This window comes from Anopheles coustani, chromosome 3, assembly GCF_943734705.1.
Source record: "Anopheles coustani chromosome 3, idAnoCousDA_361_x.2, whole genome shotgun sequence".
NCBI lineage: Eukaryota > Metazoa > Arthropoda > Insecta > Diptera > Culicidae > Anopheles > Anopheles coustani.
The window spans coordinates 18,963,791-19,107,441 of NC_071288.1; the positions used below are offsets into that span (position 1 = coordinate 18,963,791).

The 143,651-nt window shown below is 44.6% G+C and overlaps 7 protein-coding genes and 1 non-coding gene across 8 annotated transcripts; 5 read left to right on the forward strand and 3 right to left on the reverse strand.

Moving 5' to 3' along the window:
• Positions 1-1,220: 1,220 nt before the first annotated feature.
• Positions 1,221-54,422, forward strand: LOC131261211 (protein fem-1 homolog CG6966). The gene is made up of 8 exons (XM_058263181.1): positions 1,221-1,275; positions 1,572-2,740; positions 50,597-50,957; positions 51,040-51,258; positions 51,328-51,514; positions 51,608-52,244; positions 52,318-52,557; positions 52,644-54,422. Exons 2-8 carry the CDS (start codon positions 2,606-2,608, stop codon positions 52,827-52,829), a joined length of 1,965 nt encoding a protein of 654 aa, XP_058119164.1. The 5' UTR covers positions 1,221-1,275; positions 1,572-2,605; the 3' UTR covers positions 52,830-54,422.
• On the reverse strand, positions 31,062-31,854 carry LOC131261213 (uncharacterized). Its single transcript, XM_058263183.1, has 2 exons — positions 31,807-31,854; positions 31,062-31,730 (listed from the first exon to the last, which is right to left on the reverse strand). Exons 1-2 carry the CDS (start codon positions 31,852-31,854, stop codon positions 31,185-31,187), a joined length of 594 nt encoding a protein of 197 aa, XP_058119166.1. The 3' UTR covers positions 31,062-31,184.
• Positions 54,423-55,527: 1,105 nt separating the features above from the next.
• LOC131261212 (uncharacterized) lies at positions 55,528-56,534 on the forward strand. Its single transcript, XM_058263182.1, has 2 exons — positions 55,528-56,004; positions 56,078-56,534. The coding sequence occupies exons 1-2, from the start codon at positions 55,573-55,575 to the stop codon at positions 56,435-56,437; spliced, it is 792 nt and encodes a 263-aa protein (XP_058119165.1). The 5' UTR covers positions 55,528-55,572; the 3' UTR covers positions 56,438-56,534.
• A 334-nt stretch (positions 56,535-56,868) lies between these two features.
• On the forward strand, positions 56,869-58,179 carry LOC131258531 (mitochondrial potassium channel-like). Its single transcript, XM_058259865.1, has 2 exons — positions 56,869-57,459; positions 57,529-58,179. The coding sequence occupies exons 1-2, from the start codon at positions 56,977-56,979 to the stop codon at positions 57,982-57,984; spliced, it is 939 nt and encodes a 312-aa protein (XP_058115848.1). The 5' UTR covers positions 56,869-56,976; the 3' UTR covers positions 57,985-58,179.
• Positions 58,180-60,909: 2,730 nt separating this feature from the next.
• On the reverse strand, positions 60,910-60,991 carry Trnas-gcu (transfer RNA serine (anticodon GCU)). The gene has a single exon. It is a non-coding gene; the product is annotated as a tRNA-Ser (tRNA).
• Positions 60,992-63,456: 2,465 nt separating this feature from the next.
• On the forward strand, positions 63,457-67,179 carry LOC131272355 (uncharacterized). The gene is made up of 4 exons (XM_058274070.1): positions 63,457-63,639; positions 65,922-66,032; positions 66,109-66,603; positions 66,669-67,179. The coding sequence occupies exons 1-4, from the start codon at positions 63,457-63,459 to the stop codon at positions 66,822-66,824; spliced, it is 945 nt and encodes a 314-aa protein (XP_058130053.1). The 3' UTR covers positions 66,825-67,179.
• A 1,295-nt stretch (positions 67,180-68,474) lies between these two features.
• LOC131272366 (uncharacterized) lies at positions 68,475-70,209 on the reverse strand. The gene has a single exon (XM_058274081.1). The coding sequence runs from the start codon at positions 70,207-70,209 to the stop codon at positions 68,494-68,496; it is 1,716 nt and encodes a 571-aa protein (XP_058130064.1). The 3' UTR covers positions 68,475-68,493.
• Positions 70,210-84,244: 14,035 nt separating this feature from the next.
• LOC131258590 (uncharacterized) lies at positions 84,245-89,264 on the forward strand. Its single transcript, XM_058259940.1, has 7 exons — positions 84,245-84,375; positions 84,447-84,785; positions 84,901-86,394; positions 86,467-86,770; positions 87,415-87,696; positions 88,073-88,261; positions 88,332-89,264. The coding sequence occupies exons 1-7, from the start codon at positions 84,245-84,247 to the stop codon at positions 88,500-88,502; spliced, it is 2,910 nt and encodes a 969-aa protein (XP_058115923.1). The 3' UTR covers positions 88,503-89,264.
• The last annotated feature ends 54,387 nt before the right edge of the window (positions 89,265-143,651 follow it).

Sequence of the window (143,651 nt, forward strand, 5' to 3'; positions counted from 1 at the left end):
TGAATGACAGTGAGTGTACGTGTTTAGAGTGTGCACTTCGATGCTTACATACAGAAATTACAGATAACAATTTCTTTAGAAATGATAATTGATTAGAGCTTGTCGAACTTTTTGGTAAAATCGTCTGAAATGGAAGAAATCTTGTTTTGCATTTTCTAGAGTTTTGCCATACCATTCGTTTGATCTTTTGCGTTGTGCAACGTGTTTGCGTGAGTAACTAGTTACAATCCAAAGTTGCGTTACATCCTCCACAGCTTCATGGCTTCTAATTATTTTCTCCTGAACATTGTTTCCAAAGAATTCCAATAGTATTAAATAGCCTGGCAGTCAAATTTACATATTAAAATCCAAGGAAAGTTAAAAATGGAAACGATGTTGGCTGAGCTCTGGCACGTATTGGCCACCTCTAACGAATGGTAACATGCAGCGCCCTCTGTGTGATTTTTTGAAATTCTGTTGTAGTCAAATGTTGTTGCATCGAATCCGTTTATCCGCCAAGTTATGCTGTTTTAGATTTTTCGGTAAACTGTTGATGAAATTGACCCAGGCACCGAAGAGTTATTAACAAATTAGCTAAATAAGTCAGTATTTAAGTTGTTACCGTAGACAAGTAGGTTTTTGAAGATTGTTGATGCCAGCTTGACGCCCTGCAGCTTCGATCTAGTGGTGGGTAAATCAAATCCTCAAATCCGCATCCGAATACATCAAACAGTCGCGAAAAGTTTTTATTTTAAATATTGTCTAAAGAAATCCTCAATAAAGAGTGATATTTTCATTCAAAATACGGTAAAGATACGGACGCACTGGCCGCGCCCCGTCTATTGTCTGCTTAATATGTTCAATCGAATGTATTCAGCACTCGATTTGAGTTATCTGAAATCAAGCACATTGTCTCTAGATCGATTCGTTACGTGACTAATTTGATTTACTTCGTGTCTGTCAATTAAAAACTGAATCAAATCGAGTCTCAAAAGAATCAAATCTGATTCGAATCCCCAAACAAATCAAATCTGATTCGAATCTCAATTGAATCGAATCCTTAGAATCCGTGTATGAATCGAATCTTCGAATCTTCGTCATTATAATTCTGCCAACACTACCCGCATCATTTCGGTCCTTCGTCAGTTGCTCGCTCGCATTCGTTGTGCTCGGTGTGAAAACGGTCGGCGTAAGGGAACTGCTATCGCACGCGTTCACCGAATCAAACAAAAGAAATAAACAGAAAAAGTCATAAGGTGCGGGCAGTTAGCCTTTCACAGTTGAAGCATACTTTTCGTACGTATAACAGACCACCGCGAAAGCGACGAGGCGTTGTGAGGAAAACAACACATTTGTACTGAGAAATCATTATCAGCAACCGTTCTCATTCGGTGGTGGTGCGTATGTATGTGAGTGTTGAACGTCTAGAAAAGATAAAAGCGAACGTCGACGTCTCGAAGCTGGCGGCTGGTAAAAGTAGCGTTTTCTAGTGCATTCTATCGAAACGGCTACGCACAAGAAAGATCTTAGGCACAAGGAAAGGTTCACGTACCTGCTTTGCATGTTTAACGATTCTCCGTTCCTTCTTCAAGCAACACGCCGAGATCGATAGAAGAAACAACCCAAAAGCGGGGTCGAGAACGCACGAAACAACGCAGCAATCGTCGAGGTAGAAGCGATTAGGAACCTTTTCTGGTGACTTCTTCCAGAGCAGAGACCATCAGGTGCTGCTATTTGTTACTCGAAACTGCCAAGCCTCCGATAAGCGAACGCTCGAGTGAAAAGTGTAATGTCATTTTGTTTCCGTACTCCGCAACCCGGAGCATTTGATGCGAAGAGAAAAGTCAACGTAAAAGAATAAAAAACACGATTTTGTTGTCTTTCGAGCGGAAGTTTCCCTCTGCTCCTTGAGTTTCCTTTGTTCCCTTCCACTGATTCCAACCGATCAGTGAGGAAATAGAGTTGAAGGCGAGCAGCGAAAACCAAGCCAGATAAACAGAGCGGAGGAAATCCCAGCGGGAAGAAGAACACCGACGGCCGAGTAAGAAGACGAAGCAGAGCGAGAGAGCGCCACAGCATCCTTTTTGCAGCCGTGGAAAACCCACAACGGGAAAAGCAGGTACTGCCAGCGACAAATTACGTCGTCGCCTCCTTTTTGCGCCGTGCAAGGATAAACAAGCGGATTAGAAATCAATCCAAGCAGTCGAAACGAAGTGTCATCGGGATAAACAACCGTCCCGAAGTTGAAGAAACCACGCGAAGGTTTACCGTAGGATCTGGTGCTCCGTGTAGTGGAGGGTTGTATGTGTGCTTGCGCGTCCGTGTGACGTAGTGGAAAAGTGCATGTTTGTGCCCCCGGGGGCCTGTGGTGTAGCTCCTGTGTTTGTGCGTGTGTTTTGTGTGTGTGGTTGCCTATGAAGTGAAAGCAAAAGGAGCCGTGAGCTGGAAGTAGAAGATAGAAGGAATCCCAGCGAAGAAAGAAGGAGCTCATAAAAGGGCCTAAGAAAGGTCGCCCGTCTACGTTAGGCGTTTCCCAGAACCGACCCGGGATCGTGGGATTTCTCCTTGAGCTTGGGCCACGCGGGGTACAAGTGCAGCACAATCCTGCGTGGAACGTCGGGCCCCGATGACTTCGTCCCAACCGTCATCCGACGCAGCAGCCGTCGGCCAACAAACGATGGCCGAAAACGGAACGATGCTGCCCTCGGTGGTGGAGAGCGTGTTCAACGCGGCTCGCAGTGGCAACTTGCTTGCGCTGAAGGTAGGTAAACGTGTCCTATCGGATGTTCCTTGTTTTTTTTTTGTTGGCCCTTCGAACGCCGCACCAATACAGGGGCCCAACGGCTAGGGCCGATAAGCGGAGAGATAAGCGAAGTCCTATGGTGTGTTGGTATGCCATGCCATGCACGAACACTTCACACCTCGCGTTGAACGTAAATGGCGTTCCGTTTTTGGTTCAGCAGTTTTTTTTTTATTACCAGCACCACCAACGAGTCGCTAAAAAGGTTTATATAAATAGTAGATGAGCAGCAGTTGCCTGGCAACGACTGCGTCAGGACAATGCACATGTGCTCGGGAGTGTCCTGTGCGGGTGATGGTCAGAGCAAACGATAGCAATCAACACTCTCGAAAGTGCTCGAAAACGAAAACTAGGTTATGTAATTCCAACCCCCTGTTCTGCTGTGGGCGTTTTCCCCCCGGGGGGATGCTGATAGAGTGAAAGGTGTGAACCCGTTATGTACGTCGGTTCTTTTCCTTGGCAAAAAAACAAAAGCGAAATCGAAATCGAGTATCTTGTCGATTTCTTCGCGGGAAAATGGAACTGCGTCGCGCATCCATTCGTTGCAAGCAGCATCCTGCACCATCGGAGGTAAACTCGATTTGTTTACTTTTGAGCACGAGCTCAGTACTCCCACTCTGCCGCGCAGAATCTGCGTTCCAGGGAAGCTGGTGGGCTGCTTGTTGTGTTTTTACGTTGCTACAGATCAGGGCATGGTGCGTTATCACGTTAGAGTGAATAATAGAATCTATTTTGAAGAAAACAAATTGATTTCATAGACTTTTTGGTACAAGACTTGTGATAAAATGGAGCAAACAACTGGAAAATTTGACACCACGTACATTTAGTCATTCAGATTTTTGGATGTAAAATACAAAAAAAAAATAACTATAAAAAATAAACTAACGTTCTCTGAAAGAAGCGTGCAAGAAATAAATACTCATGGTTGGAACGGGTTGAATAATTGGAATTTTTTTTCTAAATCTATGTATTTTGTACAGCTGATTAAACATTTAAAGAAACCCTGTTTTACAATAATCAACTGTGCTGTTACTGAACCGTATGAGAATTGTCAACTGATAACCGATGATGCCATCGTTCGATTTGCCCGTACACAATGTTTTGATAAAAAATCCTACTTCGCAAATCTTCTATTTTGTAATTTGTGTCATTTCTTAGTTTTCGATGGCGCCAAAGTTTGCTCCTAATCACGTGCTATGCCACTAGCAGGTGCACGTTTCGAAGCGTACCGCCGTCAACCGTTAACCTCAACCTCCGAAATTAAACAACAACCAAACGGATGTCACGAGCGGGAGGCTACCCGGCATTCCACGGTTTTTTTTTTTGTCGCCGCTAATCTTATTAGGACAAACCGTGAAGATGTGGAGTTCTGCATGTGCGCGTGCATGTGGTTGTTTCGGTCAGGGTCAATTTTTTGCTTCACATCGCGTTCCTTAATCAGCTCCAATTTTTGGCGCTTGGCAACTTAGTGTTCGAAATGCTATTAACGTGATTAATAACGGAGCAAACAAATTGTCCCCGAGCTGATGAATGTTCTCGTTGCCCCCGGACTAAACCCCACCCGAAAGGTCGATAAAGATTGGGGTAATGTTTGTTTTAGTTCTTTTTTTTTTCTTTGATTTATGATTACAGTTAGGGAATTACGGCTCGGTCGGTCCTCCCCCATCTCACCCCGGGGGGTGCACTGTAATAAAATTTGCCTGTGGACAAGTGTCGCGCCGATATTTGATCGATACACGCTCCGGAATGGAATGGTACACCAGCGCTGCACCCGAACGAATGTGAAGTGGATGGCATGTCCCTGGCACAAGAATTTATTGCACGCGGTCTTCATGGGCACCGAATCCTTTTACATTTGTAGCAAGCTTTTTACCATTACCATACCCCACGTACGGCCTAGAATCCCGCTCGAAGCGAACTGGATGGGAAAGTGGTCGGGAACAAAACGTGTCCCTGTCACGTGTGCTTTCACTTGCACGTTCGGCACCAAGAGTGTGCTAGGACAGCGACACACTCCAGCCGATTGACCGGCTCTCTGTGCACCTGCACCAAACGATGGGACATGTGTTCGGAAGGAGGCACCACGGAATCGGCGCAAAACACGCGACCACGTGGTCGTGGACACCAAATATCTACGCCGTCGTGCTCCTCCTCCGTCTGGCGCAATTTCTAATCCTATTTCAGTGGCCACCAGGAGGAGCCCTTGGTATCTGCGTTCACGTGGCCGGCGGTTTAGGCACGTATGAAAATCACTTCGCTTTTGCTGGTCCGTGATTTATGCTATTTTCCGGGTTGGTGACAGCAAACCTTTATGATTAGATTCATGTGTCTGTCTTTTAAAATGGCATTCCATATTTGTGTTTGGAATGTATCCGTGTGAGAATAAAACCATTTCGAAGTCTTCCGTTTTGTGTGTTTTATTGCTGGAACACGTTTTTTTAAATTGAAAAACTCATCATGCTTTTATTTCCAAAACAGCGTTTGAACCAAAATTCCTCGTCATGCAAAATCGATTAGTGTCGAAACAACATCCCTAACAGGTTGAAGCAACAAACCGAATAAAAAACCAACACACGCCCTACACTACATCCATCCAACGTGCTCAATTTCCGTTGGCCACGGCGGCGCGCTTTTTCTTATCGTTTTTCGGTTTTCCTGCAGTTTTCGAGGGTGATGCGTTTCAAGGTCGCACCCCGATGGGGCGCACAAAATATCGATGCAACAATATCGCGGATCGCTTCCAACCAACCGCCCTCTTCTTTCGTCGGTCGGGCTGGTCTGGTGAGGCCTGTCGCTGTCACTTTTCTGCCCTAGTTCGCCGTTCGGCAATAAACTATGGTGAACCGAACGGGATGGGTGGAAGGGGTGTAGAAAAAAGTGAGAGCCACCTAACTTTTCGCAACCGAAACCACCGTCAGAAAACACAAGCACGGTCAGAAAACACAAGCGAAAAAACGAGCGTTAAAAAATTGCAAACCGACCCCTCGTTGGGGGTGAGTTTTCACCGTCAAAAAGAGCCATATTTTATTGCAGTTTGTTATGCTTTTATTATCGGCCACTCTATCTAATGCCGCGGAGCCCGCAAATCTGCCAAAACGCAAGTGGGTGGTACTTCTTTTGCAAGTTTGTTTGAGTTTGGGCCCCTCCATTTGGGGCTTTTGCAATTGATAGCTTTTCCGTTGGGATCTTTTCAGCAACCGCCCCATCGCTTTCCGCTACCATTTTACCTTTTGGATTGGGTTGCGAGGAAAGGTTAGTGTTTACTGCTCGAAATCGAGGAGTAGGAGGTTTATTATCGGAAAGACGGAAGGTAATGGTGGTGCCATTTCGCAAAGACATATTGATTTTTATCATCCACGATATGAGTTCAATTCAGTTTCGTCCCGATCGAATGCACCCTCCCCGCTTCTCTCTTCCCGCTTTAATCTTCAATGGAAAAAAGTATTGCATCATGTCAGACGTTTCCTTTCCTTCACAAAACGGCCCATTTTCCCTAATGGCCCGGCGGTTGTGCCGTGTCTAATGAGGATCTCTTCCAACGGCGATAATGCTACACTTTTCCGATCGGCGTTAAATCGCACGATCGATCGGGGAAATTTGGGGGAAAATAAAGCTCCCCCCATATGTGTCTCGTGCTTCTCATGTATTACATCAAAAAGGCAACGCCAAAAGTGCCGCCGCACCATGGCCAAATGATGATGGCTTATCTTTCGTTTCACAAAGATTTCCCTCCCCGCAAATCGGCGATCCATTTTTCAGCACTTTGGTGCTGCCATAATAAAAACTCCACCCTGTCGATCGTCTTCGTCGCGGGTGCGTAATCGATCGGTGGTCCGGTTTGGTTATTAGATTGCTAGCCCAGTCGACCATTAGTTTTCTTTTTGATTTCCACCACACTTTCCCACCGCCGCCTACCCTTTGGAGTGGTTCGATTTTATTTTTTCTTTTTTTCGGAAACCTTCTGTTTCACACCCTCCGATTGTTCACTTTCGCTTTCATATTTTCTGCTCGAGTTTTTCCATTTCGCCCTCGCGTCTGGAGTTTTGGTTGCACCGGCGGGGCCCAGATGTAATATTTCCCTCCCTCCCCCTACCGTCTCACTGTGCGATGCTTGCGTGCTTTTGCTTCGTGTTTGAGCGCGGATTTCACCCCGTCGAGCTCGGTCGGCGGTTGCGATTATCGAATGTAGGCCACCGGTTACGAACAAAAATTGTCCGTAAACGTTGGCCAGGGTGCGATGAGTGATGCCAAATGGAGGGGGGGATGATGGCCTGTGCCACGGGGAAAATCTTCAGTGAAAGGGCACCAATCAACCGCAAATGGATGGTTACGGTCCTGAATTCCCTAGTCGTGAACTTCTTTGCTTGCAAAGAAAGAATTACATAATGCATCAAATTATCGTCTATTAGGACAGGGACATTTGTCATTTTTTTATAGAAGATTTTTTAATTTTGTTTATCAATCTGAAGAATTATTCACAATCCAAGTTATGTTTTTTTGTTCTTAATGGAATCATCATCGCTATTTATTTGGTGGGGGATTTTCATCTTTTTTATTTTACAAGTTTGGTTTTCTTGTTGTTTTCTGAGAGTGTAAACTGTTTTTGGGCTGTTTAAACATATAATTTCAATCATTTATTTGTTGAGTAAAAAATGGTAAATTTCAATTCATTGCACAAGGTTTATGTACCCTTATTTAAACAGTTTTCTTGCTTTGATGCACTAAGGTATGTTCATATTAAAAATGATAATGTTTACACTATTGCGATGTTCTTACAACCATTCAATGGTTTGTATCTTGCCCTTAAATTTACAAAATCAAATTTCTTAATCTACCATCTTAATTTGTAATGCGCACGATGAATCCCGTTTGCTATGAATTCTACGTTTGATCCGTCATAGACGTTCCGAAGAGTTCTCTTTCAGCACCGATCCGGTCCGTTCGCTTGACCGCTTGAACAAAGTTGCTTCGTTTAGCACCGTTCAGCGTGGACGCCGTTGTCGTCGTCGTCTTCGGCTTGTAGCGCGCGCACGCGGATCGAAAACCGGTTGACCTTCATGCTGCAGTTAAAAATAACATTCTCAATCACGCTTTCCGAGCCGCCATGAATTTATCCCCCTCACCACCACCACCACCACCACCCCCCTTTCCTTCAACAACTTCAAAAGTCGCCCTGTCCAGTCGTAACGGTCGGTTGTTGCTCCAACGTCGTCCGCTTCCGGATATCGATCAGGGGTTTTTTTTTCTCTCTATTCGTTGTTTTCCTTTTGCCATCGGTTGCTCTCCGCTCCGACGTCTGGTCGCCAGCAACGACAGAGTTCTTTGTGTCCGAGTTTCCGTTCTTAAGAAGTTCTTCCCGAGGGCCATCTTTTCCCCCCACTGCTTCGCACACAAAGAGCGACAATTACGATCGTTGACCTGTTCGTGGACGATTGGTAACGGGCGGGAATGAGCATCTGCCTCAGTCGGTCTGAAGAGGGCAGTAATCGTTAAACATCTTGGGATCGGTCGTTCCCACAGCCGAAGAAATGCTGGAAATGCTCCGATCCGATCCACTGCCCATTATTAATTAATTATGTTATGGGTACGATCCATGTTTGGACTGGTGTCATCAATCAGTCGGAATAGTATCGTCTATAAACTCTTGCAGCAAATTCTACACCAACTACCTGTTTGACCAGTTTTTGTGAAAGGTTAATTTTGATGTTACTATTATAAGGAACATACAAAAAACGTAATAAGATCTCATAGTAAGATCACAAGTCTGAAAGCCACGAAATCAATACACATGTCTACTGTCTGTTTGGTTGTCTACTACCTTGAGTCCTCAGAAGAATTTGCGTTTAATAAAATTGATGACTCAAGCCCAGCTTGTTTACAATCCTTAGTTGTATTGTACATTGTAAAGTTATTCTTATAAGGAACTTATAAGAAACGTAATAAGATCTCACAGTAAAATCACATGTCTGAAAGCCACGAAATCAATATGCATGTCTTTTCTTATCTTCCTTGTCTATTTGGTTGTCTAGTACCTTCAGTCCTCAGAAGAATTGGCGTTTAATAAAACTGATGACTCAAGCCCAGCTTGTTCACAATCCTTTCTTGCCAGCCGGACCTACCCTCCCAATGGCGGAAGACTGAACAGATTATCCTTGAGCCATGCGTCTATTGTGGTCGTTCATTACCGTTGTGCGAGTCGTCACTAAGGAAGTCCATATTTGGATTCAAGCCGATCCTCCTCACCATTATCTGTGGTCGTCTTCCGGGACGTACGCAGCAGGGTTTTACCACTCTTTCAAGAAAATTGTAGTAGCGAAATCTTACCTATTCCTTTTGTTGCGAACGTACTATTATAAGTTTATCTAGAGACGTGATTTGTACCCCGGTTGGGGAGCTTTTTCTGTTCTGCTCCACAGCGGTGTTCACTGTAAACCGGTTTTGTGAAAGATTGTGACTTCTCAACGTTTCAGCACGATTCGCGTAAACGGTGTAAACAGGTTCTAGTTTCATCATATGCTGAAATTTGGGCTGTACGAGGGCTCGTTAACACTGTTGGTGGGTAATTTTTTACTGCCCAAAATGGGAATGCCAGAATTGTGGTGGCTTACTTTGGTCGTGAATGCGGAAGCTTCATGTTAACTCACGAAAAAAGCTTCTCCTTTTAAGGGAGGCATTTAAGTTTGTTTTGGGTGATTTGCAGCAAAACAGTTTTGTTATTCGAAGTATCATTCTTAATGTTCCGGGAGGGTTCTTTTCAATTGCTTTCTGAGTTTTTTATGGTTTACATTTATCTATTTTATTTTTCAGTTTCATGTAAGCCTAAAGCTTTGCTAACCTAATCGAGCAGCGAAGCACTTTTTCATAACTTATCAAAAACATTGCGTTGGAAGCTCTGAAGAGCCCGATCGTACCGAGACATTTTTCCACATTGTAAAACAAACCAACTTGTTGCTGCTGCAGCATCATCCGTAGGCTTATCGGCCGACGTAACTCGATGCGTCTTGTGCACTAGCTTTCTTCGCGTGTCGCTTGAGTTATTGCATCTTAGCATTGGGGCAAGGAGAAGAAGATCGAAAGCGAAAGCACGCACCCGGCTTATGGGTTTCATGCGTGTCGATCGATAGTCTGCACGCCAACGCACGTGTTGCTTCCGGTTTGCAGCGAGGTGGGGGGGATAACTCAATCGAAAGACGACGGTTGTTATTGCTTCCGCCCGGCTGAGCATTGATGTAAGTTATCTCCATGGGAATTTCTATGGTTACGAAGGTAGTCTGGAGGAAGATGTACAAGTTGTCTTTGCGATTCCTCAAATTCCTTCGGGTTGATAAATTTAAAATAAGTGTTTTTTGTGCTTCGGTAGTACACTTGCTCCTTTCGTTCGTACATTCTTCTTTAATGCATACCAACTCCCTCGATTTGTTTCACCCTCCCAGTGTTCTCTTGTTTGATAATCTATTGTTGACTTTCCTATCCATACCTTTGAATATAATTTTAGTATCAGGCTATCATTAGTATCGATTGGTCTGCCCTGGGTATGGGCTACGCATGTTTTTGGAACATACAGAATGTCCACCCTCTCGGGTAAAAGGGAAAGGTTCGGGTTCTATAAATAAAACAGAACGTGACAAACAAAAGCTCGGTCAACCTTTTTCTTTTGGTGGTTCTGGCGCACGCAACAACGCGACACTCCTGCCGACTTCTCAACCTCCAAAATATTTGGCCCGACCCGGCCCAGCAGCAACAACGCCGCGCACGTCAAAGGAAAGGTTGACGCAGTTGCGCTCCGATTTGGATGGCGTCGCTCGAGCGCCATTTTTCTTTCCTTTTCTCGGCCCGATCTCGGAGTGTGTTTTCTTGCACGTCATCGGAAGCTAATTCGGCGACATAATGGTCCATTTACGCACACGCATTCAGTTCCATCTGGGGTGGGCCATATGTGCCAAACCACGGGAGAGGATCCTCGCGAAGGGGGTAAAGTGGCCAGAGGTGCTTTGGGTGGAGGAATCCGCCACGGAAACACCTGTTATCAGACACCCAGATGATACGCTGGTGAGAGTGCCGTCCACCATTACGGTGGCCGGTGGTCGAACCGGGTGCGAGCCATCAATTATTCACCTCCCGCCCCCTGCCACACCTGCTTATCGACGGTGCTCGGTGCTTCCGGTGCGCGGTTTGAAGTATGGTTAGACAACGGCGCCTGTGTTGGTGATGGAGTGGGCATTGGCGGCCACAATCGTGGGGTCACTCGAGGCGCAACGGCTGCTGCTCACGTAATGTCATTTTGAAACGAAATCATGTACCGACCGTCACCACAAATTGGAGGACGAAGGGCGGCAGTCGGGGAGGGGTGGGTGTCCGTGATGTTGGTGGTGCTGTCACGTCCAACAGCTCTCTGTTCCTCTCTCACTTTATCTAACCACACTCGTGTGCACCGGAACCAAATCCCAAACAACCAAACAAACGCGCGTTTGTTGCAAACGACGCGGTTCAAGTAAGAGCCAAGCCTTGTGTGTGTTCAGCTTGCCTTGACCTTTGACCGGCCAGTTCAACCCCCGAGCTCGTGTCGTGCTTGTCGGTTGGTCCGCCATTGGCACTGCCCAGTTTCCTTTGTTGTTTTCTGTTCGTTCTTTCAATGCTCGTATCGATTGGTTCCTATTTCCGGGGCATCAAAGTATAAAGTCCCCTGGTTATCGTTACAGTCCACATGTTAGGACAAGAAGGTACACTTTTTAGATCTCCTAAATCGAGAGCGAATCACAAAAACCCATCGGTAAAAATGTACGACTGAAAGCTACGAACACATTTTTGTAGGGAGCTAAATTAACTGATATATTAACCCTTTCACGACCACGGGAAATATTGTTCCCATCTACAAAACTCGTTACTGTTTGTTCAAGTATTATTAAAATTAAAGATACTTTTGAAATGAAACATCAAAGAAAACATTATGTCAAAGGCGGCATATGTATTTTTGAGCGAATAAACAAAAAAGAACTATCAAAAGTAATTGCTCCATTGCACCATTCGTGCGTTTCAATCAACAAGGTTTGGAAAGTTTATTGGACTTGATGAATTTATTATTTTTTTACAGAAATGGCTAAGATCTTTTTTTTTAATTTTGATTTGTAATTTGTAGTGGATAGCAAATAAAATAAATTCCGATATCATAATCGTAAAATTCCGTCGTTTATTTACTTTTATGGTCCATAGGGAAAAATATTTCCCATCAAATTATTAAAAAAAACCTACACAGACTGTAAGGTTTCTCTGGTGATATTCTATTATTTGACACCTCAAATAGCCAAAATATTTTGTTTTATTGTCAATTTTAGTCTTTAATAGCTTATGCTCCTGAAAGGGTTAACTAATTTTGTTCCTTTCCTGTTGGATGCTTTCAGAATAAGGCAATCAGTTTCTCTCCAATCGGCGTTAAATATTCACTTGGCCTTTTCATTTTACAGCAATTATGTTTAATGTTAATACCACAGATGAAACTGATCCAAACTTAATTGCTCGTGCTATCTCGAATGCTTAAATCCTACTAAACTTCAACAAATGTGTGTGAGCCTATACAATTTTTACAAAAATTGCAAGACAAAGTCACGTAACCGTTGAACAGTTAAGAAGGTTCTGGACTAAGGTTTTAAGAAACAAGTTATTCCTAATTTCAAGCATTTTTTTCTGGCTGTACGACAGCGTTCGGATTTAATTTTTGCCTAGCTATCAACCCAGTGAATTTGTTGTGAAGTCGTATCGTATATTATACTAACGTCTAAATGTCTTAACGATTTAGTCTATGCCCGAAAGCGCCACAAAAACAAACGTTTGTGCGATAAGCATATTCGAAATGAAACCAACAAACTTGCATTTAATTGTCGGGGTAAATCCCTTTTAACCATCTAAAAGCTGCCGTAGGTGAAAAAAAAATGTAGTTTACTATTTAAGCACAGCTGTCGGTTGAACATTTGCTTGATAATTTGTGGTCACCGTTTGGTCGAAAATGAGATAACATCAGTGTCGAAGCCAGAGTGTGTACACCCACTCGAATTGTCAACACCGTCTCCCCCGTTGTGTGGTACTGTTGATCGTCACACGTCCATGGGGGGACATATGCTAAACAACATAGCTTTGGGGCGTGGGTTGGGTCAAACTAAGCCGAGGTTATTAGCATAATTTCCGTGTTGGTTTTTGGGAGAGATATAGAAAAGTATTACTGGTGAACCGTTTTTTGGAGTTAACGAGTGAATGAAAACGTTGATGATGGTGGTAATATCATACCATCCATGTTGGTATCACTGAAGACATTGATTTTAAAGTGGTATTTTAATTGGATCGGTGACAGTTTGCTTCAATTAGTTTGGAATGGTAATGTTACTTTATTTAGTGCTCAGATTGTGTGCTTTAATTTCTTCCCGTTTGTTGAATCGTAATTGCGTAAGCGTTTAAAAATATGATTCTTATGTTGAACCACAGTCCGAAGCAACAACATTTTTCACTTCTAGCAAAGTGGTTATTTACTGGCCCGCGTTTTTCCTTTTGTTCTATGGTGGACCTTATTTTATTGCCCCCGCAGTTCCTTCACTTTCCAACTCTCCAATTCCCGCCGTCTTCGCGTTGTTGTTCGGCGATTTTCTTGGGGACACTTGTAGACTTGTTGTTGAGGGTACATTCACCTTTGCCCGAAACGGTAGACCACTCGCACGGAAACTAATTTTCAAGGGCATCCCTAACAAGCCGCGGTGTAGTGCCATCAAATCAACACTTCTTCCCTTCCTTTTTCGGCCAGCTAGACCAAGAACCAGAGGTGGATAACGAGTTTGGTGTGCGTGTAGGTGTTGGTAACCTTAACCTTAGTCTAGGAGATTTCCGCGAAAATCCCGCGCGTTTGCTTTCGTCCTGCGTTGACTCGCCCTCTCCCTATCTCTAATTTCCTCGCGCGGGAAATAAACGTTTCGCGTCATCCCCATTTGTGGACGGAAAAGCTGGGGAGAAAAAAATCTAGCACGTTGTGGGTGGGTGTTTTCTCTCGCAATCGGTTCGGTTTCCGCGGAAACCCCATCTGGATGCCGTCAGTGAGTGTTAGTGTGCGTAGAAGCACAAATTGAAGCACCCGTTTGGTTGCTTGAGGGAAATCCGTTCGGTTGGTTTGTTTAGTTGATGCTGTGCGCTCGTAAATTGTAATGTTTGTGGCTGCAAAAGTCACTAGGAAACCCGCGGGTTTTCTTTCATCTCGCGTTTTCTTTGCTTCAGCTGCCACCGAAACCGGGTGACATTTCTTCTCGAAGAATATTACAGTGTGCTGAAAACGGACTGGTGGGGCGGAAAAGTGAACGGTTTTCATCGTTCCCAAAACACTCGTTATAAATAAACATTTTTGTTTCGTACGATGTCGTGAGAGGAGGAAAGTTTGCCTTGCTGCTTTGGATTACTCAAACAGATGCTGCTCAACGGATCAGCCAACAGGTGCAGGTGTATTTGGGTAGAACCAATCTCACTTAGTCTATGTTGATCAGGAGAATGAGAATTTGTGGTGATTAATTTATGAGCTGAATGATTTTCCAAACTTTCATACTAACCTTTTGTTTTCTTTTCTTACTACAGGTATGTCACACGGAATCGCAGTATGGACAACTTAAAACTCTTCTAGCTTTTTTGGGTGAGCTGGATTATTCCGAAAGTAAAATGCACCAAAAGTAGATAAAAATAAATCTAATAAAAATCTATCTAATAAAAAAATCTCCCCTCAACAGGTAATGGGAAGGATTTACGTTGATAGAACAGCTGAGTGCGAAACGAGTGTAGGTGAACCTAGACATCAACCATGTTATTTTTCCTATCGAGAACTCTTTCGTACATCTCCAATGTTCTACATTTACCCGAGCTATACTAAAAAAAAAGAAGAAGCCAAATAATTGCATAATGTGCCATCGACCGAATGACGCTTATAATGGGGCCAAACCGGGTGGAGCCGGCCGGAAAACTGGTTGCAAAATAAAGCATAACCTAACCAACCATGCATTCTGGCCCATTTCCAACCGTTGGTAGCGTTCCCAGGGAACCGGTGTTTGGCCTGGTGGGACCGCGGGGCTTGGCCCAGACGCAATCGTATTTTCCCACCCATCCCAGGAGTGGGTTGTATTTTGTTTTCCCCCTCGTTTCCCTGCGCCTCTTGTTCCGCCGTCTTTGATGCATCGCCGCAGATTGGCCACTTTTTGATTGCGGCCAACGTCTGGTTCCACTTTCTGGTGGCCCGAACTTCTGATCTTAATTTAGAACGAATGAAACGTGTTTGTTTTTTTTTGCTTGAAATATGCTTTTCCCCCTTTTCTTGCGATTTTTTACTACGAGCATTGGAGCGGGCGGACAAGTCGGGGGTTTTGTTTAACGAAACGAACGCCGTGGAAATCCCCTGTAGGAAAACATGCTTGATGCAAAAGCTTAACACTAGAATTACCGCGATTTTTACGCATGAAATTTTATTTGTTGAATACATAAAAATAAACATTCCATTGGATGTGTGAAAGCCATGCATTAACATTTGCTACAATTGTTGGACCTTAAGAAAAAACTGTGATTGAAAAAGTACTGGACCAGTCTAAATGATCCGTCTGGTCCTGTAGTTCTAGTGTTAAAGAAATAAAAACGGGTTTTTATAAATAAAATTCTGGAATAAATTTAAACATACTAAATAAGACAAATGTCCTTAAATTGCTTGGTAAAAATTACTATCAGCTTAAAATGTCTATACGATTTAGAAGAAAAAATTAAAAGAAAACAAACAAACCCAGCTTGGCCAGCTGCAGCGGACCATTCCAAGTCCGGATGGTTGCACAAACAAACCAACGCAAATGTGGTGGCCCCGGCTTCGCTCCGGATGCGCGGTTCAACGTTCTTCCTTGAACTCGAGGAGTTCCCTGTTCGCATGTGCGAGCAACCAAAGAACCACACCGCGAAGGAAACGTCTCGCCTCGAAGAAAATGGGTGTATGTTGTATTTTGCGCGATCCCAACCATGATCGTGCTGTAGTGTGAGTGTATGTGTTTTTTTTGTTTTATTTTTTTATTATTTCCAATGTTGATGGGGTTGGGAGATTCGATCTTCAACTTATCGGATTGTTTCTACTCCGACACTAGGCCTTTCTAGCACGCAGCGGCGCGCTCCCTTCGTTGTTGGTTGGTGTGACTTTGATCATCTGCCCGAGCAGAGTTCTTTTTCTTCCATTGCGACCGTGCATTTGGACGTCACTTGTCTTAGTTTTCATCCATCTTCAGCGTCTATCCCCGCCAATTTCCCATCGTGCCACAAATCGTGACGAATCGCTTCGGCACGCAATTTCCGCGTTCATTCTCGATTCCACTTTGCGTGAACACGCTGTCATGGCGCTGTTTGGTTGTTGTGTGCTTGATTGCCACCCCATACACACAGCATTCCGCATCTCGTTGGGTTGAGGAGGATCCATCTTTTTCACGCCGATTTTTCTTCAAGCGAGCCGTCGTTTCGCGTGCGCCGATTATGTTGCGCATGATTGTTTGGTTAATTATGTTGAACTGAATCGTTCCCAATCGTGATAGGGTGCTTTTTCGCGCTTTTTGTTTGTGTCATGGTGGAGAATGCACACGAAGTGGAAAGGCAACGATTTAGGCACACTTTCTAAGACAACATTGTCTAGCACACAAACATTCACCGGATTGGGAGAACGTAAATATGAAACAAGAAGCTCGTTTACGTGACTTAATAATACAGTTAAAAGCAATGCTGGTAATGCTGCGGGTAAAGCAGGGTTTGAAAACGGCCAGCATGAGTCATGAACCGAAGGCTGCACGTGGTTACCAGTATACTCCCCCATTGTAACCAGTGCTTTTATTTTGACCTTTCCTGTGACTCACCGTTTCTTTTTGGGATAGTTTATCCCTTTGCTCTATACTGGAAGTATTTCCAAACATTTTCAGTTTCTCCTCCACGATGCCGCTAACGGTCGGAATCAGCGTCTCGCGTGTGTACCACGATCGCTTTCTCAAAAGCACGATCGTTTTCTTTCTCACCCAAAGCACACCGAGCTAGCCCTCTTGGTTGCGCTTTAATCCGCTTACATAATTCTGACGAGCGACGATCAACACCCCGCGGTGGAGGGTGGAGAGCACAGAAGAAAAACAAAAAGTAACCACCATTGAACCTACCTTAAGGCAGGCAAAAGAGAAAGAGCCACGTTTATGGGCAACTATTTAGTGAAGTAATGTAGGAGTGTTTAATGGGCTTCGACTTTGGCTAGCGAAGATCAACGGTATTGGGACTATATTTGACGAAAGTCTGTTTTAAGCGACGAAAAGCTCCGTTTATGTTGGAAAAGTCTAAAAATCTAATTCTTAAATTTTCGGGAAAGATGCTTTGCCTTTCAAAACCCGGGTGGTTTCTGTAAGCCTCCCCGACTAATCATCTCTCGTCACACAATCCACCTGCCGGGGGAGGTAAGACACAGGGGGGCATTACGTGAGGAGAGCATGTGATGGCCAGTTTTTCTGCCAATCATTTAATTTTTCTTTTTTACTCCCGCTACCGCTCGTTCCACCACTCGCGTAACGAATATTCGCGGTTGGACGATTTATGTGTCAGTGCTTCTGTTAGCTTTGTTGTTTGCCCCCTTGTTCCATCACTCGGCCAACATCGTTCGTGACGTCGGGTGCAGTTGACACGCTCGAAAGATGTTACGACCACCGGGGGGCTGGAGGTTTTTTGATTGCGACAGCCAGTTTTCCGACCACCGCAGTTTCTGTAACGAATTTCCACCGGCCGGCACGGCGACGGCGGCGTGTGTGTGTGTGTTGCAACGGTTTGGTTTGCCTTTAAGTTTACACCTCCGGCAGAGTTTCGTTTCGCTGCTTTAAACGAGGATGGCATTGCCTTGGCTTTGGTTTGAATAATTTTTCTTCTACCATTGTTTATCTAACGATGTTGATCACTGTTGATAAATAAGTCTCCTAATGACCCAATTATGGTAGATGGAAATTGTACATCATTTATTTGTGTTATGCAATCACGGAACAAAACTAAAATTATTGTTTGTAAAAGGTAATCTTAGGGAGTTTGTATCAGAGTTTCGATGTTAATCAGAAGTTCGACAAAATAATTGACTAATCGAGTAGAACGTAGGAACAGGGGTCGGCAAACGTGTCCTTAAAAGGGCAGTATAAGGGAAAAAACCAGAAAAAGCGGGCCGGATACCTTAAATGATGGTTCAATGTTTGAACTATGAACTAAACAGTGATATAAGAACAGGGAGGTCCGCGACAGCCAAGCGGTAGCGCCGGTTAGAAAATCGGCCCATGAGCGCCGGGGCTCACCACCTCGACGGCGTGGGTTCGAATCCCAACTGAGACCGGACCCACCCCTGTACGAGAGGACTGACTATCCACGTACAACAGGGAAACAAGTCTCGTAAGCCCTTAACGGGCAGGCATGACCAAGAGGTCGTTACGCCAAGAAGAAGAAGAAGAAGAAGTGATATAAGATAAAATACTTATAATTGTTACTTTTAACTATTTGATTCATGTGGTCTTATTTTCGTTGAATTTTTGTTTTGTTATTTTGTTAACAAATAAATGTTTGTTCTTTGTACTGTAAATGCATAGCTTTAATTCTACTAGAAAGTTTATTATTTTTTACTTTTTTTTTACTTATAAATTTTTTACTAAAATGATTTCACCATATCGAGATTTTGGTGTGTATTTAATAAAACTAATTCAGTTTAGGGATGTTTTGAGTAGTATGAGCCTTTTTTTTTTTGCTAATGTAAATTGTATTCTTTAAATGTAGCTATGGTGGATGCAAAGAAAACATGTAATTTTGAACCTGGATTCTGGTCGAGATTCAAGAGACATTAAAATTTTAGAACAATTCGTTTAGTAATTTTGGTGTACATTTTTGATAAAAATTACGTGTAAATTTGTGAACTAAAAAGGCAACCATTAAGACTATTTTTTGTGTGTTACATGAAAAATGTCTTACGGGTCTGTTGAAATCAGCTGCCAGGTCGGATTTGGCCCGCGGGCCGGACTTTGGCGACCCCTGCTTTAGAACGCCTTGGTCAGACACAACGGTGCCCTTTTCTCTACAACGGAGGAAAACATAAATACTCAAAGGTGACTCACTAAGTTCGTTTGGGTGGGAGGTGGTGTGCATTGCTCGACGGCTCGGGATAGTCGTGCCGAAAGGTGAACGCCGATCGGCCGGAGCTAATTCAACCCTTTGGTTGAGCACAGAAAGAGGAAGAAAAAAGCACGACCACACAAGTCCCTCGCGTCAGATTTCTTGGGGTAATGTTACGGCGAGCGCAATGGAACGTTGTCGCGGTCGGTTAGTTCGTTCTGATGTCTGATCATTACGGTTGCAAGGCTTTGTTTTTCGCTGAGAGTTGGTACTTGGCCGTTGGAACTGAAAGCTGGAGTGGTTAGAGAACATGGAACAAAATAAAGATATACGCTGGGAAGGTGTAGTCTCGGTTCATGTTGGTCCAGAATTTCAAGCTCTATCATTATTGCTTTTGGTGGTAATTTTTCTACGCTCCTATAAAAGTCGCAATTTATAGAGGCCTCAGGAAAGGTCCACCGTGCCATGTGCTCTACGTTTCCTGCAACGCCTTTTCCTTCCCCGCCGGCCAACATTCGGTTTTCCACCACAATGCATAATCAGGTCAGTTGTGCACACACGTAGAGGAGAAAAGCTGCCTTTAGCTGCCTTCAGCGTTGGCGAGAGGTACTAAGAATAGGAAATTTCGTTGTCGCCCGGCATGATGCTGCACCGGTGGCGCCCCCGAGTCACGGGATTTTACTGCGCTTCTGTTCTGTCGAAGTGGTCGAAGGTGGTGGGAGAAAGTGACAGTAAGGTGGAAAAAAAACGGTGCGCAATTTAGAGCACTAACATCGAAGGAAGGAGGTGGTGGGTCGTTTGTGCATTTTTCCAATTGTTTTTATTTTCTACCCCACCCCCGCCCACCAACTGAAAACGTACTTTTGTTGTTTACTGGCTGGCTCGTCTGAGGAATGGTGAGAATAAACCACACGGGGAAAGAAAAACACAACCCACCAGATACCGGAAATGGCCTACTTTATGGTGTCTCAGTGTTTCCCCTGACGTTTGCACTGGATTTCACACGGTATTGCGTTCGACTCGTGTAGGAGTCACACATACACACACTGAACACATCTGAAGGTTTTTCTTTCAGAACAGGGAAATGGTTTTCCCATTTTCTAAGCCTATCGTTTACATCTGCGCATCCCACGGTTAAACCGGGGCAGCCATTTTAATGGAAAATATGTTTTGTTTGAATTCAACGTCGTATGGTTGGTGGTGAGGCTTTTAATTTCCACAAAACTCGATATGTTTCGTTAACTTATCGAAACGATGTTCATAAAACTTTGGAAGGTTATACAAAAAAAAAATTCAAACATTCCATTCTAGGCATGCAAACTATTGTTGTGCTTAACGAATCTTGTGGCGGGATTCATTCATATGAATCTTTCAGATGGATTCATGAATCTTCGCGGATTCGAATCTTCAAAGCTTAATGAATCTTTTGAAACCTTAATGGATCTTCATGAATCTTTCATGGATCTGTTACAAATATCCATGATTCTTTCATTGCCGTGGACCATGCGACCAAAAAAAAGGAGGTCCCTTAACTTATTTTTGGTTGATCACTTTTCATCAGTTGTCAGTGTGTCAGTGTGTCTTTGGGATTCATGAATCTCTTGACGAATGATTCATGAATCCCTAAAACGCAAAGAACCATTCAGATTAATGAATCTGAATCTGATTTATACAACTCTAATGCAAACATTTCCTTTTGTGCTTAACAACTACTCATATGAAATTCAAACCTTCTCCATTACTCATGTAAAATGAAAATCGTGATAGAACTGCCATTTCGCAGTGCACTACGTTCCGTCCGTCAATTAGTAAGCAGAAATCGATTCGCCCAATTATCATCGTTTGCTGCTCGTTTTCGTGAAACAGATTTCCCAACGGTGTGTGGGCCAAACGAAAACAAATCGTAACCCCAGTCCCAGACGATAGAACGTCATTCCCAATCGAGACTCTGTGGCAGCATTGCCTTCTCGTTGAGGTGGTGGTAGGCTTTTACACGACTCGAAGGACGCAGTGCAATGAGTTTGAATTTTACATCCCACACACCCACACACACACACGCACGATGAGGGTTCAATGAATGTATGTTGGGGGTCAGTGGACTATGATTATTTCTTGGCATATTTACGTGACCCATTTCATTGCTGATTCATTGGGTTCGTTCTGTTTCCGTGCGCGAATACAAGTGCAATGCGCGTGTGTTGCCAACCCCCGGGGGTAAATCGATGTGGAACAAAATGGTTGTTTGGAAGTATACAACACATGGGCTGGAAATGAGCTGATGGATGAATATAAATTCGCTTCTTCCATGGTGACCTCACTCGAAGTGTGGTAACGTGAAGAACCCTGTAACCCCTACTAAAAACGCATTTTTCCCCCTATTCGAAGTGCTTTGGGTGGAAAATGTCCACTGCTTCCAGATGCACTTCTAGCAACACCCATTATTTATTGTCCATAAACAAACGAGGAATAGCAAACCAGGGGGAGAATTTCTTTCCTTTTGCTAACCCCTTCAGCAAGTAAACGGATTCGTTTACATGAACTCTATTGGACATCGAAACACTTAAAATTGAGCAGTTTAAAATGCAAGCCTTCATTTCCACCGCGCCTACCGTCCGGTTTTGGAACCGGTTTGCTGCCCCCTCATGCCATGAAACTCAACTCTGCTCCATCCGCTTCGATGCCGAAGATAAGCGAACGGCCTCCGGTGACATTGAACCGATGGATTTTCGTGCATAATTTAGTAGTTAAACAAGCGAAAGTGGTACAAAAAAAAAACCCATCACCCATACACACGCATCCCACGTGGTTTTGGTTGGGATACATCTTTTCGGACGTTGTTGTTGCGGTAAGACGGGTTACGGTTTCGTAACCGTCTCTGCGAGCGACCAAAGACGACCTTCAAATGTTGAAGAGTAAACCGTTCCGACGTCGGCCCTCTTCGGGATTGAAGTACACTCCAGTGCACCGCAGCGCCTCAACCCCCCCAGTGCCTTTGTTTGAAAGTGGTTAATCGATTTAGGTACGGTCCATCATCGGGGGGGTTCGATCAACCGTATGTTTATCCGGCTCGATGCCTCGTCTCGGGGCTCGCGAGTGGGAAAGGTCAGCTAATTTGCATCCTCCCCGAGGTGCAGCTTCCACCGGTTTACTTGTAGCTTTTGATGCTGGTTATTCGAGATTTCGTATTCGGGTCTTGGTCAATGTGGTCTCGATTTTGACACTGTCTTAAGTAGATAGGTTTTTTGAAATTTATTTAAGAAAAATATTTTAGCTTGTTCGTTGCTCACAGTATTTTCTCAAAATTGTGTCATACTTGGTTTTAATTACATTTAGAAACAGTAACCTTATCACTTATAAAACTAGATTTTTTTGTTAGTTCAAAAGTTCTACATCAAGTTCCACTGGATAAATTGCGGAACTTTGCAAAATACATCAACAATACCCCAATAATGCATACATCCAGCGTAGGGAGGGAACTGTTAAACAGCAGCATTTCTCAAGTGGACTGAACGTCTTGGCGAAAGAAAAGAAAAGCAGGCCAAGGTCTACCGGGCTCGATTCGGCATGTTGCGCTTTCGTTCGATTCGGTCCGGTGTGTGTAAACTCTCGCTCTTACCTTGCGAAAGAAATAAAAAAAGGGGATAAAACGCTTCACTTTCGATCTTCTTCCGTCTTTGGGGTGGTTCCCTGGACCGTCCCGCACCTTGTAGTGGTGAAGTTTTTAATTGCGTTGCCTGATTTTTATCATGCCGTTATCATGGCGCTGTTCATACTTGAAACGCATCCACTTCCTCAGCAGCGGAAGTGCGGAATATTGCAGTAAATGCTATCTCCTTTAATGTGCTTCGACAATTACTACCCACTCGGAATAATGACTCGCGGAGCACGGATTTTTACTGCCCTCCGATCCTCCCACCTTTTCACTTTTCGTTTTGGTTTGTTTTACTTGTTTCTTCGTTAAGTAGTTCCGCCTACGTCACGGAAAGATAAAAGCATCACGTTGGGAGTATGATTAGGATCAGAAATGGGGATCATTTTCTTTCCCTCTCTGCGATTTTGCACTTCCGATTTCATTTTCGTCTGATCGATGCGTGAAATTTGTGGATTATCACAACGTGTTGATAAATATGAGATAAAGTGAGAGGGAGCTTGTAACGTCGTTTCCTTTTAGCCGAATCCTTTAGGTACCTTAAACTGTATGATTTAAAGTGATTTTTTTCTTGTGTCCGACATCTCAACCATCTCGTTTCTCTTACAACGATAGACAGTATGTTAACATTGTTCTCCTTTCAATAATGTAACAGACATCTATCTACATATAAAGTAACGAAATGTAAAGAGAATGAGCATAATCAGCTGAATTGATATGACCAATCAAATAATAATTTATTGGTCAATTTAATTCAGAAACAGTTTGGGTTGGTTATCAAATAATTGAAGACAAGTTACATCCGCATAAATAGTTTCTATAATGTGGTTTTAAATTAAAACCATAGTCCGATGATTTCAACTCTGAAATTCAATATGGCCTTTAACATTAATGAACATTTATGAACAGTAACAAGACACATAAACTATTACAAAATTTTGAATTTACCGCAATGCTTTGAGGTGCTAAACAGTACAACTTCCTCTACAACAAGGTGATCTTCTAGTGGAAATAGTTTAGCTACATTGCAATTGAGTCGGCGAGAACGTCCATCGCATTAAAGCCATTTTGACCGACGGTTCCCCCATCAACCGACCGTATCTCCTGTGTGTATTTGTAATCAACCTAACAGCTCTAGAGTACCTCACTGTAAAAAATCACTAGTTTCACCGGTTCGGTGCCCTTGTGGCACGGTTCGGAGCGCTCGTGACGAGCCAGCAAAATACCACTGTGCAAAGGAGGAGGGGATAAATAGGTTTCCTTCGCACGACCTTCGTGTCACTGCACTGTGTTGGGTGCTCGAAAGCTGCCCTAACAGCATCAGCTGAGCATAAGAGTGTTTTTTGAATGCTAGCTCGGGAGTATCTCCGAAGTGTTTCGAAAACTCTGTCTGTGTAACGGTACCGTTTTTAAATGGTACCAGTGGAGAGAGAAGTATACAAAGAACGGCAAGTTTTACTGACATCTTAACATTGCTTTGGGTGGCAAGCTCTACGGCATCCTTTGCGCTGTAAATGCAAGAGATGTTTATGTAACGCGAAACTTAGTTTGTGTGGCAGCTAAAGTTTGCTCTTTTCTATTTTTGATCTTCTAGTACATAATTGATGGATATTTTTGTAATTATTGACTAGTTATGCTCTCTGATTCTGACTTCTGATTGGTATCTTTTGTATGTAGTAAGCTTATAAGTAAACCATGCTGTCAGAAAGAATAAATCTTAATGTAAAAACGTGACTATACGTCATCAAAGAGTCGGTAATGAAAGGCTGACTAGTCCGTTCTTCATCTGCTCTAAAGTGAACGCTTGCAGTTGAATGCACTTTTCATTTCCGGCTCAGGCAATGTTTTTGTCCCGCTGCGTCGTCTCGCTGCTTGAACCGTGCTTACTTACAAACACTGCCATGTTTTTCATGTGGACTATATTTAAACTCACAGCACCCTCCCCCCTAATCATTGCCAACATATGTAGCATACAATGTCCGTGTGTTCGTGTAGCGCACAAACGATCGTTGCCCCATACAAATATGTTGGATTAGATAGTATGAGGCCGCCAGCAGAGAGCAGCTGGTGCAATCGATTTGACATTGGTCCGAATCGTCTGGTTGGCCTATGTTGTGTTTTTGATTTCTCATCCAATGTGTTCTAGCGGTTCAAAAGCTTGCGGTGGGTTTGATTAGAAACATGTTTCTACGAAGCCACAAAAATAGAGAAGATAGTTAGTTAATTACGGTTGTTCCAGGAAGCTCGGATCCGGGTTTGATTTATTGATTTTTTATGTCCCTTCGAGAACGAGTAACCCTTTGCCAGAATCGAAAGTGTTTTGGTCGTAGTATTTTCCCTTCCATTCGGTTTTCGGTTTTCACTGTTTTTATGCACATAGAACTGAAACTAATGCTGGCTTCGATCGATTTACATTGGCACCCAGTGGTTGCCAAAACAATGCGAAAAACCTTCCTTCACCCTTATCGAAACTAGAAAGAAAAGGAGAAAAAAACATTCTACTAAAATGCTTCACCCTTTGCGAAATTTGAGGGAAAGGGTTTCTGTTTTGGCTTGGTCTTTTTTCCATTCTGTAGCGGTGAATGGGAGCGACATGAACGCGACCTGGTTCAAATTTCGTCGACCCGTTCTTTTTTTTTTGTTGTTTGTTTTTACTTTTCTTCGATGGGTTTTGCTAATAGGATTCCTGATGGAGGTTTTTTCGGAAAAAAAAATAAAAGTCTACAAACACGTTGGCTGTTTGATAAACAAAGTCTTTGGTTTTGTTTTGGTCTCCATCCATCCATTTGCTTTTGTCTTGATTTGATTTGCTAATCTTTGTGTGGTTGAATTGCTACCGTTCGCCAAAAAAAAAGGGCAATGCACATAAAAAATCGATCAATCAAATTGAGTCCCTTGACGAAATCATTTGTAATGTAATTGTCATTCGCGCTCGTAACTGTGCCAAGTTTAATGGATCACGTTGGCTCTCGATGTTTGTTGCCACACCGTGCCCAAAACCCCGCTCGTTTGTAACGTGCGCTTTCAGCCGAGAAACCGTTTAACCTGCTTAAGCTTTTGAGCACGCAGCAAGAAATCAATAACTTACCTAATACTTCTGCTCAATGTAACGCTTTATTGGTTAGAGTGCTTACCAGCATTGAAACAACTGCTAGCCACGATTGAGACGGCACAGTTGCACCCAACAATCATTAGTTCTGCCCAGCCACCAGCCTCTTTTGTCCTACCCAGTGCTCTTTGCGTGCTCCCTTTTCAATGTTTCGTTAACTTTTAAAAGAGGTCACAGATTTCAAAACTTTTACATCGTGATGTTTCGTTCGAGGTTATTGCGAATGTTGTCGGAAGTAACCAAGTTTGCCTTTCATACACTAGAATTTCAATTATTCAAAAGTTCTCAGTTCTAAAAAATTGAATTAGCAATTAGAAATGTTCCGTAATTAACTTTCTTGCAACGAATGTAATATGCAGCAAAGATACAAGCTGAGATGCATTACAGCTTGGAAGCAAGTTGAAAAAACCTAACCGGTTGGCAGGGAGCTAATAAACTTCCGCCCAAAATCGATGTGATAAAACTGTGCACTCGAACCGGAAAATGTTGGAAGAAAAGCCAACTGGAGCATGCATAAAAGGGGAGCAAAAAAGCGGATATCAAATATTTCAATTTCCTTCCACCAGACCAACCCGGGCGGAAGGACAGCTGTGGCGACTAAACAGGACTGTGAAAGAGATGCATAATACTAGTGATAAGAAAAAGCAACCCCTTGGGCCACCCCCCACCCTTTTAAAACCCCACGAATCCCCCGGCTCCCGTAGGTCAGGGCTGAATGTCTGGTCCGTGGTTTAGACCCAGTTTTTACATCTTTTCACCCGACTTGAAGTGGTTACACAGTTTGTGTTTGTGTGACTAGTTTTTTTTTGTATCTTTCATCACCGCACTCCCGGCCGGTGGTTTTCCTCCCCAAGTTTTCGTGTTTCGCTTCCCGAGAAGCCGTGACGTAACACCATTAGAGCTTAAACAACTTCTGCTCGCAAAAGTGTGGTTGTCGTCAGTGAAATGTAAAGCAGCACTTTCACCATCGTCCCCCCCGAGCTGTTGTGTCTGTGACTGGATGATGCAATTTCCTCTGGTGGCCGTTTGGTGGGGGAGGGGGCGGGCAATATAACCTCTTGTTACATCTTCTCCGAGCGGTGGAGTAATTAGTTTGCCCATGAAAGGTAGGAGAAGAAGTGTCTCCGGTTGGTTTTCTTTTTTTATTTTCCCGGCAAACTGATAGCAGAGTTTTGGGTTGGGAAAACATAAAACGATACTTTGGTTTATATTTTGCTTCCCGATGTATGTCTAATTAGAGATTGTCGGTTTGATAACAAAAAATAAAATGTTTTCAGTGCAGTTATAAACCAGTTAGTTATATTCCTCTATGTTTAATAAGTTCCATTTCAAATTATCAACATCTTCTAATGATGTGTTTATTCTTCATTTTCTCTTCCTCAGGTGAGTGTGCCGTTATATGCAGTCAATCTTTTCACTCTGGGACGTCTCTTGCCGACCTTTATCCATCTTTGCTGATTGAAATGCGTCGTGAATCATGTTTGCCGAAAGTGAAAGCAACCTTTTCTTCAGTGTTTGGCATATACACGCCCTTCGAGGACACCTTCTGTGCACTATGCTCTTCAAAGACTGCACATCACTTCGGATGCGCCGTGGATAAATAGGTTAACCACTAGAGGTTGTGCGGATTTCTGCGCTTTTTGTTTGCATTTTCTACCGCTTTGGACCGTAACCACCACTTGACCTGGCATGGTCTTTTGCAAGAAACGAACGAATGAGGAATTCCCGTATGAAAGCGCGTTGCATTGTCCTCGACTCCTCAACCTGCAGCTGCATTCTTATTCGTATGCATTTTTCCTCGGCTCATGAATTGTTTTCAATTTCTATGACACATGCATTCAAATAGGACACTTTACATAGAAATGGATGTTGTCCGGGAACGCTTTATCATAAAGCTAAAAGCGAAATGCACCTACTGCGCCGCGAATTACCATTTGTCATCTCTCGCCGTTTTCCCTGTTTTCACCCCCGACCCCACTGACTGCGGTTTTCAACACAGAAGATCACCCCAAAAGCGGTACGCATATTTTTACTCGACGCTGCTGGCGCATTTCGGGAGTTTATTTTCGGCCGAAACAACTTGCATGTGCTCCAAATTACACATGGCTGGTTTTTTTTCTTCTAGTTTTTCCCATCGACCTGACCACACACATACAGTTCGAACGGGTCCAATCCATTTGAGGTTTGGCCGTTCTGTTCCTCTGACCTCGATCGGAAAAGGTCCGTGTGTCTAATTCGATCGGGATGTTTATTTTTTCTCCTATTTAGCGGGATGAATTTTCCAGCGAAACAACGGAGTGAGCTCGCAGGGCAGTGGATGTTGACCACTGGGAGGGAAAAACTTCCAGAATGGTGGAAAATCGTGCATTCCCCGGGTAACAACACGTGCCGGCAATTAATTATAATTTAGTCTCGCATCTTAGCCGTTGCCTGGTGTTGACTAACGGAGAAAACAATTGACGCAGCAAAACTTTTGTTTGGTTTTCAAGAGGAGTGTTAGTTAATTTTAATGTAATGGTAATAACGATAATTTAAAATTGTTAGGGAAGTTCTGAGGGTTGTTTATTAATTTTTCAATTTAATCTTGCGATGTTAGAGTTCTTCGAAGACAAAATAATAAAAGTATGTAGAATAAAAAATATATTTTATTAGGCGTTTTTCATAAGGCGCGTATTTCTTTTAGCATATGCCATAGCACAATTCGTCCAGATTTTCTTGCCATTTTAGTGCGATGAGGATCGTTAAAAGATTACCCAACGAGTTAATTTATTCCTTTCTCGTGACCTACACTTTTCTTTCGTTTCAACAACAACGTGACAGCTTTTTCTTTGTTTTGTGTGTTTTAAAAGAACACTTAATCTTCAACGTTGAAGCGTGCCGGTGGGAAATTGAGTCATTTACTCCACTTGACGTCGCCTGATGGTTGACGAAATAGCGTTAGTTTTATTGCTACTCCTCTTATGTAAAAAGCGCCGAATTGTTAACAGATATTGCCGAGATAGGAGTGCTGTGCAATCGTACCCACGATATCCAGAGAAGCCGCACTTGATAACGTTTCTTGATTGTCAAAAGAAGCGGGTCATCAAACGGTTAAGTTGACCTTGTGATGCCTACAAGAAACGTTCGCTTCGAATAACTTTGAAGGAAGTCAAATTGACTGCAAAAAGCAGCTAAAGAATGAAGACTCCAAGAAATTTAGAAAGGCGTCAGTGATCTTATCAAAATTCCATACGTGTTGAAAATCAATTTTCTCAATCCGAGGATGGCCGATGCAGCAAAATCGATTCCCGACTACCGTTTAGCCATCGATACGAGCACGAGATCGGGTCTGCGTCGTGAAGACCGCAACTCCACCGCAATCCTCGGCGTGTTCTGTTCCAGTGATTGAGGTGTCCATTGCCTCAACCGCGACAGAACGACAACACCGTGCCGTGACCGGCTGTAATTGAAGGCAAATTATCGTCCAAACCGCAACAGCATCGGGCGCTTTCAAATCCGCGCGCCGTCCAGTCGCCGAATGGCAGCATTTAGCGTTTTACAGCCGCAGCAGCAGCTTCGTCGTCGTCGTCGTCTTCACCGTCAGCCTAGCGAAAGGTTCTCGATGCCACCGATGCATTCTCCTTCTCGCGGCCAGCCGAAGGGGAAGCGAATTTAATTGGCATCACTTAACTCACCGCGGTTAACTATTGGACCTGGAGCGTCCCGGAGGGCTCGCTATTTTGAGCTCCGCCGACGGAGGTCATCATCCGCTCGGTTCTTCTGGGAGGCGGGATGATTGATGGTCGTCTAGTGCGCGTTCCGTTCGTCTTCCGAAGAGTCGAGCGTCTTGACGTGAACCCGGCCCATACATGGTGTACGGTTTGACGCTTCGTACCGCTAATTTATGTTATGGGCAACCTATGGATCTTCCAGGAAATAGTTTGCAGCCGGTTGGCGTGCGCAATTTATTTGTTGTACCAATCACTTTTGGACGTTGACTCGTTTCCTATTGGTGGTGCCATTTTCAAATTTTGGTATCTATCTATATAAAATTCTTGTGTCACGGTGTTAGTGGTTAAACTCGTCCTAAATGGCATTTTTAATAAAACTTTGGACAGATGTTTCTTGGGTATGAGAATAGGTTTTTAACTATATCTCATGTCTGGAAAGTACATACATTTTTAATAAATTACAATTTTCAATTCATATATTGGTTTGTTTGTCTACACTCGGGACTCACATATGAAGAGTAATCTCAACCCGCAAGTATAAACGGTCGCCGCAGCAAGCCTTTTCATCGAGCGTTTTGAGTTGATTCCAAAAAAATTTTTTCTTTTCATTATCAAGAAAAATAATTTGTCGGTAATGATAACCAATTTTGTTTAGCTATGGCATATGAGTGAATGCAAACGTCTAAGCAAAAACGTGGAAACATCGAAGAATTAAATGTTAAAATATAAAACTTCTATGTATAATTATTCTGAAGCTGCAAATTATTCGACAGAATTTCTGAACTCTTTGATTTTACAAAGCACGTAACCTATAGAATAAACGATCAAAATGTGTGGTTAAAAACCAAATATTGTCTACAATTGTATGTCGTTCAAAACATTGATGAATCTAAGGGATATCTGCAACGTAACGTCTCTTCGTACTCGGGTTTTCCCAACCACATGGCTAACTACTAGCAGATAGCCGTACACCACTTCCCGTTCTAGGCGAAAATGGGGTTCCCTCGTTTCGTTCCCCACCCTATCTGCTCTACTCATTAACCTGCTGCTCTTCACCGGCGAAACCGGCACGGCACGTTGTACTTGCTCGCTTCCTACTTTCTCGCAACGGGGGAAGCAATAATGTGTCATCCAAAAATAGAGCGCATCGTGATGCGCAATCTTGTGCTGGCTGCCTTCCTGATCCTCAAATCGACTTCCCTTGTTTTTTTTTTTTTGGTTGCTTTCGTTTTTGTAAACCGTCAACAGCTTCGTTTGCGGTCCTATCTTTTGCCGATGCTCCTTTCTTTCTCGTTTTGACATTTGGTACGTTGCTGATGTTTGCAAACAACAACACTTGAAACTCAGTTTCGCCATCGAATCGTGCAGCACTCGTCGGGGAGGGAGGGAGAGAGAGGGTGCGCTCCGTGGGTTGTTTTGTTTTATTTATTTTTTAATTAAACGCTTGATATGCCGTCCGTACTCTGCCGTGCATGTGATGATGCAAAAGGTTGGAAATAGAACCCGATGTGATGCTACTTTGAAGCGTTTTATGGGGCAGTGTACGGGGTGTTGTGGTGGAAGGAGATTTTGGGTGGTTTAGAAGAGACTAATCGGACTGTGAGATGTTGAGCGATTGGTGTCAATTGATAGTAATTGATAGACATGACACTGGCATTACTTGTGTTGCTTCTGAACCATCGAAACATTGAAAACTAGTTTAACTGGGATAGGTTTGCTCAAACAAGATCCTATCCTTCTATATTTACGCACTTTGCTGGATCAACAAGACTCCTAGATATTGCTTCGTTCGTCCTATCCACTGGGAGCTTGGTTGTTGAAGAAGGATGTCAAAAAGTTCCGGAACAGCTTCACGGCCGTCACCAAAGGATTCCCATCGTTCTCGTTGACGCTCGGGCCCATCGTGCCCACCTCCGCCACGTTCATGCCTTCGTCAACCGGGATGCCGTTGATGAGGTACGTGTTGACGGTGACGTTGGACACGTTCGCCGGAAGCCGGATCGTGTGCTCGCCGATGGTGATGAACGACCCATTCATCATCTGCCCGTAATCCAGCGGTTGCAATCCGTCGAGCTGAATGGTCTGCCGTGTGTCGATCGATCGGCGCATCCGGTTCACGTTGATCTGGACGTTGGAAATGTTCGTACCGTAGTCATCCAGCCCGGTCGAGGTGTTGACGCGATTCCCGATCGCAACCGACACGTTGGACGAATTCGAGGCACCGCTGGCGGAGGACGCCGCGGCGGTTGTTGCGGAAGAGGAGCTGCTCGTGGTGGTGCCGGAGGTAGGAAATTTCCACGGCACGAACCAGAAGATCGGTACCGCCAGCAACGGTTGTACCTGAAGAGGGGGTGGAAAAAGAGAGCCACTTGTGGTAAGAATCCTCGACCGAATTTTCTTCTCTGGAAAAACTTACCAGAACCGTGGCCGACAGGAGCAGTACGAAGTTCCTCATCTGATGCATGGCAGTGAACGAATGGGATGACACGGTGTACCATCCGGTCAGTTTTATATCGATCTACGGGTTCCGGTTGAACATGGTGTAGAATATTTACTCCGAAATGCTACCAAAAGCCACACCGAAGCGATCTCTCTGGCAAACAAACTGCAGGCAAACAGTTTTCTATCGTTTGGAATTGCAAATGGAGCCAGCATCCGAATGCGTGTTACTTCTTTTCGTATATGAGCCTCAAGCTAGTTGCATCTTCAAACAAAAACCTATGACGAAGGACGTTTTTTATCATAACAAAACAACAGTTGCAGTTGAAAAAGCAACGCAAACGTCGAACTTAATGAGAAGGTCTTATTCTGCCATTGATCGAGAGAGTAAGTGTTGAAATTGTCAAGGTCTGATGAACTGTGTCCAACCCTGTATACATTTGTTGGAATGCTGATACAAACATAATATTTAAAAGCTCTACTTCGCTATAATATGTTCAATCATAACTTGTTAAACAATGATTCGTACCATTTTAATATTTAACACATTTGCTGGTGGTTTGTCATAACATAATCGCAACGGACGAGAAACGGTGTGTTGTTTCGCAGGCCTTTGGATGCAATATCGCGATGCACCGCGCCAGCCATCGATGCACTTGCAGCGCAACCCTTTCCTTCCATGCAATTGCCCTCGCCGCCCGACATCGATGACATAATTCGATCGTGCGCTCGTACCGAAGGTGTCTGCGTGTCGGCACTAAATGCCCGGCGATGTTTGTGTGTTTTCTGCTTGCCAGTGGAAAAGAATCAACTCTTCAACCGTAAACCTCCCACATTCGTCGGCATTTAATCGAAGCGCCAGCAGTGTGCCACGGTTAGGAGGGCACTGGAGCGCACACCCTCGCATTTAAAAATGGCTGTGGGTGGGGAGGGAGGAGGGGAAGGGCTCTAAGAGCAAGGCAATACCAACCATTTGCCATTTTTTCCACCCTCCCCGTTTTGAGGCGATGGTCGGAGACGAGAGGAGCGTTTCGTTTGACTAAATGGTCGTGTGCTGTGTTGGCGCAACGGTGTGATTCGTAACGTTTGACGGTAACGCAAAAGAGCGGACGGGGGGATGTCTAGCAGGGTAGGCTAGGTGGCCTCCTACCCTTGGATGCAATTTTGACCGCTGCATTTGCCATTCGCGACTGAGTGAAAGCGGCCCCTCGTCGTTAGTTACGCGGCCGTTTTCCACGCGTGCGGTAATATCGAATCGGTTGCTTCACCCAAGCACCGGTAACCCTTTTGCCAGGTGGTGGACTAGCACACCGTCTGCGAATTGTCCGCGCAAAGCGAAGCGGGTAATCTCCACTCTCGGCATAACCAAGTCGACAAAGTTTCTTATTTTGTTTTGTTAAGTCTCCCCCGACTTCGTTCACACTCACTTTGAGCTTTGTGTGTCTTTCCCCCCGAACCAGCTAGTCTAGTAGCTTGTTCAAACGGTAACGGTTGACGGGAACATCGCTAGCCGAAACGAGCTTGATCTTGGGGGCCGTAATCGTGTTTACGAGACGTTCAGTCTCGCCACACGCTGTTGCCGGTGTGCAAAGGTTCGTTCCGGTTGAAGGGCGATCCAATCTTAGCTGACGATTGCACAATAAAGCGTCTCTGCCTTGATCTTGCGGAGGCCGAGAATTCGCGGGTTTCAAGACACATTTGTCGCTCATGGAACTGGTTGCAACTGGGCTATATACGAGGGGTCACCTCGTCCCAAAATATACGTTGGGTCGTTGAATTATCGTGAACAATTGAGTCAATGAATCGTAAATAATATTCGTTTGGATCGAATTGTTAACAGAATTAAATAGATTCATCGGGAAGAAACAAGAGTCTCAAACCAAAATCTGTAGAGTATAGCGAGAACTCCTACTCGAGAACTCGTCCGTCCGCTTGGACTCTCGAGAGATCACTAGCATCGTTCTAAGTATCGACAAGTACTCGACGCGTTCGACCAGTTTTTCGCGTTTCTTCAATGTTCTGTTAACATTTTCCTTGTGGTTTTTACATAAATGTTCGTGGAAAATACTTCTGGTAGCTGTAAAATCTTTTGAACCTCAAGGTCGAGTGTTTACGATGATTTATTTACCTGCTATGTGTAACTTTTTTAAACTTTCTGAACATCTATAGACATCGGTTGTTGTACGCTGGAGGAAAACATCAATAAATTTTCATACAAGACATTTCAAACATTCCCGAAGTCCACTCGAAGGCACGACCTCAACGAGCAGCTTGTTCTAGCCTTGAAGGTTACATTTCCTCGTGTATCATGCGCTTTATGAGAGCTCTTTTTAAATGCACAATATTCCTTCCCGGGGTGTACTTGTGCTGCTAGGCGATCCACCCTGGTCTGGGAGAAAGAAGATTTATTTCCCCACCACCGTAGCTAATGTAAATCCGAAACCGCCTCGTAGGTACTGCAGAATGCACTCGGCTTTGTGTATCGCTGGATATATGTGCTTGCAATCCATCTCGCCGCGTTTACGATGCCATATTGGGCACGGACACCACTTCCCGGTTTGCTTGCGCGCCGCACATCGTCGGATTCCGGAGCGGGATCTGATCGGATGATCTTGCATCGTAGGCCCGAGCGACCGCTGTGAACCTTAGGCCGGTGTCAATCGGGCGTATTTCCATAATTCCATCCAGTCTTGGATTTGTCCTCCCTTTCCATCTCTTTCTCCTCAACGGGACTGTCCCCCGGCTCTTAGTCGTTCTTACTCGGTCGTGTACAGAGTTTAAAGAATTTGCATTCGGCACCGTTTAGGAGAGGCGTCAAGTGGCGAACCGCCGTGGCCCCTCGACATATCGGTATTAGTGGCTTGTTGTTGATTGGAAGCGTCGCTAGACGGGCCGAGTTTCCGCATTCGAATCTCCACGTCGCGTTCGATGAACGGTGAACTATCGATCGAAGCCGCTCGTGCGATGCATTTTTAAGCTCAATCAATCGTGATCGTGCCATTGTGCGGAGAGAGGCGATTTGCAAATTATAATTCCCGACGCTGGTGGTATCCTGTCCCGGTTGCATTGTGGCTCGGTGGCGTGGAAACCGTGCATCAGCTAGCTGTGATTCATGCCTCCACGTGCGATACATTCTACCTCCAAACTGCACTTGGAACTGGAAACGGAATGGATCATCGTCCTCGCGCGTCGTCGGAGTGGTGACCATTTTAATTATCATTCACTCGAACGAAACTTGCTGCAGTGGGAATTTTTATAAAACATCAACTGCAAGATAACACAAATGAAGATAAATTGCACCTTAAAGGTGCTCTCGGTGTGCGGCTGTTTTCTTGAAATGATTTGCATGGCAATGGCAATTGGATCCACTCTACATTGGTCCTGTCGTCGTCTCGGTTAGTTACGGCGATCGTCTTGTTTTCGCAGCAATATTTCATCCCTTGTTCAATGCTATCACCCTGCGCACCCGGGGGAATGATTTATGAAAATTAACTTAAGTGCAGCATAAATCAATTTCACTTTTGATACTTCTGCAAGTGCGCAGACTGCAACCGAACAAAGACACAGTCGAGTCGAAACTCCTTTGTGCGGTGTAAAGTGGTCTTCTGGTGCAGTTGCACACTTATCTTAACAATGCAATTCTATTCCATTACTCGCGTGTGCTCGTAGATGATGTTTTCCCCCTTGATGCAATGCCTAGAGTGAAGACTCAAAGAAGCGAACCAATTTGTCACATTTCATAGCATCGTTGTTTTTCCGCCAGAGTGAGTTTCCAGTTGTGTTCTGCTCGAGCTGTGACAAAATGGTTCAAAATGAAATAGTTGACAATATTGAGTTCGGTTTGTAAGCATACAAGACTGGATTTACTGATGAATGTAGTTTTACTCATTGAGTGTTTTCTTTATTCTTTTCTAACTCAAATTATACATTTAGTTTTGATTGGATTGAAATGTCTTTGTTTGAATCATCAAAGCTTTTTTTTGTTCTGTTACGATTCGTTTCCCTAAATACCTTCATCTTTTATTCCTACTTACCAGTCTCTTTTAAACCAGATTACATTTAATCCTTGAATAAACCCGTAATTACAGAACTTAATCATCGCCATAATACATTCACGCTTAGTGGAAGTGATGGATGGAGCCATCCCTGTAGTCTTTGACCTTCACCGTATAAACATGCTAATTTATTTAGCATTTATGAAGGAAAGGACCTTCGCTTATACTCCTTACCCGTTTTTTCGGCTCAAGTTACCAACACCATGCCGTCCCCGGGGGAGGGCAGCCAAATAGCTTGAGTGAGATTTAATTAATTATGCTGGGACGACGGAACATTCTCCCGAACCGCGGAAACATAATAATAAATATGAGCGCCCGGCCTTTTCTTTTCTCCACGCTAATTTCGCCAGTACTCTGCGATGTATACTTTTTTATTATTTCGAATTTCCCAGCTGTTTCTCCTTGGGTTGGTGCTATATTTCCTTCCTGTTGGGTTTCCATAGCAAGGCTCGGAGTGAAATCAGTTATTAAATTTGGTGTAAAAGTGGACCGACACTGTTACTATTTACCATTAGCGCAATCCATGCCAAGGCTGTTCAATGACGAATTATTATTCCTGAATGTTTTTCAAATATTTGGATACGTTTTGAGGTTTTGTCTTTCGTGTTGTTATCAAATTCAGTTAAAACAATTTGGTATGGAGTCTCCATGAGTTGAAAGATTTACATCTCTAAACTAACGATTAAACCTACTCATTTAAAGTGTTTAGAACATTCAAGGGTGTAGAGGAAGAACATTTGAAGTGTTTAGAAAAGTAAATCATAAAATTTTTATTGCACCTACAATTATTACATTTGCTCGCTTCTTTACGTTTTTTTGAGCCCCGTATACATAAAATATTTTACGCATTTTAAACCAAAGCACCATTGCTATGTTTGCTTCGTAAACAAAACTATTAAAACACTCATAAAGTACGGAACAGCCGTACAAGCACCGTTCAATCCTAACTCGTTACGAGTTACGATTAGTACGCCTGAATTTCGATCCGGATTCGGAATCCTTTCGTCCTGGAGAGTTGTAGCAGTGACCCTGAATCAGCCCCCCTCCCCGTCGGTGCTCGGTATGGCACGGAAACTATTAACATCTTATTAACCTACAACTAAACTACCTGCCACTACGCAGACGTACGGTCCCGTAGCCCCCTATCCGGGGGTCGATTTGGGCACGGAAAAGTTCTCCGCTCGACAAGTTGGATCCACCTAATGTTATGGCGGGAAAGTCACGAGGACTTGCGTTTGTTTTGGATTATTAATGACGACTCGACGGCTGCGAGACGTACACGCAGGGGGTACTCCAAACTTCTTTGTCATTGCATAAATCTCCTTCGCTCACTTCCTTCCTCGCTCTCTCGTATTTGGAAGATTTTGTGAAACCACCTCCGTCGAGACCGAGCTTTTTCGTGGCGGGAAATTGGTACCTTGAGTCACGTCCTTTCTTCGTTCTTACAAATCGCTCCTTGACCTACTACCTAGTTCTAAGTAGAACACTTCCTCACGGCAGGGTACCCCATTTGCCTTGTTTCAAGGTCTTCCTAAGTCCCTTTCTTTCCCGAACCCCCGACCATTTGCTACAAATCTTTCGCGCAGTCATGAAACGTAAAGCTCTCACCTCCGAAAACAGAACGAATTAGCAACCGCCAAAAGTGCGGTCGTCTGCTGATTAGCAGCGGCTCAATTCAAGGTTATCATGCGACCCCCGTCGTGGTACTTAACCGCTGGTCGTCGTGACGTCGTTAAATTCCGCGGGTAACGCATTGACCTAGTCTCCGCCAGAAGAACGGAGCGATGTTTTGAGCCGCGCCACGAACGGTGTCCCATTTTAGGTTGACCGCCGAGATGGATGCCTTTTGGTTTTGCCCTAGATTGTTCGTTGGTGGTCAAGCAAACAATTGATTGCACTTTTCAAAGTCCCGCGGTGGGTGTTCGGCTAGAGATCAGCTGATGTAACTTGGTGCACTCCCAGCGTCATGTGTTCCGCATTTCCGGCTCAGGTCCGGTGATGGTCCACTATCAGTTATTGACCTACAGATTAACGCTGATCGGTGGCGATCGTGGGACGTCGAACCCAATAATTTGCTGATCCCGCTCCTCCGGTGGATGGATTCATTTCTTGTACCAACACTGTTGTTCCGCTCGACTTTCTCTAATCTTGGAATGCCCGAGCAGAGCGGCCGGTAATGTAGTGCGGATGATGACTCCGATGCACCGGAGTGTAATCTCTTCAAGTGTGTTGAAAAAGTCGTACAATGTCAACAACGACCGCCTTTGCGTGGATGATGTCAGACGACCAGCTGCGACCTATCAAGGTTTGTTTGGATTGACTATTGATCGCCATCTTTAACGTTTGTTCGTATGTCCACGCTTTGTTGGGATTATTGGTCTTATTTATTTATACTTCTTTTTTTTTTGCAATACCGGATGACTCCCTGTGGATTTCTATCTCTTCCACGTTAGTCACCCGACCGGTACTCGCCCGATAAGATGGCGGAACCTTCGGTAAGCTCGTAGCGATAATGTTTTATTTCCCCATCAAACTTCAAATTCAGCTGCGGAATAGGATTAGTTCAGTTTGCCCACCCGCGTCAGAGGGTGTTGGTTTGGTTGGTTAGAAAATTTAAAGATGTGTGGCGCCCCACGAAAATGGTGACGGTCATTCGGTGACGACATCGCAGATTAGAAGGGATCGCCTGTTGAAATGTGGCACTGTGGCTGCAGATAACGATGGATGGAATCACGGGACCGGTGCTGAACACCCCCCCGACTCGACGACCCAGTTCTCTCGTTGCGGAGGCGATGTTTGCCAACGTTGAACCGTCGGTCGCGGGGTTTTGTATTTTTGTCACAACCCCGCAAGCCAACTTTGCTGCCACGCCACGCCGTCCCTGTTCCAAACGTAAACAGCGCACGGATTCCGATCCGATTCCGATAGGCGTGTTTCGGATCGATGATGTTCCGCAAAATTGCACTCCTGACCTGATTGCTTTCCACGGCGGGCTCGTGGAAGTATTGTTTACCAGCACAGTCAGCGCTATTGCATGCAGTGCAGTGTCGAGCGCCCGGATGCATTATTTGTTTGTAGTGCATGCACACTATCCTATCGTTTGCACTTTGGTGTGGTACATGGGAACGGGAAAATACAATTTGTTTGATTCACTACGCCGTTGTAGAGATATGTTGTTGACGCTGAACGCGCACACAAACAAATTTGCAGCACCATTTTCTACAGTACACTGTTGTTCTGGAATGTTTGTTGTCTTTAATAGGTAATTTAAAGTCTCTAATTTGAATGACAAAGTTTGTTTATATTATAGAAAAGATATAACGAACTAGAAGGTCACATCACAGACATCAGAAACTTTTCTCAAATTATTCAAATCTATATTTATGGTCTATATGATCTAAATAAATTCCGGATATAAGAAACTCACCAATTAACCTTTTTAATCCCCGATAAAAATAAGTTAAAGTCAATGAATATTAAAATTTTATAATAAAATAAACTTAAGCCACCGAAGATAAAACAATTTCAATGTAAAATAGAACGAACATGTGAAGTAGAAATAAATAAATTCGGTTGCCAAAATTTTCTCTCTTGTATTTTACTCCTCGATCGCATTTTATGACGTAAAAGAAGTTGTTATACGCTAATCTAACTAGTATGAACTGCTGCCTGAATTTTGAATTGAATTCGTGCCATTAAGAAACTATTTTACACGGCACGACATCATATTACGCCCTTTGGACATACCGTATGTCCTTTCTGGCAACAAAGAACCACTCATAAAGAAAGCAACATTTGTTCTACTTCCGATGCCAACTGTGCCAGCGACGACATTTCTCTTGTTCTGATCCGTTTCAGATGGACACCCGTCAAAACATGACCGGATTGTCTAACACGAGTCCGATCGAATGAAACCGTGCATTATATTGAAAGGATCGTGATAGCAACCTTTATTTCGGTTCTCGGATGCTGTTCATCTTAGCTTAGCTTAACAGCGGCGTTTAAGTCGACTGTTAGTAAACAGCGCTTGGCAGTCTGCCTACGTCGTCGGTTGCGCACGTGTGTGGCGTATGTGTACCACACATACGTAACTACGACTACCATTTTGGGAAACCGGCGAACGGGTTTAACGATTTGCCAAAAGTGGCAGCAATGCTTGGTGGTGACATTGACGTACTCTAGTGTCGGTGCAACCTCTAGCGCAAGAGGTTGCAGTCGAAAGACACTGAGACTGTGGTTTTTTCCTCACTTCTTCCATTCCTAGCGCAAAGAGGTGAAGTTCAAGGAATAGAAGGAGCTGCTGTGGAGTACCAATGGACCAGAACCAGGTTGCCGTATATAGTGAAAACGAACAGCTGAGATAAGTTAAGCCAACAGCGGAGCTGGAAGTGTGTTGCAGTCTTCGGTTGTCCCCTTATTCGGGAGGTTGTTGAACCTAGAGCATACGAGGAAATAGGGTGTCGCTTACGGATGCGTATGTTTTGAGGTTGCATCTTCGTGGGTGTAATATTTTTGAGTGTTGTTTCTTAGAATATTTATCTCTCAGTAACTTCCATTGAACTCATAGAAATTGAATTCCTGATTAAATATCTTTAGTTCAGCAATACGTTTTAGTATCTTCTCTCTTTTATGTTATTGGTCTTCATTGGTATATATTTTGACATACTGTTTCAAAACCTTATGCTTGTCGAAAATACTTGCTGTCTTCGTAAACGAAGAAATTCTATCGTTCATGTGTTAATCGGCAAAACGAAACGTTCACGAAAATAGAATCAACCAACCGTGAGGTTGGTACTGGAAACGGGCTGGGAATACTTCAGTCATCCACCCAGACGTTCGCGGTCCTTGCTCCGCTGGTCCGAGTACAAAGGGTTCACCCCCGGGATCGCAGAACGCTAGGTCGATGATTCACGCTCGTAGGCAACCGACCGTAAAATCCGCACCGTGAAAGAAGATTATGGTCCTCTGCTACGGTATGTGCTCCCCTTCGCGAAGGGACCAAAGGTCTGTGACACGCATGGCGAAAACTGTTGTTGAAAGCAATTGAACTGACTGATGGCGATGCCGTTGCGCCTATCATGCGCACAAAGAACTTCCACTTCAGAGGTAGAGAATGAGTTCCGGTCTTCGTTTTCCAACTTAACGTGCTCGTTGCTCAAGTATTTGTTGGGCCCACATGGGCGTTATGTTCTCTAGCTCAAGGGATGGCTCCTATCAAGAAAGGAGACGACATGCACATGCACCGGGAAGGACGCAAAGGCAGTCAAATGCACAACCAAGAACTTGACTCGCTGTTCCGATGGGTTCTTTCTTATCGCCCACCTTGGTTTCCCTTCCTGTTTAGACGTTCCCTTCGATTGGGGCATTACGCATCGGGAGTTCAATGCAGTGAGATTTTTTTCCCCTGTGGATGTAGAATTCATCCCAAAGAAACTGGAAATGAGCATCACGAATCTTTGTGCTAACTGGACACTCTTAGCTCACAGTAGTTCATGGAAATTGTGATGTTTGTGTAAACAAAAGGAATCCAACACGCAGTTCAATCTATTTCTCTTTTCCTTCTCCTCAAACCGTAGACACAATGTTTTGTTACAGATTCAGTGATCCGTAAAAGCGGGATCTGATTCAATCTTCGGGGAACGACTCTTTAGTCACACGCCACAAAGAATCGCCACCCCTTACCAGTCCTGGAAGGTACAAAGAAAGGACGCTTACTTCTTACTGCCTGTGACTGCCGATCCAGCGGGTGTGCAAGGGTTAACTGGGCACGAATCATAGTGAAAATGAACTGCACAATGGAGGAAAGTTGTGTGTACCCAAGTTTTGTTGGCTTTCCTGCACGCCTCGTTTGAAGTCGGTTAATTGCAATTGGATAACTTCTTGCCAGCCGACGGATGGCTTTGTTTGCGTAGCTGCCGGCTGGCTGGCTGGGCGCCGACATCGTCTTCGCGCAGTTTGACGCAGACGGGACAAGTGTGCGACAAGTGCAAATCGTTCTTCACTTGAGATGTGCCGGGAAATAGACTTCGCGGCGAAAAATCAGAACTTGGAGAAAAGGGTAATTAACAGTAGATGCAGGCAGGATGGATTCTGTCAGAGGGAAGATGAAGCGAGCAAACAAAAGTGGTGATACACAAACAGGACGCACAGGAAAGCCCTTCCGCGTCAGTAAACCCCCCGTCTCTGTTTGGTGTACACAGACACACACCGAACGACAACTGTTGACATTTTCTAGGTAAACGAAAGAATGGAAAGAAACTGGTTTCTTTTCCGCAACAGTTCAATCACACCGCTGCCAACACACCGCAATCATCGTAAGGAATTATTTATGACATTTTGTTGTTGTTCGTTCCTTTTTTTGTTTTAGTCGTCGTGTCGCGAATAGAACCCATAACCTGATAAGAAGTTGTACATTAGTATGGTCATTTGCGACAAATTGGTCAGGCAGGTTCTTAATAGATAACCGTTTCTGTGTTTTCTTTTTGATTGTATAACAAAGCAATATTTATGATTACTATTATCTACTACTTTTTTATGGACCTGGAAACTTTTGATTGGATTGGGTTGAATAAACTTTTGATGTTTACTGTTTTTTTGCAAGTTTTTTTTTCATTTTTGCTGTTTGAAAACTTTTAAAGCGATGAAATTGTATTCACAAAAAAGACCAGATCAAACCAAGTAAGTTCAAGTTCAAATGATTTCTTGTTTTGATTGTAACCGAATGTAAGTGATATAAACAATCTTCGTTGTAAAAGGTCACGTGCCGTCATCTACGTTCAAAGCCGTTCCAGATGAGAACGATGCGTGCCGTCGGCCAATTTGTAAACGCTTCCTTATTTCCTTCTCGTCGCCATATTTCTCCATCGTTCATAAAAAAGTACTCACCTTCCCCCTTCAGGTGGTAACTGTAATTCTAATGACAACTTTGACATAACGACGCCACCCCCCAACAAACCGACACCCATGCTTTGAGACCTACAATCGGCCGTTTGACTACTTGCCACCAGTTCGCTAATGGTTTCTTCTACCTTTTCTTTCTATTTACAGGTAAGGATCGGTTCGTGCAATAATGATGAATTGGACGTGGCGTTTGCCGGCTGAAAGGGAGATGTCCTGATAAACCCCCATTAGAGTGCAAAAACAATCAAATGACGACAGCGACCGTTCCAGACATTAGACCAAACCCGGATTGTCTGCCTATCGAGGTGCATTCGTAGCAAAAGGGGTTGAAGGGTTTTGAAGGGCTGCTTCGAGGGACACCTGATTCTTAAACACGGAAAACTTTTCCCGGAAAGTGTCGCAAACTTCGACAAAAGGGATCACGGTGTGAGCAGGAACGCCAGGGATCTCTCTCACACTCTCACTCTAGATAGACACTTTAGCTTCTCAAGATAAATGGCGAGGGTGTGGCATGCCGGAAACCCATCCTCACGCCATCTCTCTCCACCTTGAGCTCCAATTCTTGACTACCATCGTTAATGGAGCTCCGATGGAGTGGAAGTGAAAATTGCCACGAAATGTAACACGTGCCATGGCCCACGCTGTCGATGGCAACCAGTTGTTGGGGCACACTGGAAGTAATGGCATTAATTCCAGGTGTTTCTATAGCTTCATTCCTTGGCACCAGCCAGGCAGTGCTGATGTCTGTTCCCGTGGTAATACCAGCGATAATACTTGGTTGACGCACCTTTTGGGAAAATTCCGACGAGTGGGGGCGATTGTAGTGGAAAAGTTCCGGGTTGTGCCGATTCTCGCTGCTAGTTTCGCGCTTTATCGCTCAGCTTTTATTTAGAATTAGCAACAATACATGATAAAAATAAAACTCTTCTGTTTTCAGAAGCTAGTGGCATTGCAAACAAGATTTTATAAACTTTTTTTTTGTTGAACGATAAAAGTCCTCCGCTTGCAACGAAAGGAACTCACGAGCTCCATCGAGCTTTGTTGGAAACGGGAGCTTGCAAAGCTCACGGTTGGAGCTTTTACGCTCGCGCAGTTTAAGCTTACAGGGTGGTTCGGCGAATTGAGATCGTTTAAAAATTTTGATTAAAATTATTATTGAAAGTCTACCTCAAAAATAAAAAAAAAATAATATAAAGCAATACTCATGAAAAAGTATGACGTTCCCTTCTTTTGTATAAAAGCATATGCGAAAATTTTTGTCGTCGATTAGACATTTAGCTTCTATTAAATTAGGCTCCGCGTAGGACATTATGATCGTGGAACAGTGTGATCCACTATAGAAAGCTTCTGCACGACATACGGGATAAATCAGAACTGTCCGCTAGAATGGCCGGAAACAGCTCAGCAACAGCATAAACTCAACTTGACGTGACATGACGCGCTTAGCCCTCATTTGATATTGATTGCTCTGTTTGTCCATCAAACAGATTTATGATTAGGCTGACGGTCAGGGCAGGAGTGCACCTACCAGTGATTTTCCCAAGAATGAATAAAGATGTATGCTAGGTTAAGAAGTGACTGCCGATAAGCAGAATTTAATTGAATCATGGCGATACACTTCTTTCTCACCGATAAGGATTGGAAGCTGTGTGATCATGGTCACGTCATAAATTGATTTTCTTTTGAACCAAATCATTGTTTTGTACATGTATTATTAATCTGTTGTACAATTAGTTTAGAGTTACCTTTTTTTGCAGACAGTGCAAGTTTGTTTCACTTGCTATATTTGAAAGCTTGTAAACATAAGTCGGTAAATCTTAGCTGTACGCCGGTTCCAACCAGTTGTTATCGATCTCTTCCCATACGCTAGAAAGTGATCATCAACCATTTCGCTTTGTCCATGTGAGGTAATCACGATACCGGGACATTACCTTACCAAACCAATTGCGTTCAACAAAGTGAAACAGCACGACAGTTTGGGTAGACGTACAACTGGTTTCGTGACGACATGCAGAAAGCGTACCGGAATCTCGTGAGAATGATCGCACACGGTGGTGGTATTAAATTCCGGTCTATGAATTCATTACGTACGGTTGCAATTTACCAAATGGGGACAGTACAAACTGCATGAAAATGTAATTAAAAAACGAAACAACGTTTAAATTGCGCTCCAATCTCTCCTTAGCTTTGTCACATCGCCACTATCTAAATCACGGTTCGGGCCGGGCAGACGATGGAACTGAAGGTCACTTTACAAGTTCCGTTTCACAAATTGTCACGTGCTCCATGAGGCGAACTTCCTCTGGCGATCGTAGACTTGTGTTTTCGTCGCAACTGAACTGACCCTAACCGTGGCGCGAAGGTTAATGTAAACCTCCTAATGTCGAACCTGCCTAATGTCTGCATGATTATCAGTTGTTATTTTTCTTTTCACGGTCTTGAGAGCAAATTAAAACCAAAAAAAAAAACATATCGTTCGCAAAACGGTTCTTAAGGCCCAAACCATTAAGATGCCGCACGGTTCGGCCTACGGGGTTTCCTGTACTGTGTGATAATGGCACTTTCGATCGTATATGTCCGCGAACCAATAACCATTATTTATCAACGGCCTCACAAGCGCTTTGTCAAGGGCAAGTGTGTGTGTGTATGCATCGTTATTGATGAACTGATTTGTTTTGGTACCATCCAAGGTAAAGTGATATGCAGCTCATTTAATCTGGTTGGGTCGGCCTATGGTTTGGAGAGATGGGAGAGGACAGAAATTAATCAAATATCTAATCCGGAAGACAAGAAAATTGTCGCCAAACCTGATTCGCATGATCCGGCTTTCTAACGAGCTTATGTTTTTTTTTTAGATAAACTGGTCTCTACAGGCGATCGAGGATCATTCCATAAATAGCTTTATTTAGCATTTGCATACCGTTTGAGAAATTGATCAAACAGCCGATGGTTGGCAATGATCGACTGTTCGGCTGTGCTGGAAGACTCCCCAGTCTCTTCCACCGTTTGATGCATGAATGCACGACTGCTTGTTGAAGCCGACGACGAATGGTGACCAGATGCATATGGATGAGCGTTTTCCGTGTGTATGTACTGAGTTGATCCGGTCCATGGGGGGCCTCCCAGGAAGCGATCGGACGCCGGATGAAAACGCACTCATGCCGAACGTTTCCGACATTTGGATCACGTTTTCCTTGAGCTTGGCTTTTGCTTGGTGAGAATCTCGGAAATATGATTCCTTAGCTTATCGTTAAGGAATGTCACCAGAAAGCGAATGGAAATTGACATTGCGTTGGGTATGTGTTTTTGTTTGTAACAACATTGACTTCCGATCTTTTGATGATTCGCAGAATTTACTCTCCGAAGCTCATTCCCCTCGAAAAATTGGAATCGCAAAGAAACGGACTGGTGGAAACATTATCAAAAAAAGACCAAATATTTTGATATTCCGTACTGACGTCTTTTATGAGCCGCGCCTGTATCAGCTGATTTAGGCCTCTCTGGTCGGGTCTGGGTTGCGCTATTATTATTGTTATCGCCCGGGAAAAGTTGCGCTTCGTCCGTGGTGAGTTTAACTCGCGCGGTTTCAAACTGGCCGTTAGTCATTCGGGTCGATCCTGTCTATGAGCCTGAGACATGCCCTGCAGTTTCTGCGTGTGCATCTTAGCCTTACGTACGGTGCATCAACGAGACAATCGGGCTCGGGGCTGATAATTTCGACGATTGGTTTCTCCGGGAGTCATCACTAGTAGTGGAATCTGTGTGCGAACTCCACAGTTCGGAGATACCAAAGGGGCCCTCTATACAACTCTGGACGGTGTAGATTGCACACTGCATTGCAAACGGCCAGTGCCTGGTGCAATCGATAACCGTAACGTCAATCGCGCCATTCGAGGGAACACGAGAGATGATCTCCTCCGCGGGTGAGTGTGTGAGCGCGAGACGCCCAGTTCCCTCCAGTCCTCGTGTTTGTTTGCATCGCGATGACTGTACACGGTGCTCGCGCCGTTTCTCATCGTCGAGGACGGCATTGTGGTCGGCCGGCACTGTCCAGTTCCGCCGCAGTCTTGCGCCAGCATTCGACCGGGCGAGAACGTGCGGATCACTCGGAAACACGAAGGTCAGGTCCGTTCCGCGCGCGCGCCGTGTAACGTTCACTTTGAATTCAATTTCCATATCCGGCGCCGGCCAGGTGCGTGTGCGATGTTGGTGGGGTTTGGCGATAGTTTAGTTTTCGGCAACGCTCGACTGATCGTCGCGAACTTTTCGGATCGAGATCGAGGTCTTAAACGATTGTGCCATCATCGGTGGAGGAGGAGCTGGAGCTTTGCTCCGTGATCGTGGTGTTTAACTGCTCAGTTCAAACAACCAAATCAATCGGAATGTGAATGAAAACTTGCCGTTAGTTATGGTGTAACGTTGGGCTGAAGTTCCCCCACCGCCGGTTTTCAATCGCAAAAACGTGAAAGTGAAGTGTAATTTGAAAAGCTGGCATTTCTGCCAAACTTTGCGTGCCTACGATCGCGATCGTCAAGGTTGATGTGTGTGTGATGGTTGTCGCAGCGACCATTAATTATGTCCTCAAACAGCGTTAAACAAGCCGCCGCACGACCCATTCCGAAATCGAACACAGATGTCACGAAGTTAATTTTATTTGACTTTGCAAGATCTCAACGATCGTGAGAGGAATAAAGTCGGGGAATAAAAATACAACCTTTTGCGCAATTCTCAGCCTCAGCCTCAACCTCCTCCAGCTTACGGTGGTCGGGAATAAAGTTGTTTGTCACCGAGATGGAAAAGTACTACCGGATCGCGCAAAACCGTTGAATCATAGTGACGCATTTACTTTTACCTACCCGATAATTGATTGCTCGCTTCGTAATCGTTTATAAGAAGGAACGGAATACAGTTGTATCCCAATATACTAGGTTTTGTCAATTCATATTGAGAATGAGCACGACATCCGTTGTGAATGGAACACTTACATTTTTCTGTTGTTTTTTTTTACCTCAAATCTGTCGCGTTCCTCTGAAGTCACCTCGGAAAGCACTCAGGTTTCAGCATCCCAGGGAAGTGCTAATATGTGAAATGGTTTCTTACGCCGCGATGTCTTGTTTGGTTCCGTAAATTCAAACACTGCTCCGAAGGATTGCTCAAATAACGCGTCCACCGTCCGTTTGCCATTTTGGGTAGGGAAGCATATCAAAACAAAAAATACTTTACGAAAATAAACAGATGACGATCGTGGTATTCTTTGTTTTGGAGACATAGTTATGTATCCCCCACTGACGAAACGGCCATTTTGAGCGCCCGTTCGTTTCGCACTGTTTCCGACGTACGACGGATATTCCGAGGAGAACTTTAGGTCCCGGTTTCTTGAACCCCGGAAGCCTGATGTGATCGCCGAAAAACCGGTCCGATCGTCTTGCATCTTCCAATCGTTCCTGTTTCATAAAAACCGGTTCAGTTAGATAAGGAAGTGCACGGCGAAGCAGGTTTTCGATCGCAGCCTCAAATCTTTTCGAACAACAGAAAGATCTTCCAAAAACGATCCACCGGCGTGAGGTCACCCCGGAGTTGCAAATGGCCTGTATCCAAATGGCTTTGTATCCAAATACGAAGGTCATATCGAACATCCGAAACACGACGACGGTGTATTTGCTGCCTGCTTCGAACCATTCGATTTGGTTTTTGTGGATAAGGAAACCTGTCCGGGGGCGCACAGTAAAACGTTCACTAGCAGAGCTGGTCAGGCGTTAACCTTGCACCCGACTTATAGAGTGTTGGTTGCGCACGCTTTTAAATCTCCTACCGTGTTTTCATTTAAATGCAACATAAGGAGCGGCGTTCAGGTTGCCTGCCGGGAGAGGGAATCCCGTTCAAATTCCCTCCGAAGGTTTAGTAATTCCTTGACTTCACAGAACCGTGAGGTCAGTCTTGTGTGCGTCATTTAGAAGTGGATCAAGTAGTTTTAAAGTGAAATCAAATACGGGTGGAGAGAAAAAAAATCGTTTCGCTTTCAAGCAGGCCGTGCTGATGAACTTCTCTTATTTTTGTTGCGTGCATTGTAGCAGGCCGTGTTTAAACCGTATTCGCCGCTAAGAAAACATAAACTCCCCTTTCCCGGTGCCATTAACACCCAGTCGCGAGGGCCGCAATGTGACCGTCGTGCGAGAAGACAATATTGTGAAACGAAACTATCACTTCGGTGTGAGATAGTGCGTGGTTTTGGGTGCGCCGGAATAAACGGAGTTGCATTTGCTGCTTGGCTAAGAGACACATCCTCTGACCCCCGAGCACCCCCTGGTCGTGTGCCCAGCAACGCAGTATGCTCATCAATGCAATCCTGCGGGCATTGATCGTGCACTCGTTTCGCCGCCGGCGTCGTTCCAAATGTGCCCTGCTGAGGGCATTGCTCAGGATGGTGAACTTCCGCCGCTTCGGTCACTACCACCAGCGCTATCTGGCCTACCCGGCGGCAAGGATGGGACAAGGGTTCGGCAGCCCCGGAAGGGAGCAGCAGAATGCTGCAGTGGCACCGCAAATGGTCGTGCAAGAAGCTGCGCCGGAAGTGAATAGGGTCGAGGAGGAGCGACAGCGGCTGCGACGGCCACCAGTGGCTGCAGTGGAGCACCACCACCACCGGAATGGGGAAGAAAATGCCGGGATGGTGGAGCAGCAGCAGCAGCAGCAGCAGCGTCGCCGAAGGCCGATACAGCATCGGTTCCGGATCGTCGGCGAGGAGCAGTTCCTCCAGCAGGAGGGAGACATGCTGGTAAGAGCGGCGTCCGGAGCGGTGGGTGTTCCCCGAAGGGGGTTGCGTGGGAACAGCACCGAACAATAGCGGGGCATCGGCCAGATGTGTTGATGATGCAAAGACCATAAGCATCTCAGGCATGATATGAGAAATTGAGCAATAACTCAAAGCATAGGCATTCCGATCTTATCAATGTGTGTGAGAGAGACAGAGAGGGAACAAGAAAACGTGTAGACGATCGCAAAAGAACAGACCGATTACTCAACGACTGACAAGCGATGGCTCCAAGTCACCGTTTAGAAATTATTTCTAGTTCCAGTAGAATGTTTTTCTTACTGCACGAATTGCATCAGCTTTTGCTGCGTTCAGAAACCCGGCAGAAGGAACTTGTATAACTGTCTGCTCTCTTGCCTGGCGATAACTTACCAGAGGCTGATAAAGTTCTCGCCTCGCCTCGACACTCCGCGGAGGTTCCGAAGGTGTATACACTCCACCAGGCCAAGGAGGAGGCTTCAAATGGCCAAAGCTCCAACGCTAACGCCGATAACACTCGTGCCACGGGTTCACAATATTTACTTAAACGATTACGGCCCACACCAGGCGGAGAGCGCCTGGTGTGGCGGTTGTGGTGCGGTTTCAAATGCAAATAGCATCAGCATCCACCCTTGAAGGGCAGGTCCGCTTCGCGTGCGTTCGTTCGTTGGCGTAATGGATGTTGATTCTGATGGTTCAAAATATACAACTGGGCGGGAGGCTACTCATGACACTTCCGGGATGGGAGGGAGAGCTAGATTTAAGATTTTGCCGTGAATAAGGACGAGTGACCCCTTGGACACACGGGGGTCTCGAAGTGTCCGTTTTCGTTCTAAACGAAAAGGGTTGTGTTTAGGTACTTAATTAGCATCGACTGGGGGCCCGTTTGGGAAGCGGGGACTGTTGGGCAAATATTTTGTCCCATTCCGAATGTACTTTTGTTCTCCGAAAACGCACAAAAACGTCAAAGAAGATTTTTCGGTCAAATATTTATTTTCCCCTTTTTTGCTTCTTCTGTACAGAAATGGACCTCCAGACTGATGCCGAACGACCTCAAAACGCTGGTTACGATGAAAACGAACGGCGTCACGCCGCTACTGATCGCCTGCCGGAACGGCCACTTCGACGTGGTACAGTATCTGATCAAGCGGTGCCACGCGGACGTGGAGCAGGCCGGTTCGGTCATCTTCGACGGCGAGCAGATCGAGGGCGCCCCGCCACTCTGGTGCGCATCGGCCGCCGGTCACACCAACATAGTTAAGCTCTTAGTCCAACACGGTGCCAAAGTGAACAGTACAACCAAAACGAACAGCACACCACTGCGGGCGGCCTGCTTCGATGGGCACTACGAAATCGTCAAGTATCTCGTTTCACACGGTGCAGGTAGGTTGCCATAGGGACGCATTTCCATTTCCCTTACTCGTTACCATCAGCTAATTGACCTTTCCCCCTCCCTCTTTGATAGACATTGAAGTCGCAAATCGTCACGGGCACACCTGTCTCATGATCGCCTGCTACAAAGGACACTACAAAATCGCACAATATTTACTCTCGCTGAAAACGGACGTGAACCGGCGTAGCGTGAAAGGCAACACAGCCCTGCACGATTGCGCCGAGTCCGGGTCGCTGGAGATCCTGCAGTTACTGCTTCAACATGGCGCCACAATGGACGTGGATTCTTATGGTAAGGATCGGGGTTCGAGATTCTCCCGATGCTCAAAAAGAATGTTTCTAATGCGTCGCGTTCTTCCAGGTATGACTCCCCTGTTGGCCGCTAGCGTTACCGGACACCTGCCGATCGTAGAACATCTGATCAAGCTGCCGTTTGTGTCACGAGACGATCGCATTGCAGCCCTGGAGCTGCTCGGTGCCACGTACGTCGACAAGAAGCGCGATATGCTCGGTGCTCTATCGTTCTGGAAGCGTGCCATGGAGGACAGGTAGGTGGAGGCAATGTGCAAGCAATCGATTGCCGATCGTGGCATGTCAGTACTTATTGGGGTCTCATAATGCATTGCATCGGTTTCCCACAGATACAACAACAGTCCGGTTATGCCGAAACCGACGCGTGATCCGGTACCCGCGTACGACTACGTGCAGGAAGTGAACAATCTCAGCACGCTCGAGGAGCTCGTGATGGACCCGGACGAGATGCGCATGCAGGCCCTGCTGATACGTGAGCGGATATTGGGTCCGGTCCATCCGGACACGAGCTACTACATTCGGTTCCGCGGTGCCGTGTACGCCGACTCGGGTCGCTTCGATCGGTGCATCGAGCTGTGGACCTACGCGCTGTCGATGCAGCAAAGCATCCTGGAGCCGCTCAACCCGATGACGCAGTCGTCACTGCTGTCCTTTGCCGAGCTGTTCAGCTACATGCTCGGCGAAGTGGGCCGCCCGATCACACGCGGGCGCATCGTGCCACCGATCGAAACCTCCGACATGTTGGTCGTGTTCAAGAAGTCGATCAGCGAGGTACAGCTCGGCCAAAAGATGCTCGATCGAATGCAGTACCACGAGCGGGATCACTGTGCGCTCACCCGGGCGCTGGTCATATCGTTGCACTTGGCCTGCCTGTTGGTGCGGCTGCTCGACGAGGAGGAGGAAATGTGCACTGAGGAGATGAAACACCAGATCCTGCAGGCGTTGTACGATCTGGTTAGCTTAAAGGTAGGTGTACCATGGTGAGCATCAAGTAAAGGAAACAATATTATCGCTACCCTTCTTTCGGCCCGCCTTTCAGATCGTTTCGAAAACCGGTCAGTCGGCACTTCATCTGGCGTGCTACAAAGACGCAGCCCTCGTCGGACGCTATCCAGTGTGTCAGCTTCCATCGCCACGGCTAGTAAAAGCCCTGCTGCAGGTCGGCGCCGATCCAAACGCACAGGACGACAGTGGCAACACACCGCTACACATGGCTGCTCAAACACGACCATGCCCGGCCAGTTTGGCACAGGTTCTACTAGAATATGGTGCCCATTTGGTATGTTTTACGAGTTAAACGTTAACTTCACCATCGTACTCTATTTATTAATGTTAACATTTGTGAATTTCTTCTCAACCCAAAAGGATACGAAAAACGTCGATGGTGATACGTTCGAGACGCTCCTGCAAAACCAGCAGCTACACGAGCTGGTCAACCCGATCAAGTACACCCGGCTGTCCTGCTTGGCCGCTCGTGCCATCAAGCGTTACGCAATCAACTGCCAGGATGAGATTCCCAAGTGTTTGTTGGCGTTCGTCGATTCGCACTAACACCAGCCTTCTAGCGACGGCTGCCGCGGTTTCCGTTCGTCCTGGCGGTAGAACCGGCTAGCCAGTGACCGCGTTATGTTGCCTATACTTAGCTAGATCGAAAAGATTCGTGAGCAAAGGACGCTTGTCTAGGGGCAGGAACTGTTATTATCGAACGTTTTTAGGGGTTTAAGGCACACAGTGAAAGAGAAAATGATCACGAGAGAATTTATTGACTTCAAGCAAACTTGGGTGCAACTGTCGCCACCATTTCGCTGCCATTTGTGTAAGGAGGAGGGATAGGAGAAGAAAACAGAGACACACTTTTCCCCCGTTAACGGTTGCCAGAGCAAACTGTTTCATTTCACCGGAGTGTCGCGGACAGTCGATGCGAAAGAGGACCCGGTTACACCTCTGTCGCTATCGGGCCTGCAAACGTTCCGATGTTCCGATTGCGATGCGATGAGCCACTTCCATTTGATTCCGAACCACTCTCCCAAACTCCGACTTTGCCGACACCGACGATCAGCCAACGATTTGAGCGAGCATCAAAACGATTTCGGAGTGATCCTGTGACACGTCGGATTGGTATCAAAAATGGGACAAAACGATGGAGGTGGTGTGTGTATCGTCTATTTACTGTTATTGTTTAAGTATCATTTCCTATATTGCCCTCCTCGGAAGAAGGAATTTCTTATTGGATGAAGATCACTAGAGATTTCTATGGAGCGCGCTAGAGCTTTTCGGTGGTGTTCAGAAAATTGGTTTCGTTTTGTTCTCCCCATTTTTTATCGTTTGATAGCTAGGAATGTAATAAATTTTATCGTAAAATAAATATTAAAAATGATTAGGAAAACTTTGTGAACAAAGCAGGAGGTGTACAATCGTTGAATGGCAGGACCGGAGTAACATGAAGTTCACAGGCCGTTATTGTAATCTGCAAGAGAAGTTGCGGAAAATTTGGTACTAGTATTGCACAGGTTTTCCAGCACTCTAGTGGAGGATTGGGCAGTGAAATTTTATTTCGTTCATATTCATTTTAAACTAAACCTGCGTTTGTTCAAGTATGCTTTTTCGGTAGAGAATTATTGGGCAAAGTTTGAAGTACGACCGATTAGCAAAGGAAAGTATTTTTGTCGTACACGAACGACCGAGGAGGTCCGTAGCAGCAAATAAGCAGCGAAATGAGCCGGAAATTTTTGAAAGTTGACACGACACTTTCAATATCGAACTCGTAAAGTTGTTAGAGTAACAGACAGGGCGTTGATCGTACGTTAGAAAGGGGCAGGATAGAATATAACCGTAGTTTGATAGCGTTCATCAAACCAATCATCTACCAATCAAACTCTAGCGATTGCTCCAGCCGGATTATGCTAAAGTGTGGCCGGAGTTTCGTATTGATACTGATTTGTAACCGTGTGATAGCAACGAGAGAAAGGAAGAGTCCGAGAGGCATAAGTACGCGATCGCGATCGAGGCACGTGTAATGCGTTCGTTTTTTCTTTGGCGATAGCGAAAGTATCTTCTTAGGTTCTGCTTTTTCTGAACTTTAGCCTATAGTGAAAGTCTAGTTGTGTAAGTGCAATCCAATAAAGAATGATCCCTCAAACATTATGTAACGTGTTGGTGCGTGGGGATATGTTACTGAAGCGTTAAAGGAAGGAATTTCATAAAGTTTGATCGAGGGCAGACGATAAACCGATTTGTGGCGTATGCGCTGAAAGAAAGATACTAGGAGAATAGTGTAGACAGTTAGTGCAACATTTAGGCTCGTTTATATATTTTCACACTAGCGTATTGCAAATCTTTATTTTAGAGTTTACTAGTAACTTGCCGTGCTATACAAAAAGGTGTTTTAAAATATACTTCCTTTTGCATATATGTACTCAAACGCTAAAAAAAAGTTTGTAGCTAAAGGTGCAGTAAACCTTCCACCCCATAAGTGATACTTCTTTTGTCACAGTGCTTTAAAATTAATCCTTTTTGGAGGGAAAGGAATGAATAAAGGAAAGAACAATCGATACAATGGCAAATGGTTGGAAGAAATTTACGGCACTTATCATCCCATCGTGGTGTAAACTTATCACAAAAACGAGCAAATGCAACAAGTTTACGATGGCAGCAAAGGGTGGGTAATAGTAATAATAAAAGTTTAAATTCAAAATTAGAATAGATTGTTCGCTTGGCCAATAGGAGAAACCCTAGCGACAGAATACATAGAGAAACCATAATTTCCACTATTGAAAAACAAAACGAATAAATAATAGTGAATTACAAATTAGGAAAAGATCAACCAATTGAAGCGAATAAAAAAGCCTTAACCCAAGGGTGAGTGCAAATCGAACCTAATCAAAAAGGATTTTCAGTAATATAACTGAAAATTACTTGATTACGAAACAGTATCGCATAATTAAATGTTATGTTATTTGAATTTACGAATAGCAAAGTGGAAAAGATCGCGTTGTATCGTTGTATTTCACCTGCTTCCGATGACATTTTGACCAATATTATGTACAATCAAGAAGAGTAAAGGTAATTAATTTGAATATTTCAATTTTTTGCTTCGAGGATTAAGTTAAAATTTCCGATAATTCAAGCAACCGATACGATGTAAGCTGCTGTTTGCTGTAACAGCGTATGCATGAAAATATTGTCCAGAATATTTTCCACCGGGTGAGGTTCCAGCAAGAAAAGTTATTTGTTTATGTTTGATCAACAGTGATGCGAGACGCCTTCTTCCAGATAAATTGTACAAAGTTATAAAATGGCGATCCGAAAACTACTGCAGTACGATCGTAATGTGTTGCGGCGTTCATTTTCAACCGACCATCGTCATTGTCGAAGCAAAAATGAAACGAAATTGAGTTCGTACGATTCCTACCCCGACTCGATGCTTCATCCGATGGTGAAAGGCACTGGGGGCTCATTCAAGTGGGATATTACCGAGCCGGCCAAACTAACCCTATACAAACTGAAAGACTTTATTGACGAGTTCACCGGTGGAGTTGCAGTCAGAGAATCTCAACAAAAGGTAAACGAATTGCAAAACAAAGTTAGTGGGCTGCTGGATAAACGCAGCAAGACCGAGCTGAAGCTTTTTGAAGTTAAAAAGAAGGTGACTGATGTGAATGCTGCCCAGCAATCTGTTTCGCGGGACGATATCAATTATTTTGACCTCATCCGCGAGGAATTTCTGGTAAGTAGCTAGGAATGGTCAACAAGTCGATCCTTACGAGTGCTTTCAAATAAAAGAAAATTTTCTCTTCCAGCTTAAATCAGAAAAACAGAACATTGAAAACCTGTTGGAAGTGCTCAGCCATGAACATCAGGTTTTGTTGCTCCAATTAACACATGCTCTCAGTGACGTTCATGCAAAGGAACGGCAAGAAGTTAACAACATGAGAGTCATTAAATTGTTTCTAACGATCGTGCTGGGCATCGCCGGCTTCGCAGGTAATGCCGGCTACAACCATTACAAGGATAGGAAGGTCCAGCAGCAGCTAGAGGTATTAGTTAAGTATGTGGAGGGTGAAAAAGCACGACAGGGAAAAACAGGCGAATCATGGGGCAGTTATTTGTACCGACAGCCGGGCCGATTTTATCGATACATGTTTACGAAGCAACGTTGACGGATGATGTACCATTTGATTCCATAAGTGCCACAAAGAATGTCGGTTGTTACTCGCCGGTGGTTTGTCGATTTAAGTAATAAAACCCAAATGAAATATGAAATATCAGTTGAATTGGAACGGCATAAGTGTAATTGAGATGCATTTTCAAGCTATTATTCACATTAACTGCATCTCGTGCAACCTTAAATTTTAAAAGGTCCGGAATTGAAAGCATTATAGCGTTTATTTTGTTTAATTGTTGCACTTTGATAATTTGTATTCATAAATTGCAACTATGTAATTAAAACAAACTCCATGTTAACGTTCGAATCAAACATCTTTGACGTAATAGAGTTCATCTTCAATAAATACAGTATTTTTCACCGGGGTTTATTTTGAAAATAGCCGGTGTTGACAGACTGTCCGTGACAAAACAATTTGCAAACAAAATAGAATATGTGATATTAGCGTAGATAAACAACAGTGCTTACGAAAATTTGCATTTTAAAAAGGCATTTCAACAAGCATTTAACGTGCGCCGATTGGTATAACGAATTATGTTTTCAAAAAGGATTGTAATGTGCACAGCACATAGCTGGAAGCAAACACCGCTAGGAACAAATTACATCATACTGGTACGCACGTTTGCTGATCGAGCCAAGGCAATCGATACCCCAACTCAAGAGAAGGAATCCTATCAATATTATACCATTTCGCCGGAAGATGGCAAACCAAATTCCACCCAACAATCGTCAGCAAATCTAGCTTTGCGCCGTATCAGTTTGATCGATCTGGCCAAAAGTAAGCTGTACGAAGCACAATCGTTTTACGACGAGTTCAGCGGCATGAGCGAGGTGAAAATGGCCCAGAACAAGGTGATTGAAATACAGGACCAACTGCAGCTGGTGCAGGAACGCCGGCGCCACATTTTGCTTGAGCTGACGCTGGTTAGGAAACAGCTGCAGGATATCCATATCGAGCTGCAGAAAGCGACCCGCGGTGAACATCGCTACGTGGAGTTGATCAAGCAAGAGTTTGATGTAAGATCACTTGTCGGAATTGGCATTTGGGCGCACTGGCATAACAGTTATAAATTCTTACCATTCCAGGTGATAGCACGAGAGAAGGAGAAAAATCAAATCTTTCAAATCATCGATCAGGAGGAACGGGAACTATTCTCGCACTTGACGGCGGCCGTGAAAACTTCGCATGAAAAAGAACGAACGCAGGCTAACAACGTGAAGTACTGGTCGATCATCGCTTCCGGAGTCGGTGCTCTGTTGGGTATTGTGGCCACGTCTATCAATTACTACTTTCGCAACACACAGTTCGAAACCATACGGAGGGCGGCAGAAGAGAGCAATCAAAAGTTGCTGGTTGTGGAACAAAAACTAAGCAACTTGGAAGCGTCCTTGGGAAAGATGAATGTAGAGTGGAACCGCTATTTGGTCGCCAAACGTGTAGCGGAACAGCGGTTGGTAACGCGACCGATAACGGAATCGTGGGGAAGTTACCTTCGCCGGCATACGTCACGATTCTTCCGATTTTTCATACCGAAGGCGTAGTAGTTTTATCCTTTTCTGTGTGGTAGGTAATACAAGAATTTAACAATGATTTCTATTTCCTTTTTTATAGCATTGTTTTCTTTTTCTCACGAACATAAGAAGTTAGCCAAATAATTATTTAGTCGCACCGTTGGTGGCGAACTTATTCAGAAAATTTAAAAATACGTCTATATATAAAATAAAAAACTTATTCCTCTGTTTTCAAGTCATTAAAATTTATATTTTGTGCGTATTAAGGATAAAATAAGGGGCTTTAATTTACATTTTACTTCTGATGTACCTATCTTTAAATATCCTTATAGTATCTTCAAATATCCTGGTAATTTATCCGTATATCCCCACCCTTTCTGACCATGGCCTACTACTATTATGCAATTTTGTTTTCTTTCATCCGCATTGTGACATCAAGTTGAGATCAAGTCGGAACTAATTAATCTGGGAGATTTAATTTACTTCAAGCTTCTTTCACAGATTGTCCAGTCTCCCTTCCACCTTTCCAAATGAACTAATCATTCGAACTCCCACTGGTTGCCTAACGATGAATGAGTTTCATTAAATAAAAGCGGACGAAAAACAAATTTGATTCACCTTGCCCCTTGTCGCCGTGCGTATTCAAAGACACTACAATGTGGCGCTGGAATGGTTCCTGGAAACGCATGGTGAGTCTGCCGGACTATTGGTTCAATTATTGTCCTCTCAACCCTTCCCCGGTTAGCGTGCCAAAGTCTATAATTGACTCCGAAGTTTCGTAATTTCAAACTCCCCGTTACAGTGAGACGGACGTGTAGGTGGTGCCGGATAGTCTGCAACCTCTCTCAAGCAAGAAATGTTTAAGAAAAGTGCCCAGGGATCCATCTTGAAGCGATTAAATTCAATTTCCGCCCTTCCATCACCGTGCCAAGTCTGGGCAGGGAGTCACAATTAAAGTTAATCTCATCACAGTAGGCGATTCCATTGCGTGTGGATTTTTCCTTCGCGACCGAGACGGAAGAGAAAAGAAGTTTTGCACCCGTTGGTTGAACTTTGAGCACGTGAAATATCCGTTGATGGTGTTGTTTTTGTTCCACTGAGAATTTATTCCAAGTGCACCTTTAAACCGTCGTCCCCAGAAAGTCGACGGTTCCCGTCGCCGGTGGGTTATCGTTAAAGTTTACGAATAGGAAAAACGTCACAAGCATAATCCCGGTTGCCATCACGATGCCGACCACCAGAAAGCAAAGTGCAAGGGCAATCACGGTCACAAGTAGCACGGACATTCGCCCTCTGCGATGGAGCAGGAGTTCCAGCTCGTCGAACAGATCGAGTGAAGCCGGCCCAGGCTTGTTTCCACCATCCGGGTCCATCGAGGATGTTAGCTTGTGTCGGAGATGTGACATTCCATCGTGGCAGAACGGATTACGTTTCATTTCACAACCTTTATTCGCTTCGTTGGCAATCGGACGACATAACCTAGCGGTATGGAAATTATTGAACAATTAGTACCCCATTCTAAGGTCTTGTAGCTCACCGGTGACAGACCTCTAGACACCTGCACTTTGTATTGTTGCCTATCGCTGGGTCGACGATCCTGGCGTGTCCGGTACCGAACCCGGCATCGAGAGTACTGCCACAAGAACATCGGAAACAGTAGTAGTAAACAAATATTCGCCGTCTACTACGATTAGATTAGAAAGCGGCGGTCCATAATACGCTGTATAATACGGTCCCTCATTTGTTCGCTCCCTTCCGTTTGGTTCGCTCTCGCCAAATCATCTCGCTCGCTTCCATTCCCGCGGTGGGTCAGTTTTGATCCTAGGCCTTCACTTGCATGCCCTTTCTGCCATCCTTTCCCCCACCACCCCGCTCGTTTTCTTATCGACGTCTCAGACTCCTTCACCGCTGAGCTGTAAACACACTTGATAAGCGGGTTTTGGGCGCCGTAATCACGTTTTGAGGCACACATGTGCAGAAGCGCAACAAAATCAAACGAGACGGCTTTAATTTGATTGCCAGTAATAGAACAGTAGTCGTTGGAGCTAAAAATAAAATTTTTATGGCAAAATTGATATAAACTAAAATTTAAACAAATTAACGGTTATCGTCTTACCCTTGGAAAGTTTTCGATGAGTTTTCCAACCGTCTTATGTTGTACAATTGCCAATCGATAAACAAAAGTCTGGAGTAGTGTTCTGCCCCATGGGTAATTAAATAACCCCCCAAAAGGAAACCTTAGAGACAGGTTATCTTCAAAAACATATTGATATGTCCATGAGGGTTGTGTTAAACACAACAGCCCCCCCCCAGTTTGTCTGGTAAATAAGACGCACAAAAAAACGGAAGTTGATTCGTTCTGATCGACCCTCCAATAGAAGTAATCGTGTAGCGAAGAAAATTGTTGGAAAACAAGGAATTTGTCTTCGGCAGTTCCGAACCGTGTTGAATTTTGTTTTACCTTGTCAACCCGTTGAGTGACAACCCGTAGAGCAAGAAACAAATACGTTTTCCAAACATTTACCATGACGCCCATGGCGAAGAAAAGGGAAATTTGTAGCAAATAGTAAATAGGGGGGAGTATAGTGTTTTCGTTGGTAAAATGCGTAACACTCGTCTGTGACTCATTGTTCTTGTCACAAGGGCAAACTAAAGTTAAATGTTTCAACAAAATATACGAAGAGTTATGTCATCAAAATAGGCAGGCAATTTGATACAACTTTTCGTAACTTTTATACGTTTTATCACCCGTACATCATACTTTGACAAAGATTCAAATTAAAGGCAGAATACACCATCACCATCATTCCCGTATTATACTGAATTGGTTGCCTCCATCATCATGAAGATATAACGACGAACCGATTTAACACCAGTCGACGACGAGATATGAACAATAAACGATATTAAAAACCAACTTGATAGTCCATCATAAAAATGGAGTTAAATTGCGTTCGACGAGGATGGGATTCGAACCCACGCGTGCAGAGCACATTGGATTAGCAGTCCAACGCCTTAACCACTCGGCCACCTCGTCGCAGTTGAGGAGGGGGAACGTATGAACGAACAGGCTCGGTTTACCCTACGAGAGCCCACGGGATGATGGCGATGATCTACCTGATCCGTAGGCCCGTCCATGGTCGCACCGCATCTCGAGGTACTGTTGAGAAAGATCGAAGCCCACGATAGGCGTTTGAATACCCGAGCATCGGAATAGACGCCGCAGGTATGCGGAATGGAATACTTTTGTTGTGGCTGGAGCGCTTGACCTGCTTGAAAGTATGACACGAGAGATGCATACCTAAACCAAACTGCATTTCTGTTCCCAATTCGGGCGGTCAATAATTGCGCCCAATTGCCGGCTGCCGCAATGTGTGCCGGCTCTGGCCGGGGAAGAGACAGTTTCCCGCTCGGAGCACGCGACGAATTGGGCGGTGGGTTTTAATTGTTGGGTTTATTTAATTAAATTTCACCCTAGAAGGTAATGCGAACGAGGGCGAGCGTAGCCGACGACCTGAAGGAGATGATGTTGTGTGGTTTCGAGGAAGTATAAGCACCAGAAAGAAAAAAACAAGCACCGTCTTGTCCGAGGCGTGATGCCGGCACAGATGGATATAATCTAATTTGCCTGTGTACACTTTATATAACCGATCGAGTTGTAGAATTGAATGAATAAATAATTTAATTCAATTGGTAGCTCATCCAGGGAGGGAGGGCTGTCATAACTTTTGTGGCCCTTAAAACATTTACTAACCATTGTAGATGATTGCATTCCACGGGACACGTGGACTATAGTTTTTTCCAATAAAATTATTAGAAAAAAATAAAAAAAATATTCTAAACCAAAAAGTATAATCTATGCTAAGTCACATAAAATAATGTAAAAAAAAAATTTTATAAAAGGAAAAAGAGTAGTTTTGATGATTTTTATGATTTCTCGCGATCAAAGTAGGCCACGATGAGCCTCATGTTTCCCGCAAGAATATTTTATTGACATGAAAGAAAATTCCTCCACTTTTCGGAACAAACAAAACGCAACGATAGTGCGGACTACAGCAGAAGATTTATATATAATATCGCTGTCCCCAATTTTCCCAAACCATCGTCTGCTAAAGTGGGCAAGAAAAACACAACAACATCCCAATTGCCAAAATCATGAAACCGTAAAGATAAACGGCCCCATTCTTCCCCGACCCGGAACTGATTCGTCTTCCTCATACCTCGAAACGGCATGCTTCGCCACGCCGTCAGCAATTCTTGTTCACAATTTTCCCCCACGAAAAACAAATGCGTCGTATAGAGTTTCCCGCCATTCCGTCGGGACACGTCGGTTTTACGGTATCAGTTTCCTGCCGTTTATTCAGGGTTGGCTGAGGAAGAAAAAATGTACACAGACACACACGCACACACAACGTACAACGTGACTGTGTTGGAAAATTGGTGCTTTTGTTTTTGTTCTAGTCCTTCGTCTTCGTATCGCTCCCCAGGGAAAACTTGACCGCCCTTCGTGAAACGTAGAACGCGTGGAATAGTTTCACTTTCGGCGGGACGTTGTCCCCATTGTTGCTCCCTTGACCCCAACCGAAAACCTTCATTACTGGTCTCGCTGGTCAATCGTCCATTTTCGTCCCTCTTGAGATGCCATTACATCCATAGTAGGAAAAACTGTTGCCACGCCGGAAAACCGTTGGCGCAGGAACGGGATGCGGAAAAATAAAGTTTCCCCACCCTTGCCGCTATTTTTTCCTTGGCTCGATCCTTCCGGACGGGAGGGAAACCAGTCTGTCTGGAGCATCGGATGGGGTTCGGGTAGGGCCCACAACGACGCCAATTCAAATGCCATTCTATGTCAGACCGTTTTTTTATGCTCGCCATACTCGAAATCAACCTCATGCTAGCTCGTTCGCTCCAACGGGGCGTCGTGCGGCGTAGCATGATGACCTCACTTTCTGGTTCACTTTCATCGTCCGGAACACGGAATGGTGCGGGGACTGGCGGGCCGTACAAAAGTACCGAGCGCACTGGGACGCGCGTTTAGTCACAATCTGGCGCTCGAACACAACACTCGCCCTGTGGTGGACGGTTCTCGGGGATCGCTATCGTTGTTGGGAGTGTAACGAAGATAACGGCCACACTGGTGGTCTTTAACGGTGCAGTGGTTGTGGTCAAACGATCATTCGAATTAGAGGTGCAGCGTGACGTTTGGATGCAGATCTGCATCGATCCGCCCGAACTTATTATAAGTGATTCGATCAACGAAAAGTGTAGATGCGTCGGTGAAGAAATAAAGTGAAGAAGAGCTTTCACAGAAGAGTTTAAAAAATTCTAATCAGTGTCCGGAGTGATCCTCTAGTAGATCATCAACATCACAGCAGTTGTGCGTGTTCAATTTGGAAAGTGAAATAAATAGACAAACCATCCGTCGTAAAACAGTGCGTCAATCATTAAACCGTTCCCACGCGCCGCTTCATAAAAACATATTCAAATACCGATCGCCTCCAAATGGCTTCGAAACGATCGCGTGTGATGTCACTGCAGTCCTACCTCCTGCCGCTGGCGGTGTTTCTCCTCCTGACCGGAAGTGCGGTTCGGGTGCACGGAAACACTTCATCGGAAAACCGAGGGCTCGGTACGGCGCAACATTGCACCGATTTTAACCCTCAGAACGCGCTAGACATTGAGCAGGTGAGCGTTAGGGAGCGTCGTTGCGTTAATAGCTTCTAACTATGCCTCGATTCAACGCCCGGTCTATGGTTCGATGGAGATAAAACATGCCGTTGGAAAGGTTGCTGGCTGTTGCGGATGTTAAATTAACTTAATCAATTTCTCCCACCGTCAACAGGCTATTGGTGCTGTTTGCCAGTTACCCGTAGCATCGGTTTTTGTTGTTGACGTTGTTGCCCTAACGTGATGCTCTGATGCTTGATGGCGGAATGGAAACCCTATCTTCCATCGCGCCACAGCAGATGATTTATTACGCTTTTTTTTCTCGGTCGATTATGACCCGGTGTGGCGTTCCCGCCGTTAATTGATAGTGTCTCTTCATTGGAAACTCTGGCGGAGCGCCTTGAAAAAATACTGTTGACTTGCATTTCCGGTGAAATATGGAAAGCCTTTTTAAAGAGCTCAGGGATCGACGTTTTGTTTGCATGTTGAATCAATAAATTCGCCACTTGTTTTATGAATTTACAGTATTGATATAAGTGCCTCATGAAGCTAAAAAAAAAAGTGTTCGTGCGGTCATACTAACACATCTCAACTAGAATGAAGTGCCACAATTCAAAATACCGAATAATTGAGCCCGGTATATTTTACTTCCTGCAAATTGACTCACCGGTTATTATGTCTTTTATTTTGTAAAACATAACTCGCCTGTTTGAGCGATCATTGTGGTGATAAGACTTGCATTTGTGTGTTTGCACTACTCAAATGATTTTTCCATGCGATCACCAACCGGTTTGATCAGTGCATCAGAGCGTCATAAAACGAATGTACTTTTAGCTACGATCAGCGTTCTTCAGCTGTTGATGTAGATTTTATTGCAATTTAATACTCTATGTTTGATTTGTGCGATTGTTAGAATTGGAATACGTGATCGGTATATACTCTCACTGACGTAATATTCATGGCTTTATTCTACACACATTGTGGATCTTGCATATTTTTACAAACAAAGTAAAGTTTTTAATGACAGTCGCCACCAAAAGCAATAATTCAAAGGAAACTAATTTTAAAGATGGGATTCATTTGTGCTAGGAATGTTCGCAAAATGAAATCATCAGGGTGCCTTGAGTGTTTAATGCTTTATCAATCGGTGAACGGCTTTGACGGGGCTTGTGTGGCCAGCACCACGGTCCAAAAGATAGTTTCAAATTGAGCTGTCCTCTGTTGACGGCATTGATGGCCTCGACTGGAAATGGATCACCACACCATCGACATAAAAGCATCCCCCATCGTACGCGCGTTGGCTCGTTCGACCCTTTGGTTCGATTCAATTAACCCCAACGAGACGACCACGCTGTGAATGAATGACGCGCCGAAGGTGTCGGTAGGTCGGCATCTGAGTCACGGCTTGGAAGCGGAAAACTCGCCGTAACGATCGTCGGCTCAATAAAACACGAGCGTACCAAACCGTATGCTGGCTAGGAGTAATTGCTGGGAAACTTATTTCTTACTCTAGCTGTGTGTTTTCCAATAGATATTATGATAGTCCTTGACCAGCGACAACTGAGAGGAACTACTAGTATCACATTTTACTATATCGTGTCTCATTAAAGTTTATGATCAATGGCAAAAATTTATATTTCCGCGCCTATAAGATCATTTATTGTTCTCTTTTCTTTACCATTTTCTTTTCATTCCGAGTCATATTTTTCGCGTGAATGTTGCTTTTCGAGTATTGTGTCCTTTAGATAAAATTAAATTGTTGTCAAATATAAAACTAGAATTTGTGCAGAACTATTGTGGTACAAAAAGGTCACAATTAATTGATGAGAACCGTTAAAAGAAACAAAAGTAGCTTGAATTGAAATGTAGGTAAAACTGAAGCAAATTTTGTCAATTTTAAAGTTATAGAAAACAATTGACGGGTTAAAAGATGATTAAAAAAAAAATTCAAACCGATAACATTCTGTAAAATCACCTTTGAACTCCATGATACTACTTTACAAAACGTATCTTGTGAATTCTGATAAAAACTAAAACATACCAATATTGGATCAAGGGTAAAATTATGTACGCAAATATATGATAATTTCTTGCATTAGTTGATCCATTTGTTACATTGATATCGTACATTCAATATCATTTAATTTGATTATTGAACTCTTTTAAAATTTACAAAGTAAATACTAAAGGCTCGTCATTACAGTTCTAACAAGTATTGTTTTCTGTTAGTTTCCTAGCAAAATATTCTTGTTCGTTTGGTTTGTACTGGCTGAGTTATATGAACCCTGTTTTCTTCGCAGATCATGGGCATCTGGTATGGCAGCGAAGTAATCACCCACGATGGCCGCGATGAAGGAGAAACGGTTTACGATTCTTGCATAGTGATGCATCTGGCGGATGTGACAAATTCGGTAAGCAATTGCTGATGAGGATGTTTCAGCAGTGACGTCTTTTTTCAATAAAAAATCCTTCGTTCCTCTCGTGTAGACTCCTTCAGCGTTTGATCAGTCCATGTACTCCGGTCGCGGCGTGGGATCTCCCGGGTCGTCCAACTACGAACCCCGGTTCGCGACCTCGTACGGGTACGGATCGGGTGTGGACGGCCGCGGTGGCTACCCTTACGACCAGCAGGGGGGGGGACAGGGTCAGCTGTCCAACACCTACCGGAACCGGCAGTACGCGATGGCCGGCCAGCACCAGCAGGAACCGCACAGCTTGCGCTATCTGCGCCTCATCTGGGACGAGACGAAACACACGCTGGAGTATACGCTGCGGTACAACAGCTCGCGGCCCGGCTTCTGGATCTCGTCGTCTCCGCAGTCCGGCTCGATGGCTCAGCTGCAGTACGTTCAGTTTACCGGCACGGTCCAGGTGCTGAAAGCCGTCAACAACCAGCTCGTGCTCAACTTCTGCCAGAGTCTTCCGGGTGGTCAGCTGTTTACGGTCGTACTCTCACGCGTTCCCATGGGTTTGGCACCGGAGGTAAGAGCAGGGTGGATAAGAAAATTTGATCAAAAAAACCATTCTAAAATGTATGTCCTTCACAGGAAGTGCACAGTATTCGCAATCTGCTGAGGCGGCGCGGTCTAACGACGACTTCCGTGCGAAAGGTCTGCCAGAGTGGAGCCATCCGAAGTGATCTTTCGTTCGGTGCGATGCTGGTGTTGGTCGTCCTGTCTGCCGTAGCCAAAACTCTGCGCTAAACTGTATCCATTTCGGGAGAAAAGTTACCGTTTGAATCGTTTTCTTTTTATGATCACCCGTGCCATTTTTGATCGATCGTTCATACAATGTATTTTCGCCATGTTTTCGTGTTTTCCTTTGTTGCAGATTTGCAGCTTTGCACGAATTTATAGTTTACTTACTTACGACTCTCAATTGTTATTTAAGAATGCTATTCATTTATTGTACATGTACATGTTTCAGTTTTCCCTTCATTGAATCAGTGCTCATCGTTGTCGATGATTGTGTGCTAAGTGTGTTCCTCTGTTTAAGATCAATTGGAGTGTGGCACCATTGCCTTTTGAGACGTCTGAACGACAAGAAAATTAAACTGTATTAAGCGTTTGACGAAATAAAGTGCTTTGAAATGGCCTTGAAAATGACTGAATAAGTTCTTTTCTGCTTTGGTTTTATGTAAAGGTTCAAGGCATGTGTGTTTTATGATATTTAGAAGTACGATCGCGTAGAAGAATCAATTATCAACAGAGATCACAGTGATCAATCATGTTATCTTGTTCGTCCGGTGGCGAACATCTTTTTTGCTTTTGCTTTGCATTGCTCAACCCTATTGACCTCCGCAAATGGCCGTGCCTGCCGTCGGCAGCCTTTTTTAGTTTGTATTAGCTCGTACAACCGGGGAGAACGAAGGCAATGGGGCGCCGGATTCCACTGTGGGTGTATCGCTGAGCGATTGTTTAATTAACAAATTTGTAATCAAATTAGGCATCAGCGATGGGAGTTAATTGGCGTGAGGGAGTCGAAGAATGACGGTGATGACAAGTGTTTAACAGTGTTGTTTACAAGATGTTTAGGTCGAAAGGTGACCGTTGTGGCCGCCGCACCCTCGCACACGCCGGGCAACTGGTAAACCCATTTCTTTCCTACCCCTGCTGGTGCCAATAGACGATGGCGATGTGGCCGTCTGTAGAGAAGTGAGGACCAATTTTCACTTCCACCACCATACGGGTAATTTATTCTAGGGAAATAAGGTTTTACGGAGTCTTGCGGTGCTAACGATGAGAGTTCTTTAATACTTTCCCCTATGTAACGAAACTAATCTTTGAGAAATGGCGTTTTCCGTACCGATGTAACATTCGAGGTCATATGTCAAACAAGTTGGGTGTTCTAGGCGGGTAGTTAAGCGACCCATAAACTACTTCTGGCGTGCCTGGAGTGCCTGGATAGCTCAATTGATGCATGATGAAATAGAAATGAAATTGATTTATTCTTGAGTTGAAATATTGTTGCAATCGGAGATGAAAGAAGATGATAATTCTAAATAACAGGAAAATCTTTGAATATGTAATGTAGCACACATTACGTTCATAACGTCCAAAAAGTTAAAAGGTAGATATACAATATTTACAAATAGTTTAACACCAACATATAGCTATGTTAAACATAGCTCTATGTTCTATAAACAAGATAAAAGTAAAAGTAAAACACAACAAAACATTCTAATACCAATCAATAAGCGAGCCATTGATTATCATATAGAATTAATAAAGGTTCAAAAGGAAAACTAAAAACTTAAATAGACTAAACAGTTAAAATGAACATACAATAAAACAACAGAAAGCAAGAAAAACCAAAAAAAAATACACCAAAAAACATTACACATAATCAGCAAACTTTGTGCTGAATTCATTTTTATTCAAGCTTCGTTTCTATCCTACCCAGATCCTTTACCTTCCCCCGATGCACATGCTGCTTCCGGCCAGATGGATCCTCCGGACAACCCCAATCCGTCCGGGGAACCCACCGCTGCACCGTCCTGGCGCAACTAGCGCCCGGAAACATTTCCTCGAAAAGCTCCCGATAGTAGAACGCTTCCTTAGTGGACGGTGTGTTGAACGGAAAGCGTTCGCTGGCGGTGGCAAACTGCGCTTCACTAACACGTCCCGCAGCCCACTGGGACACGGTGTCGATCCACGAATAGCCTACGCCATCGGAAAACTGTTCCTTCTGACGCCACAACACTTCCGGTGGAAGGTAGTTCGCGGTGGCGAACGCCTGCCGGAGTATGTACTTTTCCGGGACGTGCTCTTGTGGTGCGCGGTCTTCGGGCCGGATCGACATGGCGTACTGGAGGAAATCGGTGTCGAGGAAGGGCACGCGAAGCTCCAATCCCCAAGCGGCACAGCCTTTGTTGGCCCGTAGACAATCGGAGAGGTGAAGTCCCAGCACACGGCGAACGGTTTCCCGGTGGAATTCGGCGGTATTTGGCGCACGGTGAAAGTAGAGATAGCCACCGAACAGCTCGTCGGCACCCTCGCCGGACAGGACCATCTTGAGCCCTTCGCTGCGGATGTACCGAGCCAGCAGCATCACCGGAACGATGCAGCGAATCGTCGTGACATCGTACGTCTCCGAGTGGTACACCGCGTGTCGAATGTAGTCCAGTCCCTCGGCGAGGGTGAAGTGCACTTCCGTGTGATCACTGCCAATGAAATCTGCCACCATGCGGGCATACCCGAGATCCAGGCCGACACCGGGAAGTCCTATGCTGTAGGTTTTGAGGCGGAATGTAGAGTTCGACGAACGCCGACGTAGAATACGTGTGGCTATCGAAGCAATCAGGCTGGAATCGAGACCACCACTCAGGAGGGCACCCATGGGGACGTCACACTGCAGGTGAGACTCAACTGCCGCCTCAAGACGTTTGCGTAACTCCACCAAATCCACCACACCGTTCGGAACTTCCTTGATCCAGCGCGGACTAAAGTATGGCGTTGGTTTAAAGCTCTCCCAACGTCCGCAGTAAGCATGCCCAGGCGGGAACACCTGCACACCTTCCGAGCAGTAGTCCACCAGACACTTCATTTCACTAGCCATCCATAAACTCCCACCACGATCCCTGCCAACGTAAAGCGGGATAATTCCAACTGGATCACGAGCTACGAGAATCTGCTGGCTTTTGCGATCGTACAAAACAAACGCGAACATTCCGCGAACAGTTTTCAACAGTTGTTCCGGGCCAAACCGTTCGTAGAAGGCCACCAGCACGTCGCAGTCACTTCGAGGTTCGTACGGTGGCATAAGTTCGCCACCCGCTTCCCTGACCATGGTCGCCATTTGTAGGAAGTTGAAGATTTCTCCATTCGCCACCAGGTGTACCGTTCCGTCGGCCGACGTTAAGGGCTGATTGCCCGTCTTTACCCCAAGCACCGCTAGCCGCTCCTGGACCATCACGAACCCTTCCCCTTCGTCCACCACCAAGCCGGTGTGGTCCGGCCCTCGGTGACGTTGTTTACTTGACTGTTGGAAGGCCAGTTCCCGTAGGGTTTCTTTAGGCCGTCCATTGCAGACACCGTTCGGAGGTGAGCTTCGGTGCCCTGGACGAAAGATACAAAGTATGCCACACATGCTCGTTCGCTTGGACACGCGTGTTCTAAAATGCGCTTGAACTTGAACTGCACAGCATCGCACTACGTAGCCTATACAACACCAGACCTTGACTGTCAACTGAGGTTTCACTAGTGGCGCCGACCGTGTGTTCTCTTTTATATGGAATCAGGCAATTCTACACGTACACGCGAGCTGGCAACGTCCATAGTAAGAAATGATGATGCAACGCGGTCGAGTGCATTGCATGCACGTTCCTTTAAACAGCTACGAAGAACTGACTTGCTATTGGACAAACAAAGGGCGTTGATTATGTTGCTTTTTATTATGGAGTGGTTAAAAATAATAAATAAACGTTGAACGAACGAGGGTGACTTTGGTGAAGTTGTTTACGAAGGCATTAAACATAAATAGTCAAGAAACGAATCACAAAAAAAAAAAACAAAATAATCAAGCTACCGTTTGGTTTGCTTTGGAAAATAAATCTCAAATTTTCAAAAGATAAACTCAGTACCTTTTTTCATATGAAATCTTTAACAACTTTCGAAGAGCTTATTGAAGCTATATTATTAATTCCAATATAAGAAATTTTCTCGCACATATAACTTCTTAAGAAACTTTTCTGTTGTATTACAACTAAAAACTATACTAGAAAAGGTCTCTGAAGTATTAGAAAAAAATTTTGGAGTATTATTTCAATATTTAGAAATGTGAAGGACAAAAATATTGCACTAATATACGTCAGTGCAGATAGTGCAATTGCACCTTTTCAAATTAATTCGTGAGTAAATCCAAAAGCTTTTTATATATATTTGATGAGACATATAATTGTTTGTGCAAAATAATAAAAATAATCCTAACTATGAAATTTGATAAAATATTGGTAAAAAGTAGGGGGCTCTGGGGATCCAGTTCTCCATGCAGTTGCTTAGTTTGCTTACCCTATGATCTGCCTCTGCTCTTAGGGGATCTCTTAGATTAGGGTTCGTGAATGTAATTCATTCACCCACAGATAACGACGCCTTTCTTCGACACAATCTCACTCGCTGTACCTTAAACCATTGGAACCGGTTGTGTTGGTTGAATGTTAGATCGCGCGTGTAATTGGCGATTATCATTTGTTCACAGGAACTTAATGTGAACACAAAGCCCTAGGTTTATAGCACTGATTCGCGAGCAGAACGGAACTTTGCTCCGTTGAGTTCGCAGTGAAACGTTTATTTTTCTTACGATCAGTGCTTTCGCCGGCGGCGACGACGTCATGGACGTTGAAGATGTACGAATCGATTTGTGTTCCGATACCCTCGAAATAGATGTCCTTTGCCGGACCGAGGCGGGGGCCAATTGCTTCAATCAAGGCCGGCCACTTCGATGGCCACATGCCAATGGGATGCTGTGTGGGTAGCAGGGTTTCGTATGCACCACCATCTTCGCCTCCATTGTATCGTTTTTATCGCACCGTGTTAGCCAGAAACGGCTACCGATCAATGGACCAACCAGGGTGCCCCGGTCTGTCGATGCAATTGCAATCAACGATGTTGACCAGGCAGGGAGAGCTAAAAATAAGTATAAATGCAACGATAGAACAAACAATAGGGAGCTGTAAATCACGCCAACCAATGAGATCCAAAGACGTTAGGCGTCCATCTTCGTGGTGCTCTCACTAGAAGCGTCCTTGCAGTATCTTAGGAAGGATACTGCGCGTCGGTAGTAAAGTAAATCATGGTAAAATGAGAACTATGCCGTCAGCAAGAAGTTTCAGAAGCTCACTTTCTGTCTTGTTCATGCTTCAAGATTCGGAGTTTGTTTTAGCCAGTGAGATTTGTTTACTTCCAAACCAACGGTACAATCGACCATTGCCGAAGCCCTAATGTTATGGACGGTCCTGTGGAGAAGGAGTATATGTGAGTATGTGTGTATGGAAATGGATCAAACAGTCCCAAACGTAATAGAACGTAATTCGTTTGCCTGTAGTTCTTATGACGTCGCGATGTTAGAACATTACTGAGAACATTTCGAATTGATCAAATTGATGTGTTGAAACCAATATGAAAATAGGGTTATAAACTGTGGATAGAGTGCCTTAATAATAATTATTTGATATTCCTGTACATCAAATACCCAACTAAAATTCATTCAAATGAAAGGTCATACTTCGTTATCAGAAAATTTAATACATCGAGCAAACCCTTGTGCGTGATATCAATTAATGTTTGTAAAATTTGTTTCACGAAGTCTTCCACTTGTGGTTCCTTTACCAACGGTAGTTTTCTTTTGCTGTTCACCGTGAAACTCTATCGAGCTGTTCTACCCTTCCACGGCTGGTCGATCCGCCAGGACGAAGTTTGCCTAGTTTATTTTGCTCCTCCTTTATGCTGCACTATCAACCCTCATCTCAAATTCAATCACACTTACGCGGTAAAATGCGGGCGGATTTGCGGGAGCTTACTCCTGGAGCTTCTGGAGCCGTTATCCCATCTGCTGCCATAACGGTCGGCTGGGTTCGTATATGTTCCGTTTTCGGATGCACGGTAGTCTCATCATTGCCAAAAAACCCAGTGAGAAAAATGAACGAACAAACATGTCGCTGGTGGGAAAAGAAGAAAAACACAGAAAAAAATCTTTTTTTTTTTCTCCCACCCGGTCGGGGGAAAATGCAAAGGCGTCACTGAGGGCAAAAAAGAGATACGAAGAGAAAGAGCGAGTATAAATGCCTGCACCGTAAACAGTAACGTCATCGGCAACGTGGCGCACATTGTAGACGACATTCGGGGATGGCAGCATCGGGAGCAAATAAACACTGGGCTGGGGGTGCAGGAAAGGCTATCAGAAAGGGGGCGGAAGTTGCGACGTAGTTTCCCCGATGACGTCAGACCTTCTAACGGCTACTGGCTGCAACGCAATCATCCGATTTTCACTTTCATTCGGATTCAAATTCCGAAAATATCCACTCGAAGACGGCTTTCCCGGGAAGGGAAGGGAGTAGCGGAGAATGGGTGCGATTTGCGCAGCTGTGGGATGGAAAATCGGTGTGGAAAGCGGAATGGATTCGCAACCGTAACACGCACGCACACCATATCCCTTGGACAAATCTCTTCGGGGAGCGCCTTTGCTTGCTCGGAGTGGATTTTCCATTCCGCTCCGGGCTGTTGACTGCCGAAATAGAACTGCAAGAGGGTGCCCGAACCGTTTTCCCACCTCGTCCACGTATGACGTGAGGAAGAGAAAATGTTATCCACGCGCCAACCGTGACGTCATCAGCGTACACAAGCCGACGGGGGGAAAACAGGCAAGAGCGTAATCGTAGTAACGCTCGCTGCTCTCTCGCTGGCAACCATAGTAACACACACCCCGTAACGCGGGTGAGCCGGGAAAAGTGACCGCTCACCACCCGCCGGAAAAGGGTGCGGGGGTGGTGGGAAAAATGCGTTGACTCGTGTGTCTCGGTCGTCGCTCGGGCCCTGCTTGCGCAGTGGAAACCCGCGGACCGAAGGATTCGTCCCGAGAAACGGCGTTCAGTTTCGCCTCGACCACGGTACGGTGCGGTTGAGGTTTTCCCTCATTTTCCGGGCCACCTTTCTGCCTTTCTCTTTCTCTCTGTCACTCTATCTCACTCGCGCGCACACAAGTATAGTGTAGTTCGTTTCCACCAACGCCCCCGGCCGTGTTTGCCTCCGTTTCGTCCCTGAGCCGTTCGAGAAGATCAGTTAAATCTAGAAGAAGAACTCCCCGATTACCCTTCCCTGTATCGCCCCCCACCCTTCCCCTCGCTGACCGGGTGTATGCCGCCGGCGAAAGCGTACACCTAATGTTAGTGGGTGCGTGTGTGTGTGTGTTTGTGTGTTTGTAAGTGGCTTTTGCGAGACTTCTAAATGCGTGATTTGTTCATCTAGCGGATGGCAGTTGGGTGGCAGTTCACATCCATCCCAGCATTATGATTGAGTGAAAATGGCTCTGAAGCTATGCGAGAGCTATACGGGAAGTTACATCCCATTTCGTCCGATGCTCTAGGTAAACGATCGTGCGGAATAAATCAGTTCGGAAACCTCAACAAATCAGTTCCCCACGAGGCCATCCCCGTGTTCGTACCCGTGCTGTGTGGACAGTGTAATAATATATTTCAATTCCGTGGTAAGCGGGTAAAACAACACGGAGTTGGAAAGTTGGCGAATTTAGTATGTTGCCAAAGTAGAAAAAACAAAGCTACCAACAGCTTCACGTCGAAACGTCAGTGTCCCCTCAAAATAGCCAGTGTAGGTGTATCGGTGTAACCCGCGCGTGTGTGTGTGTGTGTGTGTGCGTGCACCACGAGGAAGTGAAAATTAACCCAGCATGCGCTGCGAGCCGGCGACCGGCTGAACGAAAGGCAAGCATCAATCAGGCGATGGAAATCATGTGTGAACACTGGCTCCCGGCTGAATGGGAGAAAATTGATTTTTAAATCACTTCATCACCCGCTCTCGGAGCCTGGGAAAATTACGGTGGTTGGTACGGAAAACACTCGGGGTGCAGAATTTTCCGCACCCGGCCTGGCCCCGGGGGGAACGAACAACGGTTGAATGAACGGACGCCAGACGGTAGTTTCGAGCGATCCACCACCACTTCTTAAGGCCAGCAAATAGTATTACTACTACTACTATTAGCAGCATCAGGGATTCCGGTTGCAACACTCAACAAGGTAACGATGGGGAAAGGAATTATGGTCATATTTCATCGACACTTGAGAATCAGCTTGAAAAGAATTCGAACAGATTTGGCAAACAAGCGATTCTTCAAGTTTGGACTGATTTATTCTCTAGCGTCTTATGATTTGCTCTGTTATTAATTCTCTACCGGTTTGAGAGTATTTTTTATTTATCCACGTAAAGTTGACCAACAATTTCATCTTGTTATAAATATATAATATTTGGGATTTCTAACACATTTGAAAGACATTGTTTAATATTCGTAGTTAATTGTGTTTTATCTACAAAATTTGCGCTTATTATTTCCTGTTCCAAAACTTTCGTAGAAATTATTACCTACAGCGAAATAGAAATAAATTATATGAGTCACATAGTTGCGCTTTTCCGGCCAATGACAACCAAGTCACTGAACAGCCGATCTGGCGATGAAAATTCTCCTCATTTCAATTATAGAATGCAGCCGGCTGTGTGCGTCGGGAAAATCAGTCACACTCACAGCCCGCCACGGAACTCAAAATATACATAAACCTTGCTCCCTCTATCATAATCCTTCTCTTCCACACACACACACACGCCCTCATTCTCTTTCTCAAACTCGACGGCATTTTCGTGTACCATCGCTTTCCCTGCAGCATCCCGAGTACGATGCACCGTCTGCGAACGATGACGTTTGGCGGTCGCTCGGATGTACTCGTGTGTGTGGGTGTGTGTGACCGGTCGTCGTGTGCCCGGTTCGTTTCGGCGAGATGATTCTCTTCCGCGTTTCGGTTTCGAACCGTTTTTTCCCCACTCCTTTATTTTTCCTCCATCCTCCGAGAGATGCGGACAAGATGCATCATCACGATGCTATTCCTGATGCAGTTTTTCCTCAAAACGGATTTGCTGCACCGGTGGACAGTCTCGTGCATCTGCAGGCGAAATGCCGTCTCGCGTAGTGTCGGCGATGCTTCTTGTTTTATGTTGTTGCTCGTATAGGTTTGCCTCGATCAACGTATCTTCTTTCATACGCGCCGGGTTGATAAATCTCGTCAGGGAGTGGTTTTCTGTGATTTCCTTCTCGTCCCGAACCCTGCCAAGCGAAGGCATTTCCCGAGCGAAACGATTTTATGCGTCCCCTGGTTCCTTCTCCGGGGGGAGGGTTTGGGAAAAGGTCATTCGCTCGGCCTGATATTTACGACACTGAAATGTTAACACCACAATTGAGCCAATGGCCTGCGGGGGGAAGTGGGTTCGTTAAAGGGCCTCGCCAATACAACGTCCGAACAACGCCGGTGCTGGACAAGACGTGCGGAGCACGGGTGAAACCGCCGAGAGTGGGGGGAAAATAGTGGATTAAGATTAATAGGCGAGCACATGCATGCTCGGTTTAATATCAAATTGCACGAGAAGCTGCATTTGAAGACGGATCAGGCCGAATTGCTTGTATTATGGCATTTATGATGGTCTTTACCCATGCTTTGAATATTTGCGGCACCAAAAGGGATCTTTTTATAGAGATGTATCGTGTTTCTTCCACTCTCGGAGTAGTGTAAAATAAAAAAAAGAGTGATCGATGAATCACCCATTTTATTGTAGATCTTTTTTCTTTTAAAAATAGATATGTTGAAAAAGGAGAAACAGAAATATTTCTCTTTTCAATGCAGGAACAAGAAAAAGTAGTCCTTCTGACAAATTATGTTAACTTATCCAGTATAAAATTGATCTTGACAATCCCCAAGGACATGGAAAATAACATAAACACTGTTCCAGGTTAAACGGAAAACTGATAGATCCGACCCGAGACGCTAATGAAGCGATGAAAAACGATACTAATGAGACACAAATTTATTACCTCGCACAAGTATATCACATAACACACACACACACAAGCCAGAGAGACTAGAAAAAGAAGACAGAGTGAAGAAGAACAGAGAAAATCCAATAAATAAACTCTAGTCAGCTCCTGTTTCTATTGCGAACAAAAAAAAAATGACTGAAATAAGGTGTAAATTGGAATTCCACCCACATTGAGCTATCATTTGGAGTGACAATATTGCGAACTGAAAAATTAATATTGTGCTTCGCATTAGGACGCCGCTTCGTACGTTTACCGGGTGCGTGCTTTATCAGGGGTTTTCCCATCGATCGTGTCCCGTCGTAAGAAGACGTAGAGCGTGATAGAGTGATATTGTTTTTATTGCCGTTCTGGTCAGGTGATCGACAAGTTGTTTGCTACCAGCACCTCGGGAACACTCCATCCCAAGGGTGCAGATTGATCGGGAAGGAAAAAAATAACGAAAACGCACAATCTTTCGGAACAAAAATGTCGCGAATGTCTTCCGATGCCGGAAAACGGTATAGCACGAAATTCCTCCCAGACTCACATCAGAATGGCTACCGCGGGACGTGATGTCCGGTGCGTTCGCTTTTCGTTCCACTTGACGGCCAAGACACTTTGGGATGGGCAAGGTGATGGCAGTGGTGTGTGGGGTGTAGGAGCCACTAGGGGCTGTGGCGGGTGGGTGGGAACATTAGGAAAGTGTAATCTTGGTAGATGGCGTTAAAAATAGCAACCACGCCACAAACTGCCGGCAAGCTATTCTGATTCTCGCTTGAGAGTGGTTGAAACACACTAGAAGGGCGAAAAGCATGAACAAGCAGAGATATAAAAAGAGCGAGAGAGAGGGGAAAAGAGGAAAAAGAAAAGAAAAAAAGAAAAAAGAAAGAGAAAGTGAGATGAAAAATACCAACAGAGAAGATGGTAATGAGCAGTGAAACGGACATGAGGAAAAAGTAAAAGCTCGGAATGGTATTCACCGGATTCCGGTCGTAGAAAACAATCGGCTGTCCCTTACGGTGTGGCTTCTTGGCTCCGGATGTAAGGAACCGTGGCTCATAAAAAAAGGACGAGAATAAAGCGCGAAAGGAATGTTACGGTCCTGACTGGTCGGACGACTTGAAGAATATAAATGCCGGTTTTACTATCTCGTTTAACGTCATTTTAGCTTCTAACTGTGTAGGATGTTGCCCCATGAGCGTATCTTTTCTATGTATTCTACCGTGAAAGCTGCTGCTGCTTCTTTCCGTCTTTTCGTTAAGGATTCACTGCTTAAATTTGTTTCAAGTCTTCTGAATCCCGCTTCTTGTTTCCTAGATGATCAATTTTGTCGTCCGTTTGTCTTCAACAAGTTTTTCGATCCATCCCCGTCTGCTATACTTTGCCATTCATTGAAAAAGTTTGTCCCGTTATCGGATCACCGGATGCAACACAATGAACACCAGCAGAGCGTACTGCACGAGAAAGTGATAAAAACCAAGCAAAACGTTAACGTCATGTGGGGTATTGTAAACGGTTGTATGGAGGTGTTGTAGCCTTTCAATCAAGGATTAAGTGCGTCAAGGATCGAGTTACGTTGAACTGAGGTGAAGTGGAAACACGGCACAACGTAAGCACGAAGGATTACGACATGTAATCACGGGCTTCTTGTTACCGACACGGTGAGAAATAAAGGAGTCGTAGTCGCTAGTTGATTGGAAACGTGTGGTCTTTTTTATTGTTTGAAGAAAGACATGAGTAATGTGTTGAGGGAAGAAGTTTTCCGACGAACTCTCATTTTCCAAAGAAGTTTGGCTTGATGTAGCAACATGTGAACTGAACATCGGTTGTGAAACGTGGTTTTCCACTTTTCTTTCGAAGTGGAATATTGTGTACGCAAAACACGTTTTAAGTAAAACGGTTCTAAGCACCAGAAATCCACTTTTGAATTTTCAATCCATAATAATGCGGAGGCCTTTTCGATAAGTTATTATTTTATTCTAAGAAAATCTCCTTTAACAACCCACTTGGAGTTAACATTACCAGTTCTCAGCACCGTCGTGTTATGGCACACGGCTTCACAGAAGAAAATCTTCTCTTTCCCTTCTCGCGATGAACTCACGTCATCAAAGTGCGCCTGCTTTACTCGTTGTTACCATGGTGATCGGTGCCTTGCGCCCGTTCGCTTCCCCGCCGAACCATGCACAAATATTTGCCGTACGTTAATTGTTTTTCTTCGCCCTGTGTTTCCGACATCACTTTTCACTTTATGGAACATTCTATTTCGCTCGTCTTCAGGCGTGACCTTGGCGAAGCGCATGCGAAAAGGCGATATTTTAGTGTCATTTCTCCCCCAGAATCGCTTCCACCGGTTCACAGTTCACTGCACCACGATAAGGCTATAAGCCGGGGTGCTTCCGGGAAGAGTGAAAAGCGGTTTGGCAGTGTCAGTCAATATTTACCACCCACCCGGAAAGTGGGAAGTTAAGCGGTATTAAATGACATGACTTGACGAAGGTTCCTTCCGAACCGCCGGGGGTAGAGGTGACTGCGCGACGAGACGTGAACATTGTGGTTGAGATCGTGGAACATTAAAGGCGATTCAAACGAAATCTCCAGTACGTGACGTAATATTGTGCGTGATGTGATTGGGTGTAAAATGTGTAACAGTTGCTTTAAAAGTAGTGCTTAAAACAATATCCCATTCTGTCAAATGTATAAATCTCAACATGTTCGTGGTAGCATGTTTTAAACAATTTAATTTTTATCTATTCGATGCGAGAAAGGGATTAAGGGATGGTTACCATACCCTTTTGAACTTCGATAAAAAGTTGGCCTATGGAAGCTTGATCATTCCGGCACCAGGGCACAATTAAATTCCAAATCACTCCACACGCTCCAGCCCGGTTCAAAGGCATCCCTTTTTTCCGTGCTGCACCAGCTGATATGCGCGCACAAAGGAAGGGTTCACTCTTCCGGCTACCAAATGACCAACTAACACGCTTCGTGCCGGAAGCCACGTGGAAGGTATGTAGCACCTGGTGTTGGGGCAACCGTTTCAGTGTAGGAGTGTATTTTTTCTCACTCCTCCCGGCGCTGGACGCTCCCGGTTCGGAAGTGGCTTGGGTTTTTATTGCTTGGAATCCCTTGCGATTTATATTCTCCACTGTGCGAACGCGCGGAAGCGAGTATATGAAGTGAAGATGAGCTGTTTATAGACCAGGTGAGGTTCGGGTTGCGGTCAGGGTTTGTTGGCTTTATCGGCGCGCATCAAACGGAGATCTGTAAAAATATTTTGTGTGTAAACTTTGGTGTCAAAACAAGTTGTACATGGTGTCTTTAGGTATTTAAACACTAATGAATTTTTGTTTAAATATTTTTCAAGACAATTTTGTAAACAAAACTAATTAAAAAGGAGATTTGAATAATTTAGAATTTTTAATTCTACTGTAGAAAAATTGCAAATATATATTGCGGCTTAATTTTCGTGCCGAATGTGTTCGAAATGTGAATGAAAATCCCCGTCCTTGGTTCACGTGTTTATCGATTAAGGCGCGTTATGTTGGTAATGTTTGAATACCCGCTACATAAATCAGGCCCACAGACACAAATGACCTGCAATCCACCAACTGCCGGGAATAGGGAACGGGTTTTCCTACGGAAGGTCATCGCGATCGGAAGGACAACATCGTGTTATTGCATCCGTTGTTGTCATGTCCTCTACTTTTCCCTTTACTTTATAACTGAGTTTAGTTAACCAGGACCCAGCATCATCCGTTAGGACAAACTAGGGTAGTGTTGCTTGATTTCCTTCACCCCCTGGAAAATAATGGGTGTTACCGAAACGCAGCGCTTATTAATTTTATTCATATCGATCGAATGAATGTGCGTGTGGGGCAGCGGTGAGAGAAGGGAAGTTGGGGGGAGCGAATCGAATAATCACGTAGCCACGAGCGTGCCATAGAGCGAAGCTGGAACGCCGTGTCGGCACCGTTCGCGTGGCAGACCAGGCGTCTCCATTCGTGGTCAAATGGACACCGGTTTCCAAAGGAGACATGGCATGTAATGGAAAAGATTAATGGTTTAAGCGCCGGGGCAGGCATAAACTGTCGTTCAATAAAAATAAATAGAAGGATGTTGGAACACGCGAGGCTCGTTTGAGGGTTTATGTTGGGAAATGTGACCGCTGGGTGGATGCATTTTTTTGTTCGTACCGAAAGCGTGAGCATTGAAAAGTTAAACGTCAAATTAACTATAAATCAATTACGGTCGTTTACATTAGCCGGGTGGCGTAGACCGAGATGCCAATATTCGTGATCATAAATTCTAGTAATTTTTCTGATTTTGGAAGAGTGTTGTTAAAACACCAGGCGCCTCCATTGTTAACGGCAACATCAGTATCTTAACGTCATAAACTTAACGTCATAAACTAACATGATATAATAATCCACACACTGACTCATGCTGGGAAATAGAGGCGTAATACTTGGTTATACCGTGAAGATTATGTGTTAATCGAATCTCCACAATCTTTAGTTACTCACCACCCGCCGTGATTGCCTCCTCCCGGTTCGATGCTGGTGCAGCCAGATGCCGCAGTGCCGGCGATTAGATTGCTTGCTGACGGTGGTAAAAATAAACCCCCATCCTTGGCTCCCCTTTCGGCGGTGGGAGTGTGTTACCTTGACGCAGCGGGAACGGTCTGGTGCGGAGGTGCTGATACTTCAATTCACTTCACGTTGCGATTCATTACCCGTGGCGTTCTTCTATGTAGTTATATTCGTTTCGTTTTGGTTCACCTATTTCCCGCTCCTTTTTTCACCGGTGCCAGAGTACCATCATTCATCATGGATGGACGGATGGCCGTGATGGTGGGCGTCGTGGAAATCGAAGCGCTTCTTAAAATAAAGCAATCACACCGTTTGACAGTGGGGAAAATTGCGAAAATTGCGCCAGTCACTGGGTGCGACATACGGTGCAATTTGTTTGATTCGCTTCCAACGAATGCAAGATTGATGGCGCCACGATTGTGCCCCGAAGTGAAAGCCGGATGTTGTAACAGGTGGTTTTTCCGTTTGTTGCTTTATTTTGTGTAAGATTTCATATCGAGCTTTACTCACTCAATGTAATTTTAGCTTTTCATTTAACTTTATTCAACGAATGCATCTTCGGCGTTATGTTTTTGATGAAGTATTTCTATTAATTTTTCAACGTGTGTTTATGTTTTGGCCTCCTCCACCATTTTTAAATTAGTCAAAATTAAGTTTTGCAAATGTGATTTATAAAAATTTTAAATCATGATAAAAGGAAACAAAACTAAGCCAACGGAGAGAAGTTGAAACCCGTTGTAGGATGCTGTTGTACCGAATCATAAATAATTTTTCATCATTTCCTGTTCCCCAAAATATCCGTTACAAAATTCGGACGAAAATCGGAGAAAAAAAACAAAATGGTCAAATTAAATCTGTTTGTCCGAAGTTTATCACCAGTTTGGTGGAATCGGCCGACGAAATGAGGCTCACGCTCGGGCAAGGACTTTGCAAACTGCGTGCCCATCTTCGGGGCCGAAGCTTCATCGTGCACACAGTGTTGCAATGTAGCGCCGGCGTTAATGACGTCAAACCTGTCAGACCGACGACGTTGACGGGTTCCTTTTGCGTTCCGCTTGCCACCAGAAGGTGGACACAGGAGTCGAAGGTGGGTCAAGGGTGTTTGCGTTTTTTTGCGGTGCGATGGTGATAGTAGCACTGTTGGTCGTTCCTCCTTCCTCGTGCTGGTGCTTATTTCCGATTCCGTTGTTTGGTTGTCATGTTTCCATTAGCGTGCGTTTCTGGCAGCCTTCGCGCTAGCCGCCCCTCAAGCGAAAGCGCGCAAAGGATGGAAGGCGCTCGTGGTGTTTACATTTTACTTAGCATCATCATCGGGCCACGGGGTCTGGGGCGATGAAACTTGCTACCGAGTCGGAGGTGCGCTTATGTTTCGGTGGGAGTGAAGGGGAATTACTTCATTAGTGGCGCTACCGGAAGACGGTGACGACCGGCAGGACGCGGGCGGTGGGTGTTTATGCGTTCATCGTCTCCGATGGCCCGGCACCTTGCTGCACGAGGTGTCTAGCGTAGTGTAAATTTGATAAGATGGCTCGATGGTGTTGGCACACATGCGGAATAGGAAAACTTTCTGTTTTTCCACCTTGTTTTGTTGTTTGTTCCCGTCGGTCAACAAACATTTTTAAATATAACGATGTATCGGCGGGTGGGATTTTTTCTTAATGTCGTGCAGTATGCAGCCCAGCTAGCGCCTAGAGGATCACGCAATGTTCTGACGTTCGAGAAAATTAATTTTGAAGAATTTTGGGTCAGTTTGTCGGTAAGGAATGCGTTGCAAATTCTTATAAGAGCAGTGTTTTGTAAGAAACTTTAACACAAATTTGTATTTCATTTGATGGTTTAGCAATGTTAAATTCTTTACTTTTTGTACAATTAAAAATATGTTGGTTTACTTTTTAGTGGTCTACACATGTTACGTTCAACGTCAATACTTTAAATTTTCAGTCAAACTATTTGTAAATTTATTATTCTTATTTTTTGTGAAATTACAGTTTACAGAAATATGTATATGGACCATATTTTGGGAACCTTTAACATTATCGTATGTAATTACACTACAAAAATAGAAGTCTATTTCCTTTTTGTTGTTTAAAAAAATTATTTCTATTAAAAACCATTTATAAAATTATAATCATTAGTTATTGGTTGGTTCAGCGCAAATTGCCACTTAAGGTGTTTTAGCTTTAAGGACAAATCCCATTGTAGGACAAAACCCTTAAAATAAACATATTTCCCAAGCACACAATAATTATCAGGTAGATATTCACACTCCTACAAATATGCAGCTCAATCAAACCTCGTTCACCATGATTATCACCCCCACAATTGACGGTTATCGGCACGGTAAAGTAGGCACGGGTAGCGTGAGTGACAAGTAAATAGACACCGCAATGCCCCCCCCCTCCCCCTCCTGGAAAAGTACTTTACTTCTCGCCAACCAGCAATCATAACTGTGATTAGAGCACTTACCACCGTTAAATCGATATGAATCCCACCGGTCGATTCTGGTCATAAAAAGGCCAAACGAATTGCCAGATAGCGGAAAAACACAGACACTATTAGGAGTAGTAAATTTGTCCCCCGATGTTTGTTACGATTCTCCTGATTTAATACCGTTTTCCTTCCTTTCCGCATTTTTTTCTCTCGCTTTCAGACATTCATAGAACTCACAGCACAACAAGGAAGCAGTGTGTAGTAATAAAAAAGGAACTTAAGCACCAATGAAGCGATGACCGTGTTGCCACCATTCGGCCGGATATCCCGGAGAAAGTGGTGACCATCGCGCATCCGGCGGAAGTGGACTTCCTTTGTTTGGTTCGTTCGGTGGTTTTTGGTTTTTGTTTTTCGTTTCGAACTATTCGTCGACACGTTCTGCAGCCGGAGAGGGACATTAGCTACCTCCGGAAAACGTTTCCGATCGAGAATTCGCAGAGCTCCGGTCCCCGAAAGGTGCCCCGATCGATGTCAGCATGGCGCTCGTGATGCTTCCGTGTGATCTCCCGTGGTGGTCGAACGTGCAGAAGAAGCTGACGCAGATCGAGGAGTCCGATTCGCTCGACGTGGTCCTCGAGGTGATGCAAAAGTTGCACGAACTCTGCAAGTAGGTGTCGGCCGGTCGTACGCCGTTGGGTCATTCGGTGGTAATTAATGTGTGTTGTATGTTTTTCGCAGTGTCAGCCTCGATCCGGACGAGGACGGAAAGGACACGACGGTGTTCGAGGGCCTGCGGCACTTCGTCGAGCGCACGATGGACGCGGTGGAGCGGGACCATTTCCTCGCCCAGACGGTCAAGTCGCTTGCGCGGCACGCCCGCAACCTCAAGCTGCACCGGCCGCCCCGCGGGCTCAGCTTCAGCCTGCAGCAGCAGGCGGACAGCTACGAGCTGAGCTACCGGCTGGTCGCGTCCCTGCTGGCCAATGCGTTCTTTTCGACATTTCCAAAACGTACTGAAAAAACACACCCCACGTTACAAGACTTTAACTTTACACACTTTTTTAGAGGTTTAGTAGAGTAGGTTGATCGACCGTGCGCTTTTAACGCCCCCCAACCCCGAAGGAACACCGTGTTTTGCTAACCTGCTCCATCCTTCTGCCCTTTCTGCCCCGCCCGCGGCCCTTTTTTGCAGCAACGCCGTGCAGCGGGCCAAGTTCCGCAGCTTCCTGCACTACTTCGACTGGCTCGAGCGGAACCCGACGGTGCTGGAGGGCAGCCTGCGCATCTCGCGGAAGGTGATGACCGGCAAGCAGTGGCTCACGATCGAGGACTGGCTCGAATGCGAGCTTCCGCTGTGCGACGTCGAGATCCGGCACGAGGGCAAGCTGGACAAGGCCGACCCGGACACGATGCAGACGGTGTTCGCGAGTGCGCGGCTCGGGGGTGACGTCCTGGCCGACGGCGACTCGCAGGAGTCGATCCAATTCTGCACGTTCCCCGAGCTGCTCGCGGTGCTGCTGTACGTGGAGGCGCTCGAGGACAACGAGTCGCTGCAGATTGAGAACGTGCGCCATGTGTCGCGGATCGTGGATCCCCGGTGTAAGGGGCCGCTGCTGGAGAAGATCGCCGAACCGAAGCGGACGACCGTGTGCTGCATCGATGCGGAGAACTACCGGGCGTTGCCGTCGCAGCAGTTCGAGGAGGACGATATCTTGCGCGAGCTGAACAAGTGCCTGTTGGCGTTCCGCCAGAACACGACCTGCCCGGTGGTGGGCGATACGAAGGGAGCGGACAAGCGGACGGGGGCGGCGACAGCATCCGGTGCGGGCCTGAAGTTGGACCAGCTGGAGACGGTCTCAAGCAAGGGTCGGCTATCGCCCATCGGCGAGCGCGAACGGGAAGGCTCGACGCCGGGTTCGCCCGACGTCTATACGACGATCTTCATCCGGCAGGCGACGCCGAACTCGAAGCGCTCGAGCAGTGACTCGAACAAGCTCGAGAAGGACATCAACAAGCGCCGGTCGTGGCTGTCGCCGGAGCGGCCGAGTGCGCCCGGAAGCGGCGGCACGGTGTCGGTGTGCTCGGGATCCGGCGCCCGGCGGGGGAAGTTTATCATTCTGGGATCGTCGGGCGAGTGCCTGCCGGTCAGTCGGCATCCGCTGCGCATCCCCGACGGCTACCAGCAGCTGCCGGGCGGGACGCGGCCCGATTCGCTGTCGAGTTGCGGCTCGAGCCAGGACGAGTTTCACAGTGCGAAGGACAGCTTCGACGAGGACGACGAGGATGGGTTGAGGGCGCACGCGTACGCCTCGGAGCTGGACACTCCCGAGCGGAGACTCGAGTTCGCCCGGAAGCTGCGAGCGGCGCTCGAGCAGGGTGGTACGAACGGGATCTCGGGCAGCACGGAGGACAGCAGCTACGCGGTGGGCATCAGTGTGGCGGGTTCGCAGACACGCGATCAGGACATCCGCGTGCGGCGAGGCGGTTCGTGTGGGTTCGTGCTCGACGGCTCCATGGACAGCAACTACTGCGACGACCTGCCGGACTGGAAGGAGCAGAGGACGACATCTGGGGGCCACGCGAACGGTGGTTCGCTGGAGCGGAAGCCCACCAACGAGTCGTCGCGGTACAGCTTCGACTCCGATCTCGGCTCGGAACTGGAGGAGGTGTACGAGAAGTTCGCCAAGTAACGAACCACCTTCCATACTGCCCACTATCTCGAGTTCTCTAACATACGGGACTTTCTTGTTCTCCCTAGATGGCTCGAGGATCCCATCAGCACGGATAAACCGAAGAAGCTGGACGCCCGCGACGAGGCCGTGCTCAAGTTTGCCAACTCGCTGCTCAAGCGAACGCTCAGCGAAAGCTTCGTCGGCATTCCGTTCACCGAGGAGTGCCTTACGAGCGGGAATGGAACCGCGGGCGACATGGGTGGCACGCGGTTGGCGGTGGGAGCTGGAGGTGGGACCGCCGGACTGGGACAGAAGGAAAAGATCCTGCTCCACGTACGATCGCTTTCGCTGGAGCTGGCGAAACACAAGCACAAACTGGCGGCTCAGCTGGTAAGTTCCGCTCGAAGAGTGTAGGTCACTCAGTACTCAGATTCCAGTAGTTCCGTAAATCTGGCGCAATCCGAGTGAGCTGGTGCTGTAGATTTTGGGAGAGATTTTGTAGAACCGGTTGAAACTAGGTTATATTTTGGTAATTCCCTTTGGGATTGCTGCCTGCTTTCTCGTAGAGTGGTGCTGTTGTAGTGTAGAACGCCCGCTTTGAGTGCCATTCCCACCTGGACCTTCGGGAGATTCTTGTATTCTTTCCAATAACTGTACGTAGGCCGTGTTGAATGCCATGGTTGCTATAGTTATCTCCTTACTTTGCAATCCTTTTTTTCTTATTTGATAAATGGATTTCGAACCAGTTTGAGTTTCTTTACTTATATTTTATTTTTCTCTTCTTTATCCCAAAAAACCTTCCCGCATCTATTGGTTCACCCGCCCGAATCATCATCTGCTCATCCCTTCCTCCGATCGTATGCTTTGGAATGCGTTGTGTTTTGGTTGCGATTTGGTTGCGATTTTCGATTGCGGTTAAACTTTGAACTTCCTGGAACCGGGCACAACAATACACATATATACACGCACGTACATACATACCCACCCACCCTCGATGTACCTGATTGCGGACGCGCTGGATGCAATTCCGGCAGCGCCACGACTATCTCGCCCTCGAACCGGCAAAGTTGTTCAAGTGTCCCAACATTCAGCTCACGCGAACCGACCATCGGAAATTGCTGCTCAAGCTGCGCTCGACGACCCGCAGCGGCTCGGGCTGCTCGGTGACGGACCCGGCCATCGGCACCGCGAGGCAACAGACTGCCGGTCCCAAGCTCGAACGCCAGTCGTCGCTGAAGACGAAACTTCTGCACTACAAACCGAACTGGTCTGTGTCCTACTATCAGGATATCAAGTGTGACGATGTGGTGCTGAAGGTAGCTATACAGAGCCGAGCGTTGTACTTTGTTGTGTGCCTTCCGTATGTGTGTGTATGTGTGTGCCATCGCTGCATGTGTTAACGAAGCTTTTGCGTACGTTCTGTCAGCTGCTGGTGGTTCTCGTGGTTCCGTTGAGCCACTCAGGTAATCGTTGTTCAAACTTTTGTGCTTACCTTCCACTGTCTTCCAGTTTGTTTCGTATTTAATCTCTTCATCAACAAAAAAATTCAATCTTTCCTTCCGTATCTTTCACTTACCTTCTGTGTCTTCTCTTCTCTACTTTACTCTCCGTCGTGGACTCGTTGTTGAAAATAACTATTTCTTTTAATGATGCTACCTTCGGCAACACGTTTATGTTTCTCGCCTCTCGCAGATATCTCAACTTGCTCAAAAGCGGACGCTCAACGTCAACCTGCGGCCGGTGGCGACGGGCAACTGGGGGTGTGGTGGTACGCGCCGTGGTGACGTACAGCTCAAGATGGTGATCCAGTGGATGGCAGCCAGCGTAGCCGGTCTTCCATATCTCAGCTACTACACAGCGGGCAATGAAAAACTTTCGAAGGTATGAAGTTGGAAGTTTCGATACTCCTCAAGTGCTTTTGATAATCTCTTTCTAATTTCTTCTTCCTCAGCTCGATACGATTTGCCGAGTGCTAAAGGATCGCAAGTGGACAGTTGGGGAGCTGGCGGCAGCAACGCTCAGTCACGCCCGGGACATCCTGGAGGATCCATTCTACTACAACAACGATCGAAACTACTGCATGTTCTTCGAGAAGCTGATCGGACTGGAGAAGGCCCACTGAGCAGCGATCTTAGAAAAGTTAAAGAACATGCAACAGCTTGCGATCGCATAGCACTAGGGCGAAGGCAACTTATTGGAATGAGAAGGAACGTTGAAAACCAGAAAAGACAAATAATGGCATCTCCACGTGTAATGGAAGATGCTACACGTGAATCCCGTGAAGTGAAACTTCGAAAGCAATAAAGAAAAACTTTTTTATACTACGAAAGAGCAGCAAGGATGCAATGATTGGCAGGGATTTAGACAAAAACCAAATGGCAAGAGAAGGTAACAAAGGACCACGAATGAAGGAATCCTCTTTTAAAAGACGAAGCCTTATAAGAGGCTTGTAGTGACACCGGAGGGTTTTTGTACCGCAAACACTCACAAGTGGGCAAGTGATCATAAACCAGGAGTAAAAGTCAAACGTCTTCCTAAGAAACCGAACGTAGGATTTGCGATAGAGTGTAAGTTGTGGATATTAAAGTCCTTACTACATGAGTTATAGAGAATACATCAATAAAGTATCCAATAAAGGAACAGCAGTTAAAAAGATTGTTATCTTTTTGAAACTTAAAACCAAACGACACCGCAGCCATTAGTTGTGCGTGGCGAAAATTATCACAAGGAAAAGGAAAAAAGATACGAAACTGCGTAGAAATCGATCAAAACCGTCAGTAGCTGCGTTCAGTAAAAAAATGAAATCAATTTAGTTAGCTAGCCGGTAGAGAACCAATGCAATGACGCTTATTGTAGAACCAAATCTATGTGAAAACAGAAAGACGATGGTTACATCGGAAAGCATAATAAAATGAAATTAAAATTTGAGATCAACGAGATTTATTGTGTCGTTCTAATGCTTTGGTAGGTACAACAAATGGATCGAAAAGTGTGGGTAGCTTTTCGAAAAACAAGAAAAATACATGGTATGGTGTAATACGCTGGCCAAAGCAAAATTAATAACATTTTTTTGAATGTAGTGACCAATAAACAAGTATTAAACAAGCAACTAAGTTGACACATTTTCTTGCTTGTAAATGGAATAATAATTTCTACTTTAACCATGTCTTCCCGATAGCATTTGGATACTTGCAGTTCTTTGCCACCCCTGAGAATAACAAATATTACCAAAGAAAGGAAACACTTTAAGTAAATTTCAGCCTGTTTCAGTAGTTTACGCGTTAAATCCACTTCTGTTTTTGGGCTTTCTTTTCAAGGCGTTCTCCAGTTTTAGTTGACTAACCGTTAAACGAACGCGATTTCAAACGTCGTTACAAAATGAAGCGCTTTGGCGGTGAGTAGCTGAGAATATTTCACTTCGCTTTTCGAAGCATTACCATTTAAAGCGGATCTTTCAGGAATGAATGAATGTATTTTCACAAAGTCTTTTTGAACTACACAAAATGCACATCAATGACGAAATCGTGGCGTAAATGGTCGATTAAACAACATTCAAATAAGAAATATTACAAGTGAAATATAACTCAGCTACTCACCGTCAGAGCGCGCTCAGTTTCAACGGAAATGAGAATTCGAAAAATACGTTTTATATGCTGCATGGAGCATATATATGTGGGTACATGTAGTTTCTATGGCATAATTAGTTGATCTTTACTCTCTTTGATACGGAAAAAAATTATAATACAAGACTAGTAAATCATTGCACTTTTTGTCAATTTCAAAACCAAAAAATAATTCCGCGAATGTTGCTTGATGTCGGTTACGTATAATTCATTTCCACGGCAAAGACCGGTGCAGCTGTCATTCGTGTGTTCGCGTTCGGCTGGCGCTTTGGCGTTCATGCGGTTCCGTTCAGCATCCGTCCTGGGTGAACATTCGTTCGGATTGTTTTGGAGGAGCCGGCTTGTACTCTCTCTCTCTCTCTCACTTCATGAGGTCACCTGACCCGGCGTTACCACAAGGCACCGTTGTTTTGACGGGACGGACGTCGATGACGTACATGCGTTCGTGCGTGCGTGCTGTGCGCTGGCTGGCACTGGAATGATGCAACCCCGCCACATTGCAGCATCGGGGACTGTGCATCGACCCCTGGTGAACACTAACACACACCCCCCTCCGTTGGGAGGGTTGTATCCTTTGATTACGTTCATCCGTTCGCTCGTTCGTTCGTTCGTTCGTGCGAGGTCGTTCTCGTTTGCTTGGCGTGTGGCGTGTTTGGCGGACCATTCCCTCATTCTACACACTGACACGAGGACGATTACGGTTACTAGCCGCACGACCAGCTCGCCATGGGGCGCTCGTGCATCCTTTGTGCAGTTTTCCGGAGCGTGCAGCGCGCAGAGGACTCGTTGAATACTAGCACCTTCGTGTGGCAGTGCGATTTACTTGCATTTTGGGCGGGCTCACTCTATGCAGCATGAAAAGCAAAGCAATAGTTGATGAGAATAAATTATACGATTAAAGAACGGTGTTTCGCTTAAAACCTTTTGAAAAGAAGATCAAAGTGGCGAAAAAGTGATTTGTGAAAAGCAATACTGAAAGATGGCAATAAGTAATGCAAGGCATAAAGTAATGGTCTACAATAGTGTGAATTTACCATGCAATGTTTATCTGTCCACAACTTATGTTTTCCAAGCAGTAATATAAATTTGGAGCATGTAAAAGGAAGTTCTAAAACTTCTGAGCAATTACTGACACAATGTAGTGAACGTTTGGAATAAACTGTCCATCAGCTGACAGACTTCCATCCGGTAAGTTCCTTGTTCCTGCTACGCTTCTGCGGTAAAAACATCGTCATTCGTTTTGTGTCCGTTCGATTGGATCCTGTCCAAAGTGTCATCGTCGGAACGGTTTCTGGAAGCTTCTGGAAAATGTTCACCGCGGGGTCAAGCAGACGCATCCGTATCCGAAACGCTCTATCCTAGAAACCTCCCCCCTTCCCCTTGGTTTGCTCTTTCTCTCAAAGCATGTGTTCACGTGTCCCTGGTTGGCGGAATGCAAATAATTTTGGTGGGAAAATTGGTGTGAGAGAGTGCGTAGAGTTTTGCTGGGGTGAGCAATAACCGCTTCCGAAGTGGGATAATACCTTTGTTCTCAGTTTACATTCAGTTTGGCGCCTTCGGCGAGAAGAGAGCAGTCGGTCGAGACGCGCCATCCGGTCCAAGGTGAAAGGACCAAAGGCACCAAAATAAGGAAACGCAAAAAGCGCAGACTACTACGCATTAGGTTTATTGGAAACCGTGGTGAAAAAGTTCAACACATTCCGAGCGGTGGTTGACGCCATCGTTTCCGCGCGGGGTGTGTTTGGTGTGCGAGGCGAAGGGATGCGATATGTGTTTCCTTGAGCATGACCTTGAACTTTACCGCCCACCAACGGCGAAGGAACGACCGGATGAGCCACGTCTCGAAGGTGAACGGCTTGGGAAACCGCGCGGATCCTGCCTGGCTTGCGTGCAATTCGTTCATCGCTTGCATGCAGGAAGGTGAGCAGATTGTACGCAACTTTATCCTTTTCAAACAACTGTTCGTCCTCACCAGGCTTTGTGAAATAGGACGATGAGACTTCGTGAGCTCTCTCACCTACACAGGCACACTCTTGGTGTCGTTGAACGGTGGGAAAAAGGGAAATGATTTTCCCTCGCTCCTGCTGCCGAAGCGTCGAAGTTTACCGAACCAGACGGCTTCACCAGTCGACCCGAGTGTCCTTCGTGCTGTGTTGTCCTTTATTTTTCTCACACACGACCGAACACTCCGACGACCGTTGGAAACCGTTCATTGAACGAAGTCGAACGTGAACGCGGGCTGGATAAAAACTCACATTAAAGCAGCACTTTCCATCGGCAGGGAGGCTTACCTTGCAAGATGGTCGGTACCTTTTCTTCCATTCCGTTGGTGAATGAAAGTGAAACTTTAACCTCCCGAGGGTGGGCGTAAATTGGGGTGGATTTTGGGGAGGGGTGTGAACCAGTGGCTCTTACCGAGGAAAAGGTAGGCTCCTTGTTCTTCCGATGCGACTTTGCGAGCGACTTTGGGCGGGCAGGTGAACGCCATTCCACGGTTATTTCCGGACGTTCGTACCTGTTGAGGTGTTTCGTAGGTAGCTGGAAGATTTCCGAAGTCGGTTTTGTTTTTCTTTTTCTCTTTCAAAGGTTAAATCTGTCCAGTATCGAGTGGGTTCGAGATTTTGCGACTCGTTTATGATGTCTGCCGGGGAAGCCCATTCTGTTCAAACGAGTAGTTTTTAACGTTGTAACGCTAGTGTTAACATCAAGGTCTCGTGTCGAGGACTGGATATCAGAACAGGGGAAGCTTTGAGAGGGGTTCAGCAGGTAAGCAGGAGGGGGTGTGTCCAATTGAGCGCACTATGATGTGATAATTTTAGTATCCCTGTCAAAACCGTCACTAGCAGTGTCCGGTGAGAAGGTCTCCACAAGCATTTATGATTCTTGTGTTTCATGACCATTTAGGTTGATGACAATTGGTTCAGGAAACTTTTTAGCCTAGATTGTTCGTACAAATATAATTGAGGTGAGTTCTATGATAATAATTCTGTTCCAACAGTTTGCTCTAATAACTGCAATGCATGCGAATAGAACTGGGAATAAAAATAACGAATAATTTCACTTATGTTGTTGGGCCGTTAATTGGTAAAAAGTATTCCAATAGTTCCAGTACCGAATAAAATTCCCTACGTTTCGCACAGATCACGTTTTTTCCCTGACGAACCTATCAAATATCCGTCGGCGAAACTGGCCCCATCGGATGGCATTAGGCGTGCGGCGGAACCCGGCGGAGCAGGCTCGAAAAAAGGTAAACGTAAAATAAAACGACCGAAACAACATAATCCCTCCCCCTCCGCCCCACCTTTCGGGCGGGCGGCGTGGACCTTCCGCGAGCAGCATAACTGGGTCAATCGAACACACATATCGGAACAGAAACGTTTCGAAGTCTCCCTGGACCAGTCCAGTTTCTCTCTGCCTCGTTCGCGCTCGCACGCCAACATTGATTGCAGGCTTGTTCTTGTGTTGTTGTTTTTTCTTCGTGCTGATTTCCTCCTCCCCACCGGACGCTAACGTTCTATACACTCTATGTTTGCCGATACTTTAGCGGGGCAGGGTAAAGTGTCCGAAAAATACATCCAACCCGATGCACAAAGCCTCGTTAGCTGGACGGAATGGGGTGGGGAGGGGTGTGTGGGAAAAGGGTGGTGCATGTGCGGACATAGGGAGATCAACCGTTTGATCTATGCTTGATTCCGGGAAATTTACCAAAAGGGTGAATTCAGACTGAGCTATGGATGTGGATGTTGATAACAGTCTTTGGTGAAGTTACTGTTTTTGCTCAAATAAGCTTCAGTCCAAGATCTTTTATTTCGAATAGGAATGACAAATTTTAAATCAAAATAAGTTTAGCTTACATAAACTTACCGTTCATGGTATAATATCCATCCACACAAACGTTGGGAAAGCAAGCAATAGGAATTTTAAGATACCTGCGTTGCACGAGATAACTTTTTTTGTGTTTATAAAACGTGTTTAACACTTTAAACGGGCCTCCAAATGAGGAGATTCATTTTTCCAGACGATCGCGTTTGTTTGCTTTTATACGGCCCTCTTCCAACCGGGCCCCCCTTCCCCCCTTTCCCCGTGGCCCTCACTCGTGGCAAACGCGACATAAAACAACAGCGACACGCGCGAAAAGTTTACTCATAAATTCAACCTCATTAAACAGCACCTTAAAACATTGCATCGAAAGGCGGTGGCAGTTCGGTGTTGCCGTCGGTGTTGGGAAAAGGGGTATCCGCCGTCGTCGGTGGTTACGCAACGCTCTCTGGGTGCTCCCTTCCCCTTCTTCAGCCAAGCCGTCCAGGCCACTGAAATCCCACTGAAGACAACCGACCGGGGTCGTGTGTCTTACCGAATCCACAGCGAGGTCGGCTTCTTGCGGAGTGTGTACTCTGATAAGTACCCTTGCCAACGCTGGCTGGCTTTCTGCCTTCCGTACCCGGCATACAGCAAACGTCAACGGTGCACACTTGAGCTCTCGAGGCGACATTCCACGGGAAAGTATTAACCCCATACAAGGAATGCACGCGGGAAGGATGCTGGGGGAGGTGGCCCGGTGGAAGCGTAAATCCCGTACGGCGAATTTGCTTCGAAATTATCTACGGATCGATGCGGTTTACGATATGAGAGTGCGCCGAGGGAATATGGCCAGGACGCTCGCTCGCTACTCGTTGGTGACTTACTCCTACCCTGCAGCTGGCAAGGGGTGTCCTTAGGAGGTGAGGAAGGGGACAAAGCGACTAAATAAAGTTTGCCAGGGAGTCACGCGCTTCCGTTCCACGCGTAGTAAAACAACGCCAAAAAGTAGTCATCTTCAAATTCGGTTAATGCCTGCGTATGGCTTAAGTGTGCGATGGGAACGCTGTTGTTGCCAGCATTTGCCTGGCGGGCGAAGACGAAACTTTTGCCTCCAAGTGCCTGCTGGAGGAGTTCGTAATGGCAGTTTTACTGGCTTTGGGAACATAGTTTTCCACTCACGGATTTCAGTAACTGTCGTTAACATTTTCCTAGCGTGGCATTTTAAACAAATATTAATTTTTTAATCCTCAGCATACATTACGACCGTCCTTTGGAGGGAAGGCACTCGAAACCACTAGGTGTTCGGTGGAGAATAATATGTTTTAATTTATTCCCAGAAGAAAAGGATAGCTCAAAGCCCGCCGAACACGATCACCCTCAATTAATTCAACATTCTTCAGATAAAAACATTGTGTAAAAAGGGAATTTAGAAGCTTTACTAAGGATCGGATATTTAACACTGAACATGCACAAGAAACTGTATAAATACTTCTTTTATTTGTTTGATAAAAGGGTTACGTTAGTTTTATTCAACGCAGTATTCATAACAAAACAGTAAAAGTCTTAGATTGAATTAATGAATTGAATTTTAAGAACTAAAGTAACGAAGTATATAGACAATCGAAAACATAGGAGTTAACATCTAACTTAAGAGTTAAGTTGTAACTGCATAAGTACTTCTTTTATGTGATTAATACAAGTAGTACATATGTTTATTCAACGCAATACTTTTCGGTTGTGTTGAAAACTCATAAAGTCTTATTAAAATAAAGCTATAATTAAAAGCTAAAGCAAAAAGCATAAAGCTGAATTAAGGCTTACATTTGAGGAACCAAAATAACGAAGTATATAGACGATCGAGAACATATGAGTTAACATCAACCGAAAGATATTTTTGTACAAATATCATCTCATATAAATAGACGAAATCCTGTTAAATGTGTACAGAAAACCGAAATTGACAAATTTTCAGTCCACACAAAGAGCCCTTTAAGAAAATAAAGAATAAAAAATTCATCAATTCAATTATTGCCAGACAGCATCGACAGTACGTAAACATACAAATCTACTCATCTGCACTCAAATCTAAAACCCATGGTCGACCGCCATCGCTGTAACTTTAGCTCACATCCTATCGATCTAACCTGTCGGCTCCGTCGTCGGTTGGGGGGTAAGCGGGTGCGCGGAAATGTTCGCTGTTTCGCTCACGCAATCCGGTCATCTCACGCCAACCGGTTCGTGCCGAAGTGGTCGTCTCGTGGTCGTTCGTCCCCGGGAAACGGTGGGCCACCGGGGAGGGGACGGGGAACATGCCAGGTCGCGCGGGATGTCGGTGCCGGTTCCGGCAGGCTGCCGGTTCGATTTCGCTCCTCTCACCAGTACTTCTATATATAGAACCTTCCCTTTCACTCCACCTTCACAGCGTGCCCTTGCCAGACTCCACCATGCGCCCCCTCTTCCCCCAAAAACCGTACTCCATCAGCACCGTTTCGAATCCCTTTTTCGCCCAGCGAAAAGCAGCGGCCTCCGCCAAAACTACTCGTGCCGGTCCTGAACCCTGTACCTTCCCTACGGTACGACCACCACCCACTCACCACCCTGTTGTGCCCCGAACCCGTTGATTGTGTTTATAATTGCCGCTGGCATTTTTTATTGATGAGATTCTTGGTAATAACCGTGCCGAGAACCGTGCGCGTCTTCTCGCTCGCAAACGAGAGCGATTCCGGATCGTGCCAGCTCGCTCCGACCAACTAAACCCCCGTGGGGATTAGGTATTTTCGCGTCCCTTCACGAAGCCTACACCGCTCCCCCTCCCCTACCGCCCCACCACCCACACGCCGCAATTTCCTCCCACCCAAGCGCTCCAAAACCGGATCCTGTTCATCGTGGTAGGCCGTTTCGTTCCTTCGTTCGCTGATCCGAGCGAAGGGGAGGTTTTGCTCTCACCGCCTCACTCTCACTCTCATCTCCGACGTGCCACCTCCACCACCACCACCCACCGCCCCGACGGCAACGGGTGGATTCGGATTCTTTCCGCACCCTTCAACCCCTCCCGAAAACACCCCCTGCTCGAATGCACCCTTCGTTTCCGGGGGCTGTCGGCCGAATGATGATGATGGGGTCGCGTTTGTGCGTTTTTGGTTCCGTGTGTGCACAGTGTGTGTGTGTGTGAGTGCTCTCGCCGTCGGAATTATGCTGCCGTCGATGCTGCCACCCCCCCTCGGCCCGCTGCCCCTTCTACACCATTCGGTTATGCCCCGTCTCGTTCGTTTCCATTGACGGCCGGCTCCGGTGTTTTCAGGCGCGTTTTAGAGCGTTCCCATTTGCGCTTGCTCTGCGGTTTCCTACACGTTCGCTCGTCCACACTGTCATCCATAGCGTTCCGATAAGCCGGTCCGTATGCCGCTGCCAACCAATCTATGAGTGTAGATTTTGTTCCTCCACGACCCCGAGGATGGAGCAATTTTGATTGGATTAATTTTTCATACCCAACTCGCCCGTGGGTTCCGTGTAGGCCTCGTTTGCTATCGGGCCAACAAAATCTCCGAGCTGTAGGCAAAAAGGAAAGGAACGGCTAAGCGACGGTAGAAAACAAACTATTTTCCTGGACAAAACGGGTCACGCGTTCTAGGAACGACGAATGGATTTAATCCGGAGCTCTCTCACTGCCGCAACTGGGTACTTGTTCTACAAGGATACGTTTATTCGGTTGGAAAGTGATTGGACAGAAGACCAGCTTAATTGTAAATTGACAGCACTGGTACTGTTTTCCACGCGGAAATATAGATCTAAATAATGTAGAGTTGCATAAATAGACCTGGTTTCGGAAGTTGGTTGTGACTTTTTTTAAGAGCCGCAACATAATTTTAAATAGGCTCGTAGAGGCTAAAACTATATTTAATTTAACAGTTATTTTTTGGATTCGTATGAACATTTGAATTCGAAACGGTAGCTTCAAAAGATGAAGTAATTTTGGAAGATTTTTGTATCCGAATCTGGGCAGTAAAAAAGTGTTAACTGGATGAAATTCAATGTGTAACAAGACTATTTTTAAATTTTTACTTATGTCTCGGTTATAAGCAGATTTTAAAAGCAGCAAAGTAATCCAAAACAACACCACGCTGCCTGTTGGTAGAAAAACTTCGGTGGAGTTCCAAAATGACACGCCAGCGTTGTCAGTAGGCTTGGCTATTTTGTGTTGCTAGCTACACGAGACCCAACTCCTGTGTTCCTGTGGCTTCTTTTCCATGCTCGGTGGTTTTGCGGTTTTTCGGATTGGCATTTCTCTAAGCCTTAAAGGTGCGCCCAGGTCCCCAAGGGAACGATGGGCCCAAAATTAAAGTCATTCCGTACGCACATGCACACCACAACCACCGTACCATGCACCCTCGCAACACATATGTCCATAAAACACCAAAATCATAGCCGACACTCGGGTTGCGAAGCCTCCGACCGCGAGCATATTGGCTTCGGAATGAATCCATAAATTAAACGCTTGTCAAACGAAAGTACCGCAACACCGGGGGCGAACCGGAAAGGTGGGCCAATGTGTGGTAAAGAAGAGAACAAGGAAGTAAAAGAAATGGAAAGTGTTTTTCTATTAAAAAATGTAAATAAAAAAAGAAACTTCATTACAAAAAACAAAACAAGTGAAATAAATCAAGAAGCGATAGTAACTGGAGAGAATGCCCGATAGGAACCCTATTATAAATTATTACTCGCCAGAAACGAGCATTAAGCTCCCCCGTTTGGATCAGCTTCAATTAGGATTGATTTTTCTTCTCTAGTTTCTGGCTTCTGGGAGGTGCTTAGAGGCCCGATTTCGAGATAGAACGAAAGATATCAAATGTCGGGGTCGAGATTAATGTCTATCGCACTGACTTTAATCCGAATTCGATTCTGGTTCCTGTTCCGAGCGTGATGGAATGAATAATTTATACCCATTCAAATTATCGTGGGAGCTTATCGCTGATTGGAGAAGAGAAAAAAAATCTTTCAGGTATTTGTAGCAGAATAAATCATCGGGATTATAGATTGATGCCAAGATTTACCAGCAGAATTGTGCGAAGAAGAGGACTACTTATCGAAAGATAATTGACGTAAATATTAGGACTGATACGAACGCACAATCGTTATTTACAAATAAAGCAAACTCCATTCTCTGTTCAGCTTCCGAACATTACTCACCGGTTGAAAATGTACTTTAACTTGTATTAAAAAGCCAATATTTTAACCGTTCCTTCTCCAGAAAGTTGTGCTTCCCATCTGGACGTGCAATTAAATATTTATTACCTCTTCTAAGAACAAAAAGTTACGCTCCCAAGTACAGCGGCTCGAAGGGTGGGGGAGGCGGGCAATTAAAACTGAATAAAATTAAAAACACGGCAATCTTCTCCAAGCGGCCGAGATTCTCGAGCGCAACTTGTCAGCGAACAGTCTGTTGGAGGTGGTTTTATGAAGAAAGAAGGATTAAAATGAGCACATTTATCTTACCGTTGATTTATGCCTCCATCGCGAATGATTTAGTGGAAGGAGTGTTCAACATCGAGTTGTGGAGTGTTTTAAAACTCATCAATCTACTCTACTACGACACAAATAAAGAAGCGGATGAAGGAATCTGGAAAAATTGTGCGCTACTTTCATCAAACATCTTAATCAATCCACGGTGAGCTTTTTGTGCTTCCACTGCAACTGATGCCAATGGTGTACTTAATCGTACATATGGTTCCTGGTTATTTTTCAGTTTAAATGGACTTTTTGGAGAAAGGTTTTATTCTTCCTTATTTTACAAACCAAACATTTCAATTAGAATCTCATTTAGAAAAGAAAATCGGCTTTTCTAATGCATGAAATTATACAATGTATAACGTGTTTTCGTTGTCGATTCGATTTGTCTATGAAAAGTGATGAGAAGAAAACACAACTATTAAAAGTTTTGGCAAACGGTGGGACAACGACTTAACAATGCAGAGATAAAACCAATTCCATCGATACAGTAAATGGTCAAAGGTACAGCTGCGTTAGCAGATAACTTATCGGATAAAATAGTCAAATTTCATTCATATTTACCGTGATCTATATGTACATCAACAACAAATCCTAAAACGAGTTCTTACACCTAACTACACTAAGAAGATCCGTTGTGTTGCTCGTGGAATTTATTTATATGTATCCATCCTCAAAACCCCCATAATGTAATTCAAAGCAAAAGGTATTCCGCGAGGCCACCGTACCGGCGGGTGCACACATATTTTATGCTGGAAAGTTTGTTACCTTCAATTGTTGTCGTTTCTTCCCTATACGCGCATATTCGTGGGAACGCGGCACGTGCTGTTTCTGCTGTGCCGTAATGGGAAAATTCCTCAAGGGAAGGCCGACGGGCCCGCCACCCTCCGAGCACGGCCAGCCGAAACGGTGGCAGAACATATATGATAATCATATGCCACATTAGAATATGGATACAGGCTGTTGTTTGGCTGATTTCGGCGGTATATGGTGGTGCGTGCGCTGGATGGTGTAGTAGGATTTTGGCTCGTTATTTTGTTTCCTACTATTTCTTCGGGCAACGCCGAGAAACGAAACGCCAGAACCGAGGGAGAACAGCCAGATACGCGGCTAGCGGAGTTTTGGGCTGCCGTTGGAGAGTGAATTTGAATTTTATAGCAGAGTGTAATATCCTATCGGTCCATCCGAGCATAACTGCTATACCGAGAAATGGAAATTTCCACTAACAAGCCCACCACAGCCGGCAGTAGGTAGTTAGTGCTGGCCGGAGGCTGCTGAGGCCCAGCCTTCCCGGGCCGTTTTTGAGTGCGGGGAAATGTATTCCGCAGGGGATATTTATTTTTTCCCAAAAACGATCGGACCGTAATTGAATTTTACTGCCTCGGTTATTATGCTGCAGTTACAGGTTTCACGGGTGTGGTTTTTTTTGTCATTTCCTCCCGATCATCTGAGTTTTACTATCCGTGTTACGTTTCATCGAAAGAGGTTTGCAATTAGCGAAAAGGATGAAAGTTAGATTAACTACATGATTGTTTTTTCGAGCTCAATTTTCTACTCTAGTGAGATGCAATCATGCCCCGTTCCAGTTTGTTTTTCTTTCAAACTTTACACAAATTACACCTATTTCGAGGATTGTTTTACGTTCACGAATGAATTTTTAAACTGAAACCCCTCGTCGATGACATCGATCAATGTGCGAGGCATGATTGATGATTGTTTCAAGGAACGGAAAGCAATTCGTTCATTTGTTACTCCCTGTTTGTTCGCCTGCTTTGATGGTATTAAAGGAATGGTTTTTCATTGCTGCACCATCTACATAGCAACACCGACTAGCGACATTCTCGTGTCATCAGACGATCACGCTCGTTCTCAACTGTCTTACTTCGATGCGCGGTAGTGTTGGTTCAATAAATTAAATCTCACCGTGATGAAACTGTTTTAACTCAGAAACGTAAAAAAAACCCACTGCAACGAATGCAAGGGGACAGAGGGTGGTACATTTGATTTTGCCCGCGACGAGCTGAGCCAATAGTCGCCCATTTTGGGATCACATTACCCCAAAAGTAAAAGACGACCAAAGTGTATGCACCGCTAGGAGAAGAAAATGTCACATCTCGAACCGCCCGGACGTCCAAGATGGGGAAATGGTTTATGATGGATATTTGAAGCGGTTCGCTTTTCTCGACCGAGGTCCTTCGGAGATTTATGACAAAAAACATGCACCCAGATCGTCCTGCGGTGTTGGGGAAGTAATGAATTTCAATTGCCGTCCCGACTCTGCGCCGGCGGATGATGGTTTTATGGCTTTATTTCGGCAATCACGGTCATGTGATTGAAGTTTAGAGAAGTGTGGTGAGCGAAACGAAAATCTCGGAAAAGCATCGATATTTGTCTCCATCCATCTTGTCGCCTCTGGTGACCTGATCGGGAATGCTGTTATGGTTTAGCGTTACATAAAAGCAGAAATAAATCAGTTTTTATGGTAGAAATGTGTTTCGCTCGCTGAGTGTCGTTCGCATTGAAGTGTATCAAAATTACTCATCCTTTGATCAACATTTTGAATAAGATTTAAAACAATTCTATATTTCAATCAGGAAGGATATTTGAATATGTCCACTTTTAAAACCGTTCATAAGAGTTATAGAGAGCTCAAAATATATTGTTGCTTTAGCAGCAGAGTAAAAGTATTAAATTTTGTTTTTGCTGTTAGGTTGTTATATTCTGATGAAAGGTACGCTATGTTCTAGTCTAGTTAGGTCAAGTTTAAATAAAATATAAAAAAAAACTCTTAACTTCATGACATTTGCACTAAATTTCCATACATTACTTTCGGACTACAATTTCTACGGGCGCACGGTGAATACTCCTTTGCTTGGTGCTTCGTTGCCTTTTGGTTCATGTTTTCCCTTAAACCACTGGCAAGTCCTACTCATGCTGCTTTTTCCTTGTTTGTCCTTTTATCCCTTTGTCTGGCCATTGCATGCTTGCATTTGGCAACATACAAAACAACCCCGCCGCTTCGAACGGCCTTCGATACATCGTGATTGGATCGTATCGCAGCATCCTTATCTGTTTATCTTCTCCATTCACTCTCTAAGAAAGAATACCATCGTACGTGGTCTCGAACGTACTTCAAGATACTCCTTCCTTCGATAAACTTCTCATGCATATAAGATGTAACCTGTTGTGCTCTTTTGTACGCCGCTGGGTTCGTTACGGTCTGGTCGTGGTGAGTTGCATTTTGGCAACTGGCAACATCACCTAGTGTGACTAAAGGAATGGTCGTGGTTCGTCTCGTGAATCGTGTATAAGCTCTGAAACTGAGTACGCTACATGGAGTGAGACAGCATTTTGCAAACAATAACAGTTTCAGGCAAGATGGAGGGCGAGCCGTTTGCTGCGATATTGTTCCCTGAACTATTTTGATACTTTAACTTGTTTTTTCTCTGGCGTGGATCACCTACCTTAACCTTCATTGAACTAACTCATTCATTTTTAATAAAATAGTTTCCTCTGTTTACATTGAAAATCTGACAAAAATGTTCATTTTGTTATTTCTAATTCATTCGTTCAAGTCACGGTAAGCCTTACATTTTATTCAACTAACTTAATGTTGAGGATGTGTTGAGGAAAGAATCATAAGATTTAAATCAATAAATAAGACTTTCATCCTGCTAGACGCTATTGAAAACGTTGTGTTGCGTTTCCTACGTCAGACATATCAATTGTTGCTTTAAAGTCGTTTTGTATTCCTCTTTTTCAATCTAACTGTCAATTTTTCAACTGTTTTTCTACTGATTTCGATTCGCTGTTTTTCCTCAGTCGTTTCAATCGATGGGTCCTTACCCGTACCTTTTCGTTTCTACTTTTCGTTCGTAGTTTAAGAAAAATTGTCTACATTTGCGTTCAGAATGAGTTTAATTTGTGCGCTGGTGACTGCAAAAATGGTTTTTGAGCCTTTAGTTTTAGAGAGTTTGCTTATAGATTGGTTACATGCTCACAACTTGATTTATAGTCTGTGAAGAAACCCTTTAAGCTTTGGAATTTGTTTGAGAGATATTATGACTTAAAACCTGTTTAATTTTATATATTTCCATTGAAGGACAGAATCAGCAGATATTCCTGTTGTTCAGTTTTGTTTGCGATAGAGTTAAGCTGTATTTTAAAAGTTGTCTGTCATGTTTACCTGTTTAAATTTACCTCTTCGAACCGTTGGCTTGCTGAGCGATGTTGACAGCTAGTTAACTCTCAGTATCCATCTTGAAGTGTTTGCTACCCCTCTCCGAATGCCATTATTCCAATCTTCCTGTGTACCTTCACCCCTTTGGGCAATCACGCGCCAATCCTTCTGCGCAGACTAGAGAAGTTGCACGAGGCGATATATATTTTTTATTGCCCCATTTATCGACCAAATACGTCTCTCGGCCCGGCAGAACGCCAGTACACACTAAACGAAATTAAAAAACCAGATTTTTAATTACGATAAGACCGCGGGAAACACATCAAAACTCCATCATCAACACTGGAGCAGAGACTGCGCCACCGGGCGAGGGTTGTACGGAGGGTAGCCTGTCCGCGGGGAGAGTGGCGCAACACGAACGGTGGCGACAGCAGCATAATAAAAAAGAAAACACAAAAATGACGGACACTCGATCGCTGGCAAACGGGGACGACATCAGCGAAGGAAACCTTTGAGTTCGAATTCTCCTAGAGGAGATTCTTTGCGATCTCATATTTCATTTTAACCGTGCTTGAAACGACATCAAAACGGTCGGCGACGTCATCCGGAGCATCAAACACACTGGCGCACACACACACACACACAGTCTCCGATGGAGTCCTACAGAGGGACACTTTGCGAAAGAATTGATGGAACAAAACTGGCTGGCTGGAAGCCACAATCGCCTTCCGTTTTTTGGAACCCACCTTTTATTTCATAAGAAATGGCCAAAAATGTTCGGCTACCAAAAGGAACGACCACTATGTGCTTCCTTTGACCTATGCAGCCAGGAAGCGCTTCTGGCTTGTGGGCAACGGTCCGAGCTCGCGCGGGCGCGAAATAATTTATGACCTCGCCTTTTGAAAGGACGACAGCTAATTTTCGCTGCGTCTGCGTCTTCTTGCCTGGCCGGAAGGTGCATTATATCACTCTGCCGGGAGCTAGCAGGTTATCACGGGTCTTTGTGGAAAGACCTCGCTGTGGCGAGCTGTCGAAAGGCATCCAAAAAGATGCATCCTTCCGGCTTGACGCTGTGGTAAGCTAATTAACTGGAGGACGTCTAGGAGGGTTGGTGAAGTCACCAACCAAAAAAATACAAGACATGCTTCGTTCACGACTTCATTTATGGCCAGTTTCGCCGTTGACAAAGTGGAGTAATAATTTTTGTTTGATCATGTATCATCCTTATCTAGACTCTAGGAGACATCTTAAAAGAATATGAAATAAGTGCTTTTCAAACCAATTTTTCTCACCGATAATGCAAGGGTGTGGACTGAAGTAGGAAAAGTATTCCCTTCAGCCTCATAAAACAACCTAGTTTTCCCCTACTAGTTACGAAGTAAAGTGCTGATTTGAGGCAGTTTGTTTACATATGTTATTAACAACTAACCAGTTAATAAACATAACCATTTTGCTTGTTTTTGATTTTCTTATCAACTGAATGATTTTTAGACGAAACTGATCCAGTTGAGAACAAACCTCCTAGCATTATTTAAACGTTTGAGCTTCTTTTCCGGGTAAAGCGGGACCATGTTGGCTAAACGCTTCATAAAAACAATAATCAGTTTTGGTTTTTCGACAAAACTACTACAGTGTAGCCATTAACCGTGTTATTGGGGTGGCAAATTTAGGTCCGGGTTCGAAATTGTTTCCGAAAGCTGTTCCAACGAGCCCCAATCTGTGTACCATGAGAAAGAACTTCTTGGAGAAAGGATGCCTGGGTGGGTTAGACATTCTCCGGATTCCATGCCGACTGTAGGGTTCATGTGGTTAGGGTTTTAAATGGCCTCATTAAGTGGTGTAATCCTTTTGCAGGTGTAAATGCGGTCGAAACGTGTTTCCTCGGCACTTGTGGTGGAAAGGTGATGGTGATAGTTTGTGGATAGTTTTGCAGACGATAGGCGTACAACTTTAGAAGATTTTGGAATAGTTTTTCCAGCAAGGAGAACTGCGTTTACCAATCGGTAAATTGTTGTTAAAAGATTTTGATCCCAACATGTAGTCTGTGAAATTAAATAATCCGTTAATCATACTGCTACGAATAAAAGAGCAAAATGAGCAAATTGATTTACTCCTAGGAAAATCCAAAAACTGATGAATATTAATAATGAGATACAAAGATAAGAAATAATAAATGGTTGCTATTTTTTTTACATTTTGTCTCTTTGCTATATTGATATCAACATCCGAGCAGTTCCACTCGAAAGCAACGCTTCGGAAACATAAATCATCCACTTCCAGGCGGCAAAGAGAGGGCAGCATATTGAAGAAATGAAAATAATGCATTTTATTAAACGGCCCGATAAAACTAACAATGAAATGCATTTTTCCCTTGCATCACACTGTGCAGGTCATTCGTGTTTTTTTTCGCGATATATTATCATTTGCTTTTTTTTAACAAAACAAAAACGAAGCGTGGTTTCGGTTTCCGAAAAAGCGACAAAATTTGGAGTATGCCGGTTGCAGTTGGCTGCATAAAAACGGTCAAGCATGGCGAACGCCGTGATTGAGAGTCAGTAGCTTATTGGGAGTTTAATTAATTTGAACAGGTGCCAACCGGGAGGGAGGAAAACAGACAGGCCGAGTATCCGGCCCAGTATGGGGAGCCCAATTTCCATCAATACAGGATGCATTCCACACACTCTTCAGCTGCAGTTTCCATTGCGTATCGCTCACTGGGGCCGTGTGGAGCTGTCAAAATTGATAATGCCAGCGGAATGAGCGGAAAATTTACGAGTTTTTAAATAATTCGCCTGCAGAACGGGCTTACAGCGGGACGTTTGGGAGAGAAACAGTGCTTTTCTATCGGGAAAGTAGAGCACAGTTTTGTATGATTGGGGATGGGCTTTGTATCTTTTTTAAAGCATAAGGATGTCCGCTATCTGATCGAGCATGAGGTGGTATGGTAAAAAAGGTGCTGGTTACGTGCCGAAAAAAATGTAATACCCACACCTACCCAACCCCTTCGACTGGTGTCATTTACAGCTGACTTGGTGGCGATTGACAGTGGAACTGATCTGGCTGGCGGTTCGATTCATGTCCCTGTCCGTATCACTAGGTGCACTTGATTAACGATAACGAATCGAAAAAAGGGATGGGGTGGGGGAAAAAAATTATCAAACACCCTTCTCCAGCAGGGCGGCTCGTTGTTAAACCGGTTGTCAGTCGGCAGAGGTTCTGGTGACTATAATTCAAATCAATTGCAGCCCTGGACACTTGCTTGGGGAGGGTAGCGTAGTCCCGCAGGATATTTAAAAACACATGTTTAATTAACCTTGATAATGTTGCGATGCAGCAGGTAGTACACAACAATGGGTTAAAACGGGAAATTAAAACACTTGTAGAAAGAGAGCTGCTGTGTAGTTTCAGCAACATGTGGACTGGGTGTGGAAGGAGGAATAGAAAAATAAATGAAAAAAGGACATACACCGGATAAAAAAGATGACAACTACAGCAGCAATAACATAAAAAGAAGTATTGTGTAACATTTTAGTCCGGCTCGCACATGAAGGGGATCACGAATCACGAGGTCGAATGTTCGTGTTTGCCATTTAGCTGACCAGATAGCATCATGATGGTTATCGGACAAATTGAAAATGTCATTTATGTACTCACCCCCAACCACACAAACACATACGTTGCTTCTCTAGTGACGCTCTTTGGCCACAACACACCCCGATTCGGTCACATTTGGTGCTGACCGTTAAAAGCCGTGCTAGCAGGATCGGCTAAAGTGATGCTTGTGTGCAAGTCGAATAGATTGGACGATATTTTCTTGAATGTCCCTTATTTTTCCTGTTGCCGGAAGCTCTCCGGTTCGAGATGTTGTTCGCCTCCCCATGCCGTAGGGGGGGTCTTGCAAGGAATCCGATAAAAACAAATGTACAGGAGAATCCATAAATCAATTAAAAGACGCTTCAAACGGTTCACGGTAAAACTTCATCGGAAGATCCGTTGTTTGGACGTTACCAACTTCCACATTCCTTCCACGATTGCGCCCTGCCCTCGGAGCGAGTGGGGACAATTTCGGTTCCGGTAATTGAATCAGATTGCAATTTTGTCTTACTTTAATTATTCTTGCTTAAACTTCCCACAGCAAGCCTACGCCTTGGAGACTTTGGGCACGTGCTCGTGAAGCAAACTATACAACAAGAGCCACCGGGAACAAACGCTTCGCCGCTTAGGGACGACTCTTAGGACACATTCTGATAAGGTATCTTCCGGCATCCGTTCGGCTTTAAAGGCAAACTTGCCAAGAAAGAAGCCTCCCTCCCCGGTGGGAAGCGTTGAAACGAAGCTGTCACTCCCGGACGACGACGGCGACTCCTCAGTCCGCTGATGGGCAGAGATGACTTTACAGCTGTTGTGTTTTTACTACAGTTTGGTGCTGTTGGTAACATTTAAATTAGTAGATTAGTGCCACCGGAATGGCTCCTTCCTGGGACGTAATTAAAATTATCTCCCACTCCGTACCGGGGAAAACCCTCACGGTCCCACGGTCCGTCCGACCCGGGCGAACCCGGACTCTCGGTCGCTCGGTGGAAGTTAGTTGACGAGTTTGGCCGTGGGCTGGCCGTCCTGCCTTCGAGGGCTAATTAATCCTCTACAAATATTGACCGTCGGTTGGCGTCGGCTGGCGACTTCTTGGGATGATCGCTCATTTTGTGTCGCATTTTGCCGAAGTTTAAAAGTGAATAAAAAAGTAAAACCTCTATATTCTATTGACATTAGTTGTGGAATCTTTATTGTTGTACTGCCATTCAAGGGGAAAGTTTGTACGAAAACTTTAACCAGCTGAAGGTTGGATAAAACGTGGGAGGAAACGTGTCGCTAATTAAACGTAACCGTACGCTCGAGATGTTGGCTAAACGGAATGCTGATCAGCTTCGGTTATGATTGATTGTGTCTATGTTTTAACAAAACACAAACAATCGTCGTTCCTCTCGAGTGAGCGGGCTAGAACCTATTCGAAATTAACTTATATCTTTACGATAAGCCACGGTATGGTGTTGACTTGTTTGTGCAGCTGATTAGGAGTGTTTGTGTTCCAGAACGCGCCCCGGTGGAAATAGTTCACGCATGGATGATGAACTCGTGTTCTGGTAGAAGGGTGAGTTTACTAAGAGCAAGGGGGTGAAGATAACATCGAACGCACGTATCCCCGGTTCAATGCAGGAGCTGCGAAGAAGTTAAAATGCTTTTTGGTACAAGATCATAAACTGATGAGAAATTGTAGGAAGTGGTGTAAAAATTTCAAGAGTAGTCTATACATTTGATTACTATAGTTCTTGCTCTTAAAAGAACATAGTTTTGAAAAATATCCCCAAAAATAATAACACATTTTATAGGAAAATCGCAAACCCGCTGCCCCGTTTATATGTTTGTATTTTGCATTAAATATGCTGAGCTTCATAACCTCGACGCATTCGTGCATAAATACATTGCGCCACAAACAAAACGCTCACATGGCGTCCCTCGGGCTTTCCCGGCTCCAACCTCGTTCAAAACTTTCCCCACCAACGTATGTGCTTTTAACACGATTAATTCTGGACAGTTTTCTTGCAGCACGTTCTTTTGTCGATTGTTTGCCCGTATACATGGCGTGAGGCAAGCGGCAACGGGGAAGGGTAGAACAATAAATGATCGTTAAAAATTTAAACATGAGCCAATCCCAGTTGATTGCACTCGTTGTTAGAAAGCACTAGCAGTCCAGCGATGTCCGAAGTCACAACCGGAGCCGGTGCCGGAAGATTCGTCAACGAGGAGCGTGTGGGGTGGGTACACTGTGGTGTTCGGACTTTGGAGTCGGTTTTTAGGTGGTGAACAGAATTTCATTAACATAAAACATCCAGCTCGATCCGGCGATCGAAATCCGCCCGAAAGCAGTCCATTCCAGCCAGGGCGTGTGGCTTTCGGTCTGTCCGCTGGGTGGAAGTGGACAAACATCGGCGCAAAATTCAACCTGTCCGTTGGCGTTGGGTTGGGTATGAATGATTTAATGACTTCCCTCGAATTTCCTGACATGCTTGGCACGGAGGCAAGTGCGAAACTCCACTCGCTGGCTTCATTTTCTCGGCTTTGTTATGATCTGTGACTCACCCTGGGACAGATGCTGGATTCACTTCAATCATTATAAATGCGACGGATGTCGGGGATTTAACAGAAAATGTGCAAATATGTGTATAATCAGCGCATTTCATGCTTTATCGTTTTTCTAATCGTTCTAATCCTTCAACATGTTTTTTTTTCGGTAGAATGGAGAATTGGTTTGAGTGTGGTTTGAGCTGTAGGTACTGCACTTAGTAAAATTGTATTTTAGTTTTGTTTCTGTGCTGAAGTTATTGAATGTAGGATGGTTGTTAATTTCAACATATCTTAAAATTGTTTTGTTAAAAACAAGTTCTTATGCTATTGATTTTTATTAAATCGCGTAGAAGGGGAAAACGTAACATAACATCGTTTTAAGGAACTGCCTTTTTTATCATATTTGTTCGCATGAGTCAGTTTTCAAAATAGGTCGGGTTGTATGCTGAAAGTCATGAAATTTTCGCTCAGTTCTTTGAATCTCTGCGGTTTTCGAACCGCCCCACGGGCCGCCGGAAAGACAAAATTGACCGTTCGATTCCGTTAGTTCCGAGGACCGCAGCTTCGGATGCACTTTCAAGGTCTTGCTGCTGGCGATAGGGTGGAGATGAAACATTCCTTGTGGCGAGTTGCATGCTCTACACACATTCCTTCATCGGTTGCACGGATTGTCAATTTGGTAGGTAGGAAATGGAGCAAAAAATCGATACCGTTATTTGGAAACGAGTTATCTGACGTTATGCTGGCTCCAGAAGTGAACACGCCTCCGGGCATCCAAAAGGGCTACCGGACTTGAATACATTATACTCACGGCGAGTTTGGGTGTGTATATTTTTTTTTCTTCTATGCAGCTTGCTATTAGTGATCTCTCGAGTTGTGAATTTTCGTCCATCCCCAGGATGCTGTTCTCAAGCGATTGGTGAGTGTTCGTAAGGTTCCTCCTTTTTGGTGCAGGTAGCTTAACTAACTGAGTCTAATATCTGTGGAACAAAAATAGGATGGTGCGATGCATTTTGCATATTGCGTGTGACGCCTTATACAAGCTTCTGCACTGTTCGACTTAGTTAGTTGGAAAAAACGATCTGAAGCACACCAAGAAAAATATTTGAAACATATTTTATGCATGTGGCAGTGTCGGAAGCGGTTCAGTTGTTAAGAGGTTTTCGTTTTGGAAGCAAATCAACGCCCGAAATAGCAACGGTTGTAGAAGAACGTTTTGAATTTTATTTTTAACTGATTTTTATCCATCGTACGGACTGTGTTATATATTGCTTCGGGCTAGCGTTACTAGATATCAATTAGAGCCAAAGAGAACCAGTGTAGAGAGAGAAGAAAAGTATTTTCCAAATCCTGAAATCAATAATTGCTTAATTGAAGTGACAATAAAACGCATCCTTCCTGGACCGTATCCAACGATTGGTACTTTTCGTGCTTGAAGAAAGCATGTAGGCAATTTCGGAATACGGATGGTTTCGTGCACAGGATGTATCGTTGATAGGATCGCAAGTTCGCTTCCGTTTTGTTGGGAATTAAATCTTGTTTTTCTGTATGAAAAAGGAAAGGAATGGATATTATTTGTGCTTTAGAAAATGAAAATAAAGTTGAAATGTGAAATGGAGCCCAGTGGTTCGAACTACACCTTCACTCGACGTTACATTGCATACCATGGTATGGGATTAGTTGCATGTCCAACGCATAATCCAAATATGCTTGGTTCGTAATATGGTAAACTATTATTCTATTTCAGCTACTAAAGTAGCTTTATTTATTCTTTTATTTACTTATGTATTTTGTTAAAATCTTTGCAGAAACCAGAATTTTTTTTTCCACCTGCCCGATCTCTTCTTCTTCTTCTTCAATTCGGCGAGGATTTACTCCAGTACGGCTATTGAATCCAGCTTCCTGGGCCTTCGCAAGCTAACCTGGAGACATAGACCTCTTTAGGTTAAGGACTGGCAACTAAAGGCCATATGTCCTGATTTTCTGTGGTTTTCAATTTTCTGTAGGCGTCGCCTTTTGACTGCCACCATGCGGCCAGGAGCACTGCTAGCCAACCACGCTAGTGCGCAGTCAAAAAGCGGCTGTTCACCCGCCGTAACGAAAGGAATATTTCCTTCCGTTTGTCAGATCGCACGAAACTCGTGATCCGCTTGATTACTCAAACAGCACGAGATGTGCGTCGGCTAGGATTTCTCTGACTTGAGCTCCAGCTCGGCGACACCACGCGGTCGTGCCTAAGATAACCTTACTTTTCAGCTAACCCTTTTCAGGAACCTCGTGCACTGCTAACCATCCGCTCTGATGCGACGCCGAACTGGAACTGCTGCCCGATCTCTAGCAACCTCACAATTGAAGGCAAATAAAAAAAATCAAAATACAATGACAGTTGTTTGCTTTGTTGACAAGCGCATATGACGCAGTGATTTGTTTACAAGCGAAGCGATTGGTTGCAAAAATGAATGTTCGATAGCTCAGCAATAATTAATATTCTTTGACTTTCTTGTGTGGAAGAGTGTACATTACCAGTCGGTTAAAAAGCAAAAGATCTACAAAAAAAATAGAAGTTTGTAAAGTGAAGTTAGCTGGGAACTCTTTGCCCGCTTTTGTGGATCAATGAAGTCTCTGGAGCAGTGCGTGTGGAGGTCTGATTGAAAGAGCAATTCTTGCCAAATGTGAATAAGTCCTGCAATATACTCAGTACAACTCAAACAATACTTTATCTGTTAAACAATGTTTACAAGTGCATTCATGTGACGTGATAGTGTTAGTGGAAATTGAAAAGTTTGCTAAGTTCCCAGAGGATCCCGAAGAGTATGTTCAGCAAGCCCTGCACACCGGAATGTGGTAGAAGGTAAGTTTCCTAGTGACCTACATTAGCGGCATTCATAAAAACTTTGAAAATGTTAGAATTTTAGGTAAGATCGGCAAACATCCGGTGTGTCACCACAATCGTGTGATAGATAGCGATTTTGTTACCTCAAACAACTAGACAAAACTGGGTGCTGATGAAATTCCTTTTCCTTGTCGTTGTGTTGGAACCCTTTTGGTAAGAAAAACAGTTTCTGGAAATGGTAAATGCGCAATCTGGGTTCTGCACGACTAACGCACGATGTCCGTCCGATTCGTTTGGCTCACTTTGACCGTTCGCCACGACAAACAGTCTGCCCTGCATCATTGTTCCCTGACGGGGTGTTTTTGATACAGTTCCCCCGTTCCCGGCCACTATGTCTACCGGCATCTACTATCTGACACAAATGTCAGCATGACAGACAATTTATGGCGCATTCCTTGGGAATTTTGTTGCGGCAAACTCGCGTACATCGTTTTCCCGGGGGATGGCCCTTTTAGGACCGGACCTGGTCCATTCCGGAGGCCAACTCTTTTATGGACATTTGGAGATTCTGCGTGTTGTTGTTCGTGTGCGTTTGGGTTCAGTTCTGGTCCCATTCTTTCTAACCGCGGCCAACGACATTCCTTCTGCAGGAATTGGAACAATGATTGATTAGGTTCATTGTGCTAGGACCGGACCCTTTTGGACGAGGAAAAGGATTTGGAAAGTGTTGCTGATTTTCTGGTTTTCAGGTAACGTGTTGTGGTTTTTGTTTCGCTCCACCGAAAACCGAAAGCTCAACAGGTTTGTGATACAAACTAATGGAGAGCCGCATCGTGGAGACAGCAATAATGGCATGAAAATATGGAAGAATGTTTTTCATATCTGTGGAACACAATGCCAAGATAAGCCATGTTTGGTTGGAAATACCATGTTTCGTTGCTAGTGGCGACGCATCAAAGGTGACCATTTTTAGAAAGATTAATAATAAAATTATTAATAATAACAATTGCTGTGGAAATGAAGAGATTCGCAAACTTTTCTTAATTTTAAGGGACTGCCACGAACACAACTCATACACGTTTTGTTCAGCTTACAGATTCTAATGTTAAATGCAAAATTATTTAAATTATTGAAAGCATTTTTCAACATGTCAGTAAGGACTTCTTTAAGGGTAACAAAAGAATTCAAATGGCAATAGCCCTTCGTATTAATTACGTTTTAACGTTATGTTATTTTGCACTGAATAGTTTTTTTTAAATGTATCAACATGTTGTTTCTATTTCAGTATTAAATATTATAATATCAGCATACTCGGGCGCACATTTACCGACATGGCAAAAACCCTACCCGCCCAAACGGAGCTGTCGAAAAGCTGCCCAGCTTACAAATATTGGCCATTGTGCATTGTTGCAACGTTGCATAAGCATGCACCCACGCTAGCTGCAGGAAGCCAGCGAGAGTATTTGAACAAGCCGATCGGTTTTGAGCCCGGGTTCGGCCTTGTTAGGGCGCCACTATCGTCATTATCATCTGAACAAACTGTGCCACAGCGAGGAGGGTAACGGGAACGTGCAGTGATTGGAAGGATAATCAGGATAATGGTGCTTGCGTATTGTCGAGTGCAACATTGAACCCATTTCGTTACGGCTAGGAGAGCCAAGGAACCAGGGTTGGAAGTTGATGCAAACTAGAGGCCAAACGTATCGGTGAATGGGTCTAATTTTGCACCGCCCTCTGTTCGTGCTGGACAACGTTGCAGCTTTAATGATGGTCCTTTCGGTGGAGATATCCTGGGACGAGCTGGGTCGGTCGGGAGGTGTATGTGATGTTGAATCAAATCATCCATTTTACCCCAGTCCCATCGGCAGGCAGGAGTTGCCCTGCTCGATGCATGCTGGGTGCTGATTATTACATGATTAATCTGTTGCCAGTAATCGGATTTTTGACGCACTCATTTTCCGACACGGTACTCGAACCCTTCGGCCGGCTGATGTTTCCGATGTGGATCAAATCCATGGTGTGGTATGAGGGATTTTATCATTTTGACCTGTGTTTGCCCAACAGTCTGGCGAAAATTGGAGAGTACGCTCGATCGAAACCTGCATTTCCAAATGACGATAGGAAATCTCCCTTCGAATTTTATTTTTCCTAACCTCACGATTTAAAGACCGCATCAAATCAACGGGTGTTTGCTAACAATTGTTGCGCCACAAACAAAACAATACAAAATATTTCACTCATCAACTTTAAATGCGGTTGGTCTTGAACATGTTCTTGAGGATGTTGTGCTTTGATAACTGGAAAAGGTCGTTGAATCGATTACCGTTGAATGGAATAACCAATAGAAATACTTAACATAATAATAATTTCAATGTTTAGATAAGAATAAGATCAATGTTTAATATAAATAGATGAATATTTTCTAATACATATACCGTTGCGACATGTAGTCAAAATTGCAACGCATTATCATTCGTTTTATAATTAAATACTCATGAAACCAATGTTATCTTCTTTCCAATAGCGGCGAATGGTGAATCCAACGCAAAAACCTATCAATTTACCGAAAACCGCTAAGAACGACCGCTTGTTAGCAAAAGTAGCGCTTTCATTAAAATTAGTGCTGCAAATGAATCCATTAGACGGGCCTGTCTTTCCGGTTGCTTCCTCGCGAGAGTTTGGCGATCAACAATTTGTTCAATGGTCAACTAATTAATACAACTATTACTACAACCATCGTCCGCCGGTGTTAGCCAACGGTAACGGCCGACAGTCGCTGCTGCGGCTTGGTACGCGCGCCGTGTGCATCCCGGAACGTCCCGATCACTTCGTAGCGTGGCTTCGGCTGCGTCCCGTCGCCGGCTGTCTGCTGAGCCGTTTTGCGCACCGTTCGCGGTTGTGCCGGGAGCGATCCTTTGGAAGTGGCCACCACTTCGTACGGAGCGAGTCCGTCCTCCCGGTCATCGACGGGCAGCAGTCGGAGGCTCGACTTCTGAACCGGCACTGTCGTCGTGCGTTCCGGCGTCGTCGTCGTTGGTGAGGTTTTCACCGCGCCCACCTTCTTCGGGTAGCGCTGTTTCTTCCCGTGCTCGCGGGAAACCGTGTGCAGCTGGACGGTGGGCTGTTGCAGTTCCGATGCAGTCGGTGACACCGCTGGCTGCATCTTGGTGAGGATGTCAGTTGCCGGAGCCAGCTGGTGCCGCTTCTGTAGGCTGCGATTTGTTTGATACTTTTTCAGCAGCGTCGATGTAATGTGCCCCGGCAGGGGCTGCGGTTTTAGCTCGATCGCGCCACCGGTGGATCGTTCGAGTAGGTTCGCGTCCGCCGGCATAATCACCAGTTCCTCGCTGACGTCACTGGATGCGGCGGTGCGGTTGGATCCTTCGGATTTGACCAACAGAACGAAGTGATATGACCGGTAGTTAGTGTCTGGGCTAGCGGATTTGCTTGCTTTCGTTGGGGATGGGACCGTTGCGTCGGTTGCACACGGAAGGATGGTTAGAACGACCAGCGCCATCAGCAGTACGGCCGGAGCGCAAAGTGCTCGAATCCGCAAGACGCTACCTTCGGCTGCCATATTTCGTACAACTGTCGCGTGGCTACGCGCGGTCGAGGGTATTTGTAGCTCTCATCGACCGATGTTGCATAACGATGCGTTAGAAGTAGTTGCTTGCGTAAGCATGGTCATTGCAATTTAGCGTTCCACCGAGGGTAGTTGTTGCTTGCATTCTTTTTGCATGCACTTGCTAGATTGTAATGAAATAGCACGTTCGTTTGTCTTGTCAGGTGGACAACAACAATAATCTAAACTTGTTTAGGCTTTCGGTAGACCAAAGAACGTTCGGGTTGTATTGATTTTAATTATATTTGATCAATGGATTATTGGTAGGTAGAAGTAAAGAACCATAGGTTCTTAGGTAGCAGGTACTTTGAGAGTAAATAAATACCCGTTGAATATGTGAGTGCTTGAGAATTATAATAAAGGTTCTTATCATTAACAGCCGTGGGCTCATGGGAATGTGCTACAGCATGTTCGATCTATTATCAGTCCGTAATCAGCCATCGATTCAAAGCTGACCGAAGAACTTGGACTGGACCGAAGAACCAAGGGTTTTATTGCTGTGTGACACCTGTCAACATGAACATAGTTAGACACTCAATCTGTCTGTAATACGTCGAGCGGTTTCAAGAACTTCACTGGACCGGTCCCAGTGCCGTCCACAACATCAAGAGGGCTCTATAGTTTCATTCATAACATGAATAAACTCGGTTACTTCTTCCCCAACCCACCGAGCAACCCCTTTTCCACCTCTCCGATACGGAAAGAAAGTCAAAATGTAAAAGAGTGTTCGATGTAACCCGAAATGATAAGTAAGGTTAGTGGATATATTCGCGCCTATCAGTATCTTGTAGCTGTTCAACTTTTCGAAACTACACATCGGTCTCCATTTCTTCCTGTTGCTTCTAAGTTTAACAGTTTGATTGGTTCGAACAGTTTTTTTTATCTTACCACCAATATCTCTTGGGCAAAATGGTTTTAATGATAAAATTCCCTTTATATTGGTTTTGTGATAAGTATTGGGAATGTTTGAAATAGAAATGGAAAGGCAACACTAAAACTTCAGACTTGTTTGAGAACATTTGAAAACATAATTGGTTGATATTTTACCGGCATTAATTAGTTGATTCAAAACTAAAATTGAGACCATTGAAAACTCTTTGTTAGTTTTGCAATAGGAAATAATAATAAAATTTTATTTATCAACTAAAAGTATCTAATAATACTCACATCGATGAGCTATATTCTACAACGGTGACAACATGAAATTGTTTGGCAAAAATACATATATGGGATATTATTTAACTCGTTCTAAGTATTACGCTTAGCAAATATAATAAAACACAAAATATTCCCTATTTGAGTTTTGTTTTATTTGTACTGCTGCCATGAATACTTTATCATCAGGAACAGCCTTAACGTAATTGGATTGTACCTCGGAATTGACTTTGCGAGTGATTGTTCACATGTGAGGGGTTCCGCATCTTCGACATGTACCGTTGATTCCTCCATGCCAACAACAAGTTCAACCGCAACGGCTAACCCAATTGGAAGAATAGTTTGCTGCTGATGTCTAGGGCAATTGGAAGTTTTTCCCTTACTGTTTGCTGGAAAAATGCTTGAAATAGAAGCAGTTTGACGTATCGATTTTATGTCAGCTGGATTTAGTATGGGAGGAAAATGCTTTGCTGAAGAAATTACTTACTAATAATCCCTATTCTATGAAACATAGTTTTTTTCCAAATAGGCTCACAGATAGTTAAGAAACTTTCTGAGGTTTTAACTTATGATTTCCCTCTGGATGCTAAACCCTCAATTTCTTACCACCTGTGGCGATTTGAATTTTCATATTGAGAAAAGGTTTTCTGTTTTGAACCTCTTTGCCTGCTCCATTGCTAAGTCGAGCAAGTTTGTCATTTTCAACTTCAAAACAACTAGTTCTTTTTGACGTATTGGTTCCTATGTTTGGCCGTCGTTCTTATTTCCTACGACACTGGTGAACTTTTCCTCGCTAAGATCTATTTTTCGCCCATGCATCGCCAACCTCTCTCAGTCAGGTAGTACGAGGGGATTTAGAATGAACAAGAAAACTCGTTAGATTGGAATTTTCTTTCAAGACCACTTGGTGCAAGAGACGGTAAATAAGAAACGTTCGTGCCCGGGAGACAGAAACGACGATGGTTGACGAAATATTCCATTTGCATACCACTAGCAATCTTCAAGGGGAGGAGGAGGCTTGGTAAGTAGGATCGGTGGACTGTGAGATTCCACTTGAGAGAAAAGAAAATTCCTAAGACCTGTCTAGAGGAACTGTCCAACTCGTTGGAAAAGTAATAAAACACTGAGCCAACCTTAGCCAGGGAGAATGTTCAAACGGATAAATTTACGGTTTATGGAATATACATCACTATTGCAAACTCTACGGAGAGGGATGACTAAAAGTTGTTGTTCAGTTTTTAACCAGTTTTGGAAATAAGGAAGAAGAGTAAAGCGCTGTACCTTGGAGTCCAATGAATGAAAGTCGTTTTACTTTGGCAGGCGCATCAACGGGATGGAATAATATATTCATAATTAGCATAACTTCGGCACCGTAATCCTGCGAAACAAATGGCTATGTTAAAACTTTTCATACATTCCGACTATCGTTTGTGTACAATTTGCTTTGGTCTTCTTCTTTCATATTACGGTCCCTGTAACTCTGTTGTAGAATGATGTAATGAGCATCCCACGAGCCGAACACAATCCGAGCGGACATTTTAGGCGTTCATAGTTGTCGAAGTTGAAACCGTTACCGGCATGCATGCAGATTGCGAACTCGGGAAAATGAATCGTAAAAAAAAAACATAATCCTTATCCTGTCCCATCGCTTGCCGGCGTGCGGGAAATGTAAGCTCATATCCTGCAAGTGGAATTGTTTCTGCGTGCCGGGTGTTTGTTTTTCCACTGTCCAGCTGGATCGCCGGCCGGCATTGTCTGTTGGCATTTTGTTTTGCAACCTGCTGTTGTTCCTCCTGTTGATGATGAGTATGACGATGGCGCAGACGATGCCCGGAACGGTGGAAAAGGAATAGGGAGGTGGAAGATGATGTGCCCCAGCGGGTCCGGGCAGGGCGTAGCGGAAATAATTGCTCCATAAAGGATTTATTTATGTGGTAGACCGCAAGTTTAATTGAAGGACTGTGTAATGAGCGCCCGGGTGGTTGCGGGCTGGAATGATAAAGTAGTCAAATTATGAGGGTTGGCTGTGTTGTATTGTTTGCGTTGCATGCCGATGCTGGACGCACCGGGCCGGCTGATGCGATTCCAGGCGTGCTGAACATTACCATGCAAATGGAATGCAAAAACGGTTGCTTAATTTCGCTGGAATTTGGCTAGATAATGAACTGGTGAGTTGTGTTTTCGTTCTATCTGCGTTCTGAATAAAATAAAAGTTTTCACATCTGATAAATCGTTTTCATAGTTGTGAAACCCTGGCATCTCTCTTAAAAAAGGAAGCTTAGTTTTGAAATATCCAAAAACTGATGATATATAAAGGACAGTTTTCTTTTCCTTCTCATCCGACTGTGCACTTCTTAGTTCGGCCTTGGCGTTGGGTTTCACCAGTGAACCATTCGCATAAAAGAATCATAACATGCATTCTGGTAAAATGCTGTATTGCAGAAAAAAGCACATTCTTAGCTATTTGTATCCTTCCTGTAAGTGCTCGGTGGCCGTTCGTTCTTTTCACATTTGAAAAATAACACCCGGAGTCACGTTGCGCAAAGCCCCGGCGGATAAAATGCGCTCCCGCCCGGGACACAAGTGTGTTTGCCTATCGCCATTTCGCAGTGTCAAACTTTCCGATGTTCGGCACGTCGCCCCTGAAGCCTCACTGCCAATCAACGGAATGCCACCATCGGCCGTTTCGCTGACTGATGGCTGAGACGCCCGGAGAAAGAAGGTCGTTTTGCACTTTTGAAACGTACGAAAAAAAAATAGGACGAATTCTTTACCAAAGTCTTGCCGCGTCTCAACAGGCTTCAGGGATCAGAATATCCCATCCCGAACAGGCATTGGCAAACATCAATTCTGTGCTCCGGTCGGTGGGAAGAAAAGAAAAACACCGAACCGAAGGTCTGGAGTGGTTTGCGCAAAAGTTAGCCTCGACCCGAGCCGGGCCCGATACTCCCGGGAAGGGAAAAGAGGCACAATGTTTGTGCAGATGGTGGAGCCCTTCGTTCCCTTCTGGCACAGAACCCTCTCCGAATTCACGGCATGGCGGCTTATAATGAAGACGCCGCCATCCAATGCTGGTTCCAAAAAACCCACTGGCCGTTTTGCTGGAGCGGGGCGAGGCGGCTCGTGTCAGCAAATAATATTTTCTCATCAATGCCTCTTTAAAAGAAAATACTCTCGCAATGTCTAATGAACAAACATTGGCATGGTTGGTCTGTGCGCCTCCGTCCGACAGGTTGAGTCAGCTTATTTTGTTTTCGGAAGTATAATACCACGTCAAGGGGTTCGTTTGCTGAACGTTACCGAAACCGGGGTGAAAGGACTTTATTTGTGGGTTTTCCATCCGCCGACGGTGGATTCGAAAGGGGAACTGAGTCGAATGGGTGGTGAATGTTACCTTGTTTTGGTAGTACTAAAATCGTCAAATGTTTATAAAAAGCAATTTGTAGTTACGTAAGATATTTAATTTCTACATTGCGGTTTTGAGGAACCGTGTAATATTTTTTCAAAAATTCTTTCCTCTTCATTCACAGCTCTCCAGCTCAAAGTTGCTCAACCGCCGCAAGCTGGCCTGCGGCGGACATCTCCGATAGAGTTGATAGGATGTTCCTTGCAGGACTCGCTATTTATTCCACTCCAACTTCTCCTTTCACCCCACACGGTTACAGGTCCTGTGGCTCGTATGACACGAAAAGCATTGAAGGGCAATTTCTGCAACGAATGATGACAAACCAGTCACAAACACTGAACCCACATATTTTATCTCGGATGCTAGGCTGAATAGCTGAACCCATCCTCCGTGTGAGCAGCTGCATAGTCTGCCTGACACGGGTTTCCCAAAACGATGGAAAGACGAAGTGGAACGGGGGGAGGAAGGAAAAACATCGCGGGCAATCCCGAAAATAGGTGATTCCAGCATAACGTCGAAAAGAATTACGGGCGAGCAAATATTTGCGTCGAAACTCAAAAAACAACGCTCGCTTGCGCGCATTCGTCAATATTTGCCGGGGATGGAAAAGGAGATGTCTTGCGCCGTACTGCGGAGGAGCTTGTTGAGGTTTTTGGCTGTACTACGAAGCGCCAGACGAGTGTCCTGACGTGGAAGGGAAGAGAATTTTTATAAAAGATTTTGCGTGCGTCGGGTTTGTCCCAAAATCAGTTTAAAAGAAGGGCATTTAAGACTCGCTCTTTTTTGCCAATGCCGAACCGTTTCGAGGCTGAGTTGATGATAATTTTTTCATGCTTCCGGTATGAATGCACTTTTTGTGTAATTATCGCTAAATCTTACAGCGGCATACGTGTTGACTTAAGCCCGTTTGGGAATGTATGGAATATGGAACTAGCAGTGTGGCGCGTTAATGCTTAAAATTCAAAAACCCATTACCGTACGTTTAACACTTTTTCGGAACCGCATAGAATAGATCCACGAGATAGCGATCGCATTTTGTCGAGGTAATTTCGAACTTACTCCAGCTATAGTCAACGGATATTTGCGCGAATGTGTTGTTAGTCAAATATTTTACTGAAAACACCTTTTCACTATCTCTTAATCTCGGTTGCCAATAGCCTAGTGTTAGAATAGCCCGTTTTTGTAGGTACTTAATACCACAAAAAAACAAAATCAGTCTCGAATTTTCGCCAGAGGGCAGTGATGAGCGGTAACGGAATAAATTACAAACTCAGACGATTAAACATTGTACGACCATGTTGGCTCGCACGGAGTGGTCTAACCTTACAGGTCGCGGATTGTGCGCTCTTTGGTTGCAGATCAAACTGATAATCCGCTCATCATACCGGTCGGGAAAATGGTGTCGATGATGTTGGCACAGACACGTCTGAAGATCGTGGAAATCGCGCGTTGATTAAATGTTTGATCAACGACGCGAAATTCGGGGGGAATTGGCGTCGTAAAAAAATGAGTGTGTGGTTTTGATATGGTCATGAACTGTTGATGTCAGTTTTTTCCTACATTCTCCACTCAACATCAGATCTCTACTCAGAGTGACAAACAAGCGGCTGAGGGAAGGGTGCAATATCGATCGTTCGTTCGTAAGTCGCAGCGAGTTTGAGCCGCTACGGGAAATGTAATTGAACAATCATTTCGAGAAACATCCTGTTTCCTAATTTTTGTAAGTATCGGATATTTTGTGTTACCCGAAACCAATCATGCAACCAGCAAGGGAACCGATGATGGATTACCACGTAGCACGATGGTGTTTACGCTAGTCTGATGAGTTTGGAAATGGAAAATCCGCGACAGGGCAGTACCTCACGTGCTGGATCAACGTGCCGGACGGATTGAAATGGAGGTGGTTTTTTTTTCCCTGGGACAAATCCTATCACCGCATTCCTGATGTCTTCACCTTCCATTACAACGACGGATCGGGCAATGGACAGCATTAATCATTGGCAAACGTGGGGAGGTTAAGGTCGTGTCGCTGATTAAGAGATCGTACGATTTGAATCGTGCCCAGACATACCATCGATGGGAACGGGGTTGCAGGAAGAGTGGTAGGATGCGGAAAAAAATCCTTATGGAAACACATTTCCCATCCATTTGCCCAACAAATACAGTTGGGCTGATGGTGTTGGGACTGTTTGGTACGGTTGCTAGGTAGACCGTGGTTCGACGATTGCCAGGATCAAGTGGTTCGGTTTGGAATCCATTCTTTTTCGGACGGTCCACAAATCGCCACCCATGGAATGATTTGCTGTCGACTCTCTGGAGCAGCGTCAAGCAAGAGCAAATGAAATCGGATGAATCAATTGGAAGGTTGTTTACTTGCAGGTCGCAGTTTTCCCACTGTTTTCCCATCGTGGCTACTCGTTTGAATTTGGTTTTCCCCCAACGCTTCCGTATATCCATTCGCACCTTGTAGCCTACTTTTATTTTTCTTACATCGTCATCATATTATTTGCACTTTTAATCCACCAAAGAGAGTGGGCGTCTACCTGGATCGGGTGCGATAAGGAGCGGAGCCATAAAAACGAAATGGTTCGTGACGAACCCAACCGTGATGGGCACGAGAAGTTTGCGATATGCAATGGTACCTACTAACAGGGGGGCTGACCCGGAAGTTTACGAAGGAAAGTCGTTTCCTGTGCTGTAGAGGTGAGTGAGAGAAAATCTTGCCCCCCCCGAAACAGGGCTAATCGCTCATCTGACTTACAAATTTCTCCACTGTTCCGAATCATTAGCAGCAAAGGCGGAAGGAAGGATTTTGGCAGACAATATCTTCGGGGCATTGCGGCTAACGGCCTTTCAAAAAAAATGAAGGAAATTGAAAATTTACTGCGCACCCGGAGTATCATGGTTTTTTTTTGTTGAGCAATGGTCCAGAAAATCTGCCTTCCTCGCGACCGCCTCGGGTTGTTCAATGAAGTGGGACAAATGCTCCCGGGGACACGTTAAAGTGTCCCGCAATGGCAGCACTATCGCAGGGACATCATTCTAATGGTACACAGTTTCCTTTGCCCACCCTTCCGGGGAAACGAAGAAAACTCAACCCACCGTCCGAGGAAAGGTAGAAGATTCCATTTTAATTAGTAACACTTCCTTTCCCTTCCAGGATCCGGAGCGATTTTGATCCTCATCCGAAATCCTAGCCCGGAGCGAAACTTTTATGATTGTACAATTAAAAGCAAAGTTTCCGAGGGATGATTGTTGATTTCCACCATTAGGAGTGCTGTGGGAATTCCGGTAAGCTTACTCTAGTCCTTGGTCCATAACTGTAAACAACCGTAATGGGTTTCTAAGCTCCCAAGTTTTTCAATTGTATTTCCGTAACGTCCTTGGGAACGCGACACGCCCATCTGAAGATTTGTAAGTCGATCAACTGTTTCTTGTAGAAATCACTCAATTCTGAGGAGATTAGTACCTGCTCGTGGGAACAATTATTTTGAACCGGATATCAAATATAAACGATTTTTAAAAGAAATCAAGATTAGTGAATCCTGGAAGCCCGCATTTTTACCTAGATATTGATTCAAATTAATTCGATGGAAATTAACCCAGCACAATGTTGTAAATGAATAATAGTCACATTTGCTGCAATACTTCTACCATCAACGGGGAATCCCTCTTGGGAAAGGCTGTCAGAATTCATGTTCCAGGCACTGAAACTGGAGAGCCCCCGGAAAAAAAGTTTCACTCCGCTTGTAGCACGAGCCATTTGCCGAGCTAACCGATTCGAAACCGGAAAACCATTTTCCTCCAAATTCCGCACAAAATCAGTGGCCCTGGCGAAAAAAAAAGTCAGTGGATAACTTGCGCCTGGTTCAGTGGGCAATGGGATTTTATACGATTTTTCGTAGCTGTGGTTTTCCTCGTATCGTACTCATTATGATTATGCTGCCCCAAACCGGGGCCGGCTCATGGGAATTGTTGGGGGCCACATGTCCTTCTGGTGTGGAGTCCGTGGCCGGCACGTCGCGTGGAGTGGGAAAAAAGATAATTTAATCAAATGAATTCCACGATCGTTAATGGGTTCGGTCCTGGAGCTGTAAAGAGTGTCGAGAGGGAGCGAGAAAAGAAATCACGTTTATTGTAAAACAACACTGGACTGAGAATGAGTAATGGTGCGGAATTAACGCGCAACATAACAAAAAAAATATAAAACCGTGCAGCTTGTCCGGTATAACTGCACCAAAGCGCGAAGGAGACGGTAGTTGAGTAAAATTTGTTTTTAATGAATTTTAAATCAATTTTTACGAAATTAGCCCCCGACCACACGGTAGCGATGCCGTGCTGCGTAACCGGTTGACGTCAGCCCCTCGGCCCATTAATGTAACCCATTCGTTTCCCTTGCGTTCACCAGGCTCCGGTTGGAGAAAGGGTTGCAATGCACTTAAATACAAAAAAAAAAACGCCAAGTCGAGACGAAAGTTGATCCTCCTAGATGGTTTTGGTCGCGAAAAACGGGAGGACCTTTGGCACCGGTACAATGTCGTAAGGCGTCACTCGGGGTGGTCCTGGAGGTCCCGCTCCAGAGGCAACCAGCGACACACCGTCGCGACCATGGCACGCAAGCTGGACAGAGTGTTCGGGCCTGTTTTGGTAACACGGTAGGAATTAATTAAATAATTACGTCCCACGGAGTTTGGTCAGATTTCGGCCACTGTTTTGGGTGCAGATTTCAGGAATTAAAAATGCAACGAGTGTGGTTTTTTTGCCCGTTGTCACGAACAGAACGTACAATAATGTGCTGCTTCTGTCGAGGAAAGATGCGAATCAAAACGGGTTGGCAACGAAACAGGATCGCCTAACTTTTCTATCCACTTATGGGCGTTTCATGGGATCATCACGTAAAGATGTGTTATGAATGTAACTAGGAGACAGTGCTTTGTTTCACTGGAGTAATAAATTCAATTTGCATGGTCATTATTAACAATGGTTACTGTCGACAACTAGCATTAGCGCAAAACGTTTCATTTGTAGCGACAGCGAAATGTGCTATCAAGGGTCAGTACCGGTATTCTTTGAATGAAGTGAGGAAGTTGCTACATTAGCTTTCACCTAGCAAGTGTTTATACTTTCATTTGCATTCTTAGAAACATAACTTTTCTTGACTATAAAGATGTACTAACGGTGCGAGTAATTTGTTTACATAACATTGTTTGTCCATTCTGCATGGCGTAGCGCTCATCAAACGGCACTTAACTTCACTTTATACTAATTACAATCGACAAATCCCCTTACTTGGGAAAACAAAATATTGCAAGTGATAACTTCAAAGGGGAAATCAAAAAATGGAACGTGTTCAGGAATAAGTACATTTGGAAGAATGTTTTCGTTTAAAAATAAAAGTTACACAGAGTAATGGGGCGAACTTCATAATAAAAAAAACCCAATTGCCTTACCGCGTGTTGAAAATTTTCTTCAAGAACTCACGCCCCTTCGTTTGATCTCCACAAAGTATGAAGGGATGGAAAGGTTGAAATTCTGAGTGGTTTTTCTCTCTATTGTGACTATTTCTTAATGGCTCGTCATCAAACACTTGTCAGATTGAGTTCATAAAAAAAAGAATGCAGTTTGATTTTTAATTAGCTTCCAAGTGCACGTAAAAAAACAGAATTTATTTTGGGTTATACTTGGTATGGAAAAAAAAATTTATAACCAATTTGGATTGAATGTTTGTTAAACAGCAATCTTGGTGTTGTTCAACACACTTTGTTTTCCTTTGAACGGTTCGGTTGTTTGGTGCGACTTTGATTTTGTTTTGCTTTCAATAAGTGTATGTTCCTTAACCGTTCGAAAAGAAATCTGATTTCAAAGAAATGTATTGCTCGTGACAGTTTTCGTTCTGGGAAAATAAATCATATTCAGAACGGGCACCACTGGGGGAAATAAGAACTTTTCCTCACATCGCAATCTCGTCGAACTCGATAAAGATTTGTTTTTGTCGTTTTTATATTTTCATTCTCTTTGATGACACGTTTTTCGAACAGGATTTTCCTTAAAGGAAGGAGTCAAGTTTTCGCTCCTTTTGATACAATATGTGTTTTCGATTGTGCAGTCAACACCGTAAATTTTTATTTATTTTATATCTCTCGATTTAAGATATCTCTCAGACTATCGAGTGTTCAACTTGATTGTCGTTTCTGTCGAGGTTGTTGACGTTTTTAAAAACGTTTATTCGTTTCATGGTTGCATTTCTTACACCAACGTTGTGAAGACGAACAATTACCTCTTATTGTTACAATTAGCTTACCGTATAATTGTCGGTTTGTTTATTTGAATCATGCAATACAGAGTTTAGTAGTTAAACTTTATCTTTACCATTCGTTTTTCACAGGTTCTTTGGTTTTCACATTTTACTATCATTTGTGTTAAGTTATGTCTGATTTTGCACCAAACATGAGACAGATGAACTTTATGTTAGGCGAGTAAAGTTTGTCAAATTTTATATTAACTTCTAAATCTGTTTCAGGAACTTCGCGTGTTAGTACGGATAAACCCTTCGAAATGTCCAGGCCTTTCCGTTACAAATTGCTCATAAATTATTCAATCACTTTACCGATTAAAACGATGATAGTTTTACGGGCCCGATACGGTTCTGACGGGGTTCGCCTGGCTCCTAGTAATCGGGGACAGAAATAATTAGAACACGACGACGGTGAAGAAAAGCTGCCACCAAACCTCCTAGAGCCCAGATTTTCTGGAGCAACTGATGGATTGGCTTTGCCTGCGGGCGTCTTGATGGAATGTGCCCCCAGGGAGCTCCGAGTGCTCATGTGCTGTAACTTCGGAGGTAGGGAAAATTGGAAAATTCGAATTCATTAGGGAAACTACACCGCCGGACTCCGACCGACGTGCTGACGTTGACTCGACGTGAAATGGCCGCTTTTACCGACGTATCCTTTCGTATACTCTTCCCCCACCCGCGCCGTCGCCGCGTGGTTGACGGGTTTATTGCTACTAATAAAACTTTCCTTTCCGCTAGCGCTGCGCCAAGGAGCTCTGGACGAGAGATTAAACAGAGGTGCGGCTGGACCGGGGGGTTTGCGCCGGAGATTTCTTAACCCCGACGGCACGTCACGCATCGGTTCTGGTGGTGGTCATAAAACTGTCTCATCTGTTTTCATTCCCTCGGTGTTCCGCGTCCGCGGGAGCACGTGGAAAACTCCACCCCGCCATGGCCGCGGAATGGGGAAAGCGAACCTCGGGGTGGTGGGGGTATGTTTTGCGAAAGTGAAATTTATTGCAACATGCACCAAGATGGACGGGGGCATGGGCAGACCGTCCCGGGTGGGGCAATTTGAGGGGGGGGTGGGCGGTAAAATGAGCCAGCTTGAAAGACATGTTTTATTTGGTTCTGCCGAATAGCTGACCGAATAAAACCATTTCGCCACTAATTCGTAATGGCCGCTCCGAAATCTGCATCGGTTGCGTGCATCTTCGCGTTGCTTCTGGTCAAACGTTTCATTCCTATCACGGCCACGATGATGACGATGATGCCGGTGATGATGATGATGATCATGAGGAGGCATCAACCAAGCGGATGATGATGGTGTAGAACGACCATTAGTAACATTTCCACTCACGTGCGCGCTTAACGGCAGTTGAGTGGAGGAAAATTAATCATGCCATTCACCGGGTGTGAGGCGGACATTGGACGAAGGCGCGGACATTAGACCCCCGGGTTTGGGGGTACATTTTGGGTGGAGCGCCATAGGCATGTACGGGTCGAGAATGGGCGGAATACGATGCGCCATTCGCATAATTCTCATTAATACAGACAGATCGGGGGTTTTTTTCCCTCCCCCTTTCGGGAGTCAAGATTCGCTGAACGGAGCGTGGCGTAATTCAACTTTATGTCGCTCCCCATGCTCTACATAGTAATAGTTCCCAAACGCACTTTTCCGCCCCCTTTCCCACCGAGACGAAAGAGACATTAATTATGGCAGTCGTTCTAATTGAATCGGTACAGTTTTTATAGAAAGTGTAGGCAACGAGGCATTTGGCCTCCTTTTGCATCTGCAACTGCAAGTGAAGTTCTTTACCCTCGACCGGTTTGTGGCGAGGTTGCGGAATAAAAATAGTACCTTAATTACGCGTTCGAGAAAATGGGGAAATCTTTTAAAATGTTCCGACCAACATGTTACGACCGACGGCGGGTCGATGCCGGCGTTGGGGGTGAGTTTTATGAATGTGCAAATGCGCCTGCCTGCACACGCGGTTTGCTGGCTGTGGCTCACTTTAATGTCCGGCAGTTGTTGTTTGCCTAAAGACGTTTTAATTGGACAGCATATTGATGTGCGCCGAGCAGCGATAGCGAGCGTTGCTGCATGACTTAGAGTTAGTTTCGTTTAAGCATCGGAATAATTTACTACCGAGCAGCCGTAATTCTGAAAGGTGTTTAGTGTTTGGTTTGTCATCAGCACCGTAATGACTAGTGAAGTTTATGTTTAAACCCTTTCCCAGAGAGGGGGAGAATAAGGAACGCCACGGGAGGGCTATTATTGTTCGCGTGGCAGGCAAAACTTGCATTCGGTAGCTGCATTCGAGTGGTTGTTTGTGTTCTTCATTCATTGGAAAAGGTGATGTATCGATTGCTTTCTTTTGATTATAGTTGTAAACCAAATTCTGTTGTTAATTCTTTTGATACATTACGCAAGGTTCTTTTAGTACTACACTGTTTTGTGAACTTATGCAATACAATATTTCTTTATTTGCTATTTTCTCGAATGTCAGATCAGACTCACATTTCTTTTAAAAACTTCTATAAATCTTTGAACACATACCATCCCGAACGAACCCATTGCTCGAGGGCTCGGTGCAGCAGGAACGATCTATCTTTACGACCAGACACATTTTGTCCTTTCAAGCGGCGCGTGCAAATGTGCAGCCGAGATTAAAGCATAAACCTTTTACTTCCTTTTTTTCCTTGTTGCGAGTACTCCAGCGCTCGCAAACGCTGTGTGTCGTTTTGGCACTCGCGAATGCGCTAACGACTTGTTTGGGAGCTGAAATTCAGCTCCGGAGGCAGCAAGAGTCAGTTTGGAAACTCGCCCAAGAAAGGACAATAAAGAAGATGCGTTCAACCCTTTCTTTTTTTTTTGCTGCTTTCGTGCTTGACAAGCGAAAGTACATTTAGTAAGTCTTGTTATGCAGGATACTGATGCCCGTATGCTGCATGTGTGTTTGTGCTGATGTGGGAGGGCGCCGGTCCTTCAGTGCCATTTGTCCGGATCGATGGGCGCCCCAACGCCCCGCATAGGCTCCATCGGTGGTGGTGTAGAGTTTCCCAAGCATCGTCGTCGGGCCGTGTTGAAGTAACATTCATGCAGTTTTTTGTGCAGCTAGCTCATACGCTCTTGGGAAATGGCGCGCTTGCACGTTTCCCGGATTCGGTTTGCAACAGGACGGAAAATGCTCTGTCGTGCGCGAAAATCGCACTCGCGTGTGTGTGTGTGTTTGTTTGCTGCGAGGAGGAGGTTTTTTTCTTCTTTTTCTATCGCCCAAGCCTTCCATGGTCGTTGTTGTTCGAAAACAAGTTCTTACCTATTTGTTTTTCCACTCGATTCGAATTACCTCTCGAGGCCGCCCCTGGCAACGATGCTATGTGTCTCGCCTGTTCTCGTGGATTTTCCGGGGGGAGGGGGAGTTTGAGATGGGGAGTTTTTTTCGTCTCTCTGCTATCGTCCAACACGGAAGATTTGGCCGAAGGAAGCTCGGGGGTAAAGTGACAGCATTATTTCGCATGTGGCAGCATTACGTCCGTTCGATGGCGTCTGGTTCGGTACATGTAGAGAATGCACTAGAGAAAAACAGTGAAAATGAAAGGACAAAAAAACAGGCGAGAGAAAGGAAATGAAATAACTATGGAGGACAGCGTGATGTGACTCGCGAGTAAAATCGCGCCCGCGTCCCGAATGTCCTTTCGCAACGTGGCAACATAAAACCATGCGCCCCCTTCCTGGAACGCTGCTTACCCACCCCATAAGATGCACACACATGCATGCATGTACCTTTTTTCCTTCCCACCCGTCCCGTTGGGTGGGAAGAATGTTGCTTTCTCGCTCCTTTTGCTCTGCTTTGCGGATGAAACGGGCTGATTTGCGCTGGACCTGAGTGACGTTTACGGATGGGAATGATTGAATTTTCCGGTTTTCGTCCACTCGCGTTAGTCCAATTCGAAGTGCCTGTGACACCGTTGTGGATGGGAGGAAAAAGGGAATCATCAAAGATAGATAAGTGTGGAGTGAAACCCGGGGGAAGATGTGAGATTGACATGGGGAGGGGAGGGGAGTTGAGGCTACAGTTTATCGAATGTTTATTGAAATCGATTTTCCCTCTTTTCCAACGGCTTGATGTGTGTATTTTTTTTCCCTCCGATTTCCTTTATCTTTTCGACAGCAATATTATTTCATCGTTCGAAGCAAAAAATAAACCTTACACCCTTTTTGGCCATGGGTGGAAAGGGGAAATGGGGTGTTTAAAGGTGTAATTTTAAAGCATCCTTTGTCGTCGGTACGTTCTTCTCGGGCGTTGTACGTATATTGGGCATGTTGTTCGATGTGGAATGTTCCGCGAAAGGGGTGGAACAAATCGATCCCCAGGATGAGGAAGAGCCTCACAGAAAAAAAAGTAACTACCTAGGTTGTGGGAAGACCGAAAACAGATCATTGTTGTACCTCCGAGCGGTGAACGATGGCGACAACGTCGACCGGGATGATGATGTTGATGACAAACAATGTCCAATCGTACCCACTGTCTCGCAGGACTGGTGAACAATAGAGAGAAAAAAATCTTCAAACAAACGAGTGAAACAAACTGGAAGTTGTTAAAAGTAAACCATGTTTGCATTGTATTGAAAGGAAAATTGAATGTTTGAAGTACAGGAGAAATAAGAGAGAGAAAAACCTCCCCATTCGAAGGATGACAGCACTCGCCTTTTTTCTGAGGGTTGACGTAAATTGCATTTATCATATTATTTATCTAATTTTGAAAACAAAGATTTTAAATCAAAGTCAAGTGAATGGTTTATACAGGGGTTGCCTGTGGTTTGTTTTTATTGTCTGTGAACCTCCAACCGCGTTTGACAATCTTATCACACAATTTGTACGTTAAAAGTGGTTAACAAATGTAGTTAATATGGATGGCATTTTTCTTACAAGAAATGCTAGAAAACAATAAAATCATCTTAAAGGCTGTCGAGTGGAGCGTTTTTTTTTCAAAATTACCGAATAGGGCTTTAACTTTTTCTGCTGCTTTGATATTTGATGGTACTTTGAATGTTTTTGACCAACGCGACTGGATCAGCTGATTTGGAAAACATCTTACTCTTAGATCGTGGGGTTTTATATAAATAAATTAAGAGATACATCAATCTTTACCCCTCTGACAGGTCACATTGCAAGGATCATTTTTCAAACGAACTTCAAGTATACTTTGCTTTGCTTCAACATGAATATATTATTGCCCGTGTAATGTTATATTTTCATTGCAACTAGGAAGCAACATAGATTTACCCTAATACGGACGTGGGGGATTTTTCCCGGGGTGTCGCTTTTAAATGCTGCCAGTAGCATATCATTTATCAATTCAATGGCCGTTGTCAATCATCATTATTGTGATGATTATGATGCAGGCCACGTCATAGAACGAACGTTTCGTTCCACGGTGGGTTTTTGGATATGTTTTTCCATCAAGATCAAATTGAATGAATCATTAATCTAGTTTTAGGTTATTTCTAAATACCGAGCGTGTATTAGTATATGCTTGTGCAGCACTGAAGCATCTAGCGTTATTAAAAGGATGGAAAATTGGGGTTCCTGCTGCCCATCAATGTTATCAAGTCCTCTTGATGGCGGTTTTGGTTATTACTTTTTGATCTTCAACTAAGCTAAGTAAAAACGGAATGGTTATTGAAACATAAAAATTAGCCATTTGCTCTCATCAAAGACACGAAAACATATTTGGCCACGCACGAAATCAGATGGGTTGAGGTTGTGCTCAGTTAGAAGTCATTTTGGTGAAAATTTTTCCTCCAAGAATGTTCGTGCCGAATGGGAAAATGGCAATGCCAGTGTTTTCCCCCGGGTATTTCAACCAACACATCCTCCGAGACGTGGTAGACTATTTAATATCGCATCGTAAATAGTTTATTACGAAAAAATACTTCCCCTCGCGCCCTTCACGCGCCGTGCTCGATGCTTTCGGTTTGTTTCGGTGGCCTAAGGCTTTCCTTGGGCTATACGACCCAAGGGAGACGTTCCATATGTTGCTAGCATGTTTATGGAACGAATCTTCTTACGTCTCGCATCGTTTTGTTGGCTCTGTTTTTATCTCCTGCTTAGAGAGGGTTTTATACGGGTGTGTTTTTCCATCGGGCAGTTTCCCGAGCCAGCTAAGAAAGTATTATATTTTCTCCCGGAGAAAAATGCAACTCGACCTTTGAAGCGTAGGAGCATGAAACAGGAAATTATGCTAGCTTGAGAAGGAAAAGTGAAGGGAAAAAGTCATAATATCCTTAGCTCGGAAAGATAATTGGAAGGCAAGTAGACGAAAACAAAGTCGATTGACCGGAAGGGGAGTGAACGTGTTTATTTATGCTGATGTGAAACACATGTGCCGTTGGTTCGCGAATCCCGTATCATACCATGTGAATTAATTTTATTGATTTTTTTAACAGTGTTTCTTGAAAGTTTGTAGAAAATATTTAAGTCATTTTGCTTTGGTTTGATTAAATTGTGCAATATTTTATAACAAGTTCATATTTGTCGAAAGTGGAATAGATTTTTGACATTTTCTTGATAGTGGTGCGCCTTGCGTATTTTCTGATCACGTCATAATAATCGTCTTTATATGGCCGGTCTGTTACCGTATGAATTCAAAGGAATTATCTCACACAAGACATGTGCTGCCACACGTTCCTTATTGCTACTACCCCGTAGAAAGTTGTTTTCGTCGTCCTGGTTTCCTTCGTTCCTGGTCACGTGTGCCTTTGTTTGTGTATGTGTTTGAGCGTAACATATTGCTGCAGAGGAACATCAAAAGAATAAAGATTAGAATTATGAAGTTAATAATGTTTTGCCATACATTCATAGTGCGAGCGTCTACGACGTGGCACCCGAACGGGGCATTACGACCATATGTGCACTTTCCCATGGGGTTGGGACCGAATCATTGCCGTTCCGTCCTGCCATCGATGACCGGGCACCTTCTTCCCTTCGCCGACCATAATTGTTGCTTGCTTCAAGAAACAGGAACATTCATTACCGCTCGGCAACCGACGCCTTTCTGCTCGTTTGCGCCGAAGGAGTTATAGCGAATATTAAAAGGTTTATCGAAGAAGACCGCTGGGAATCGTAAAAACTACTGTGATGGTATGGTTCATCAAGGGTTTCGCTTACGATTTGGATTCCTAATCTAATTTAAATGTCGCTTGTGGAAGTCCTTTTAGTAAATCGTTCTGGGAATGCTCACTACGGCACGCATCGGTGGAAATGGAAGATAACTAAAGTTCCGGACTAATATGTTTTCATATTTCTATCATACCTAGGATGCGGGAGGAGAGAAAGAGGTTCGGAAAGGTACGGTTGTAAATGAAGGTGATTTTTGATGATTATACCAACACAAGATGGCTCTCCATTGGAATCAGGTATAAGAAAGTGATAATCTTTTGAACCAATGATTATTGAGACATGATTGGAGCTATGTGGTGTGAGTTTCAAGGGTTGGATTTAGAGTTGTGTCAGATTCATGAATCTAAATGAATCTATGCCTCATAAGGGAATCATGAATCTTTCGTCGAGAGATTTATGAATCCTGAAGACACACCAAATCGGGGAGATTCGTGACAAATCCATGAAAGATAAATTAAGGTTTCGAAAGATTCATTAAGCTTTGATCAAAGATCTTTGATCTTTGATCTTTGATCTTCGAAGATTCGAATCCGCAAAGATTCATGAATTCATCTTAATGAATCTTAGGTGAAAGATTCATATGAATGAATTTCGCCAAAAGATTAATTAAGCACAACACTAGTTGGATTCTTTCACATTTTCCTAGCAAACATAAGCAAAAAAAAAAACAGTGGAAGCTGATGGGGTGGTTTCACAATGTTGAGAATGTTTAGCATAGAAAGTATCTGACAGATTAATGTTTAATTGAGGTTACAAAAACAGCTCAAACACGGTTCTCATAAAACTTCTCATCTACCATGTTGTGGGTCAGCAAACATTTTCCGAAAAATATGCTCAAAATAATCAATTTAGAACAGTTTGATGGTGGTTTTAATTTTACGAATGTTCTCCAACCTCCCTGGAGATTCGTTCTTTCCCCATTTAATTTCATCGAATCACCGGTTCGGCTCTCCTACCGCTGTGTACGCACATTAACGTTTTCCGCAAAGGAAAAGAAGCCTGTTGAAAGTGCAAACATAAGCCCGAACCATGTACTGACCAACCCCGGACAGCGTACAACGTTCCGGCCCATCACCCGCTGAGCCTTAGGACGAAATAAACCCGGGCACACGGCTCGGCCGGATAGCTCAATTAAACATGCATGAACACAACATAAACAGCTAACTGGCCAAATTAAAAACCCTCCTTAACGGCACCCATAATGTGCGCCAGAAACGCCTGCTTTTGACCTTTTTTTCCCACCGCCTCAGGCTAGCTGCTTGCTAGCTTTCCCCCGACGAGGAAAGCTGTATGTAAAATGACCGCGGGGGAGGTGAAATGTTGCCCGGAACGGACGCGCGAATGGCAAAGAATGGCTCGCAAGTGGTTTATGTTTGCTTCTTGATTAATTCCTTGTTTAAAAATATAAACGGTGGCCTTCAGATCGCACTGTGAGAGAGGGAGTATTTAGATTTGTTGAATCCTGCAAGTGTGATATCAGACACACCGGGTTTGGTAGGGGAATGCGAAATGCCATCAGAAAATTAAAAATGGAACCTTTTCACCCGTTTGTTCGGGCCCGTTGGATGATTTGTTCGGGCGGCGTGTTTAATACGTCAAATTATTACGCAGCATATGTGCAAAATAAATATGGTTTCGCTTGAATCCGACGAATCCTTTTAGTTTCGGGGCAAATTCGACCCTTTTGCCGTGTTGGTCTGAGCCGTTGATGGGATCCTGTAACACAATATATGTTAACAAAAACCTTTATCATCTCCTGCAATAATCTAGATGGGGTTTCTAATCCTAGTGAATAAACGAATGGTTGGTTAGCAGAAAAATGGTGTGGATGTTTTTATGGAAAAAGCAATGTATTGTGGAGTATGTTTATTCTCTTTTGTTTTTATTTGATTTTAGTTCCTCGCAGTATTTTTATTTATTTTCAATGACAATTAAAATATATTATTTTTATATAGATTGCTCAAATGTGTATTTGATATCGAACGAAATTGAAAGGATGCAGCCTGACTTTGCTGACAATGCCAACATAACTCAGCTTATCGCTGCTCATATCTTAATTGAACCCCTTTAATGGGCGCTGATATGGATGATGCCCAAGAGCTGCCGGAAAGTGAAAGCGAGAGCGAAAAACCCCAACACGCTGAAAGTCAGGAATGTTTGAAGTTTTTCGTGCGTGCGAATGGCAGGACCCGGTGGAAAATAATTTCACCATATGCGCCTTTTGCGATGCGATGTGACCTGGAGGGGGGGTGGGTGGGCCGGAAAAGGGTAGTTCCCCGGGTCGGGAATGTGCCAATGATGTGGCCTCACCAGAGGGCAATAGAGAGATAAATTGGCCGAGCGAATTCCGATGATATGGCAGTGCGATAGCGCTAGCCGGGGTACGGTCCTGGCCCGGGTCAGCCCCCCGGGGTCGGAGGGCGGGTAGGAATTGAATTGAAAACTTTTATCCCGAACCAACTACAACTCACAGCATTGTACTGACAGCACCCGGAAGCGCTTGTCTCGAAAAGAGCGTACCCAGTCGCCCCAACTCGGGAGACTCCGTACCAAAAAGTGTGCGTGAAAAACCATTCCATTAGCCTGTGCCTGTCTGCTGCATGCTCGTTTGCTCGTTGCTCGCTGTGTTATGTCCTGGCATTTGCTCGCTGGAATGTAGTTTTTGCCGTACTTTCCCGGTCGCTGCCGTACAACATACTATCAGTATAATTAGCAGCGGTTCGGCCATTTCTACCAGTAGTTTTAGTCCTCCTCTTCGCCACTCCGGCAGGATATCAGACCGGAATATGGTTGTCGTGTATTTTTATCACAAATCGTTAGCCGGAGGAAATTTATTAATGCTGACACTCCGGCGTTTCGTGTTCCGCTTTAATGCCCGCTTCCCTCTTTCCGTCGCGCTCCGTTTCCGGCAAAACATCCGGACATGTCAGCTTTCGGTCCCGCCATCGCTTTCTATTCTACCCCGTTCCCCGTTTGATGCCCGAGCGAATTTCATTTCAAACAAATTTCACTAATTCGGCAATCCCCGCGTAAGCATTCACAATAGAATATTGAATAGAGTTGGACATGCCAAAAACAAAAAAAAACAGAGTTTCAAAAATGGGTCGAAAAAAATATGCGACGAGAAATGCTTCAAGGTTCATCAGGACGTGAAGCGTGCGAAATCGTTAAACGCACGTATATGCTGCTCTATCGAGAAACAAGTAAAAAATATGTTCATACAAAATTGAAAAAAAAAAAAAAACAGTACGGAATATGAGATTAAGAGAAAAAGTACCAGCAAGAGGATGTGTGTGTATGCCGTTTTTCATTCGCATTCAGTCATGCGAACGCAATCCCGAGCGCGCTAATGATAACGACAATTTCAGGATCCATTTTCATACTGAATGGAGCGTCAAATGGGCATGTGATCCCTTAGCGTTCCGAAAACGCTTCTGACGGGCTCTATATTGTTTTTTTTGCTTGTATTTTCGCTTTCTCCGACTATCGTTTCATCTCGTAAGCGTGCTAGTTGTCTCGTGTCCCTTCGGGGGTGGCTCACGTGTGTCATTAATATTTTTTACCCCGTTTCGTCCCGTGACACGAATCATCATCATCATCATCGTCGTCGAGAGTCGCCACTGTTTCGAATTTAAATTTTTCCCAGAATGTTTTTCGCTCGCTGTTTCCAAAAGGGTTTTTTTTATCATGCATTTTTTCTAACAATTTTTTTTCCGACAATAGTGGACAGACAGTAAAAATCAACGCATAGTCAGGTTTTTGTTTGTTATGTTTCGGACTGTTTGTGTGATGGAATGGATACAAAGTGGACAAATATGTTCGATTATTTATTAAACAATGTGTGAGTCCCCTTGCTTTACTGTGCTTCAATATTTAGAACTGTTGCTGCCAATTTGTGTTACGTTCTTTGGTTCCGTTACCTTATTTCATTTTATTTTATTGACGCAATATTCAACTAACAGTAAATTTATTTACCCTTGCCCAATATTTGGATACCTGTTACAGAAGTATATTTGCTTTAGGATTGTTTGATTTTGATGCATTGATAGCGTACAATTTTTGACAGTTGATCGATTGCCCAATTGGGACCGAGTTACGGATAGCAGCTAGTTTGTAGTGTGATATGTTGTAAAATGAGAAACACGAAACGAATCAGTTATTTATAAAAGAAAAAAACGTTTGAAGGCAAGTGATTGAAAAATCATCATGAAGTTTTGATTATCTGCACGCAGCGAAGCTTCATTTATTTGCATTCATTTTCCATCCGTGCTTTGGTAAACACATTTTTTTTAAAGTTAAATAATTTTCTTCCTCTTTACATCCTCTTTTCATCCTTTCCTCCTACCTCGATATAGGATTCCTCCCTTACTAAGCATTGTATTATTCAATTCAAATGGAGTGTAGCTTCGTGCCTGCGGAGCATGAAAAAATATAAACTCATCACCTAAAAGCAAAATAATGGCACACGAAGGGATCAGCGGGAAGCGCCATCAATATGCGCCAACGGCACGAATCTTGTCACCGTCCGCTCCGGCGATTTGTGTCCGAGCATAATTTTTTCGTTTTTCCACCCCATGCGGAGCATGTTGATAAGGATGTAAAAATGAGGGCAGCTCGATGGAGCAAAAGAAAAAAAAACACAAGGCGTATGAACCGGGGTGCGGGAAAAAATTGGCCATGGGAGAATCGAGCGGTCGGTTTTTCAACCCCGTTGCGCACGAAACAAGCAACAAAATAGAAAATTCTGTACCAAAAACCCGGCAGCGAAGGGTGAAGCGTTGGGACCGGTGAGGACACTCTTCAGGATGGTGTCCAGACGACGTGTCGATGGAGACGGACCTCGGAAGCTGAGCCGCTAGGATTGGAGTGGAAGCGAACGCTAATAGGAGGCAGAACTCCTGTGGGACAACACCCCCCCCCCCCCCTCCCTCACCCCCTTACCGGACACCATGCGCGAAAATTGATGGCGAACGCTGCCGGGACGGGCTTGTGTTTCTGATGTGTTTGTATTTCTTGCTGTCTGGATTTTCGCGATTCTCCGCCGTCCCTGGTTGAAGTGAAAGGGGGTGAGGTGGTGGTGATGGTGGGTGTTTCGTTATCATTTCTTTTTTTTCACGACTTTATTATTTCGGACACCACCGGTCGCACAAAGCATCTCGTTAGTGAAACAAAGCGTGTTCAATGAAAACATGGTCCCGAAAATCCTTTTTTTTTACGCCAGATGGGGGAGCGGAATGTTTCGGGAAATTCGCTGGAAAAATCATCCGATTTCTCGTTCGTTAGACAAAAGCCCGGACCGAATCCCGTGGGGTTTGCTGGCACGTACGGGGGTGGGAGGAACTAGTGATCCTGTCGGCTCGCAAAATGCCCTGTCCCGAAGCCGGGCCAATTTTTGACCAAGCGTGCTGGTAAGAGGACTTTAATGCCGAAATTTATATGAGAAAATTTGTTTCGCTCGATAAGCACGCGTTACGTTGTTGTGTCAGGTGAACCTCCCGGGAAGGTTCGAGAGTGAAAGAGGATTTCGGTTCCCCTTCCGGAGCTCACCACCACTCCTGGTCCCCGCGTGGAAAGGGGATGCAAACGACGGCATTCGCACACAAACAAGCTCTGTATATCATGAACCGTTGGTTCCATCGGATTGATAAGGGTTACAGTGAGCATTTTTTTTCTCTCAAAGTTCACCGAGCCGGTGCCAGCTAGTTAGTTATATTGGCTAAGATTTGCTTCCGCAGGCAGGAAACCGGGTAAATCAGAGTGAGGCTATGGGTGGAAGAATAACAAAGGTTTGACAAGAGCAAGGAAGAACTTGTTCGTTTGTTTGACCGTTTGTTCGTTATCTTCCCTAAAAGGGCTACCCAGTATGTTGAACAAAGTAATGAAAAAACGTACCCAAACTTTTCCCGTATCCCCTCCGTAAGCTAGCAATCTAATCGATAATGATCCATGTTGGGTAGTATTTATTTTTTAACTTCTATCCCTCGCTATCATGCTCATCAGGGGGGAGGAAGTTTTGCGCTACACTGTGTAAAACATGCCCGAAAACCATGGTTGAGATTTAGTTTGCTGGTTTGAGAATGGGTCGTGTTAATTAAAGGAATGAAACATACAACATTAGTAATGGCGTGGACGTGGTTCGATTTTAACTTTTTCTGTCAACATGGTATGCATGACCAGATTAGTGAATTGTGCGTTGGTCTGTTCTTACTTCCACTAGTTTCAATTAATCAAGAGATTTAGACAAATTTTTAGTTAACTAATTAAAGCTATGTTAATTTGACGATTAAGTAAAATACTTTTTGGCATCCTAAAACGAACAGTGAAATAAAAGTTGTAAAATCAGCAGACGAAGTGCCTCAGGATATTATTATATGAAACACTTACTTATTTTCTACATATATTTCATTTTTCCATCCTAAAAAGAAGAATAAAAGGAATCGCATTTAAAGACATATTTGGCAAAATGCAAAAAATATACACCCTATAAATACATCGAACAACGTCACAGAAATAATGCTACATTCGCAAATATAAGTCGATCTTTTTTGGTTCAACATTTTTCGAAGAGCAGGCAAACTCTCCCAAAAAACTTTGCCATTTGGTGTGGAAAATTGAAGAAAATGTGTGCACAATTTTTTTGCCTTTGCACACGTTGCTTCTGGACGGTTGAAAGACAAATTCGCAACATCATCTCTCCAACATTAAGCACAAATTGAAAACGATGGCATAAGTAATTGAACATTGATGATGGTTTTTTTTTCGTTTCCCTTTTCTACTATTTCGTGGCCAAAGTCAGGGCACGTTCCGTAAGCGTGAGATTATTTGTAAAGATTTGTTTAGGGTTGTTCCTTTTTATTTGAATCTCATCCATCGAACATGACTTAAAGAAATATTTTTCGTAGTTTTTTTTTTTTGAAATCTATTATGGAGTAAAGAAAATTCAACGAAGTTTGAAATTATTTGTTAAAAATATCTTTACCACACTAAACACACCCGGCGTGCAAGTTTGGCCGGTACGAGATGTGAAACGGGCTGAATCAAATTTTCACCCTATTAAAATGCCCTCAACGTGCCCTTTCGGGTCTGCCCTCCTCATCGGCGGACGACATTCTGCGGAGTCAGAGTGCAGCTGATAAGGGCACGGATGGGTTGATCCATTGAATCCTTATCGGTTTTCGATTTTGTGCTCTACAGCATCGCGAATCCTTGCCCATGTGCGGCGGGCCTGAAGGACTTAGGGTTAAGATGCTACCCAACGTAGAGTGACTGAACTTTCCCGTTTCGAGTCCACAACCAGGGCGTTTTCGAAGATGCTGAAGGAAGCTTCCAGGAGAGGGAGAAAAAAGGCTTGCTTGATATAAATTACGTGCCAACAAAACGTTCCTCCTCCCCCAAGGACGCACTGCAAGGACCTTCTACCATTTGGGCAAAATTCTTGGCGAACAATCGCTTTTCGCAGAACGATTCCCTGTGTGTGTGTGTGGATGGATTTTTTTCGCACGCCATCAGTTGACGAACAATGGCAAAGGAGAAGGAAAACGAAGAATACTCAAGATGCCTTTTGCTTACGACAACAATCGCCCCCTCGCGCGTAAAAAAGGGAAGAGTTATTGGCACTGCGTATGATAAATGCCTTCCGAGTGTCGTTACTACGGCCATAAGCATTCCGCTGGAAGACGTCCATACCAAGGACGTTCGGCTAGTCATGTGCGTTTGTGCAAACGGATGAATGTGTGGGCGAAAGGAATTCCAATCGACTAGCTCGTAATGTGAAGTGGTCCGTTAAAGATAAATTTGACATGGATTTAGCTTTTCACTGGCAGCATTTTCCGGCCGCTGGGAACAAAAATTGAATCATTTCTGCTTATCTCTCATGTGGATAGAAACCTGGATTTTGCAGACACTACTTTAAAAATGTATTGTCGATTTAGTTAAAACAAGCAGGTCTTTGTGAAAGAATTTATAAAGAAAAAATCTGCCCGCCAACTATTAATGATTTCGATGACAATTCAACCATTAATCGTTATTAACGTGCTATAATCGTCCTAACCGTGACAGGAAGAACATCGAGAGATAGGATTATCCTTGATCCCGGTAGGAAATTCGGCATCCCGCTGTCCAGCGGTAATTAAACGGGCAAGAGGAAAAAAATATCATCGACCGTATCATTTGTCTGTGTCTTAGCAGATCGTTTACTATTTCGTCCAACTTCATGGTTTTCCTTCGCCCACCGCACAGGGCGGACCCTCTTTGCGAAAACTCCGCACGAATCGACGATAATGACGATTGAGCACCGCTCCGCAGCCGTAACGATAATCCTGTTAATTTGTAAATTGCATAAACATAAGAAATCCCAGAATCTCATCACCATCAAACGAACGACGATGGACGATGGTGTGCTCTCCGTTTGCGGTCGGCCATGAAGAAGTCATAGGGACTTTTATGTCATTACTACCACCCGGTTCTCTGATGTTGAGTGTGGCCCCCGTGGCAGGATATTCGCTCATTAGGAGCCCAAGAGGAAACCTCTTACTATGCTTTCCTTACGCTTGGGACCTGTCCTGAAGATCCTTCCAATTTCCAGGAGCGGTATAATTATTTTCCGTTCAGCTTCATTCCCTCGCTTTGCAACGGTGGAAGGGAGGATTGAGAAAAACACAAGACCGACGGTTCCTGCTTTTTGGGTGAGTTTCCCAAATGTATGTTTTAGATAGAACTTTTTATGACGACTGGCATCTTTTCCCTCGCTCGGGAAGATGAATTGGTGAAATCGTTTCGCACAACGCCGCTTCTTCCCGGGAAACGCACGTTTCCTCGCCCCCCGGGAAAAACTTCGGCGTCGGCGGGAACGCGTGTACACAGCGGATAACAATCCTATAAATTTTCCATCACCCGTATGCAAAAGCATACCGCAAGGCTGGAACGATCCCACTTCTGAAATGAATATTAATTGGTTCAATTTAAGATTTTAATGCTCTTGCAAACGTCTCCGGCCTCGACGCGGCCGTCGTACAAGGCGGTTCTCCACCTCTTCTAAAAGACACACGATTGGCAGGTTAAGGATGATACGTCGGAGGAAGAGCATCTTCCGGACGTAAAGACACACACACCGGCACCGACACGCTAAGAGTTGGCGCACTTTCCCAAAACGCCAAGACATCCGGACTGAGACTGAGTGGGGGAAGTTTGTTTCGAAACTATTTTCAAATTTACACTTTCTTCGATCGATCTGTTGTTACACTGCGGTTAGGGAAATCTTGCAAACCAGAGTGGGGTGGGTGTGTGTATGTTGTCGCTTGCGGGCATGTGTTTTGTGTGCCGCACTGCGGTCCCGCAGATTTCACATGGTCAAGTGGATTGATCCAAACCCACCGGGTGTTGTCCTTTTTGTGGGTTTGAACTTTCTTGAGCGAGCGAAGGTTCTTCGGCTACAAGAAATTCGAGCTGCAAGTGACATAGATAACACCTAGTGCGGAACGGAGATGCTTCCAGCATCTTCGACTGTGGTGGTGGTGGTGGTTAGATTTATTGGAAAAGGCAACGGAAGCGGGCTGGGTGTGATT

Excerpts from the sequence above, each read along its gene's own strand:
- LOC131258531 (XM_058259865.1), top strand. The coding sequence starts at position 56,977 with ATGTTTTCAAAAAGGATTGTAATGTGCACAGCACATAGCTGGAAGCAA. Across the intron at positions 57,460-57,528 it reads TGATCAAGCAAGAGTTTGAT|GTGATAGCACGAGAGAAGGA; the intron begins GTAAGATCACTT and ends TTACCATTCCAG.
- LOC131272366 (XM_058274081.1), bottom strand. The coding sequence starts at position 70,209 with ATGTGTGGCATACTTTGTATCTTTCGTCCAGGGCACCGAAGCTCACCT.
- LOC131261213 (XM_058263183.1), bottom strand. The coding sequence starts at position 31,854 with ATGCATCAGATGAGGAACTTCGTACTGCTCCTGTCGGCCACGGTTCTG. Across the intron at positions 31,731-31,806 it reads TCCTGTCGGCCACGGTTCTG|GTACAACCGTTGCTGGCGGT; the intron begins GTAAGTTTTTCC and ends CCCCCTCTTCAG.
- LOC131258590 (XM_058259940.1), top strand. The coding sequence starts at position 84,245 with ATGGCGCTCGTGATGCTTCCGTGTGATCTCCCGTGGTGGTCGAACGTG. Across the intron at positions 84,786-84,900 it reads TTTTTTAGAGGTTTAGTAGA|CAACGCCGTGCAGCGGGCCA; the intron begins GTAGGTTGATCG and ends CCTTTTTTGCAG. Across the intron at positions 86,395-86,466 it reads GTGTACGAGAAGTTCGCCAA|ATGGCTCGAGGATCCCATCA; the intron begins GTAACGAACCAC and ends TGTTCTCCCTAG.
- LOC131261212 (XM_058263182.1), top strand. The coding sequence starts at position 55,573 with ATGGCGATCCGAAAACTACTGCAGTACGATCGTAATGTGTTGCGGCGT. Across the intron at positions 56,005-56,077 it reads TCATCCGCGAGGAATTTCTG|CTTAAATCAGAAAAACAGAA; the intron begins GTAAGTAGCTAG and ends TTTCTCTTCCAG.
- LOC131261211 (XM_058263181.1), top strand. The coding sequence starts at position 2,606 with ATGACTTCGTCCCAACCGTCATCCGACGCAGCAGCCGTCGGCCAACAA. Across the intron at positions 2,741-50,596 it reads GCAACTTGCTTGCGCTGAAG|AAATGGACCTCCAGACTGAT; the intron begins GTAGGTAAACGT and ends TCTTCTGTACAG. Across the intron at positions 51,259-51,327 it reads AATGGACGTGGATTCTTATG|GTATGACTCCCCTGTTGGCC; the intron begins GTAAGGATCGGG and ends GCGTTCTTCCAG.
- LOC131272355 (XM_058274070.1), top strand. The coding sequence starts at position 63,457 with ATGGCTTCGAAACGATCGCGTGTGATGTCACTGCAGTCCTACCTCCTG. Across the intron at positions 66,033-66,108 it reads TGGCGGATGTGACAAATTCG|ACTCCTTCAGCGTTTGATCA; the intron begins GTAAGCAATTGC and ends CCTCTCGTGTAG. Across the intron at positions 66,604-66,668 it reads CCATGGGTTTGGCACCGGAG|GAAGTGCACAGTATTCGCAA; the intron begins GTAAGAGCAGGG and ends TGTCCTTCACAG.